Genomic DNA, 132,668 nt, shown 5'->3' on the forward strand with positions numbered 1-132,668 from the left:
GACATCTACATGTTTCTTTCCCATCTAAGATCTAATTATAAAAGATACAGAGAAGAATGTACAATACAGTGGTCCTTTGTTAATCTAAACACAATTGCTCCAGAATCAGCTCTTTAACCGAAAATTTTGTTAACAGAAACCATTGTTTCAATGGGATTTTGGGTAATAGGTTCCAGCTCACCGTAAATTACATACAAACTAAAAATAAATGCAGTAAAGTACACTTACTTTGAGGTGTGTGTATAGATATGTAAATACCAAGATATGCAGCTCACGCCAAGACTCTGTTACCATTCATTGTACTATTTATTCACATGTCTGTATTACTATACAGTGACCATTTAACTAACACCTCGGTTAACGTAATTTCATTAACGAACTGCCTTCCATAAGGATCTTTCATAACGAAAAAATGCCAATTAATTTCTACGAACCGACCTCAACATTTTTCGCTTGCACTGACCGGCAACCAGCTTTAGTATCAGTCCGCCAATACATTAATCGGTTCTAGGGCTTAAATTCTACTATTTTGTAAATATCAAGAAGTTTATACTATTCAATAATTTTAAAAGTTTAATATTCAATTTTTAGTCATTTTAACAATTATTGAACAAAACTGAAGGTGTGGACTAGTTTAATGCCGCACCAGCCTCTAACACAGCAAACAGGCGCCAGTCTCTCTCTGTTTTACTGGAGGTAACATCTTGCTTGAGACTCTTCAACTAAACGCTTTTTTCTGTGTTTCCAAGCAAATTATTGTCATTTTGAAATATATTTTATATATTGACAATATATAATGCAGGCGTTGATTTAAAGAAAATAATCTTGAATTAAACCAGAGAGCTAAAATTTTATGGGTGAAATGACCATGGGTGACTTCTCTTCACCCCAATGCCTTCTCTTCTCCCTTCTCCTCCACCCATTCTAAATCCCATCATCATCATCATCATCATCCAGAGCCTTCTACATACACCCTCAAAGTAAGTGAACTTTTCTACCATTTTGTTGAATTTAGGAAATTTTCGTGAGTTGAACCAATACCCAAAACCCATTGAAACAATGGTTTCGTTAACTAACGTTTCGGTTAACGAACGACCTTCTGAACGGATTGAGTTCGTTAACCCGAACCACTGTATTATTATAGCATGTCTGATATCTATGCCTATGTCTAATGCCTATGTTCACTTACTATGTCCCGATATACTATGCCTGCACGCTAGTCGAAAATTAGAGGACCTCATTTATTGTCCTAGTGATGTCTAGCAACTCTCCTTGCTCTAGCCGCTAACTTCCCTTCAGATCGCCGCCTGCCTACGACGTGGAGTTCCTTGTGCTGGCTCCTGTTCCTGTACCGTTGGTTATCCTGCCAAGTCTTGTACCACCTATTGAATATATCTACTGCTCGTGCTATTGGAGTTTGAAGAACCTTGTCTAGGAGTTCATCCCACCACAGTGTGCATGTAGAAGGCTCCTGGTTGATGATGATGGGAATTAGAATGGGGTGGAGAGAAGGAGAAGAGAAGGCATTGGGGTGAAGAGAAGTCACCCCATGCTTCATGCTGCCATTTCACCCATAAAATGTTAAGTTCACTTGGTGTAATTCAAGAATATTTCTTTTAAATCAACACTGCACTGCATTATATAGTCAATATGTAAAATAAATTTCAGAATGACCAATAATTGTACAGTCAACCTCACTTTACGCGGTCCCATTCGCGTTTCCACGCTTACGCCGTGCCCTGCCAGAACCCAGGATGCTCACATTCCGCGTGGGTGTACCCTTTACACGTGAAGTATAATTTTTTAATTTAGCTCATAAAATTTACAAATTATCCGCCAGAATATAATTTACATTGCTGGAATTCTTACAATTTGATGATCATTTTGAATATAAACATCATAGATTTTGCATTAGACATACAAATTTTAGATATAATGTTTACTCTTGAGTACTGTAAATATGTTATCTTTTGTGCAAAATATATGATATTTATATTCAAAAAATCCTAGTCTTAAAGGAATCCAGCAATGTCAATTATATTATCCAACTTTAGTCTGATTTATTATTTATTACAAAAGGTAAACAGCTGGTATTCCTACACATCTAGTAGGGACGTTGGTGGGGGTGGGGGAGGAGGGACCCCGACCGACCATCTGTTACCCTGTGAAGAATATATTTTTTATTAACTGAAGATTTTATTTTAGCTCATAAAATTCATACAAATTACCGGCCAGAATATAATTTACATTGCTGGAATTCTTACAATTTGGTGATCATTTTGAATAAAAACATCACATATTTTGCATTTGACATAAAATTTTAGATAAAATGTTTAATCTGAGTAAGAATGTTATCTTTTGTGCAAAATATATGACTTTTATATTCAAAATATTCCTGGTCTTACAAGGAATCCAGCAATGTCAATTATATTATCTAACTTTAATCTGAGGTATTATTTAATACAAAATGTTAAAATCTAAATTTTTCACCCAACCTTTCTCTTGAAGGGAGGATTGGTGGGGGAGTGGGGGGGTTGGGACTGACACAGTTGGAAGAGGGAGGCAAGGTGGGGTACTTTGTGTGTATTGTGAAGAATATATATATTTTTTTATTAACTGAAGATATTTGTTTTAGCTCATAAAATTCATACAAATTACCCGGCCAGAATATAATTTACATTGCTGGAATTCTTATAATTTGGTGATCATTTTGAATATAAACATCATATGTTTTGACATAATTTTTAGATAAAATGTTTAATCTGAGTAAGTATGTTATCTTTTGTGAAAAATATATGACATTTATATTCAAAATATTCCTGGTCTTACGGAATCCAGCAATGTCAATTATATTATCCTAACTTTAGTTTGAGGTATTATTTATTACTATACCTGGTTTCCCAAATTTCTCAGAGAGGGAAGAGCCGGCAGTGTAGTGTGAGAGGGAGGGTGTGTATTTGAATGGACATTAACTGGCGACTGTATTTCTCTATTTCTCTAAGTATTAATTGTGTGCATGTACCATCATAAAATTAAGATGTTATTTTTACTACAACATAGTTATGTGTCGTCAAAAGTGGGTTTTGGGATCGGCCTGGACTCCATTTCAATTAATCCCATATGTTATGTTATTCACTTTACGCGTTTCTCGCTTTCCGGGTACCCTCCGGGTTACATTAACCACGTAAAGTGAGGGTTAACTGTACTGTAAAATGTAAAAATAGTTTATGTTCAGAAGTCTCAAGCAAGATGCTTCCTCCACTGAGCAGAGACACAAACTGACGCCATTCTAGGTGAGTCAAGTGGCTGTTTGCACGCTAAAACTAGTTCCCTGTACTTCAATTATGTTAAATAATTGTTAAAATGACTAAAAACTTTAATATAAGACCTGAAAAATTATTGAATAGTACAACCTTCTTGATATTTACTCAAATGGTAACAATTTAAGTCCTAAAACCGATTACTGTATTGGAGGACTAATACAGCTGGTGAGCAGGCGAAAGGAGGCTATGTTGGGAAAAATTGTAAGGAATTCGTTAACCAAATTGAATATTCTTATGGAAGGTAATTTGTTAACCGAAATTTCGTTCGTTAACCGAGGATCACTGTAGTGTAAAGCATTACTGTTGTAAGTATAATGTGTTTGTTGGAGAGTTGGACTGTGGTGCTGGTAATGGACTGGTACTGTATGCATTTAAACAGGTTCTAACAAGCTGTCAGCCTGCCTACTTGAGCCCACTGTCCACTGAGTCTTATTGGGGAGGTTCTGTCTACAGCTATCTCTGTGTAAAGAAATATGATCTGTGTGTAGGAAATCAGAGCTATCGTATTTTATGGCATATGACACTTTTTTTTTGAAAAATGTATCAAAAATCCCTCTAATGTTACCCACTTTCAGTATCTTGGTTCCCACCTGTCCATCACATGAACGCCATTGAAGAGATTCAACATCGGATCAGATGTGCATCTGAAGACCTATGGCAAACTCCATACCCGTGTCTTCAGATGTAGGGAGCTGAAATTATCTACAAAGTTGCATGTCGAGCAGTGGTCCTCCCCACCCTGCTATATGGCAGTGAGACATGGGTTACATAGGAGGCACCTCAAGGCAGAAAACTTTCCAACGTAGTCTGTGTTCCATCCTCGTTGTTCACTGGGAAGACAAGAGAACAAATGCCAGTTTTCTCATTGACACCAACTGTAGGAGCACCGAGGCTACCATTATCCATTAACAACTACATTGACTGCATGTTACCGCATGGGCTGACAGTAGACTGCCAAAGCAACTACGTTACAGTCATCTAACAAATAGTAACGTAATGCTGGCTGGCAACTGAAAGGTATAAGGATAGTCTTAAGACAAAACTGAAAAAGTGCCAAATCAAAACCCTCACCTGGGAGACAATCACTCCACACAGCGCTGGAGGATCACCACACAGAAGGTGTCAATACTTTCAAATTAGTCCGACTGCAAACCGAGGCAGACAAGCACCAGCGCCGGAAAGATGCTGCTGCCGCCCTCCCGCGCGGTGGGCCATCCACAAGTACAACATCTGCTAACGACTCAGCCGGTCTCATATCGGCCTCTTTAGTCACCTCAAAACTCACCAACCTAGGTGACATCCTCAATAACTGATATCATTGTATCATAGCTGGATGATCGTCAAACTCGATTCACGTGACGGCAAAGTAGCATTTTATTTACTTTATTTTATTTTTTTATTTTTTTACGGGATTAGCCCACCCGAGCACAGGTCACCGACCCACATCAGCATGAGGGTGGGGAAATATAATAATAATAATAATAATAATAATAATAATAATAATAATAATAATAATAATAATAATAATAATAATAAATAGAAAGATAAAAATTATAACAACAAATAAAAATACAATAATCTTAACCATAAATAAATACAAGAACGAAAAAATTAACTAAGAGTGAAATGATATACAGTATTGTATGTATGTTGTGTTGTCAATAGTAAGAGAAACAATTGACCCTGCAATTGTGTGTACATGAGGCAGAAAGTCAGATCAGTAACCTGGGACTTGGTCACTTGTGATGCCATATGGCAGCAGGGTCTACCATTAAACAACACATTATGCTTCCAATAGTAGTATTATAGAAATAATTATTTTCTCATGATTATTCAAATAAAACTATTTTTAGGTAATTTATTTACAATGCTAATGTAACAAAATTAAATTAAAGGGAGACTTTACTTATTGTTGTGTGCTACAGATCCCACACTGTAGCTTATTAAACCAAAGGAATTTAAGAGCCTTAAATGACAATGCCATGGTACTCAAGCCTACCCACCTCCTTGTCATGGGGACTTTAACTATAGCAACATTGACTGAAGAAATGAAAACACACCAAATGACCTAAATAACCCGGCTACTCTTTTCTAGAAACTATGAGAGAAACTTTCTGTTCCAACATGTTAAGACCCAACACATTACAGAGGGGCAAACACCTAACCATTGGACCCCATCATAACTAACGGAGAGGGTATGGTGCACCAGTCACCAATGCGTGTCTTTCAGATTTAACTGTTACTTGGTTCACAACAAAACCAGGCCAAGGTTAAAATATTACATGGGTAGTTACGACGGGATGAGGGAGGAGATGAGGAGTATATACACTGGCCTAAATCACTAAAGGTACTGTATAAGAACACAGACACTGGGCTGAATATCACAGCCAGCAAAGTAAACCATTTGATCGATAGATATATACCCAAAACCAGACCCAGTACCTCTAGGAATACAAGGAGACCACTACACATGAACCATATGGCAGTCGACATGTTAAGAAGAAACCAGAAATTAGATTTGTGGGTTAGAACAAATGATGAACAGGACAGGAGTTTATACCAGATCCAGGAACCAAGCAAAGTCAGAGTGTAAGGCTGAAAATGTGTTTCAGAGGAAGATTGTGAGTGAAGTCAAGTCAAACCCAAAGGTGTTTTCCAGCTATGCAAAGTCAAAATTAAAAACACGAATACCGGTAGGTGTTTTGTACCGAGGCTTGAAGATGGTAGTAACACTGATTCTGACCTGGACAAGACGGAGGCGATGAACAGTTACTTTTCCTCGGTGTTCAAAAAGGAGGATGCGAACAAACTTCCCGTGTTTCAGGACAGATGGTTTGACACAGCACTGACCCACATTGTGTTCTTGGAACAGGTTTTAAAAATATAAATTGTCAAAGCTAAAGGTTCATAAGAGTCCCGGAACTGACAAGGTGCATCCTAGAGTGCTAAGAGAGTTGTGCAACGACTTGCTGAGCCCATGAAGATACTGTTGTGTAGATGCCTGGATGAACAAAAGATCCCTAGTGATTGGAAAATGGTCCAAGTGAGTCCTATCTTCAAGAAGGGCGATCATCACTCCACGAATAATTGGAGAGCAGTGAGCCTGACCAGCATAGTAAGTAAAGTACTTGAGAGCATTATAAGAGATGCCATGATGGAACATCTACCACGACACATCCTTGTAAAGGATTGTCAACGTGTATTTATGCGGGCGCCTTGTTTAACACAATTACTCAAGGTACTAGATGTTTGGACAGAAATTCTGAACAGGGACACAATATCAACAATATATACCCAGATTTTGCCAAGACTTTCGACACCCATGACTGAAAATTAAACTGGAAGATACATGGTTTTGGGAAAGTGTCCTAGTATGGATCGGAGACTTACTGCATGATCGCAAGCAGTGTGTGGTGATTAATGGTATGAAATTTTCATGTGTACCCGTGACAAGCGGGTACCACAGGGCCCGTTGTTGTTTGTTTGCTTCATAAATGACATGTCAGAAGCTGTACATTCCTCCATACAAATGTTTGCAGATGATGCCAAGTTATTTAGGGAAAAAGAACCAAACAGGCTGTGGAAGAGCTGCAGATGGATCTCTGTGAGCCGAGAGTGGTCGAAGAAATGGCTCGGAATTCAACGTCACTAAGTGTAAGAGGGTGCACCTGGGACGAAGCAACAGTAGAGGCATATCATATGTCCCAATGGGATAAAGAACTCCATTACTGTACTAGAGACTCAATGTGAAAAGGACCTGGATGTGTATGTTGACAATGAACTGAGTTCTTGGGTCATTGTGAAAAGAAGGTGAATCAAGCAACTAAATTATTAGTTTCATAAGAAGTTCGTTCACATATCTCAACGGTCCGTCCCTCGTAACGATCTTCAAGAGTGAGGTGCTTCCCCACCTGGAGTTCTGTCACCCCGTCTGGTCCCCGAAATATGCTAAAGACTGTCAGTTGATTGAAAATGTCCAAAGGATGGCCATCAGACTGGTGCCTGCACTTCAGCAAACCAGAAGATTAGGCGCCTGCAACTGCCTAGCTTATATTACAGACGGGCAGAGGAGACCTAATTGAGTTGTATAAGCATCTGGAGCTGGCAGACGCTCACCCCTAAGGGTCACAGGTCAGGTTAAAAGTGCAAGTCCAGAAAAACTGTGAGGCGAACTTTTTGGAGTGAGGTTGTAAACTCTTGGAACAACCTGCCAGAGTGTTGTGGCGGCACCAAGCGTGAGCTGTTTCAAGACCAGACTCGACCAACACCCTGATAATTCATGGATTTTATTCGCGGTCCTCTATTATTTGCAGATAACACCTGGTTGTACCCAAAGATGTCTGCAGGTAGTTTTAAATTTGCGGCATTTTCGCGGCCAGGCAATAATTTCCTTTAACTGTATTGTGTATATTGTGTGTGTGTGTGTGACACACACTCTCTCCCACACACACACACACAGACAATTCACATATACAATACAGCGCCTAGTTCTATGACTGCCAGTGTCTCGTCGTGACACTGGCACCACAAACCTCTTCTACCTTGGCACCAGACTATTCATTGCCATCTCCACAGCTCGAGGAAAACTGGTAGCCAGTCACAGTGCCAGCCAATCTACTAGACGCTCTCGGTGCCCTTACTTCTGCCCAGATAGCGGCACGGCCTCCCCCTGTGAATGTCGACTGCCCAGACAACCACAGCGGAAATTCAAGGCGCGTCACCAGCAGCGAAGCCGATTGCCCTCACCTGCAGGCCGCAGATCGTCAGGACAGTCCAACAACCTATGCTTCTACCATCGCCGCTCGGTGAACGGGCCCTCCGTTGCCAGATGCCCTGCTCCTGATCGGAAGCGAGTCGCCCCAGTTGTGAGCGGGCAACCACCCGAGCCAGAACCTGGCCGCCTCTTCAGCCTCACAGATCACTGTAAGGTATGAGCTTCTTGGTCGATACTGGAGTGCAGTTCAGTGTCCTGTCAAAGCCCAGTGGCCAACCAACACCACATTAAACACCAAGCTATTGGCAGCAAACGGTACTGCGCATCAACACCTACGGCTCCAAGTTAGTCATGCTGGATCTCAACCTTGGCCGACGATACATGTGAAAGTTCTTAGTAGCTGATGTCGGTTTCTCCGTCATAGGGATGGATTTTCTGCAGCATTACTGCTTCTCTCAATCAACATGCAGCACCAAAGATCTGCAACCCAACTTCCAGCGCTGCGCCAGCACGGCCCAACCACCATTGCAAGTCTGGGAGGAATTTCGGTCTGAGCGCATTATAGTGACAGCCCTCTGCCACTCAAACATGAAGTGGTCCCCATATTGAAACCAAAGGCCAGCCAGTCTTCTCCTGCTTTAGGCCCCTAGCACCAACAGACTCCACATCGCAAGGACGGAGTTCAATCAGATGCTCAGTCTGGGCATAATCCACCCTCGAAAGCACCTGGTCATCGGCGCTGCACATGGTACCCAAAGCAGCCGTAAGCTGGCGCCTCTGTAGTGATTACCGCGCCCTCAATGCAGTTACAGTCCCCGACGCTCCCATTGCCACATATAAACGACTTTGCTGCCAATCTCGCTGGAGCTACAATCTTCGAAGATAGACTTCATGAGGCACAACCAGATACACGTCAACCCAGCTAACGTTTAAACTGCTGTAACTAATTCTTCGGCTCACAGTTCATCAGCTTCCATTCGGCCTGCATTCCGTCAGGCTTTCATTCGGCCTACACGAGTTCGTCAGGCTTCCATTCGCCCAGGAAAGCCAGACATCCAGTGTTTTATCAATAACGTGCTGAGAGAACTGCCATTCTTCTACGTCGAGGATCCCTGTACAGCCGTTCTAAGGAAGAGCATTTGCAGCATCTTCGCCAGATCTTCGACCGCCCGCTAGTATGCAATCATCAACAACAAAGAAAGTGCCATTGGCTTTCCCGCTCTCGTTCCTGGATATCACATCTCCACACGAACAAAACCCCGCACGATAAGGTCGAAGCCATCATCGCTTCACTGCCTTTGACGCAGAACCAGCTCAGGCCTGCACTGCTTACTTTGCCCGCTCTACTATTGTATCAAAGAAAACAAGACAGTATGAGAGCCGTGTTCTGGACGACAGAGGCAACACAAGCTTGAGGAGGTGAAGAAAGCCTGGCCAACACTACACATATTGAACCATCCTCACCCTGGTGTACCTCTCAGCCTAATAGTTTCGCCTTTGATACGGCGTTTGCGCCGTACTTCACCAGCACATTTACGGTCGCGCCGAACCACTGGCCTTCTACTCAAAAGCCAGCAGCCACAGGAAACGCGATGTCTACGTTTAGTTGTGAGCTGCTCGCCGCATACCTGGCTGTAAAGCACTTCCGCTGCTTCCGGAGGGGCGGATTGCCTCTACACCGACCACAAAGCCCTTGTGTCGGCTGCAATAAACGCCTCGGGTCAGCACTCACCGGGAGCAATGGCACCTGGATTTCATCCTCCAGTTTACGGCTAACATTCGCTACATCAACGCTGAAAGCAATAACGTCGCCGACGCCTCTCGCGCATTTTTGCACTCTCGGCTGACGACTCTAACGCCTCCAAACTTGACTTACGCTGCTTGCTGACGCTCAACAATGCGACAGCGACATACAACAGCTACGGACCGCAGACAGGGCTCTAGCTTCGCGAATTTCCTCCCCAATTGCAAGATATGCTCAGACAGTTGTTTCAGTCGCTGTACTGCTCTCGCACCCTGGCATGTGTGCAACGCGAGACTTGTCAAACAGCGCTACGTCTGCCCTCCATCAGTGACGTGCGACGCTGGACCGCGTGCCAGCCTGTCATAGCTCTAAAACCAACGCCACACTAAGTCACCTGTGAGTTTCTAACACCATCAGCTCACTTGACCACATCCACGCCCTCAGAAGGCTTTCGATACCTTCTAACAATTGTCGACCGCTTTACTCGTCGGCGGAAGTGGTACCCATCACCGAGATCACTGCATAGCACCAGCGCCTTCGTCTTGGTGTTGTTTTGCTTGGGGTGCCCCCACCTGTTAACCTCAGAGGCCGGCACTGAACCGAGCTTTGACATCAACTGATGAAACTGCTCGGCTCTTCCCGATCCGCACCACCGCTACCCAGCAGCAAGCAACGGAGCTATTGAGCGGTTTCAGCCAGTTGAAGGCAGCCATCATGGCCCAGTCGACACTAAGCAGTTGGACCGGGCATCTGCTGCTCGTTCTCCTAGGGATCCGGTCAGCCCTTAAGACCGATTTGGCTGTTCAGCGGTTGAGTTGCTCCACAGCTCTGCCTTGTCCCTTTCCGAGGTTTAGCTCCACATCTTCACCATCATTGCAGACTGGTTCAGAGGGAGACACCTGCGAATGTATCCGGTTCCTGTGTTTACACCACCAAGGCAGAGTTCCTCAGAGCGGGTTTTCATCGATTTGTACGAGGCAACAGATGTTTTCGTACGACGTATGGCACCTGGACCACCACTGCAACGCCCCTCACGACGGGCCCCTTCAGTATGCTCTGCCGGTCGTCTGTTTTTACGATCGACCGCCAAGGGGTTGGCACAGTCTATCGACCGACTGAAGCCGGCTCACATCGACGAAGACGCAGATATTCCCGGCCCCAGCATAAACAGGCCGACTAACGTTGCCTCCGAAGCGGAGAGAACCTGCAACTACGCCACCACTACGCCATATGTTCGGCGGACGAGGTCCGGCCGTGTGGTATGGCTGCCGCATTGGTTTCGTACACGTCACTTTCTTACAAGTGATCGTCAGGAAACGGGGTGATGAAGTCGATTGAAAAATAACATAGTAATATATTTATGTAATGAAATATTGTTAACAGAGGCCTATAATTGTTGTAACTAACCATTTTGCTCATGTAACTATTGTTGAGTCCGCTGGCTGACGTTGCTGAACTTGGTTAGAGACTTGAGCCGAGACAGCTTCGTTCAGTCAGCCGGTATATACTCATGGAGTCCTCGAACGGCCACTCACTCGCTCCGTGCTAGAGCACAGTTCTCTTAGCCACACCAATAAACTGGTAAACGTAACCTGAGTTTCCTGGACTAAATACTATAAAACCATTCACATATGTAAACACACAGATGCATACTATCCACACCATTAAATATACACACAAACTTACTCTCATATCTCTAAAAACACACAAACATACCCTCCACACCCGTAAACACACAAACATATCCTCCTACTTTGTTGTCACTCGAAATCGTGTATGACGATCATCCAGCTATGTTACAATAATAAAAGTTATTAAGAATGTCACCTAAGTTGGTGAGTTCTAAGGTGACTAAAAGTGGCCGATACGGGACCAGCAAGGTCGATCACAGATGTTACACATGTGAGGAGCTACATCTAGTGGGGAATGGCGGCGACAGCGTCTTTCTGGCATTGGCGCTTGTCTGCCTTGGTATGAAGTCGGGCTAACTTGAAAGTATTGTCACCTTCAAATATGGTGATCCTCAAAGCGTTACGGTGTGGAATAATCGTCTCCCAGGTGAGAGAGTCAATTTGGCACTTTTTTCAGGTTGTCTTAAGACCATCCTTATACCTTTTCAATTGCCTACCGGCGTTAGTTTACTATTCCCTAGGTGACTGTAGAGTAGCTGCTTTGGCAGTTACTGTTGTCCACACTGAGTAACATGTCCAGTCCAGCGTAGTTGTCTATGGATAATGGTAGACTCGATGCTTCTACAGTTGGTGTCAGCAGAATACTGGCATTTGTTCTCTTGTCTTCCCAGCAAAATCAGAGGATTGAACGTTGACTGTGTTGGTAAAAGATTTCAGTGCCTTGAGTTGCCTCCTGTATATGACCCGTCTGCTGCCATATAGCGGGAGGGTAGGACCACTACTCGATATCGTATAACTTTGTAGATAATTTCAGCTCCTAGCCAAAGCTTGAGATGCACATCTGATTCGATGCTGAATCTCTTCATCGATGTCCGCGGTGGTGGACAGGTGGAAGCGAAAGTGGGTAACATTAGAGAGGTAGTACGGTAAGCTGGATGGATGGTGGAGGTATGTCTGAACATACGCATCTGCGTAGGTGTTCAGGATGTTCATTATGAGCGACAAGGTGAGGCCGACAACTTTGTTCCTGCCTGTAATCGTTTTATGTTAAAAACACCCTTCATCCGGGACTCGATGTCACCCCGCCGACCAAATTGGCGCTGGCACGAATAAGGAAGGCATCTCCTCTATTAACATAATAAAGGAATAACCATGGAACAATCATCCCAACCATCGAGCAAGAAAACCATCTTAATCATAGGGCTCAACCAGTACCAGACCCCTACACTACTAGAAGCTCATCCCTACATCAGAAGGACGAAGCGACTCAGGGGCAAGAATGCAGTCATTGCAGACTGGGTTGGCTCGGGAGACCCACCCAAGACCATTCGAGACCGTGGTGCCTATCGGACTCTGAAGGTAACTCTCTATCAGCCCCCTAACCGGAGGTGTTACAACTGTCAGCACTGGGGCCATGTGGCCCGGTTATGCCCCTCGACTAAGCCGTGGTGTGGTCTCTGCTCAAGGCAACATGCAACACAGGTTTGCAGAGATACAGTTGCTCAAGGGGGTGTCATCCAACAGAGGTGTATTAACTGCAAAACAGTTGGAGTTCCTGTATGGCACCCTAACTGTTCTAGAGCTCCTACACCCCTTCAGCGCCCAGACCCGCCACCCAGGCAGGTCTCAAGAAACACTAATGCTGCTAGGGTACTCCCTACGGCCAACCCCTGGCCCACCCACCCACCAAAGCTCCAGGATCATCACCAGCAGTCATCGAAAGATCAGTATGGGACAACACAGACGTACCGATACAACAGGTAGCTGTCAACACACCCCGTGAAGAGATCAATGATTTGAAAAATGAAATTAAAGAACTCAAAGCTCCATTTACAGCTCAAACTGATATGTTAAAGAGCCTCTGTGATACACTACAGAAAAAGAACACCACCAACACAGTGCAGCAGCTATGGAAAGATTACAGTCAAACTGAAGACATTCAGATGTCAGTACCAGATGTGGAAACTCAAGACCCACCAGGAACTAGTGTCCACGCAGAGGAAAATAGTGATACTGGTAACAGTTCTACTGATGCCTCTGTGGACATAGTCAGTGAAGATGAACAAGCACAAACAGAAAATGGTGGTGATGTCGAGTGTAACCAAAGTGTGTTGTTGTCTGCCAATGAAATACAACAATTGTTGAGCCGTACATGCTCCAGAAATGTTTCAAGAAATATTAAAAAAGCATTTTGTCTGCAGGAGGATTAGGCAACATAAGAAAAAGTATCATGCAGTTGCTGCAGCTTACGGTTACCTGTGGAATCAATAATTAGAGGTGAACTGGAAGCAACATTCATAAATGTTTATGGGTTAAGTTTTCAAGCCCAAATGGTCTTTTCACCATTTATTAAGAAAATAAACCATTGCACAGTAATTGGGATATCACCGTAATTAACGCTATGAGCTGTGAGCGTTAATAATGGACGAAGTTTGGTATAATTAGCTTCTTAGAGCACACGTGTCAGTGGCTCAGAGATGGGAGCTGAACTGGCGATAGCCGGCTACTTAATTGATGATTGTGGTCAAGGTGTGAGGGAACAACGGGAATACACTGCCACATGTTCAGTTGATGTCTACTTACGGCTCATAGGAAAGTTACCGTGGGTGATGTAATTATAAACCTAATGCCATATAACCCACTTATATAATATTACTGTTTTGTTGCAGTGCCTTTTGCTTCTTTCCAAATACATTTCATAATGGCCAGTGTTAATACCAGACAAAGATACAGAGCGGTGAAGGTGATGAGTTGGAACATCTCATCCCTTAGAAAACGATACCCTGACCTCCACCACAAAGTTGTGACTGAGGACATCGATATTGTGTGTCTGCAGGAGTGTCTCACACCTAATGGTAAGCCCCCACCCAGTCTGCCCAATTATGTGTATTATGATCCTAGTTCTACTCACACATGTTTGATGTATACAGTCACCCTACATGTAGGTACTGATATCTCCATGATGATCTGAGAGATAGGACTTATAGACTTATACATACTTCACCAACAATGCCTCCACCAAAAAAAGGAGAAAACGTGGTCAGCATCATAAGAACAGACAACAGCAGTGCTACGATGACCCCAAACTGAAAAAAAAACTCAGGGCTAGAGTCAGGAGGGTGGGTAAGGGTTACAAACAAATTAGAACATCGCAAATGCTAAAATTGTATCAAGCCCCCCTTGCTGCGGCCAGGGAACGTGTAAACGAACTCAGACAAAATGCTTGGGAAACGTATCTCAACAGCCTGAACCAACACGTATCCCCCAGCAAGGCCTGGAAAGATATAAACATAATCAGGAGGTAAAAACAGTAGACACGTCTTCCATCCAAACCCGATACAAAAATCGAATGAACTAATAACAAAGTGGGCTCATGTCTCTAGCTATGACATGTTACCAACTAGGACCCGAGGACTCCTTGATGCGAAGTCTGTAGAGAGAAGAAATCTCATTAACTTTATGCTGGGAAAACAGCACAATGAGTGTGATGTTCCATATACTGAGTGGGAGCTTGACGCCCCCCTCGCTAGGAGGTAGGTCTACTGCCCCTGGAGAGGACGGAGTCACCTTCAATATCTTTAGACTACTAAGGCGTGTGCCGGGCAATGCATTATTGGCATTGTACAATATGAGTCATGCTAAAGGCCAACTACCCACATTATGGACGAAGAGTGCTGTTGTACCAATACCGAAACCAGGACAGCCTGATGCTTTTCGTCCCATATCACTTACCAGCTGCCTGTGTAAAACCTTTGAGAGGATGGTTCTTGGCAGACTCTTATATAGAATCAGAGAATAAATGTCCCCTAACATGGTAAAGGTGTACATTATTGCATCGCCACACTTTTAACTGTACATGGTGATGAAAGACACTGACACACCACATTTCTTGACCTAAAAGCTGCATTTGCTATTGCCAACAGGCAACTTATCTTGTACGAATTAGCCAAAATGGATATAGGAGGTCTGCTGTTACACAGGCTAAGTGGTTACCTCACTACCAGAAGAGCTGCTGCACTGTTTCAGGGTTACAAAAGTGAAGTTAAAGATATGCAACTTGACACCCCTATAGGTGGAGTACTCAGTCCTACTTTGGTCAATGTTCTTATTATTGCATTATTAAATTCAATACCAGACAGCCCCATCAATATCACAATCAGCTATGCTGATTATATTTTTGTACATACTAAAACTCATCGTGAAATGCAAATCACCCTGAACCATGTACACATGCAGCCTGTGAAAACCTCGGTCTTATTATTTCCACTGAGAAAACTAAGGTGTTCAACAAACAAGCTGGTAACCGCAAACACGGGTCCGCCAAGTTCAAGATAGGTAACAACACTATTGACTATATCTCTTCTTTTAAATATATTGGTGTTTCCGCTCCCTGTACCTTACCTGCCATACAATAGCTAACCCGCCAATGTACTGACAGACCGAAACCTCTTAGAAGTGTAGCGGGGTACAGCCCACATTATGGTGCTTATGTTAGAATTGTTAAAACAATGTACCTAGGCTATCTCTGATAGATTACCACGCACCAGCCTTGGTCCTTCGTGACAGGAAAGGCATTGACAAGCTCGAAAAAATGCAAAATATAGCCTTCAGAATTATCCTAGGATGTCCCATGAGCACTAAAGCACTTAATATGAGGAAAGAATTAGGTATATTCAGAGTTAAAGATTGAATAATTAAAGTCAACCTGATGATAGCCCTGAGGCGACTCAATTATTCGCTTCGGCCGCTGACCACGCCATTACTCATAGGAGGGGATTTCAATGCACACCATCCATTCCTAAGCTCGGTAAGCCCCCACAAATGAAGACGGCCTACACCTATACACCACCTTTCAAGATACACCCGAGATCGTCCTCCTAAACACCGGAGAGCCCACCCACATAAGGGGAGGAAGGCAGGATCTAACCTTCGTCTCCAGTGCACTACAGCCTTCGACCTCCTGGCAGCTACGCCCCATGATAACCACTGACCACTTTGCCACCCTAACAACACTGAAGGTGAAAAAACTTCCCACGCCGCCCCCTCCTAGATGAAGATACAATACCCAAAAGGCGGACTGGGAGCTCTACAGGAAACACCTGGCTAAGTGGCGCGCCAAATCACAACCGGCTGGTGCAGCACCCATGGACGAGACAACCCTCCACCAACAGTTGGTCGAGGCGTTTCACCAAGCGGCAGAAGAGGCTATTCCAAAAAGAAAGTCTACATCAAGACAGTATAAGGATTACTGGTACTACTGCCCCAAGGTGATAGAACTCAACCACAGAATGAACATGGCCCGAAGAAATTACGGAAGACATCCCACGGACACAAACAGACATTTCCAGCAAGACAGTCGAGGATACCAGGGAAGAGAAGAAAGAAATCAAAAGCGCAAGCTGGCTCAAGTGGTGCTCCGAGCTGTACGAGCACACCTCCTTCGGCAAAATGTGGGTCCAGATCCGAAGAGCATCTGGGAAGGCAACACCACCACCAACAACTCATCCCAAACCAGAAGAGGAAGCCGAGACTTGCAAAACTCTTCCCCGACCGAGCAGCAACGAAAATCCTGCCGAGACATGCGGAGGAGACACAACGGCGTCTGCGACAGACCAGACTCCAGACGATCGAAGAGGCCTGCAATGTTGTAGATGACACCGACAGACACATCAACCAGAAAGAACTGCAGAAGTCGATAAAACGAAACAAGGACACAGCACCAGGGGCCGACAGGATAACCTACTCCATGCTTTCCCATGCCGGAGAAGCCGGGCACGAGGCGTTGCTACAAGTCATCAACGCCTCGTGGATAGCACAGAGACTTCCACCGGAATGGAAGAAGGCACATATACAGCCCATTCCGAAGCCCAGAGAACCAGACAAACCAAGACTCATCTCCCTCCTCTGCTGCATAGCGAAGACGGGAGAAAGAATGGCTCTCAACAGGCTCAAGTGGAAAGTCGGCAGTCCACACCCTCACATTTTTGCTAACACCGGCACAAGCAACAACATCGCCGAGATACTCAGCATAGTGGACAACAAACCAGCTTTGGTGGTCTTCCTCGACTTGGAGAAGGCCTTCGAACTAGCAAATCCACTGGCCATTATAACGACACTCGCTGAAAGAGGCGTCAAAGGAAGGTTGCTGGGGTGGATCCAGAATTACCTTACACAGAGAGAAGCAAGAGTATGCTTTCATGGGGCGACATCAAGCTACAGGGCCTACAAAAACGGAACCCCACAAAGAGGCATCCTCAGTCCAACGCTGTTCATTGTCCTGGTGTTAAATCTAGTCAGACTACCTTTCAGACAAACATCCAAGCTCCTATGCTATGAAGACGACTTACAGCTCATAGTAAGAGGAGCAAACAGACTAGTCAACACTCAAGATAAATCCAGCCAAGTCGAAAGCGATGGCCATCTGCACAGACACACCAGACAAGATGCTCTCCATACAAAACACGCCGGTAGTCTGGACCAACACCCACCAGTGTCTTGGAATCTGGTTCGACCAGAAACTCACTTTCAAGCCGCAACTCGAGTATCTCAGGCACAGGACGAAGAGCAGCCACAACATAATGAAGTCGCTCACCAGTACAACCGCAGGAGCGAACATACACGTGCTCAAAGCCTACTACACGGCCGCCATCAGATCGCTGGTAGATTACAGTGCTCCAGCGCTCATTGGACTGAGAGAAGACCAGGTAGCTAAGCTAGAAGTTATCCAAAATAATGCTCTCAGGACCATGCTCGGAGCACTCATGTGGACCAGAATTTGCAATTTCCAAATGGAAACTGAACTACCACCCCTGGTATTAAGAGTCAAGTAGGTGACAACCGGACTCATCGCAAAAATCTGTAGATCACATAAGCTCACAGCTGCCAAAACGCAAATCAGTGCCTCCCTCCACCTCGACCACAGAGCGCGAAGGGCCACCTGGTCGCATGAGGCAAGCGAGGTCATCAGGCACCCGCAAGCAGAAACACTCGTCAAGAACATCCAAGACATACGAGACAGGGATTATGTAGTCCCACCACCATGGAGCCTGACACCAAAATTCAGCTTCACCTATTCAAAGCACTTGTCTGCCCCCACCTGGAGTATCCACCAATACTACTCAGCACGATCAGCAAAACCAGCCAACTTAAACTTCAATCAATACAAAACAAAGCTCTCCGTAGAGCATCAAAGCAACTCCCCCCATACACCACCAAAATACAAGAACTTCACGAATTATACAATATCGAACCACTGAACACACGTACACACAGCCAATCCCAGAGAATCTGGAACAAACTTGAAGAGTTGGAGGACCCAATATTTTCTTAGTTAAAAGAAGAAGTAACTACTAAAACACACAGCTGGTGGCCTAAGAGCCTCTATGCTAACATAGAAGAACAAGACCCACTTTACACATATATGTGAACAAATAACACCACCATCTAACAAACATAAATAAACACCCATTACACTAATGCATGCCTAGCTAGCTTAGCTTCCCCCCACCCCCTCCACCTGCCTCCCTTGAGCGGGCGGGCGTCTACTGTGTGTGCCCACCACCCCAACATATCAACTCGTCTCAGCTAGGTGGACAGCCCACCTGCTATCACCCCCGACTACTTTACTTCCCGTTTCTATGCTTACCCTCTCTCTCTCCTCTCCTCTCCCAGGGCAAAGTCATTTGCTTTTTACTTCATTACCATCATCATCATCCTCCACCAGTCACATTCAAAATCACCGAACTAGATGATAGCAAAGCCAACCTAGAGAAGGAGGATCTCAAAAGAATAACTCAGGAAGCCATAGCCACCGAGACACCGGCTGATGCAGCACCATACTTCACAGACGGCTCGGTTGACCCAAAACATCAAAGATCCGGAGCTGCCCTCTACACCCAAGGTCACACCCTCCTATGGAGACTTTCCAATGACTACTCCACCCTACAAACAGAGTTGGTAGCAATCTCAAAGGCCCTACAACACGTTGCAACAGAAGACAACAAGTTCATCATAATTCACACAGACTCGAAAACGGCCATGCAGGCGCTGCACACAGTCAACCAAGAGACAACGTCCACATCATAACCTCGATCCCAGTACAGCCCCAGGACTTTCAAAGACAAAATCGCCCAGTCGTCTTACACTGGATTCCCAGTGTTACGAGTTGGAGATTTAGAAACTGGTTTAGAATATAGTTAAAAGTCTACCCAGATCCCAACAGGCAACAACAATAAAAAACTAAACAAACAAAGACAATCGGACTATAAAAGGGTAGACAAAGGATGCGAGTTTTTGTTGTATATAATAAAGTACAATAAATTCCTTAACAAAATATCCAGCTTTCTATAATTTACCCTTAACCATACTTAACTTAAACATACGCAACATTGGCTTAACAGTATATACATATTTATACAACATACAACAATCCGAAGCAAGTGGAGGTGGGAGGCAATATAGGGTTACAATACTCAAGTGCGGTGCTGAAGTGTCTGACGAGTAGGGTTGAGTATTGAAGAAGATGGTAGGTAGTCACTGTGCCGTAGGTTTCCAGGATAGGTAATCCAAGTGTGGTCACTTCCCAGAGTGAACTGAACTCTCCTCGATTCGGAGCTGATGAGGAAGAGTTGGAGGAGGTGATGCAACAACCAGGATATGGAGAAAGGAAACCCGGAGTGGTGACTAAGACTAGTCATACTCGGGTCGCGTCCCTAGATGGCGTTGCTCGGTAGTGCTGGGTAGTTAGATCATGACACAATAGATGGCGTGGTTCATAATACCAGTCAGTCATGTAGGGATCGGGGGAAATGACATGGCACACGAAGCAGTCAAGGCAGCCACACGTTTTAGAAGCATACAAATTCGAGTTCCAGCAAGCGTGCAACAAATCAAGAACCACCTCCGAAAGACTACCAAGCTCCACATCTAAAAGACAAACCCAAGTTAGCCTTCATCGACTACAACTAGCGTACAAGTGCACCTGACAGACGATCGGAAATGTCATCAGGGAATGCACCTACTGTCAGAATTCAGCGGCCAACCCACTGGAAAACTATCTCCTCGACTGCAAAGTCACACAAAGTCTCCGAAACAAAATTCGAAACTTCCAAGAAGAACACACAACACCAACGACCACTGTAACCCGAAAGGCCCAATCAAACCACATTCACCACCTTCTCCGGGTCATCGCAAGATACCCACCATCCAGATAGCTTAGGAAGTATCCTCCCCCACCAAGTGCAGACCCCAGTTCGGGGGTGTGCCACTCCCAAACTGACCACGTCCAAGAGTGGGGGTTGGTGGTAATCGCTCACTGACCAAGGGTCTGCTCACACTTGCGAACCTGCAGTATCCTTTCATATCTGCAGGTAGGACACCTTCCATCCCCAAATCCCAAATCCGGTCTGGCTGCTCTAAGAGCTCTGGAGAGACCACCAAACGGGCCGCCTACAGGCAAAGGTCCATGTCGGACTACGGTCCGACAATCTCAACAACAACAACAGCAAGCGACCACTCACAACAGAGCGCTACAGTGCTATTACTGCTCTCAGTCACATCCTGGAGGTTGGGTCACATGTTACAAAAGATTAAGGGGAAACCCTGGGTGGAAACCTAAGTATTTGTAGTGGCGTGAAGGAGAGTGCCAGCGAAGACACAGGTCTTCGTAGGAGGGTAGTTGCGATAGTGCACACGGACCAAAGGAGGCGCCGAACTGCACAGCAAGAGGAGATTCAGCCGGAACAACTTGACCGTCTACTGTTGCGCTTCCCAAATCAAGTACAGATTCTGCTACAACAGAGAGACTTTAGGGTTTTGGTGGAAGTGATTATTCGTTAGTGAACGATGGTGTGTTAAATGTGAAGCAGAGAAATGAACTAATACCATGTTTTGAGAATGTGTACAGTGTATGTGAGGAAAAGATCCCAGTGCTGGGGGAAGTGTTCCTTGGCGTCGAGTTTGAAGGAATATACATACCCAAATACAGATTTGTGGTAGTGCCGGGACTGGTTACAAGTGTTAAACTGGGTATGGACTTCTGGGCACGTGTTGGTGGATTCACCATAGACTTGAATAAAAGAACAATGCAAACAGGGTCATTGAAAACCTCGGTCCCTTTACTGTCAGCGACTTCAAGGGAGAAGACTGCTTCAGAGTCGGTGGGTCAAGTGAGGAGCGTAACAGCTTGGGTGAAGTGCACAGTCCTTGCTCCACCCTACACCGAAGCAATGATAAAGCGTGGTGCGGCTGACCAGGCACCAAGTGAGCAGTACCTTGTAGAACCACTGAGTCCCGAGGAAACTGCTGTGGTGCCTGCTGTAAGGGCTGTAACGAGCGGGATGGTTGTCCGCCGCTCGTTTGCTTGTTCGCTCGTTCACGGCCCCACTAGGGGGGTAGACGGAGGTGAGAAGGTTGCTGCTGCCTCGTCGCACACCAGACACTATCCAGCCTTGACCACAACTGCACTTCCCGGGCAATTCGATTCCAACTCTGGTTGTGTACTCATCTCAGGTTCCTGGGGTTCGTGGGCTGATTCCCCAGTCCCTCACTAATCAGCTGTCTATTCCGGACACATACTCCAGTTACTACCGCGGCTGCCATGTCATCGCCACTTCCCCCAAGCCCTATCCACCGTCCGTGCCCTGGCGTCTCTCCTGTGTGGCAAGACATCTCCCACCAACGCCAAGTGAGGAAGCTGCCCTGGACCTTCCCCCTGAGAGTTGACCACGGCGTTACCAGAACATTCCACCGAGCTGGTTAGGAGTATTCATCTGCAGCCGCAGGAAATACTTGTAATTTGTTGTTTGATTATTTTGTTTCAAGTAATTGCTTGACTCCAGTGCTGTTTATATAATATTTGTGTGAGTGGTGTCAGTGTTAAATTACTATGATTATTTTCGTAGTATATGTCAATCTCTAATTGTTGTTTGTTACCCCTTGGAAACCCATGGTTCTTGACTTTCCTTTTATAAGATCCTGATTAGGCTGGCAAGGAATTTATAGCTCAAAGTCCAGGCCTTTACACCTGTTCGTTGCTGTGTCATCGGGTCTACCAGTGGTGACGTGTTCCTACAAGTGGCCAACGCAGCGAACACATAGGAGCTACTTCACGAAGGAGAGATACTAGTGTGTTGGAACCGGGGATCGAGGATAACCCGAGGACACCGACGGTAATGAGCCGTGGGAAAGGAGACCCTTTGGCTAACATAACAATAGGAGAAGAATTGCCAGAGGAGCAAAGGGAGGATATTAAGGGGATCCATCAGGAATTTCAGGGCGTCTTCTATGTTGGAGGGCCATTACCATTAGTAAGGGTTGGAGTAGAGCACTCTATCAGAGTAGACCCTCGGGCTCCACCGTTGGCATCACGGCCGCGGACGCTTCCCCACGGGCTGAGGCTGAGGTATGTAAATAGCTTCAAGAGATGGGTGTCATAAGGAAGTCCTGTAGTCCTTGGGCTGCACCCATAGTCTGTGCCCGACGTCAGGATGAAAGTCTACGTTTGGCGATCGACTACAGGGGCGTTAACAGCATGTCTCAACCGGCAACACTTCATCCTATTCCCATAATTAAAGATCTTCTTGACAGACTGGGGGGCAACCCAATTATTCTCAGTGCTTGACTCTAAGTCGGGTTACCATCAGATACCCCTGAACGAGGATGACAGTGCGATGTCAGCATTTGTAGTGCCGCGGGGACACTGAGTGAGATGGCAGGACACCATTTGGACTGAAGGGCGCTGGATACTCGTTTCAGGGCATGATGTCCACCATACTGGGGGAGAGCAACTACACCGACTCCCTATGTTATTTGGATGATGTGCTTGTGTGGGGAAAAACGTGGGTGGAACACAATGTAAAGCTGCGGGCAGTACTGGGGAAGATAAAGGATGCTGGGCTCGCCTTGGCACCAGGAAAATGCAGGTTCGGTGTTCATGGAGTGGAATATCTCGCTGCGGTGGTCAGCAATGGGATGTTGAGTCTGAGTGAACAGAGGGTAAGACAACTGCGGACGATCCCAAGACCATCTACAGTGCGTGAGCTGAGGAGGGCTATTGGTGCATTTTCTTGCGTCCAGCGTTGGTTGCCGGGTATGGCGGAGACCGCTAAACCTCTGTACGAAGCACTGGATCGAGACCCATATGGGAATCTGCACTGGACTGAGAGGATGTGTAGATCTTTTGAGGCCCTCAAGACACAGGTGGCGAATGCTGCGGCACTATACCTTCCGGATTACAAAAAACGCTTAGTGCTGGTGACTGATGCAAGTGATGTCGGGACGGGAGCCATGCTAGCAAACAGATCTGCTGGCGAAAAGTTACTCCAGATTGCATTTTTTCACCACACATTGATCCCAGCTGAATAGTGCTGCTCAGCGAAGGAGAAAGAGCTGTTGGCGGTGGTGACTGCGGTGCAGATTCAGGATGTATCTATCAGCCTCCCAGTTCGGCCTGATTACAGATCATTGCGCCCTTCGCTGGCTCAACTCGCTCGACATAAGTGAGGAACGGGGCCGGAGGGGGAGGTGGATGGATCTCCTGCATCAGTTCGACATCAATCCTATATACAAGGCATGTCGCAATCCGACGATGTCCATGGCAGATTATCTATCACAAATCGTATCTGATGTCGGACAAATGAGGACTACCTCAGAAGGTGCAATTAACGGTACTACGCATCTCGCCAACACCTTAACCTCATCAAGGCATAACAGAATGAAGAAGATATAGCTGCCATGGTGAGGATCCTTGGGGGTAATGGGGGGAACAGTTTAGCCCCGGTTCAGGGGGAACTAAATCCTTTCCGGACCCGTCTCAGGTTATCTCAGCAAGGGGTGCTCTGTTATATACAACACGGTGGACGTTAGAGCCTAGTGCACCCTATTGAGTTAAGGAAAAATGGGTTCCAGTGGTGCCAGCACCGTTGCGGGTACAGGTCCTGCGGCTGGTGCATGATGCTCCCCTGGGTGGCCACATGGGACAGAATCGCACCTGGGAGAGGGCAAGGAACAATTTTTGGTGGCAAGGGATGAAGAATGATGTAGCGGCACACATCAGCAAGTGTGAGGCATGTGGGACGAACAAAAGACCTAGGATACCAGGGAGAGCACCGTTGCAATACACGGAAATTTCTGACTCCTGCAGATGCAGGACGTACTGACGCGCTATATTGTGATGGTGCCCACATGTGATGCTACATCAGACACTGCAGCCAGGACTCTCTTTGATCGTTGGGTGTGCACATTCGGAGTGCCTCAGTCACTCTCATCGGACCGAGGGCCTCATTTTACATCTGAGATGTTCCAAGCAGTATGTCGGATGGTGGGCATTCATCAGAAACTTGGAACGCCCTATCATCCCCTCAGCCAGGCCCAGGTGGAGATACAAAATCAGCTGATGGACAAACTGCGGTGTCTATGTGATAACAACATCGATTTGTGGCCGGATATGGTGCCCCATCTGCAATTTAGCCAAAATACATCAAAGAATGCAACACCAGGGTATACTCCGCATGAACTAGTGTATGGTGCTCCTGCAAGATGTCCGGAACCGTGGCCGGACAGATGGCCGAAGGACATTTGGCCGATGGACGTTTCACCGACGTACATTTGACGGAACGGACAATAGACCGAACGGACAAATGGCCGAACGGACATTTGGCCGAATGAACATTGGGCCTTTTAAATTTATTTTTTATTTTTTATTTCTTCTTTGCAATGTACTTTTTGCACATTTACTAAAGATTAAAAGATATTTATTGTAATGTAATTGCTTTATGAAAATTGCTTCAGTCTTGTGTTTAATATCTGGTAGACGTCGGAAATAATCAGCATTATTCAGAAACAATCAGCATTATTTTCCCCAATTTCAATTTAACTAGCGAATTACAAGTACTGAGAGAGGTTTATGTACACAGGGTAACCTTACAAAACATGAGGTCAGGTCAAAAACATGACATCCGCTAATCCACACACCAACACCACTACAAACACAAAAGAAAAGACGACATAACTAGTCATGTTAAGTCAGGTCAAGTTTTTGAAAGAATGCTTGTTCGAACTTTTTAGCCACGCCCCAAACCAACCAAACGTTAGCCCTGCTTGCATGGACTCGGATGCAGTCGCTCTTCAGAGGTTGTAAAGATAAGCCGATATTTTTATTGTTGTTATTATTATTATTATTATTATTATTATTATTATCATTATCATTATTATCATTATTATCATTATTATTATTATTATCATTATTATTATTATTATTATCATTATTATTATTATTATCATTATTATTATTATTATTATCATTATTATTATTATTATCATTATTATTATTATTATCATTATTATTATTATCATTATTATTATTATTATTATTATTATTATTATTATTATTACTTTATTTAATATTTGTTTCTTTTACGACCATGGAATTCATACCAACGACAAGAGGAGGAAGAAGGCTTTTGCTTGACGGCTACGCCTACATCGTTGATAAACGGAAAGACAATGTAATATAATGGAGATGTGAACGCAAAGGAAGTTGTTGAGGACGATTAAAAACAGAAGAAGGCGTTATTCAAGGAAAAGCAAGTAATCTCTCACATCCGTCTAATGCCGGACGTAACCTGTCCTTGAAAACAGTAAAGAAAATTAAAGAAAGAACCAGACAGTCGGAGAAAGTGACATTGACTATTATACAAAACTGCACCAGTGAGTTCCCACTTGATGCTGCAGGTGCTCTTCCTAAGAAAGAAATTCTGGCAAGAATGGTGCGCAGACAACGCATGGCACCAGACGGGGACTTTTTAACTGACGACTTACGGAAATCAATTAGAGGAGACGACTTTGTCATCCATGAAAGTGACAACCTTCTAATTCTGTCAACACCTCGAAACTTACAGCTTCTTGCTTTCAAAGACCACTGGCTGTGTGATGGGACATTTGAATCTGCGCCAGTAGGCTTTCAGTTATATACAGTGCATGTTATGCTGGATGAGAGCCATACAATTCCCTTGGTATACTGCCTCGCAAGGAACAAAAACCAAGCAACTTATGACTTGATTTTTAGCACCCTCAAGCATGTGAGACCAGATCTCAATCCTGTTTCAGTCACCAGTGACTATGAAAGAGCGGCTCTTTATAGCATCACAGCATGATTTCCAAACACAAACATTTTTGGATGTTTTTTTCCATTTCGGGCAGTGCTTGTGGAGACAAATACAGGGCTTAGGACTACAGACTTGGTATAATGACCCAAGAAATGCACTCATCGTCAAGTCCGTTCAAGCTTAGCATTTGTGCCAGTCAGTGACGTTGCTGAAAGCTTCAATGACTTTGTCTCAGCACTAGATGATGAAACTGGTGAACTTCTATCTGAGTTTCTTGGCTACTTTGAAGCGACATGGATTGGTGTTGTACAGCGTGGAAGACGACGAAGACCAGCATTCGAACTCAGGCTGTGGAACATATTGGAGAGAAACACACAAAGCCTTCCATGGACAACAAACTCTGTTGAAGGATAGCACAGAGGGTTTGAGCAGAGAATGGCAATCACCCACCCCACCGCTTGCCGTCTCGTTTCAAAACTAAGAAAAGAGCAGTCGGACTGGGAGTTGACAATTGAGCAGGCAGCAGCAGGAATGGTATTGAGGAACCGAAGAAGTATCAGATATTAAACAAAAGACTGAAGTCTGTCATTGAGAAATATGAGGTGTATCCCAGAATCGACTTCTTGAGAGCAATTGCCCACAATCCTTAAATATTTATGAACATTTCGTTTTATACAGCAATTTTTATAAAGCAATTGCATTACAATTAATATCTTTTATCCTTTAGTAAATGTGCAAAAAAAAATTTGTATCATGCAAATGTATCATATTGCAATTATGTTATCATTTTATCCTTTGCATTATAAAGCAAATACATTGCAAAGAAGAAAGAAAAATAAAAAATAAATTAAAAAGGCCATATTTCCATTCGGCCAAATGTCCTTCGGCCATCTGTCCGGGAGCCAACGAGTCAAAGTGCGTCACTTTGACGAGCTGGAGAGTGCAACGATAAGACTATACTCCTGGGGGATACCCATCTCCAAGCAACAGTCTAACTCCGCGAACTCGAAGGAAAATACGGTTCAGCCGATTCTGCGACGCTCAAAACGATTCCATGAGCTGCCTCATCGACTACAGATCGATCCAGGTCGGAGACGGTACGAATCCGATCAGGAGGAATGTTGGGGCGGAAAAGCAGATGACGAGGAGCTGAATTGGGAAGATGAGGAGAGTGGCGGTGACCAGTACTAATGACGGAGTTGAGATGCGGATTGTGAGAGTATTATGTATTATACTGTTATGTTCATATTGTATTGTGTAATTACATTCTGAAATGTATGAAGGATCATTTTTGTTATTTGTTTGTCAATTGTTGAATTGCTCCCATGGTTGTTCGGACCCGTAGAGTGAGGAGTGATATGATAGAGGTGTATAAATGGAAATCAAGGCTAAGCAAAGGGGACATTACAAAGGTACTCAAACTATCCAACCAGGAGCGAACTCGTAACAATGGTTTTAAATTATACATATTTTGATTTAGGCGCGAAATAGGTAAACATTGGTTTGGAAATAGAGTAGTGGACGAATGGAACAAGTTACCAAATAACATCATTAACTCGAATACGCTGGATAGCCTCAAACATAGGTTGGATGGATATATGAGCAATAGAGGTTGGGTGTAAATGGGACTGCCCAGTATGGGCCAATAGGCTCGCTGCAGTTTCACCCATTCTTATGTTCTTATGTTCATTGTCAGCCAGGGTGTCAAGATCAAACTGTTGTGAATCCCCTCTCATATTGACCTCAAAGAACATGACAGAGTTGATGCCCTCGCCAAACTAGCGTCGAAAATAGGCACTGTTGAATACAATCTGGGTCTGTCAAAAAAAAAACCTTAAAACTGTAATTAGGAAGAAACTTATTGATGAATTTGATACAACAAAAAAGTGCAAACAGACACTAGTCAATCCATTGTTTACCATGCTGAGATTTACTAAGTGAAACATGTATAAGGGGCAAGTAACAAGATCATTAGATTAAAAGATGTTGCAACCGCAAGACTAAGGTTAGGGTACAAGTACCTCTGGCAGTATGTTCCTCAAGCAGATGTGAACAAAACTAAATGTAAGGAGTGTGACCAGACATATGGCCACACACTAGAACACTACGTCCTCGACTGTGTGAAGATAGAACCTCTTAGGGACAGGTCCAAGCACACTGTGTGTGAAATGGCACAACACTTTATCTCAAATGGGAAGATAGTTGGCATATTAAGAGTGTGTCCATTTTTTTGTGTGCAAAGTACCTATATCAGTTTCCATGTATAGAATCAAACACACAATGTGTTTGAATACCTCTCAAGCAAAAGTGAATAACAAAGTGTGTTGGCAGACACACTGCTTCACACTCCTGTACTCACGCAGTTGCGAATAAGTTTCCCTCTATGTACAGAACTAAACAAAGAATTGATTTGAAATACTCTGCAACATTCAATGCAATAATATCCTGACCACGGGGATTAGTTATACAAACCCTTTGTGAACTCTATTCTGTAATTCGTTGCTCTACCGCCCACAGGATGAGTATGGGGTGCACAATAAACTAGCTGCTGTAAGTGGCAAAATTAATTATTAATCACATGCATGGCTAATGACAGACCCAGTAAACACCACATACACCATATTTCACCAGATAATTAAGTTTAAAGTCTACAGATGTCAAAAACAAGGTTAATTAAAGGAAAGGTTTTTATAATTTGTAAAGTCGATTCGACGAAACAAAAGAAAATGAAATAAAACTAAAAAATTATCGAGTAACGCATTCGTTCAATAGGTAAGTTCCTCTGTATAAAAGACCGTAGTGCATGTCTTCTCTCTGTAAAGTTTAACATCTCAGGCGAAAACTACTAAAAAGAAATAATTGGAAATTAAATCAATAACAGTTTTCGGAGGAATTATAATAAAAAACCTGACTACTTGACTTTAAGGTTTTGAATTAGAAATCGAAAGCATTTGGTGAGCTTTGAAAGAAATTTAAAAATATTCAAAAGAGAAATGAACTTTTCTTACTGGTAACATTAATAAACACAAAAAAATTCACGGAAAATGGACAATTGACAAACAGAAGGAGTTACAGTGAATTGAACTTTGAATTAATTAGATTTAATTACTCCTCCCACACTCCCAAGAGACACACGGGAACCAGGGTCAGGTTTATAGTCCTGCACTGTATGTCAGGTAATATACCGCTGCATTAGACATCTTTAAATTCGGTGCCATACTTATACAGATGTTAACGACATACTATTAATATTGTCATCAGAGAATCCATTGCTTATAGGATGCCTATTGTGTAATACCTATGGATGTCAATGTATAGCATTATCATTCGCTGAAGGAATAAAAAAAACTAATTGGTGAAAACAATTATCACTTGGGTATAATGTAAAAACTTTACCCAGTAACCCATTCAGTGTATCAAAGCTACTTATTTCACACTGACACACTGTAAATATGCTGTATATGTGCACCAGTGATTGTATTTTGAAACATGAGTAGAAACATTCATCGCTAAATGTGTGTGTGTGTGCATGTGTGCGTGTGTACCCCGTCTCTTTGGAGGACCCTGCCCATGACCTACCATACACTACCATAACTCACCACACACCTGACCCACCACACACCTGACCCTCCACACACCTTACTCACTACATACCTGACCCACCACACACACACACCTGACTCACTACACACCTGACCCACCACACATTCAACCCGTTCCACGCCTGATCCACTACATATTCAACCCACTATACACCTGACCCACCACGCATTCAACCCACTACACACCTGACCCATACCTATTTAACCCTCCACACACCTGACCCTCCACACACCTGACTCACTACACACCACACATTTAACCCACTACACACCTGACCCACTACACATTCAACCCACCCCACACCTGACCCTCCACACACCTGACTCACTACACACCTGACCCATCACACATTTAACCCATTACACATCTGACCCACCACTTATTCAACCCACTACACATTCAACCCACCACACACCTGACTCACTACACACCTGACCCACCACACATATGACCCACCACACACTACCATCCATACACCTAACCAACCACACACCTGACCCAGCATATATCTAACCCATTACACACCTGAAACTCCACACACCTGACCCACTACATATTCAACCCACTACACACCTGACCCACCACACATAAGACGTGCCTGAAGGCGCTCTCGGTTTTAGCAGCCAGGCCGAATCTGTTTGGCCCTGCCCACTCCCCCTGCTATACCCCAACGCCCTACCAGCCTTACTACACCAGGATCGATTCGGCAAAACATTCTAGTGATTAGTGAACGAATGATTACGGAGCAGTGTTCCTATAGTGCACCTAAGGAACTTTCTCGGCAAAACATTCTAGCCATCAGTGCAATAAGTGATTACCATACAGTGCTCGATAGTGCACCCCAAGGAAAAGTCAGACAGTGGGCACTTTATCGGTCAACTTTAAAGTGCCAGTGACAAGGACCACCGCGGTGTTTACATATATCGTGAAAACTGTGTCGGCGACCCCAAGCACCGAGGACAAAGTCCACGGTCTTTACAACTGACAAACATTAACAGATGTCTACCAGTGTCAGTGTCCCTCAAAGTGCCGCCAGTGACAAACACTTCCGTCCGCCCACAACAGATTTCAACCGATGGCCACCAATCACTTACTCCCGACGCACTCTGTATCATCTAAAGCGTGGGAACGGTTATCCTGATGGGAGTGTTATCGCGCTACTCAAGTCACTGAAAATATTCCACGCGCGGAGCCGTAGACAAGGCCGTCATGCACATAAGCCCATTAGAACCGTAACCTCCACTAGGAAACCGGAGAAACCCACCCCTGACAGACCATACCACCACACTGAAGTTCCACGGATATGGTATGATCTCCCGTCTTTACTGCTATCCAACGTCACTTCCCTAGCTAACAAGTTCGACGAGCTGGCAACTACAGTCAGGTCAACCGCCGCGCGCGTGGTTGCCATATGTGAGACTTGGCAAATTGTACCTGAAACGTGTCACATTGAGGGATATCAACTCTTTCATCACCTTCGTCCACAAAGACGCGGAGGGGGCGTTGCCCTCTTCTGTCAAGATGACCTACGCCCGTCACGCCTGGATGTTCAAGTCCCAGCAGATGTGGAAGCATTATGGGTACGTGTCGTGCTGCGGGCACACCCACGCAACACTGCCTCCATCATAATCTGTGTGGCATACCATCCGCCTCGATCACCCACCAGAGACACTCTTATCAATCATCTCATCACCACCTCAGACCACCTCAGAGTTAGGTACCCATGTGCCAAGTTAGTATTATGTGGGGATTTAAATGAAATTGACACCACTGATATCCAGGACCAGCTATCACTATCACAAGTTGTGACCTTCCCCACACACGGTCAAAACACCCTTGACCTTATCTTAACTGACTTAGCGGACCAGTACCAACCTCCTCAACCACTGCCTCCTATCGGGTGTAGCACACACTTATCAGTGCTCTGGTCCCCTGCTGCCACTCCCACTCAAGTACAGAGACCCTACATCAAGACCTACAGGCCGATTACTGACTCTGCAGTACGCCTCTTTGGACAGTGGATAGTTCACTATCCCTGGACTGAAGTACTCAGCGTGGATGACGTGGAAACCAAATGGATAAATTATACCAACACCACCACCGAAGCTCACCACCACTTCTTCCCCGAGAAGTCCGTCAGATCTCACCCAGCTGACTTGCCCTGGATCACACCTCGGATCAAAAGACTTATGCAACAGAGAGACAGAGCCTTTCATCTCAATGACCACATCCGCTACAGGTCACTTCGCAACAGAGTCATCCGCGAAATACGCACTGCAAAGAAGTCCCACTACCCAACCAAATTACAACACCTGAAGCAGACCAACATCAGTCAATGGTATGGTAAGCTTAAAGAACTCTGTGGACTAAACAATATGACACACCCCCTCCCCTTCCTTAGCCATCTCACTAATGTTGACGCAGCTGAGCAAACAAATAACCATTTCGCTACTATATGCCAGACGCTCCCACGGCTTGACACAACCACTCTCCCTGCTTACCTACCAGCCCCCCTTCCCACTGACTTAGTAGAGGAATTTGACGTAGCAAAACGCCTGGACAAACTAAAATTAAAACGCTCTACCACCCCCATTGACTTACCAATGAAACTATTCAAGGAGTTCTCCCCGGAGCTTGCTAAACCCCTCTGCTCCATCATCAATGCTTCTCTCAGTCAAGCCAGATGCCCAGCTGACTGGAAGACCTCTTATGTATCACCAGTGCCCAAGTCAACCAGCCCACAATCCTTAAATCAGCTACGACCTATTGCAATCACCCCAATACCCAGCCTAATCTGTGAAAGTTTTGTGTTTGACTGGGCTTATGCTGATATTGCAGGAGTCGTAGACCCTCAGCAATTTGGCAACATGAAAACTTCCTCCACCACTCACTGTCTTGTCAGCTTTCTCGATTACATATACCGCCATCTCGAGAAACGAAAAACGTCTGTAGCTGTCGCCTTCATTGATTTCACTAAAGCGTTCGACCTAGTCGACCACAATATAATCATAAACAAAGCTATTGACCTCGGGCTTCGGAGAAGTCTCATACCATGGCTTACAGACTTCCTCAGTGACCGACGCCAAGCTGTACGCTTCCGAGGGGCTGTCTCCACCTTTCAGTCACTCACCTGTGGCGTCCCCCAAGGCACCAAGATGGGACCACTCTGCTTCCTTATGCTCATCAATGATGCCCTAAGAGAAACCCCTGCTCGCTGGAAATATGTCGACGACTCCACCATTGGGATCAGCGTCAACAATTCTGCTCCCAACTATACCGCCCTTCAGGATTTATTGACCAGTCTCCAAAACTGGGCCACCAACAACCATGTCACCATCAACCATACCAAGACCATGGTTATGCACATCAACCTCTCCTCCGACATTGTCCCACCTCCTTCCATTACCCTAGGTCCGAACACACTCCAGGTTGTAGATTCCACGAAGCTCCTCGGCGTCACCATAGACAACAAACTAAATTGGAAACCACACGTCAGTGAAGTTGTCAAATCCTCCAGTTTCCGTCTCCACCTCCTCCGCCGACTCAAGTCCCTCGGAGTTCCCGCACACGAGCTCCTCAGTGTATACACAACATTCATACTTCCCAAGCTCACCTATGCCTCCCCCACCTGGTCTTCCTCCCTAAATGCCACACAACGTAAACACCTAGAAAAAGTGCAAAAGAGGGCATGCAAGATTATTCTCTCCCCTTCCTACTCCACATATCAAGAAGCGCTCAACACACTGACCCTTTCGACTCTCACTGACCATCACCACGGCCTCATCTGCAAATTTGGTAAGAAGCTTCTACACCATCCCCGACACCGGCCCCTACTACCACCTGAGATCCCCTGTCCGAGAATTGCTGTTCGACACCACAACCGCATCCAGCCCATACGTGCACGAACTGATCGCTATAAGAACAGCCCAGTCCCAACCATTGTAAAAATTATCAATAACATGTAATAAATCAGTGTATTCACTCCCAGTAAACACTGCTCCCTACACTGTCACTATGTTGAAATGAACTGTAGTTTGAGCTGATCCCCATCTAAGTTACTATATGTCTTATTTGTGTCACTTATGTCACTTGTATATTATTTGTAATTCGTAACCCATTCCCCAAATATGTAACTGTATATTTTCAGCCTTCTGGCTGCCAAGCTCTTTCAATAAACCGTTAATTATTATTATTATTATTATTATTTTACCCACTACACATCTGACCCTTCACACATTTAACCCACTACACATCTGACTACCCACACATTCAACTCACTATACACCTGACACACCACACATTCAATCCTCCACACACCTGACCCACCACACACCTTACCCACCACACATGTGACCCACCACACATTCCACCCTCCATACACCTGAGCCACCGCACATTCAACCCTCTATACACCTGGCCCATCACACATGCAACCCACAACACACCTAACCCACCACACACTCCATCATCCACACACCTGACCAACCATACACCTGACTCACCATACACCTAACCCACCACACACCTGACTCACCACACACCTGACCCACCACACACCTGACTCACCACACACCTGACCCACCACACACCTGACTCACTACACACCTGACCCACCACACACCTGACTCACCTTACACAGAGCTCTCCTTCTGGTTGGGGATCATGGACACCACAGTCTCAGGGTCTCTAATATGAGAGTCAGGTCTGAGGGAGTGGCGACGCCCTATGGAAGCTGTAGAAGGGATCCAGGGTGGGTGCTGTGTTCCTTTTGGGTGCCCGCCGCTGTGCGTGGGCGTGGACTGGATATGGAGTGCATGTGTGGGAGTGGTGTTGGTGGTGGAGACGGGCTGTGGGTAGGCAAGGTGTTGGTGAGGCGGAGGGTAATGAGAATGTCTCCTCTTGTGATCCAGGGTAGTGTAGATTACTCTCTGGGGTTCGTGGTGTTGAGGGATGGTCGTGACAGTTCTCTGAGAGTCCTGGGGTCCTCTCTTGTGGTCGTGGTGCTGGGGACTTGGTGTGGCGCTCCCCAGCATAAGTTCGGCGTACTGCACGTCCCCAGCGCCACAGGGCTGCTGCTGCTGCTGCAGGAGGAATGAGTTTATACTGAAGGTGTGGCATACGGGATAGGCAAGTTAAGGTACTGGTTATAGTAGTTTACATACAGAATATACAAAATGGGTGTATTTGACACTGATATAAGATTAGTCCATCATTATCTATCTTTCTCCTAAACAGTCATTTATTACGCTATCTATCCATCTATTACATTCATTGCACCCTTTTACCTCCATCTCCCTCCTACCCATCTCTTCTCCTTCCCCTCCCTCCCTCCCCCCGACCTTTCTCCTTTCCCCTCCTCCCTCTCTCCCCCCTTCCCTCCCTCCCTCCCTCTTCCTCTCCTTCCTTCCTTCCTTCCCACCCCCTCCCTCTTCCTCTCCTTCGCTCCTTCCTTCCCACCCTTCTTCTCTTCTTCTTCCTCCCTCTCTACCTCTTCCTTCCCTCTTCCCTCTCTTCTTCCCTTGCCACCAGGTATCCAGCACTCACCTGGTAATTAGCTAGGGTACAGATGTGTTGTGATCGGGGCAAGGTGGCGTAGGATGTGGGCAGCGACGCAGAGCTGATAGTATTGACGCCTTCCACCACACACGAGTCGGCCTCTGTGACACATGAGGTGGGTATATTGTAACACATAGGATGGGTATGTTGTGACGCATAGGGTGGTATGACGCATGGGTTGGGCATATTCGAAATCACCTGGAGAAGCACATTTTGATCAATGATTCCCAACATGGCTTCACAAGTGGGCGTTCATTTAATCTATAAACATTCTTTTCAGCTGTTTTCGAATCAGTGGACGACGGGCACAATTATGATGTGCCCCTCGACTTTACCAAAGCCTTCAACAGAGTACCCCCACGAAATACTTATTCGAAAAGTGGAGGCTTATGGCATTGGAGGAGATATTCTAAAATGGATTAGGGTGTGGTTACAGGACAGGAAACAGCGAGTAAGCATTAACGGCACTAAATCCGATTGGGGTAACGTCACTGGTGGAGTACTCCAAAGCTCAGTACTTGGACCATTATTATTTATTATATACATAATTGACATAGATATAGGTGTAGACAGCAACATGAGTAAATTTGCTTATGACACTAAAATAGGTCGTGTAATTATATCTGACAAGGACTCTGCAAAACTACAGGAAGATCTAAAAGAATTTTTTCGAATGGTCTGAAAATGACAAATTAAATTTAATGTGGACAAATGTAAAGTACTTAGTCTATAAGTTGTAAACAGAGAAACCAAATATCAGATGAACAACGTTGTTATAGAGAAATCCGACTGTGAGAAAGCTTTAGGAGAAATGATAAGTAGGAATCTTAAACCAATTCAACAATGTGTTTTAGCTCGAAACAAGGCTAACAAAGTACTTGGGGTCATACAAAGGAGTGTTAGTTAGCTACAAGACAAACGAGGTTATCCTAAAACTATATTTTGCGCTTGTGAGACCTCACTTGGATTACACAGTTCAGTTCTAGTCACCGTGCTACAGAATGGATATAGACTCCCTAGAAATAACTCAGAGGAGAATGACAAGACTAATCCTGTACATTAGGAACCTTGTGTACAGAGACAGGTTAAAGCATCTTAATTTGCACTCCCTCGATAGACGTAGAGTGAGCGGCGATATGGTACTCTATCCAACCAGGAGCGAACTCGTAGCAATGGTTTTAAATTAGACAAATTTAGATTTAGGCGTGAGATAGGTAACCGTTGGTTTGGATGAGTGGAACAAGGTACCAAACATCATCATTAACTCGAATACGCTGGATAGCTTCAAACAAGCGATAGGAGTTGGGTGTAAACGGGACTGCCTAGTATGGGCCAATATTCCCGCTGCAGTTTCCTCCATTCTTATGTTCTTAAATTGTGACACATGAGGTAGGTATATTGTAACACATGTGGTGGGTATGACACATGGGGAGAGTATAAGTGACACATGTTGAAGGTACGTATGTAATGGTTGCCCCTCGTGTAACGAGGATGGCCTGCCCAAGGGCCACCTAGGCATGAATTAAGGTGTAGAAGCTGTCGCCAACACAACAACCACACCCTAAGTTAACGAGTTGCATGACCCTGTGTCAAGGAATAGTCCGAGAAGACCGGACAACTCGCCAATTGCACTGGCTAACCATTACCCAGGTTCCCAATTACTGCTGGGTAGAGAGGCAAATGGCATAAAGAAACTAGCCCATAGTTTCATCCTGCCCGGGGATCGAACCCGGGTCCGCTCGCTTGCGAGGCTAGCATGTTGACCATTACACCAGAGGTGACTTTTGGTACAAATGACATATGAGGTGGTTAGCATTAAACAATAACACCAAAAATCACCATCGATAAATTACACGTGACGAAGAATAAATAAGATAAATCTTTATAAACATACATACATTCTGTCTATATGTATTCTTTGTATTTCCCTTAATACTTTCCAAAATTATGAAGATAAGAAACTGAAATTTGGTAGGGAGGTAAGGGTGATCAAGCTGATGGTCGTGGAGGTAAGGGTGATCAAGCTGATGGTCGTGCACTCTCTCCTGTCTAATATATTTGGTTACATTCCTTACCAACCTGGACGTAACTGGGTAACTCAACTAGTAATTACTAATATTATAAACTTTTTGAGTCCAGACCTTAATGAGCATCTTGAGGAGGTCCTGTATTAAACGTCTGAAAATGTTGCTTAAACTTAGACTCAGATAGTGTCTCTAGAGATTAATTAACAATGCTCTCAGGTAAACAAGGAATTAGTGTATATATAATTACTGTATTAATTAGTATTTAATGAGGGGTACGTTTTGTTAATTAATGAACGAACCATATTATGGATTTTTAAATATTTAACGATTACCTTTATAATGCTCTGACTCTTCATTTATCTTTCTATCTCTATCACTCTGTCTCAATATATCCTCACCTGACTGGGGGATAACATCTGGGTTTTTCTCATCGAAGTCTCTCGAGGTGGCGGGAGGCGGCGGCACAGAGTCTTGAAGACTTGTTGGTGCCATCTTGGGGTGACAGGCGGCGCTGGAGGGGTCGTTTTGGCCTACAGCGATGTCCTGAACGTTTGCACGCTCACACTGACCAACACAAACGCTCCGCCTGGAGTAGCGAACCCTAACGATGATGCAGATGACGATGACGATGATTAAGAAGCCGCCCACAGCTCCCAACACCAGGCCGATGACGGGCGTCAGGCTGAAGTGAGCTGATGATTTGCCGTGTGTAGGCGAAGGTTTGACGGCAGCTGTGTGAGGAGGAGGAAGGGTGTATTAGAGAGAGAGAGAGAGAGAGAATAAGCTATACCCCCCACCAAAACACTTCACAGCGTCTTGTCAACTCACCTTCCCCACCACCATAACTTTTATCCGGGACGCCACCCTTGTCCGCACCAATCTCCAGCGGCTGAAGAGGGCGGGCATGGTCGTCATACCGAGCCTTGGCATCCTGGGCACGTGTAGCGGCGCGGCGGTCGCAGCTCTCGGCTCTGGTCTGCCACTCCTTCACGAAGGCCTTGGCTTGTGCAGGAACGCAAGAGCGGAGAGGGTGACCATACAGGATCTGGGCAGGGGAGCGTCCTGTGTGGGTGGGAGTATTACGTAACTCCAGGAGTCCTTTGTCAAACGCCTCACAGTCTATGTTGCCTGAAGGGGCCACCTTGAGGATGAGGTGCTTGACTGTCTTGACCGTAGCCTTAGCGTGGCCGTTTGACTGTGGGTAGTGGGGTGTTGACACGATGTGGCGGACTCCCCAACGCTCCAGGAATCCTGTGAAGTCCCGGCTGGTGAACTGTGGCCCACCGTCCGTCCGCAGACGTACGGGGACGCCCAGGTCACGAAAGAGGTGTCGGAAGTGGCGAATGGTGGCCGCGGACGTCGTGTCCAAGCCACAGATAACCACCACAGGCCAGCCAGAGAGTCGGTCGGCGACGACTAGGAAATGTTTCCCAGCTGTGCTGAAGAAATCAGCCGACACGGACTCGAAGGGCCTGGTGGGTTCGTCGTCGCACGAGAGGGCCTCCTGCTGTTGACTGGGCTGCATGATCTGGCACGGCTCACAGGCACGGACCGTATTGACGATATCCGCGTCAGTGCAGGGCCAGTACACAGCCTGCCTTGCGCGGCGCTTGGTGGCCTCTGCTCCACGATGGCTGTCGTGTAAGCGGGCCAGAACGCGACGACGGAGAGCTGCAGGGACGACCACACGGGCACCGTATAGGACGAGGTCCCCATCTGCGTAGAGGTCCTCACGTATCTTCCAATACGGGCGTAGGGCGTTGTGGAGGTCAAAACGGTCGCGAGGGAACCCAGTCCTCACACTCTCCAAGAGCTGAGTGTAGGAGGGGTCGTCGCGTGCCGCAGTCCGTAGTTCCTCAAGGGCCAGATCGCTGTCGGGTGGCGACACTGAGGCCTGGGTGCTGGCGAGGAACTGTAGGGCCTGCAAAGTGACGATGTTGCTGACGGAGAAACCGGCCTCGGTGCTGAGCATCTCGTCTTCAGGTGACGGGCGGCTGACTGGGGAGCGGGAGAGGGCATCCAGGATGCACAACTCCTTACCTGCGCGCCAAGCCGCGGTGAAGACGAAGGCCAAAATCTTCTCCTTCAGGCGCTGGAGGCGGGGATTCTCGATGGCGTCCAGCGAATAGTGGTTAAGAATGGGGACCAAGGGCCTGTGGTCTGTGATGAGGTCGAAGTGCTGTAGGCCAATCAAGTAAAATTTGCACTACGATAAGGCCCATACCACTGCCAGCCGCTCCAGCTCGATGGTAGCGTAGCGAGATTCAGCATCGGTGAAGAAGCGAGAGCCACACTGTACGAGTCGGTACGTTCCTCCACCGTGATCCTGGAGAAGGGCGTAACCAGCCCCGTACAGGCGCGAGGCATCTGTCTGGAGGACGGTGAGGAGCGCTGGGTCGAAAGTAGCGAGGATAGGTGGACTTGACAGGGCCTCCTTCACCTTATGAAAGGCGAGGTCATGGTCAGGGGTCCACGTGAAAGTCCTCTTGGGGTTCATCAGGGGGCGTAGAGGCCCGGCAGCGGCGGGGACGTCAGAAGAAAATTCTGCCAGCTGGTTCACCAGGCCCATGAAAGACCTGAGATCCGTAAGGTTGGCAGGTTTGGCAATGCCATCCCTTGAGAGTCGGTAGCCGCAGAAAGACACTGCAGGTGCGGCCAAGACGAACTTCTCGGCATTCAGAGTGATGCCGTGCGTCCTACACCTGGTCAGTACCTCGTCGATGTGGCGAAGATGCGTCAGGTAGTCCTCATCGTAGAGGAGGACGTCATCCACTACCTTCACGCAGTTGGTCACGCCTTGAAGTGCCATGTCACCACGGAGACAGAAGGCGTCCCCCGTAGTAGCGAATCCGTTTTAGGGCCACGGCAGTAGCGGAAGCGTCTGTAAGGCGTGATGAAAGTGGTCAGTGGCTGATCCTCCTTCTTCAGTGGAATCTGCCAGAAACCACAGAGGGCGTCCATTGTCGAGAAGTGCCGTACCTTCGGGTCCACACTCAGTATAGCTGCAAAAGGTGTGGGTGAAGGGTGGGCGGGACGAGACACCTGGCTGTTACGCTTAGACAAGTCTGTAGTAATCCGCACTCCACCGTTAGTCTTAGCCACAGCGACTAGGGGGTGGCACCAAGGGGACGGGTCGTCACCAACGGGTACGATGACACCCTGGGCCACCATGGAATCCAGTTCCTTCTTGACTGAATCCCTGAAGGCGAGAGGAATCAACCGGGGAGTGTGTATGGCAAACGGCTGTGCATCTTCCCGCAGGTGTATCCTCATAGGCGGACCCGCCATAGCCTTCAGTGGCGCGGTCCGTAGGGCCTCCTTCGTCACCAGCACATCCGAGTACTCCTTCATGAAGTAGGCCCTTGCGGCTGAAGGAGACGTCTCGCTGTGAAGAGGAAGCAGCCATGACTTGGGTGAAGGCTGGGCGGGATTGGACGCGGGTTCTGGGCACCCTGCTGGCGGTGTACCGAGCAGCTGGGATCTGCTCAGGAAAGTCTCTGGGCCCCACGCCTAACGCCTTGCAGTGCTCCCACGACAACTAGGGTGTAGCGAGATTAGGCTGCACATCGAACAATCCGTGACACGACCTGTCGCCGTAGGTGATCTCCACTTGAAAGGAGCCCACAGCGTCCGGCATCTGGGAACCGTCCGCGTTGTAGTACTGCAGCTGCGGCAGTGGTCCTAGGTCGCGTTTGGTGAGGACCAGTTTCTGGAGGTGCTTCAGGCCTATCACCGTAGTATCAGCGCCGGTGTCCAGTATCACTTCGATGTGACCCGACACATCACCGTGTGTGACGGCGACGCGGATGGTAGGGGAAGGGGTAGCCCTGGGCGTGTGGTCGATTCCAGCCTCCTGATGTGACTCAGCTGCTGCTTGGGGCTGCCTGGGCCATCTGAAGGGGGCTGCGTGCGAACCACCCCGAGGGAAGTGCGCTGCTTTCCTCCTCGTCTCGGGCTTTTGGGCTTGGGTTGGCGGCAGCACTTGTCGTAGTGTCCATAGCGACCACAGGCCTGACACTTGTGGCCTCGTGCAGGGCACCGGCACCTATCTGTGTTAGACCAGTGGCCCTTACGGTCACATCCACGACACAGTGCGTCGGCGGCCGGGCATGTCTTGGGGCCATGCTGCTTTCCACAGCTGCCACAGGAAGCATTAGGCGGAGGCGTGGATGAACATGCGGCGGCCTTCAAGTTGTTGGCCGCCTTCTTACCCTTCTTGTACCGTGAGATAGCTCTCACAGCAGGTGGGGCCCGTAAGGCAGAGGTGGCGGACTTGGTGGCCTTGTATGACCGACATTCAGTCACTACAACCTGGAGTGTGGAGGAAGCGTCCAGGGGGATGAGTCGCTGCATCAACTCTTCTTGCCTAACACCTGCCAAGATCCCGTGCTTGATCCAGGCTTCCTCACATTCCTGGCTGTGCACCTTAAAGACGTCGATCTCCTCTGACAAACTCTTCAAACATACAAAAAAGTCGTCAAAGGATTCATTTTCCACCTGCTTGCAGCTGGTGAAGGCGCGGCGACGCAAAGCCTCGTTATTCCGACCTTTAACATGCTCCTGTAAAAGGTCGAGCACATCCGTCACTGAAGACGTAGAATCGGGAGGCACTTGCAACGTGTGCACCAAAACTCTCTGGGTCTCCAGCGACAAACACATCTGCAGTTGGATGAGCTGCTTGTTTGGAGGCATGCTGTCAAGGTCCACCATTGTGCAGTAATCTGTCCACCGCCGCCTCCACTCACGAAAAAGCTGAAACGTGACGTTTGGTGAGAGGGCGGGTGGGGGTTGAACAGATGCCTTGGGAGCTGTTGGAGTAGCAAGAGTTCCTGGAGGACGCTGGTGTGGTGGAGGAGGGAGGGTACTGGCGCCTTGGTGCGCGATACCTGCGAGTGAGAGAGGGTGGGTTAGTACCAGGGTCGCCAATAGTGCATCAAAACGCGCCTTTTCCTCCTCTCTTCGTATCTCCTCCCTCTGAAATTCCATCTCTCTGCGTCTCTGATCCCTGTCGTCCATCCACCTCAGAATTGTGGCAATGTCCGTCGCTGGAGGTGAAGGATGAGAGTCTGCGCCCGGTGGAGGGGATGGTGGTGGGGAGTCATGTCTCCCATCTTGACGTTGTCCCTTCTTACAGTCCATCTTAGTATGCTGTTTAGTATATAAAGTGCGCCTCATCAGCTCGAACCACATGTATATGACGTAAACAGCGCAGAAATAACGCATAGAGCCCACTGTTCTGTCCGTGAGTGCGTGTGTGTGTGTGTGTGTGTCTGAGAGAGCACTTCGTGGTGGCCTTGGTGGCTGGAGCCACTGCGGAGGCGAGTTAGTGTCTCCCCGGATGTCACACGAGAAGGGTGTACGCCTGCGTGCTCCGTGGGTACCACAAAAAAGAGGCCAATGCTCAACTCTCAGCTCTAGACACACAATACACTGACGCTAACACTGCCACCGTCACTAAAACGCACTGTGACGACGCAACACTGCACGTCGCGGCGAAACACAACACAACACAACACAACACACTAAGAGTCGAAGCACACATCGCCAGCAGTCGCACATCGCCAGCTAACTGTCCATTGTTCACACACTTGTAAGTCCACAGATCCTACTCACTGTGCCATGAAGGTTCCAAGTGTTCCCTGAAGAAGGCAGTGATGGGTAGGGAAACACCGGGTAACATTGAAGTCCATTTATTAACGGATAGGAGAAATACATGTGGTGACTAGCGGGTAACTTGCACGACCCACAGAGTCAGACTGAGACTGCCTTGCCATATGGCAGCCTCGGGGCAATGTTGCCACATAACACATGCAGTGTTGCCACATAATTACATATATAAATGCTACTCGGCACAGTAGCTTATTTACAAGGTTGCTACTCGGCACAGTAGTGTAATGATTGATTGTCAGACCAAAGCTTACAGCCCAGAATTATGTCACATATAACAGCAAGTACACTACAGACCTCGTGGTACCACCACATTCCGGGTTGACACACCTCAGGTCGACCCTAGGGACTTGACCTCGCCCGCTAATGACGCGAGTTAGCAGGGTGACCTACAACCTCACCTAACCAAGACACCTGGGCAGGACCACACCTGCACACAGCTATCCAGATCAAACCAGTTTAGTGATAATTGGTTAAGAGGTCAAAAGCCGGCTGGGCTGACCCCTTTAAAGGCCCTACAGTCCCGTCCACGATCATTCTGGTTCTGATTATCATTCTGGCCATTATCATTCTGATTCTGGTTGCCATTCGAACATTACTCTGGAGATTCTGAGAGTCACGCTTGTCCTCTCCCCAGGTCGGGAGGGGGACTTCCCTACCAGACCCCAGCTAAACAGAAGCCTCCCATAGGAGGCCGCCCAGCCAAGCATCCACTGGGCCTACGTCAGGGTACACGTGAGTCTTGTCAGAACGATTCCTAGGATGAGTTTCCTACTGTGGGAAGTGTATTCATTCAGGTGTGTCCGAGAGTCAGTGTCGAGTAACGTAAAACATAATGTGTTAGTACCCCGATATAATAGTGTCCATGTCATTGAGTGAATTAATAAATAGTTGTATCGAAGAGGTGTTTAACAAGTTGTCCCTTTAAGAAGTAATATATGTGTAGTGACATTCGAGATAAGATAAGCGTATTGACGCTGAGTAAATAACATCCCGGCCACGCTGCCAAGTTTCCTATCTTTACATACTTCTCCCACTTATTTGTAACCTCTCTTCTCATTGTGTTCTGTCCCATTATAGTAGCATAGATACGTAACCTACAAACATTGTGGAGGTGTATCCTATGTATGCCCACAATATAATCAAGGTTCGCTTTGCAGACACAACTGATGCAAAAAGAATGAAGGAGAAGGGGCTCTTTGCATATGGCACTTCCATCTCACCACACCAAATAGAATATGAAAAGCATACGCCCATCCAACAATGTATGAAGTGCTATAAATACAATGACCACATGACCAAGAATTGCCCCATGCAAGGGGTCATATGCTCTGAGCGTTCATCTGATCAGCACTTCTACAAAGACTGCCGTAGCACCATAAAAAAGTGTGTCGTCTGCGAAGGTGGCCACAGGACCTTCACTGCCACCTGCCTGGTCAGGAAACAGGTACTTCAAGAAACAGAGAAGAAACCGACCGAAATGACCAAACAAAAAGAAACCAGGGAAATTTCTAACACCAGAGAAAGGACCACTCAATCGACGATCATGGCTGACAGCCAAACCCTAAAAGACGCTCTGAAAGAAACTCAAGCAGACTCCCAAAAGATCAACAATGTCAGCGAGACCATGGACGTCCTGCAATCAGAGATAAGAACCATCAAGGACTCAATAAAACAGGCAGTTACTGAGTCACTGGGCGCCATGAGGGACGCAGTGGCCGAGAGCATCAGGAGCGTCTCCTCTCCACAGCTGGACGAGTCCAAAGCCACCACTATATACTTGTCTTACCTGCATGCCCATCACATGAACATGGTTCAACCAGTTTCATTCTCGAAACACCTCAACGAGACACTAACCAGGAACAACATTGCACCTGTTGAAATAAGCGACAAAGTCCCTTCAAAAGATATCCTTAAGGCAGTAACCCACTCAACGACTTATCGACGACCTCAACCTACGCCAGGAATAGACCATGACCTCCCTGACTTAGGCAAAAGCCATTAAAACTGTATTCCCGACGTGGCCAGTCAGTCCTCCTGGGATCACAGCTCCAACGACACCATAAATGCCCGCGACCCCAATACATGCACTCCCAGCGACGACACTGACCATCGGACTGCAACCACAGTTAATGGTTGTGACCAGATGATGGCGACTCACTCCACAGAGGAACAAGATCCTCGAGCTGCAGCGTCAGTTGATTACTTCGACACGCTGCCTTCCTTCCGCTGGGAGAGCACCGCACCTAGCCCACTAAGACTTGCATCTGTCTCTAATATAAATTCCTGAGTGAAATCTGGGTATGCCAACACCGGTGTCTGCGTCACCCTGTCTTTCAGTTTCTCAAAAGCCTGCTGCTGTTCCTCTCCCATTCACTATCTACCCGATCCTTAGATTTCCCATGCATCAACGCATGCAGTGGAGCAGCTATTTGGGTAAACCCTTTAACAAATTTCCTATAAAATGATGTGAACCCTACAAAAGACCGCACATCTTTCACCGTCTGAGGGACTGGCCAATCTCTTACTACCCTAATTTTCTCAGGATCAGCTGTGATGCCTTCAGCTGACACCTGATATCCTAAATAACTTACTTTGGAAGCCATTATTTCACACTTTTTATGTTTGAATTTTAAGTTATTCTCCCTTATCCTGCAAAATAATTCCCTCAATCTGACTATATGCTGATCTATTGTACTTGAAAACACCATCGCATCATCAAGGTATACAAGCAACGAGGAGAAAATCTTATCCCCTAAAATCCGCTCCATGTATCTCTGAAAGGTTCCCGGACTATTTGACAATCCCATAGGCAGTTGCCTGTACTCAAAGTGTCCGAAGCTTGTGCTGAAGGCAGTCTTTGGAGGGTCTAAAGGTTTTACTTCTATCTGGTGATATCCTGCCGCCAGATCAAAAGTTGAGAAAAACTGGGCTCTCGTCAGAGATTCTAGAGTTTCATTTATCCTAGACAGAGGAAACGCATCGCGTACCGTGACCTTATTTAAGTTTCGGTATTCAATGCACGACCTCAGCGTTCCGTCCTTTTTCCTCATTACTACAATGGCGGCAGAGTACCGACTCTCACTTTGCTGAATTACTCTCTGATCTAACAGCTGGCTAATGTGCTGCTTCACCTCTGGTACCTGGTTTGGAGGGATCCTCCGGTATGGCACCCTAACTGGCCTATCTGTGGTCACTGGGATCTCATGCTGAACCCCAATAGCCTTTCCTATGGGCTGGCCCTCCCCTTCAAAAATATCACTAAACTCTTCTACTAAACCCATAACTGCACGCTCTTGTTCCTCATTCATGTTCTCCGTGTGCTTTTTGATCTCCGTACGGGTATCCAGTTGAACTGTCCTCACATACACCTCCTCACTGGTGTCTGCCTCGACTTCCGTCCCAGACGCTACCTTCTCAATCCGCCAATTGCCCCTCAATTTCCTACGACGCTCAGACAGAATTGCCACCAACACCTGGGTGATGCCTCTCACCACTCTTACAGCTGACGGCAACACTATCACACCCTCAGGCATCCAACCTTCATCTTCCATTGTTAGAGGCTCAATCACTACTTCTTTGTTAGCTACCTGGCTTAATGAGGGAACACAGCTGCCGAGTACTCCGGGGAGGGATGGTTAGGTTTTTCCTTCTCTTCGACGTACAATACCCCAGGCTGATGGCCTCTATTGCACTTAACTGCATAACCTCATGCAAGCAATTTTCCCACTGCGCGGTGCTTCTGGCTTCCCTGCACAAGTGATACATGTGCGGCCAGATCTCCGCAACCTCCCCAGCACATTCATCCCCAACAACCCAACATACGATTGCCCCTTACCCTGGGTCTCAATCCCTGGACAAACCAACATCCCCACATCGGTGACCTCCACCCCACATATGACCATAGTGACCCGAATACACCCCACACACGGCACTGAAAACCCCGACGCCCCTTTTACCCATATTCGAGTGGGCTGCAACACCACGCCTGCAGGCTCCAGCTCCCAACGGTAGAAGTTTTCATAAATTAACGACACTTCTGCCCCAGTATCTGCTAAACCCTACATTTCACGACCTGCTACAGGCACCGAAACCTTAGGACACTCTGCTTTCAGCCTCAAGGTACCTTCTGTCGTGATTAAATTTGTCATGCGGACACGTTTAACCACGGGTCCACTCTCTCCTGGTTCGTAACATCGCCGGCGGAATCTATTGGTGGGGCCAAGAGTGGTTGGTGGGGACTGCCTGGCCCAGGCCGTTTCCCGACTGCCAGTTCTGATTATTATTTCCAACTCGATACTGGCCATTGGCCACGTATCCTCTTGGGACACTCTCTCCTGGTCCGGACCTGTTCGTGCAATTGAAACTGAGGTGGCCCTGCGGTCCGTTTTCTCTTCCCTTTGTCAGCGGTACCTCCCTCAAAGCTTCTCGTTTGTGTTCCGCCTCTCTCAACCCCGTGATACACTCAACTAGACTACGGTGAGGATACTTTTGGATCTCCTCCGATAACCACATACGGCTTTTTTCCTCCTTTAGTCCTCAAGTGATTGCATATCCCAACAGGACCTTATCATATTTATGTCCATGGCGGTTCATTTGACGTGTAAATCGAGCATAGCATCATAATATTCAAGGAGCGTTTCGTTGCTCCGTTGTTTCCGATTTATAACCTTCTGAATGGCGTCGTACGTGGCCGCCTGCCCGCCGTATTGCTGCTTCAAATAGCTAGTCAACTCGTCTACTGTTTCCCAATCTCTGCGTGCATTGTATACACGATCTGCCACAGGCTCCCGCAGGATGCTTTATTATGAATTGGATTCGACCGGCTTCATCTCCGTCTAGCAGCTTGAGGGTTCGGTCAACCTCTCTTAGCCACTTTCTACCTCTACTCCTGTCCTACCGTCGAACTTAGACATGATCAACCCGGTCCTGAGACTAATTCCCACTCTAGTATTGTGCCTTCTAATCTCACACATTGTCTCATCATCCTGTATTTGATACTGTGCCTCTACCCTATCTAGTGCATTCCCCAACTGAGCTAGGTGTTGTTGATGTTCCTCCCCTAACTGTTGCAATTGCGTGTGATACTCCTCCCTTAACTGTTGTACATATACTCCATACTCCCCCTTGATTTGGTTCGCCCATGCCTGACATTCCCCATTGATCTTCCCCTCTAACTGTTCCATTCGTTCCTGATATTCTCCCCGGACTTTCCCCTCTAGCTTTTCAATACATTCCACGAACTCTTCTCTCAACTGTACCAAACCCGGGCTGTCTCTCCTTTTCTCTGAGTAACCCCGCACCGTCAACCACAACAAACCCATTCCCACGGCGAACATGAGTAGAACTGAGGTCACACACTCTACCGTTTCCTTCCAATCCATGATTACGTCCATTATCCCAACCACAGAACTATCAGTCACGAAATAAAAACCATGCTCTGCTACCATTTGTAACAGGTCGGAATTAATGGAATTTTATTCTCACTTGACTTGGGGTTTATTATTATTATTAGATGGTAACTGCAGTGGAAGCGCCCCTTGGAGAAAAAACTCGAACCAGCACAAAAACACTTAAATTTACTAACAAAAATGAATTCTCCGTGACCCGTGGAAGGATAGTACCTGTGATTGGGATGAATGAGACGCACTGTAAAGTTTAGACACTTACTGTATATTCCCTTCAACACTACAGACACAATCAAATAATGGTACACCAACATATGCGCACCTCTTAACCTGACTTAAACACTACTCTGGGGAATAAAAGTTATACATGATATTGAAATTATTAGAAACTTAGAAAATGCCTCATTAGACAACAATAAATTCAAAGTATTAAGAACTGTTGCTTGCGCACATGAAACAGGCCTTACGGGCTTTCAACAAAATAATATCAGCTACTGAGAAAATGTTATAAAAACTAAGAAATTATTAAATCCACCATGAATAGGCCTTAAGGGCACTCAATAAAATTATGTTACACCAAAAGATGCACACCTCCTGACCTGGCTTAAACAGTACACTGGGGAGCAAAGGTTATACGTAATATTGAAATTATAAAGAAATATTAACTGCATTAAAGGAACTAAATCACAGTATCACTTACAACAGAAAAGAGGAACCACATCTGAAAAACAGTTCCCTCGTTCGCTGGCATCAATTAGTGACACAAACACTAAAAAAACAATACTATCAAAATTATTTAAGAGATATTAACTACACACAGCAAGACAATATCAGACACTGAAAAAATATTATCACTATATTAAGAAGTTCCTGAGTCCACCAATACCCGTGAAAACATGCTCCTTAACCTCACACATAGATTCCGCATGCAACTGTAGGTTCTTAAGGCACAACCAAGCAGGCACCCATAGGTTAAGGCACAAACAAGCCCTTCTCAACCTTGGAAAATGCACCTCTAAGTTCCACTAGACTCCTGGTCTCAGTGTGTGACCATACATTCACTCAGCTGGCCTCATTTTACACTCAGTACATCCATGAAGGGAGTGAGCCAATCAGACCTTGTTCAGTTGAGAAAAGCTTGAAGATATGTGATATTGTGAGCCGAGGTAGAGGAGATCTGGCGACCCCAAACGATCGTCAACAGGGACAGGTGATGGTCCCACGTCGTTAGCTGTACACCTAGACAGCTGGTTTCACTCCAATTCTCACCATGCTCAACAGCATGGGCTCAAACTCAGGTGATTGGACGTTCATACCGTCAGTGGACGCTTCATACCGTTTGTGGACGTTCATATCGCTCGTGTGTAGACGTTTCATATCGTTTGGGCTCTACAGAACCCTGCAAAAAAACCCGGTCTGTTGGCTATTGTCTCACATCACCTTTACTCACTCATTGTTTGTTCCTACCGCCCTATCTAGCTTTGTCTGAGATTGAATAAAACTTACTTGTTAATACTGATGTTAAATAAACGAAGGAACCAGTTCACGCGATCGTCTCTCCTGGGTGTAACACAAGGGTGGTCCTGCCAGCTTGACCCCCTCTCACGACTCCAAGTCACTCTCCCACAAGGCGTTTACGCTTTGAAGGAGTGACTTATTTACCAGACGACTAACAGCTTAATTAGGACGTACGCAACATTTTCAGACTGGGAAAAGATCTATAATAAATTTTAATTTAATAACTAATATTTAATTTCATAATTCGCCTCCAGATTAAGTCGCCAGAGTATACTTAACATTATATGGGTGCAGTTCAAAAACCTCTCACTACTATTGTGAGAGCGCTGTCCTCCCTCAGATGACCTTGAAAACTCAGAACCGACCTGCCGAACAGGATAACATAAGTAGGCCAGGCTGAAACACCCATGCCTTGTGGTGAGTTAAAACAAGGACCTCCAAGTAATGCCATAGAGCGGGGGGGCATTTTGAACTAGGCCTTTAGGAAACTAAATGTACTTTATCGAATTAACGAAGACACGATTCATGAAGTTAAGGGATAATTATAAAATTCTAAGTTATTGTGGATAGTTCCCAGTCTAAATATGTTCCGTGTGTCCCAAAGAAACTATTAGTAATACGCGAAAGATGACGTCATTGGGTGAAGGCCTGCGAGTGCCTTCAAGGATGCGACGCTGACCAGGCCCAGTCAGCGCCGGTCATTGACCAAGGCAGACGTCTACTACGCGTTCTGCCAAGGAAAACGACCACGTGGCCTCGTCCATTCCAGCGCACGTTTCATCAGTGTTGCAAGTAAGTTTTTTATTCGATCTCAGACAGTGTGTAGATAGGGAGGAGAAGAATTTAACAGTAGCTAACAGAGTGCTCCTTTTGCATGGTTATCAGAATCCACTTGGTTGGCTGGTGATGGTTAGCTGGTGATGATTAGTGGTGGTTTGGAAGATATAGGTGGCAACGCACGAGGCGAACAGGTGTCTCTGACGACTAACTACGTATGACCAGCATCCGCACTTTGGTCGGTGGTCGTTCTGGTTCATCAAATCTCCCCACCTTGGTTCAAACAACACCACATCTCTTCAGTCAGTCAGTGAAATATCTTACTAATGGGAAAGTAGAAGCCCTCCCTCAGCTGGGCAGGGTTCACCTGGTTGTACTCTGACCTGGCCTAACTAGGTGGGCTGACGGTCACTCTCTTCCTGTCCATGAAGTACTGGGAGTAAACTGAGTGCAGACTGAGTGAATGAAAGGTCACACGCTGGGACTGGGAGTCTAGTGGTTACATAGAGACATTCATCTCCCCAGTATTGGATGTATGTGATTGGAGTCCAGGTGTGTAATTAACGCTCCTCATGGTTGATTGCACACGTGAGACGTAGGGGTTCCTCTTCAAAGTTTGTGAAAGGCTGTTAGTACCTTAAAGTAAGGATGCCTTCTGAACCTATGTGTGAAGCATGTTGCGGGTGTTGGTGGAGAAATACACTCATGACTCCTGAAACCAAGAGAGAGTAATAAAAAAAAACAGCGGAGCACCCGCCTGCCTGACGGGTCATGAGTGATTTTCTCGGTTTCTTGTAAATGCCTGCAATTTGGCAGGTTAGTAGTTACAACCTTCGGGTTCTGGGTAGTTAGGACTGTTAGGATTATAGTATTTTGTGGGTCATCCCTGACAGACTATGAGTGATCCATGTTCTTGTGTAGTATGACTAAATCGGGATTTCTATTCCTCAGTGATTGCTATAATTTTGTTGAATGCCCTTATGGCATGTTCATCGGCGCAAGTAATATTTTTTTAAATATTTTACGTGCCACTAAGTGATGTAGGATGTACGAAGGAATTGTTTCAGATGAGTTCCTCGTTCTGGTGTATGTAGTACTGCTGCATTAGTAGTCATCTTCAGATGCAATTAATAGCTTTTAATAATTTTTTTGATACCCTGTATAACTTTTGTTTCCCATTGTAGTGTTGTAAGGCACACTAAGAAGTACTCTAGTCTTGTGTACAATTATTGATTCCGTCTGTAGTGTTGGAAGGAATAGAAGTGTTATCTTGTACCAGTGCGTCTCATTAACCCCAATCACAGGTACTAGCTATTCCACGGTCACGGAAAATCCTTTTATTTTATTGTGTTTGTGCTGGTTCGGGATTTTATATATATATATATATATATATATATATATATATATATATATATATATATATATATATATATATATGGTGTTATCATATATACCTAGATCACACGCACCTACAGTGATTTACTTGCATATATATATATATATATATATATATATATATATATATATATATATATATATATATATATATATATATATATATATATATATATATATTATATATATATATATATATATATATATATATATATATATATATATATATATATATATATATATATATAAATATATATATTAGTTCATATAGATCTGAGATCTACGCAAATTAGTTGTTTTAAAATATTTCTGACGAAAACTAAGGGTACAGTCCACGTCATTCTTAAGACACAAAACTGGCGGCCTCAAAATTCCCAGCCGTCAACTTGGCTGGGTCCATCTCTCCTCCATCTCTCTATAACCATACAATCCAGGCCATTAATCGGTGATCAACCAAGGTGTAGAGTCGACGCTTATCCCTGGACACTTAGTACTATACTGTTAGAAACAGAAAGAAAATACATTTTCAAATTTATTTATCCATAAGAACGTGGTTGAAGGTAAGCGGTGACTTCACACTGTAGTTTGAAATTTGAAATTTTGAAAATTAATTTTTGGGGGTCAGAAAAAATTATTTTGATCAAAATCTCAGTATAGGTATTCGTGGTTTAAAAAAAATTCTGATAATTTATTGTTATAAGAGTCATTGGAATTTGAAACTTTGACCACTAACTTCCTTGATTAGTTTTCGCATTTTGAGGGTTGAATTTTTGTTTGTAACCTCAGTGTAGGTTAACGATCCTTGGCCAAAAAGATGAAACTCTGAGAATTATATGTCAAAAACAAATTTAGACACTTGATTATCTAAATTTAATATTCGAGGGACTGTTAGAAAAACAAATGTTCAAAATTTCAACATTTCGACCACAGATCCTGATTCAGCGTATCGAGGACGACCTGTACTGAATTTTTGAGCAAATTTCAGTTTTCGACCCCCCCCCCGTGAAATCAATTTTGCTCGAACACCTTAGTATGCATAAATAACGTAAAAAATTTATTCACTTTCCGTTTCTAAAACCTGTCCATAGTTAAGCTGCTCGGGGATAAGCGTTAACTTTACACCTTGGCTGACCACCGATTAATTGCACATGATAAAACTAGCCAAGAAATCACACCAATATCAAGAAGGGAAAACTCACCTGTGCGTCTCTCAGCCACGTCTTTGAGTGTATACACCTGCAGAGAGAGCTTGTCACTGCCGCCCTTGGCATTGATGGAATACACAATACCCCGCATTGTCACACCCACAGGCAGATCTGGCACTGAGAATGTCGGTACCTGCAACCACGGAGGAGGAGAGGGTAGAGATAAGGTTAGTCATATGTGTTGCATGAATGGTATAGCATGACAGGGAGATATATGTCATATTTATTTCTTCACACACATTATCATCTTCACACACGCTCTCTCTCTCTCTCTCACTCACCGAATTGGTGGCGTTAGCTAGCAGGGTGTTCGTGCGTGGATGATACAGCTCCAGAATAAAGGTTTGAGGCAGCCCACCGTCGAAGCCTGCCATACACCGCACGTTGACCACAGTTACCGACAAGTTATACACCGAGCAGTTGTGTAAAGGGTCTGGCTTACCTGTGTGGGGAGGGTTACTGGTTAGGGTGGTGGTGAGTGGTGGTGGTGAGTGATGAAGGTGGTGAATAATGTTGGTGGTGATTAGTAGTGGTGGTGATTGGTTGTGATGGTGGTAATGCGTGGTGGTGGGTGGGTGGTTGATGGGTGGTTGGTGGTGGTGGTGGGTGGTTGGTGGTGGTGATTGTTGGTGAGTGGTGGTGATGAGTGAAGGTAGTTGTGAATAGTGGTGATGGTAGTGGTGAGTGATGGTGGTGGTGGTTATGGGATGCAGGGTCAACAAGACCTTATTTTGTTAATAAATGTAAATGAAAACAAAAACTATCGCAAAAAAGTATAAATCTGAACAAAAACACAAAATAAGTCCGAAGTAAACATTCAGAAACACTATTAACACACAAACCAAATATTATGACTCAGATCCTAAGACTTAAATCCCATGTTTATACAGATCATGATCCTTTATCCAGAAAACAAAACAATAATGAATTCAAGTACAGTAATCTATAGCTTATCTATAACACAAATATGATGTCTTATCCTTCTTAACCTTAAAATACAGAAATTGTTGAATAAAACCAATAACTTTTTATCTTAATTCTCTTCATACCAGGACATTATTCAAAATTATTTCTTATCTTTTCGTTGCATGTTATTGGATTTCGTTCTATATATTCATACGCATATTACCAATTTCAACGGGATTATAATTTATTTAGACGACCTGGAGATTAGCCCATAGTTGATTTTAAAATAAGATTACCCACCCAAATGCTAGCCTAACGTAATCTAACCTAACCTAACGAAAGCTAACTTATAGTAACTCAGCCAAAGCTTACTTAACCAAAGCTGACCTAACCTAACCAAAGCTAACTTAACCTAACTTAACCAAGGCTATCATAACCTAACTTAACCTAATCAAACCTAACCCACTCTCATCGATCCTAACCCAAACCTTACCTAACTTAATCCAACCCCTCTTCCGTGACGTCAAGGTGGCCAATCTTCAACCATTTGTTTACACCTGAGGCCCGCAGTGTCGTCCGCAGCGCCTTCAGTATTATAACATATAGAAATTTAAAGCACCGACATCAAGAGGCAAACGCAATATATCTACACTCATCAGCGTCACAAACTGGAGGTTATGAGCTAGAAACCCAGTGTTTTATGCATTGTGTAATATGGTAAAAAAATCCAAAACTCATTAATTAAATAGACGCACAAAGTTCTTTTTTTACTCGCTCCCATATATTGTTGTCAAATTAAAAAGAAAGGGGGGGGGGGGTGAACTTTGACCCTTGTAAAATAACCCAGAAGTACACAGTTTTCACTTTTATTATTATTAGTATTAGTATTACTATTAAAAATCATTATGTAAGGTCAATAACAAGATGTGTTTGTGCTAACTTTCATATCAATTGGTCAAACTTGGAATGACCATCACCTCGATAGATTTTTAACTGTTGACCCCATACATAGAATCCTTAAAGAACCCTCCCTAAAAAAAAACATAAAAACAAACACTTGACCAGCTACAAACACACCAAATTTTCTATCAGCTGGCCCAGTAATTAAGGAGAAAGGATATATTTGTGTGTCATCTGAAGATTAACTCCTAGCTTATTTCGCCTTATGATTAACCTAACCAAAATCTAATGCAAGCTTTCCTAACCTAACCTAACTTAACCTAACCTCACCTAACCTAAACAAACCCACTCTAATCCAACCCAAACGAATCTAAACTGAACCAACATTCTTAACTTAACTCAACATAATCTTCACATGACAATATCAGTCATGTGTGTGTGTGTAAAAATAAAGAAAATAATAATAATAATTAACGGATTATTAAGATAACATGGCAGCCCGAAAGCTGAAAATATACAATGAACAGAGCTGATAAGTTACATATGGTGAAATCGGGGAGTTGGTCACTTGATTGACAAAAGCTTTCAATACAGAAATATAAGAAACAGAGAGTCAACATATAGATTAACTGTAGATCTGGTAATGGGAACAAGCCCATTATCTGCCTCAGTGCAGGAGGCAATGATATTGGCCGGTGCAGGAGCGAGGAGCTTCTTGATAAGTTCAAGGCAGCTATAGATCGTATTAGGTCTAAGGGAGGGATCCCTATCAAATGCGGTGTCCTGCCTAGAAGGAGAGTTGGCAGTGAATGGTTGTCAAGGGCGGTTGATGTCAAAGACCGTCTTGACAGATATTGCAAGTCAATATCGGTCCCATTCATTGACAACTGGGACAACTTCTACGGCAGAAGGGACCTTTATGCTAGGGATGGGGTCACCTGTCTCGGGAGGGGGTGGCAACCCTGGCTGGGTCTCTAGAGGGGGCAGTTCAAAGGATATCGAAGTCTTTAAACTGCTAGGGGAACATATGGTCACGGGGGTGGGGGAAACTGCAGTGGGAGCGGATAAACAAAGTAATAGATTACAGGGAAATAGTGTTAGGAATGATGACAAAACTAAATTTAACAGGGAGTTTAAAACTAAACGCGGTAAAGGGAGGACTCAGAACACGACTAACTTAAATGTCTACTACGTGAACAGTAGAAGTATGAGAAACAAAATGGATGATATTAGGGCCTTGGTATGCACCGAAAAAATCGATATAATAGCATTCACTGAAACATGGATCAACCTGGACTCACGTGAGTTGCCGGTCGAATACCAAATTGCTGGTTACAAATTGTTCCACATCGATAGGCAAACCAAGAAAGGAGGCAGAGTAGCAATCTATATTAGGGATAATCTGAAGTGTGAAATAAATAAGGAATTAAAAACTGAGCGGAATACAGAAACAATTTGGATAGAATTAAGCGATGGTAGGGAAAAATTAATCACAAGAGTAATATATAGACCTCCCAATCTTGATAGAGTCAATGAGCGACTTATCTGGGATGAATTGCTCAGGGCTTCCATACACAACAAAGTCTGTATAGTAGGCGACTTTAACCTTGGCCAAATAGATTGGACTGACCTTACGGGTAACTCAGAATCAGAGGATTTTCTCGAGATGATCCAGGACTGTTTCCTAAGTCAACATATAACCGAACCCACACGGGGTAATAATATACTCGATTTAGTTCTATCGAACAGAGAAAACCTCATTAGCAATGTCGAGGTAGGGAACGAACTTGCAAACAGGGATCACAAATCAAGTCGATTCCAGTTTGATTTTCAGGGCAGATGTAAGGAAAATTCCACTAAAGTACCAGATTTCAGAAGGCCAAACTTTGACAGTTTAAAGAGGCAGCTGAGAGAGAGGGTGTCGCGCTTGGCCGTGAACCTGACAGATGACTCGGACCTGGTAACGACATCTGAGACTGCCGAGTTCCACGACAATTTAAATAATGAGTTACTTAATGCACAGAGGCAGAACATACCATACAAAAAACTCAGATCAGACAACAATGACCCTAAATGGATAAATAATTATTTAAAGAACATCATTGGCCAAAGGAAAGCTATAGGTAGAAGGATAAATCGTGGCGAAATTTACCTCCAGGATTATTATAAGATATTGGCGAGTAGGGTTAAAACCGAGATAAGGAAAGCCAAGAGGAATAATGAGGTAAAGATTGCAAGGGAGGCAAAGACAAACCCCAAAGGATTCTACCAAATGTATCAAACTAAAACACGAGAAAAGATTGGACCAATACGGTCAGATACCTGCGAGCTCACTGAATACGACGGAGAAATGAGCAATAATTTTAATAAATATTTTTCAACAGTTTTCACCACCGAAAATTTAAACATGATACCCGAGGCACCGACTCTATTCAGAGATAGTGAAGAAAACAAATTAAGCGAGATAGTAGTGACTAGTAACGATGTTAGTAAGCAAATAGACAAACTAAAGCCTAATAAGTCACCTGGTCCCGATGAGATATTTGCCAGAGTATTAAAGGAATGTAAGGAAGAGCTTAGTATGCCCTTAACATAGTTGTTTAACATGTCCTTAAAAACAGGTGTAGTACCAGAATCCTGGAGGATAGTGAATGTAATACCGATTTTCAAGAAGGGGGATAGATCACTATCCTCTAACTACCGCCCAATCAGTCTAACATCAATAGTAGACAAATTACTGGAAGTAATCATTTCAAACTATATTTGAAATCACCTGGAGAAGCACTGATTGATCAATGATTCCCAGCATGGCTTCACAAGCTGACGTTCATGTCTAACTAATCTATTAACATTCTTTTCATCAGTTTTCGAATCGGTGGACGAGGGGCACAATTATGATGTGGTATATCTCGACTTTAGCAAAGCCTTCGACAGAGTCCCCCACGAAAGACTAATTAGAAAGGTAGAAGCTCATGGCATCAAAGGTAACATCCTTAAATGGATTAGGGCGTGGTTACAGGACTGGAAACAACGAGTAAGCATTAACGGCACTAAGTCCCATTGGAGCAACGTCACAAGTGGAGTTCCCCATGGCTCAGTACTTGGACTATTATTATTTACTAGCCGAATTACCCGCGCCTTGCACAGAACATTTTCTGTCGACCATACATGGGGATCCTTCATTTAGGGGACCACATGGGCCATCGATCATGTGTTTCATGACCAGATCATGGAGTTCTTTATCTTGCTCTTTTTTAGGGATTTCTGCAGAAATTGCCAAATCATATTCTTCGGCTTTGATTTTGTGCTCTGGAGCTATCCAGAAAAGAAAGTGTGCATGGGGTAAACCTCTCTTCTGGTACTCAATGGTGTACAGCCATGCTTGCAAAGTACCAAATATTCCCTTCTTCATATGTTCCATAAACTTTTTCACTTTTAATATGAAGACTCTCGCAACAATATCTGGTCGATCATGACTCTCTTGTCCGGGAGCCAAATTGTCAACAATTTCGGGCCAACGTGGATTACATGTCATAGTGAAAAAGTAATCTGCTCTTCCGTAATGTCTCACAAAGGCCATCGCATCTGACCTTTTTTCATGAAGGTATCGAGGACCACCAGTAGAGGTCGCTGGAAGCACAATGCGACGACCAACTTGATTTGGATCTCCATCAGCAGCAAGCAGACTATCACGTAAATCTGAGTAATTTTCAGCACGGAGACTTTGCTGTTCTCTTCTCAAAAACTTTAATCTTTCAGTTTCTATTTTGCAGTATGCATCCACCAAGAATTGCTGGAAGAGTCGCCTTCCAAGCAAGAGGTAGTTCCCTTCTCTGCACATAATATGGAAAGAGTAAAACTGCAACTGTGTGACTTTCCGACCATTTCTCCCTTGCAAATATATGTGGTAGCCGTCTGTTCCATATGGAAAAAACAATGGATACATCGAAGGATCATAGGATCGATGTAGCTCTGAAATTCTCCTCAATCCACCTTGTTTCAACTGAAGAACAATATCTCTATTTTCTGTAGGCTCATTTGACATTAAAATTGCAACTTCAGCCCCTGTTGGTGCATTAAAACGCCGAGCATGTTCTCCCTGGGCACGCTTATTTTCCCAAATTACAATTTTCTTGTCATTTATGTTTCCTTGCCGTACTTGCTCTAGCGCAGTCTTTAGCTCCCTCACATAATGATTATTTTCATTTAACCAGGCTGTAATTCTCTCCAATATATCAGCATTCACCTTTTGATGCTCTCCTCTTGCTCTCAGTTGATCTTCCAAAGTGTCCAAAAAGTAAACTTGAATGTATCTTGCTCTTCTATCTTCAGGAGGCATCAGTGACCCAAGTTGATGGTAAATTTGACCTTGGATTCTTACAGATGGATTCCAACCTTAGACAGATGCATCTTTGTGACTAAAGCTGGTCATGGCAAACAGAGAGTTGTACTCCCTGAGTCTTGACAAAAAGTGTTTGCTGAATTGACTTTCCCCAGTGAACAGTTCTTCAAATAACTGAGGCAGGGGTGGAAATTGATCCAGTGTAACCTTTCCATTTCCACAGCAAATTTCTTAGCGCCACACTGACAAAGTTTGGTCATTTCTCCAATTGCAGCCTTGTTACATGGGTCATTTTTGTCATACAGTAATGCAGAACGTTTAGCATTTTGAATCTCACGTTGTTTTAAATTTTGATACCTGTTTCTATCAGCAATCAAACGCTGTTGTCTCTCTTCTTCAGACTCATTTCTTCTTGCAACCATATGGCGAAATGTATCAGCAATCAAACGCTGTTGTCTCTCTTCCTCAGACTCATTTCTTCTTGCAACTATATGGCGAAATCTATCTTGCTCCTGTCTTTCTTGATGCTCACCCAAGGTTTCATTTTGCCGAGACTCTGTTTGCCTCTGTCTTTGCCTAGAAAGTCGTTCTTCCCTTGCATCACAGCTTTCAGATTGACGACGAAGCCTCATCTTTGGTGCATGTGGAGTATTTGCATAACTGGACTTTCTTTTCCGTGGCATAATGGATGTCTGAAAAATAAATAAATAAATGAAAATGTTAAAAAAGTAGAGGCATTAACTAATAATTTTTCTTGCCATAATTCTAGTGATGTTTTGTCATAGATAAAATGTCTAAATTTGCCAAATTTTTCTATAAAAGAAAGGTAATTTTTGTTGTTGTTTTACGTTTAATTAATAGAAAAAGCCCGGGATAATAGAGGTTCCAATACTCAAGTTATGGGCTTCCAAAATTTTCAATATAGGGGGTTTAGCCCCCATTAGGGTGTCTTAATATTATTGAAATTTGCTGATATTTTGTGAATAGGCATCATTTCTGGTTGTTTACGTATGGTTTAAATTTCATTTAAATCGAAGGGAAAAAAATTTCAGTGGGGGTTTGTGCCCCTTGGGGACCCCCTTTGATCAAAATGAAATATACTTATCCAAATACCCTGGGTAATGTAGTTTCAGAATATATATGGCTATGGGGGTCTATCTCCAAAACCCTTGGAGGAGTTCGTGAACAAACAGACAGAGACTACAACTTTATATATATAGATTATATACATAAATGACATAGATATTGGCATAGACAGCAACATAAGTAAATTTGCTGATGACACTAAAATAGGACGTGTTATTAAATCTGACGAGGGCTCAGCAAAACTACAGGAAGATCTAAACAAATTTTTTGAATGGTCTGAAAAATGGCAGATGAAATTCAACGTGGACAAATGTAAAGTACTCAGTATAGGAGATGTAAACAGGGAAACCAGATACCAGATGAACAACGATGCCATAGAGAAATCCGACTGCGAGAGAGATTTAGGAGTAATGATAAGTAGGAACCTTAAGCCAAGTAAACAATGTGTTTTTGCTCATAACAAGGCTGATAAAGTACTTGGGTTCATACAAAGGAGTGTTAGTTACAAGACTAGCGAGGTCATCCTAAAACTGTATCTTGCGCTTGTGAGACCACACCTGGATTACGCAGTTCAGTTCTGGTCACCGTATTTCAGAATGGATATAGAATCATTGGAAAGAATTCAGAGGAGAATGACAAGACTAATCCCGGGCATTTGGAACCTTGAGTATAGAGACAGGTTAAAGCATCTAAATTTGCACTCCCTCGAGAGACGTAGAGCGAGGGGCGACCTGATAGAGGTGTATAAGTGGAAGTCAGGGCTAAACAAAGGGGACATTACAAAGGTACTCAAACTATCCAACCAGGAGCGAACTCGTAACAATGGTTTTAAATTAGACAAATTTAGATTCAGGCATGAAATAGGTAAACACTGGTTTGGAAACAGAGTAGTGGATGAATGGAACAAGCTACCAAATATCATCATTAGCTCGAATACGCTGAATAGCTTCAAACATAGGTTGGATGCTTATATGAGCAATAGGGGTTGGGTGTAAACGGGACTGCCCAGTATGGGCCAATAGGCCCGCTGCAGTTTTCTCCATTCTTATGTTCTTATGTTCTTATGTACTGTGGGAGCTGGTCTTGTAGACATTCTAGTGACCTGATGTAGGCGCCAAGCCTGGCTGTTAAGCCGCTACCTCACTACAGCTGCAGATGCACCACGTGGTCGGGATAGATCCTCCAGCTCACACAGGGTGTTGGAGACGGTTCTTGTTCCTCATGTGATGTAGTTCGGAACTCATAGTTCCTCACCTAGGTGGAGTAGGGAGTCCTCACTTCTCTCTTGGTATAGTTTGGAGTGTTTCTTGGGTTCTCATCTAGTGTTGGTGGTGGCGAGTGTACCGCGGGCTGGGTGTGTCACGTCAAGGGTCAGGTCAACACTGACCGCTAAGCACAATTGTTACTAACATTTGTTTCTTTCTTTCGAGTTGAAATTGTCACTTTTGTATATCACTTGGGGGTTGATCATCAATCTTTGTACTCTACAGTTGGTGGGAGGATGTTGATAAATCCAGATTGGAAGGAGGAGATGGGGAAGGGGAGGGCCTGACAGACCAGGCTGGCACCTGTTTCCATGGTCAAGAGACCATGGCCTCGTTAGCGGGCAGCGCCGACTACACACGTCCTTACCCTATGTGTGTGTGTGTGTGTGTGTGTGTGTGATAATAATAATAATAATAATAATAATAATAATAATAATAATAACAATAATAATTATTAACGGTTTATTGAAAGAGCATGGTAGCCGGAAGGCTGAAAATATACAGTTACGTAATTGGGGAATGGTTCTCTTGACTGACAAATAATATAAAAGTAACATATGTGATACAAATATGATATATAATAACTAGGTGGGGAGAAGGTCATACTACAGGGCATTTCAACATAGTGACAGTGCAAAAAGGTAAGATTGACTGGGAGTGAATACACTGGTTGATTAAAAGTTATTGATAATTTTTACAATGGTTGGGACTGGACTGTTCTTAGAGTGATCAGTACGTGCTCGTATGGGCTGGATACGGTTGTAGTGTCGAAAAGAAATTCGCAGACGAGGGATCTCGGGTGGTAGTAGGAGCCGGTGTCAGGGATGGTGCAGAAGCTTCTCACCAAATTTGCAGATGAGGTCGTGGTGATTGTCAGAGAGAGTCGAGAGGGTCAGTGTTTTGAGCGGTTCTTGATATGTGGAGTAGGAAGAGGAGAGAATAATTTTGCATGCACTGTTTTTCACTTTTTATAAGTGTTTACGTTGTGTGGCATTTAGGGAGGAAGACCAGGCAGGGGAGGCATAGGTAAGCTTGGGAAGTATGAATGTTGAGTAAACACTGAGGAGCTCAGGCGCAGGAACTCTGGGGGACTTGGGTCGGCGGAGGTGGAGAAAGAAACTGGAGGATTTGACAACTTCACTGACTTGTGTTTTCCAATTTAGATTGTTATCAATAGTGACGCCGAGGAGCTTAGTGGAGTCTACAACCTGGGGTGTGTTGGGGCCTAAAGGAATGGAATGGGTTGGGACAACGTCGGAGGAGAGGTTGATGTGCATAACCATGGTTTTGGTGTGGTTGATGGTGACGTGGGTGTTGGTGGCCCAATTTTGGAGACTGTGTGTGTGTGTGCGTCCGCCTTTTATGCCGACCTTGACAGAGTGCTAACCTCTATCCCCAGAGAAGATAAGGTTGTGCTCCTTGGTGACTTCAATGCCAGAGTTGGCAAAGATGCTAACATTTGGCAGGAAATCATAGGGAGAAATGGACTAGGCAAGTGTAATCCCAAAGGCCTACTCATCCTCAGCAAGTGTGCTGCACACAACCTCACTATCACCAATACCTTGTTTAGGCAGGCCGACAAATTCCAGGGTTCGTGACAACACCCTTGATCCAAATATTGGCATCTCATTGACTACATCATTGTCAGAGAAAGGGATTGCCGAAATGTCGTCATCACCCGAGCAATGCGTGGCTCAGACCACTGCAACACTGATTATCGGCTCATTAGAGTCAAATTCTCACTCCAGGTCGCCCCAAAACGGCGAAGGCAACAAGTCGCCAGATGAGGTTTTAACACTAAGCGTCTGGAGCATCCAGCAGTAGCACATGCGCTGATAAACAACCTGACAACAAACAACCCAAATCCCACTGCCGAACGGGCTATTCTCGACGCTGTCATGACAAAAACCTGCAGAGAGACTCTCGGCCAGACCGAAGGAATACACCAGGACTGGTTTGATGAAAATGACCCGGAAATCAACTGACTCGTCGATGATAAACGTGCTGCTTTAACTGACTGGCAGAACAACCCACAGTTCTCAGACCAAAGCTGATACCTTCCGTAAGAAGAAAGCGGTGGCCCAAGGCGAACTTCGCAAACTAAAGAACGACTGGTTTAAAAATAGAGCATGTGAAACGCTAAGACTTGCATATGAACACAAGATGCACGAATCTTTCAGTTCCACTAAAACATTTTATGGGCCAATCACTCATGGCACAACCCCCTCCGCTCATGCGATAGTAACTCCCTAATTAAAGACGAAGGAGACGTCCTTCAGCGCTGGAAAGAGCACTACCATTCGCTGCTCAACCGAAACACTGAAGTGGATGTGTTGACTACCCAGCAGGTCACTCCGCATCCAGATATGACCCATCTTAGCTGTCCTCCATCAGTGGATGAGGTAGGTACTGCCATCAAAGAGATGAAAAATTACAAACCATCAGGGCATGATGGAATTCCCTCTTAGGTGGATAAAGCAGGAGGACCTCTGCTTATTAGTCGTTTCCACTCTCTCCTGAAGAATATGAGGGAAAAGGAGGAAATCCCTCAAGCCCTTGAAGATGCCTTCATCGTCAATATTTATAAGAACAAGGGAGACCGGTCAGACTGTGGCAACTACAGAGAGATCTCGCTGCAATCCATAGCTGGCAAGATTATCGCCCGATATCTTCCTAAACAGGCTAGTTCCTGATGCGGAACACTTCTTCCCAAAATCTCAATGTGGCATTAGACCATCACGTGGCACCACTGACATGATCTTTGCTGTCCACCAGATACAGGAAAAGTGAAGACAACATTATCGTGACCTGTACATGGCCTTCATCGACCTAACCAAGGGCTTCGACTCGGTCAACAGGGAAGCCTTCTGGGGGAACCTCAGCCGTTTTGGCTGCCCACCAAAATTCATTGCCATTGTGAGGTAACTCCATGATGGCATGAACAGCAGTGTCCTTCACAATGGTACCAAGTATGAGTTCTTTCCCATCCAAATAGGGGTTAAACAAGGGTGTGTATTGACACCAACTCTCTTTTTCATTTTCTTGGCCGCCTTCCTTACTCGTGCCAGTGCCAATTTAGCCGGCGGGGTGGACATCGAGTGCCGAGTGAAGGAGGATCTTTTCAACATAAGACGACTCCAGGCAAGAACAAAGGTGTCAGCATCTTCCATTACTGAACTTCAGTATGCAGAAGACTTCACCCTTGTTGCTCACACTGAACGCAACCTACAGGAGATCCTGAACACCTATGCAGATGCGTATGAACTTCGGCCATGAGGTGAAGGTACATAAGACTCTGATTCTCTTTCAGCATGCCCCTGGTTTAGCCACACCTCCGCCATCCACCCAGCTTAACGATACTACTTTCTCTAATGTTACCCACTTTCAATATCTCGGCGCCCACCTGTCCACCACCACGGACATCGATGAAGAGATTAAACATCGGATCAGATGTGCATCTCAAGCCTTTGGCAGACTCCATAACCGTGTCTTCAGCTGTAGTGACTGAAACTATCTATAAAGTTACAGGCATAGCGAGCAGTGGCTCTCCCCACCCTGCAATATGGCAGTGAGACATGTGTCACATATAGGAGGCAACTCAAGGCACTTGAAAACTTTCACCAAAGTAGTCTACGCTCATCCTCCGAGTTCGCTGGGATGACAGGAGAACAAATGCCAGTATTCTCGCTGACACCAACTGTATGAGTATCCAGGCTACTATTATCTACGAACAACTACGTTGGTCTGGCCATGTTACCCGCATGGGCGACAGTAGACTGCCAAAGCAGCTACTTTACAGTCACCTATCGAATAGTAAACGTAACACCGGAGGGCAACTGAAAAGGTATAAGGATCGTCTTAAGACAAACCTGAAAAAGTGCCAAATCGACCCCCCTTACCTAGGAGACGATTGCTCCACACCATAACAGTTGGGGGAGCACCACACAAGAAGGTGTCAATACTTTCGAATTAGCCCGACTGCAAACTGAGGCAGACGAGCGCCAACGCTGGAAAACGCTTGCGCCGCCCCTCCCGCATTAGATGTGGCCATCCACATCTGCAACACCTGTGAACGACCCTGCTGGTCACCTTAAAATTCGCCAACGAAGGTGAAATCCTTAATAACTCATATCATTGTCTCATAGCTGGATGATCGTCATACTCGATTCTGAGTGGCAGGAAAGTAGTAGTGGTAGAGTGTATGTAATAATAATAATATTAATAGTAATTAACGGTTTATTAAGCAGTCACGAGGCTGAAAATATATAATAAACAGAGATGATAAGTTACATAGGGTGAAATTGGGAAGTGGCTTACTTGATTGACGAAAGCTTTCAGTAAAAATAGATTAGAAACATGGAGTCAACATAGTTATTAACTATTGATCCGGTACTGAGGGAGATGGTGTTTGTAAACAGTCTTGTGACCTGATATTGGCGACAATACAGTCCGTCTCACGGCTTGGATGGTTGTCGTACCTAGATGTTAAGTGCCGCTCCCTCACTGCTGCTGCAGATGTTAAGCACATCCACCACGTGATCCGGGTAGATCCTTTAGCTCACATAGGGTGTTGGAGATGGTTCTTGGTCCCCATGTGATGTAGTTAGGAATTATTAATTCTTCACCTGGTGGAGTAAGGAGTCCTCATTTCTTTCAAGATGTAGTTTGGAGCCTTTCTTGGCTTCTCATCCAGCGTTGGTGGTGGTGGGTGTACAGCGGAACCTGGGTGTGTCAAGTCTGCGTCAGGTCACCATTGACCTCTGAGCATTGATTGTCACTCTCTGACAGTTGTTTAATTTTTTCGAGTTGAATTTGTCACTTTTGTATAGTAGATGTGGGTTGATCGTCAATCGTCGCACTGTATTGTTGGTGGGAGGATGTTGATAAATCCGGATGAGATAAGGGGAGGCCCGACAGACCAGGCTGGCAGCTGCCTCCATGGCGTAAAAGACCACGGCCTCCTTAGCAGATCAGCGCCAAGTACCTCCTCACTCCATAAGGACTGAAGATGGAGTGTAATAATAATAATAATAATAATAATTAACGGTTTATTAAGGCGCCAGAGGCTGAAAATTACAGTTAATTTGAATGTTACAAAATATAAAACATAAACACAAAGACATATAATAACAGAGGATCAGCAAACCATTCATTTCAAATATGACAAAGGCAGTTTACCGAAAAGATTATACAGGGCTGATCTTCAATGACAGGACGGTGGTAGTAGGTGCGTGTGTGTGTGTGTGTGTGTGTGTGTGTGTGTGGAGGAATCCGCACCTTTAACTAAATCGATGGCGAGGAACATTGTGTTTAAACGTTATGTTGAAGATGGAAGGACGATAATAACATTCTTCGTTCGAGGATCGTACCTGTGTACATTAGAAGGTGTGCACATCAAAGGGTGTGTTCATCAGAGGGTGTGTACATCAGAGGGTGTACATCAGAGGGTGTGCACATTAAGTGTGTACATTAGATTGTGTACATTCGAAGGTGTATTGATTAAAGGGAGTACAGTACATATTAGCAAATGTATCAGGTGCACTGACTTGAAGGTGGTTAAATTAAGTGTACTGATTGGAAGGTGTGTTGATTAAGTGTCATAATTATTAATGGGGAAGTACATTATTTAGGAAGGGTCTGGATTAGGTGTAATGAATAGAAGGTGTTCTATGTAGTGATCTGATTAGGTGGTCTAATTGGAAGGTGTACTGATTAAATGATTTCATAAGAAGGTGTACAGAATGTTTTAGTTCAGTTAGGTTAGATTCTAGTTAGGTTCGGGTTTTGGTTAGGCTAAGTTAGAATAGGTTAGGTTAGGCCAGCTCTTGGTTAGATTAAGTTAGATTAGGTAAGGTTAGTTCAGATCTTGGTTAAAATAGGTTAGATGAGGTTTTGGATTGGCTAAGTGTTGATAAGGTCACATTTTGGTTAGGTTCCAGTTAGAGAATAGTGAGTCTCTCTCTCTCTCTCTCTCTCTCTCTCTCTCTCTCTCTCTCTCTCTCTCTCTCTCTCTCTCTTACCAGCGGGGAAGACGTGGAATACGCAAGGGCGCCGCTGGAGACCTACAGCGTTAGTACCCCAGCAGAGTAGAGTGCCGTAGTCCAGCTCTGTGTTGGGAGTGTAGCTGACGGTAGATTCAGAGGGCTTCACGTGGATGTGCTCCTGTGAGATAGAAAGAGATAGTGATAACGAGATAAAGAGATACATTATTAGATAGGATAGTGAGATATATACACTGATTGAGAGAGAGAGATAGAGAGAGAGAGAGAGAGAGAGAGAGAGAGAGAGAGAGAGAGAGAGAGAGAGAGAGAGAGAGAGACTCACCTGGGGAATATCCACACTCTCGCCGCTGTTATTGAAGGTCCATCGGAAAGACACAGGCTTTGGATGGGCGTCCAGGTGGCAGGGAATGTTTACCTGTTCGTACCTGGCGGCCCCATGGTAAGTCATTTGGGGGTTACGACATACAGGTGCATCTGTGGAGAAGAGGAGAGGTGAGTGTTATGAGAGGAATAGAAGAGAGAGAGAGAGAGAGAGAGAGAGAGAGAGAGAGAGAGAGAGAGAGAGAGAGAGAGAGAGAGAGAGAGTTAAGAAGTAACGCAATTTACGAGTAAATAAACCGGAATATCACGTAACTTTTAACTAAATAAAAAAATACCTAAAAATAACTAAACCAAAAAGTAAGTGAATAAAAAGTTAACTAACCCCCCAAAATAACCAAACCAAATTTAACTTAACCAAAAAGTATTTTAACAATATCTAAACCAAAGAGTAACTTAACCCAAAAAGTATTTTAATTAACCTGACCTCTCTTGGCCATCTTTCACAACACGTGGTGCCAACTAAGAGTACAGTAGTGGTTCTTGTTCTTGAAGAGCTGAACGAAAGTTAAATGAACTGGGGTGAGGAGCTGTGTTAACGTGACCTCAGACGGGTGACCAATACGTGAAGATTTATTACCCCAGCTTCTTGCACTTTAAATTTAACTAACCTAACCTAACCTAACCTAACCTATCCTGCATTATTTATTTTTTTAGTATCATTTGTTTTTGGTGAATTGACTCGCCTCTTAACGTTTGCCGACCCCTAAATGTGGAGCCCCTTGTCGACCCAACTGCAGAATGGGCTACCTACCCTGTATAGCTGTACCGTTGCTAAGTACCGTCCATTACAGGCCATCTTCCTTCAGCAGAAAACTTCTCTCCCCTCCAAAAGAATATTCGCTTTTTCCAGGTAAAACGCAGCTCCATGATTGCGACTTCCTTACTGCAAATCTCTGTGATGACGGCAAATTACTGCAACATCACAGTGCCATCGTGTGCAACTCTATAATCATGGCGGAATTTCAAGCACTCTATATTCCCAATCCCACCAAGGATGTCAAGGGGTGGCAGTGAGTGGGAGGGAGAGAGGGAGGGAGAGGTACGCAGACACGCCTCATCACCACATACTGATACTGCATTTCATGAGTTAAATTTCTGGGGAGAAATATGTAGATGGACTAGAAATTAATGTTGAAATAAACATATTTTAACGTGTAGGATGAGAGAGAGAGAGAGAGAGAGAGAGAGAGAGAGAGAGAGAGAGAGAGAGAGAGAGAGAGACCTGAGGAATAACCACATTATCGCCGCAACAAGCACTGAGAATATCATTCAACTTATCATTCTGCGTGAGTGTGATGTGTGGACGTTATTGAGAGGTTGTAGTGACCGGGTAAAGACACCCACAACTAAACAATTAGCTAACGAGTGAGAACTATTTTATCAAACAATAATAACAGTAGTTTGACGCTATCGTTTGATCGTCAGCAACTTGTGAGATTAACGAAGAGAAACAGTCATGCAAGGATAAAAAATTAAACACATCAGAAAATCGATAAACAAGTTAATAAATACCTAAATGAATAGCTTAAAGAACTGAATAATAAATGAATAACTTTATATACTGTATATGTATATGCATGTAAATGAATCATTCCAATGGCTTTGTAAGGCGCCATCTGTGTACAGAACTTCATCGACTAAAGTAATGTTACCATGACTGTATTTTTTTTGTTCGGGGATTAGCCCACCCGGGCACAGGTCATTGACCCACAATGGGACCTAGGGGGCGAACAAATAAGAGTAAAAATAAAATAAAAATAGAAAAGAAAAATGTAATAATCTCCACCACAAGATGCCGGAAAACCAGCTTTTTGAAGTGAGACATTGTAAGAGAATGGAATCACAAAAGAAGACAGAGCATTCCACAGTTTGGCTGTGTGACCGACATCCACACAGAATCGGTGGGCACCGCGGCAAAACGAGTATTACGAGCCCACTGACTTGCCGGCGGTAAAAAGGATGTCAAATCCACCGAACATTGCCCGTTAAAGTATCTGTAAAAGAGAGAGAGTGAAGCAACATCGCGGCGAAGATAAAGGGAAGAGAGATTATCAACTAAAGGAGGAGAGTTAATAAGAGGAAACGCCTTTGATTCCACCCCATCTAACAGTTGGACGGAAGAAGAGCCACCCCAGATATGACAGCAGTACTCCAAGTTAGGACTTGAAGCAGCTGCTCAGGAGTGAAATCGCTACGGGAACTGTACAGCATTCCCAGCTTTCGGGAGGCTGCTTTAGCAATATTGTGGATGTGTGGCTTCCATGACATATAAGAAGAAATGGTGAGGTCTAGCATAGCTATTTCAGAATTTGGCAGAATGATTGCGTCCTGAAATGTGATTGGTGGGAGATCATCTATTTTGGAAAGTGTAATTGGTAAATATTGTGTGTTCTTACAATTGAATTTTACCAAATTTCTACCTCCCCATTCGGAGATGATGCACAGATCCGCATTGATAGATGAAATAATATCAGCTCTGGAAACAGATTTAGTTTGAGAGTTAGGGGGAAGGAAAAAATAAGAAGAGTGAAGAGTAGAATCATCAACTTAAGAATGGATAGAATTAGTAGTAGTGAAATAAATCATTGATAAAACGAAGGAAGAGAGTAGGTGAAAGAACAAAACCCTGGGGAGCACCACTATTGGTAGAGAAAGAGGGAGAGATCAATCCCTGGACAACAACTGTTAGAAATTAGAGAACAAAGTGGGGGAGAGAAACCATTAAAGGGCAGTTTAGAAAGCAAAGACTTGTGCTTTGGAGATGTCAAGGGCCACGACAAGAGTTTCCCCATAATCCCTAAGAGAGGATAACCAAAGATGGGGTGCAATAAGGGAGCAGATCACCAGTAGTTCTCGCCTGGCGAAAGCCATACTGGTGATCCGACAAAAGAGAAAGGCATTCAAGGTGACAGAGAAAATTAGACTTTAAGAGAGTTTCGAGAATTTTAGAGAGGGATGAAGTTAGGCCAATGGGCTGAACCGAGGTATATTCCAAGAAGAAGGAAAAGTTTGGGTTTTGAGGCAAAGGCGAAAGAGGCGAGCAAACACAGGGGCCAGGGCTTCAGTACACTCCCTCAGAACACGAGGGGGTATTCCATCTGATCCATGCGCCTTACTCACATCCAAATTGGATAATACACCAGCAACCCTACGAGTGGAGATTATAGGAAGAGCAGTAGGGAGAGCAGGAGTAGGAGGGGTAGAGTTTGAATCATCTAAGGTGAAGTTAGGGGAGAATAAGGTGCCAAAGAGATTGACTTTATTAGAGGGAGAGTTGGCTATAGAGTTATCAGGTCGGAAAAGAGGAGGGAAAGAGGGAGTGCAGAAGTTATTATAGATGTTTTTGATTAAGGATCAGAAGGATTTATTAGAAGAAGAGTAAGTCAGCGGTCTTTCTTTTTATAAAATTCCGCTTGGACCAACAGCGATTCCTAGAAGTATTGAAAGAGGTGTGGGTAATAGGAGGAGATATTTTTATAACTTGATACGCCCTATCTCTCTCTCCACATGCAAGAGAACAGGAGCGATCAAACCATGATTGCAAAGTGAAATTTTTGGTAAAAGATGTAATAAATGCACTCATATCACTTGGTATAACCCAAGCGATGCTGTCAGCACATACCGAGGCGTCCCGAGTGGGAAAGCAACATTTATCACAGGGAAAGTCGGAGAAGAATTCTCGCAAGAAGTGCCAGTTTGCCCTCCGATAGTACCATAGTTGCTTAGAGGGGGTGGGGGAGGTGATCGTGCCCAGTTTGATTTAAAAGAAATAAGATTGCGATCAGAAGACCCTAAGGGGGCCGAAATTGAGTATGAATAGTATGAGGGGTTAGAGGTAAAACGAAGATCAAGAATGTTAGTAAGTTGATCGTATAAAAGTGGAACGCGTGTAGGGTGTTTAATTATTTGTTCCAGATCATTAAGTAAGGAAAAAGAGAGTGCCTCAACTCCACGTGGGTCATCCCTTGCAGAGCCAAGCCACTCTCTGTGATGTACTGTTCATTGAAAACCCCTAGGTAGATGATGTCGGTGTTGGGGTGTGTGGATAGCACGACTCATGGCAAGAAGTGAGATCGTCAAAGAGTTCCAAATAGTTGGTAGAGTTGGGAGAACAGTATAGGAAACAAAGATAAATATAGTTGGTAAGGATATTTTGAGCCAGATGACAGCATAAAGAAAAGATTGAAGATCCGTGAGTCGAGTTACTGTATATGTATGTGTACATGCGTTGCAGTAGGCGCATACATCTCCCTTAGAATGGAAAGAGGAATAAAGGTTGTAGACTGAAAATTGACCTTGAAAGCATAGGCAACTTCAGCTACCGATAATTAATCGACCTTGAAATCATAGACAACATCATCTACCTATTATAGTCGACCTTGAAATTATAGACAACTTAAACTATCGATAATTCGACCTTGAAATCTTAGACATCTTCAGCTATCGATAAATCGACCTTGAAATTATAGACAACTTCATTTACCTATAATCGACTTTGAAATCATAGAAAATCTTCAACTACCGATAATTAAATCGACCTTGAAATCATAGAATACTTCAGCTACCGAAAATCAACCTTGAAATAATAGACAAATTCATCTACTTATAATCGACTTTAAAATCATAGACAACTTCAACTACCGATAATCGACCTTGAAATCATAGACAACTTCAGCTGCAATAATCAACCTCAAACAAAGAGACAAGCTTCAACTCACACTTGACTCTGAGTAGTATGGGGTTGGACTGGCCGTCACCCTCGATGTTGGAGGCGACGCAGAAGTAGTTGCCTGAGGCGGTCCTGTCCACACGCTGCAGCACGAGGCTCTGGTTACTGATGATTACACCTGCTGTCACGTTGTGTTGAAGTTCAGTCCCCTGTGGGTGTACCGGAGGCTGGGTTAGTGGGTCTTGTCGGGGTGTAGTGTTCCAAGGATGTAATATGCCAGGGTGTAATAATAATAATAATAATTAACGGTTTATTGAAAGAGCTTGGCAGCCAGAAGGCTGAAAATATGCAGTTGCATATTTGGGGAATGGGTTTCGAATTACAAATAATATACAAGTAACATAAGTGATACAAATAAAATATATAATAACTAGATGGGGAAAAGCTCAAACTACAGTTCATTTCAACATAGTGACAGTGCAAGGAGTAGTGTTTACTGGGAGTGAATACACTGGTTTATTACAAGTTATTGATAATTTTTACAATGGTTGGGACTGGGCTGTTCTTATAGCGATCAGTTCGTGCACGTATGGGCTGGATGCGGTTGTGGTGTCGAACAGCAATTCTCGGGCTAGGGATCTCAGGTGGTAGTAGGAGCCGGTGTCGAGGATGGTGTAGAAGCTTCTTACCAAATTTGCAGATGAGGTCGTGGTGATGGTCAGTGAGAGTCGAAAGGGTCAGTGTGTTGAGCGCTTCTTGATATGTGGAGTAGGGGAGAGAATAATCTTGCATGCCCTCTTTTGCACTTTTTCTAGGTGTTTACGTTGTGTGGCAATTAGGGGAGGAAGACCAGGTGGGGAGGCATAGGTGAGCTTGGGAAGTATGAATGTTGTGTAAACACTTGAGGAGCTCGGGTGCAGGAACTCCGAGGACTTGAGTCGGCGGAGGAGGTGGAGACGGAAACTGGAGGATTTGACAACTTCACTGACGTGTGATTTCCAATTTAGTTTGTTGTCTATGGTGACGCCGAGGAGCTTCGTGGAATCTACAACCTGGAGTGTGTTCGGACCTAGAGTAATGGAAGGAGGTGGGACAATGTCGGAGGAGAGGTTGATGTGCATAACCATGGTCTTGGTATGGTTGATGGTGACATGGTTGTTGGTGGCCCAGTTTTGGAGACTGTTCAATAAATCCTGAAGGGCGGTATAGTTAGGAGCAGAATTGCTGACGCTGATCCCAATGGTAGAGTCTGAATTTATTTCAAAGCAGCAGTTTCTCTTAGGGCATCATTGATGAGCATAAGGAAGCAGAGTGGTCCCATCTTGGTGCCTTGGGGACGCCACAGTGAGTGACTGAAAGGTGGAGACAGCCCCTCGGAAGCGTACAGCTTGGCGTCGGTCACTGAGGAAGTCTGTAAGCCATGGTATAAGACTTCTCCGAAGCCCGAGGTCAATAGCTTTGTTGATGATTATATTGTGGTCGACTAGGTCGAATGCTTTAGTGAAATCAATGAAGGCGACAGCTACAGACGTTTTTCGTTTCTCGAGATGGCGGTATATGTAATCGAGAAAGCTGACAAGACAGTGAGTGGTGGAGGAAGTTTTCATGTTGCCAAATTGCTGAGGGTCTACGACTCCTGCAATATCAGCATAAGCCCAGTCGAACACAAAACTTTCACAGATTATGCTGGGTATTGGAGTGATTGCAATAGGTCGTAGTTGATTTAAGGATGGTGGGCTGGTTGACTTGGGCACTGGTGATACATAAGAGGTCTTCCAGTCAGTTAGGCATCTGGCTTGACTGAGAGAAGCATTGATGATGGAGCATAGGGGTTTAGCAAGCTCCGGGGAGAACTCCTTGAAGAGTTTCATTGGTAAGTCAATGGGGGTGGTAGAGCGTATTAATTTTAGTTTGTCCAGGCGTTTTGCTACTTCAAATTCTTCTACTAAGTCAGTGGGAAGGGGGCTAGTAGGTAAGCAGGAAGAGTGGTTGTGTCAAGCCGGGGGAGCGTCTGGCATATAGTAGCGAAATGGTTATTTGTTTGCTCAGCTGCGTCAACATCAGTGAGATGGCTAAGGAAGGGGAGGGGGTGTGTCTTATTGTTTAGTCCACAGAGTTCTTTAAGCTTTCCATACCATTGACTGATGTTGGTCTGCTTCAGGTGTTGTAATTTGGTTGGGTAGTGGGACTTCCTTGTAATGCGTATTTCGCGGATGACTCGGTTGCGAAGGGACCTGTAGCGGATGTGGTTATTGAGATGAAAGGCTCTGTCTCTCTGTTGCATAAGTCTTTTGATCCGAGGTGTGATCCAGGGCAAGTCAGCTGGGTGAGATCTGACGGACTTCTCGGGAAGAAGTGGTGGTGAGCTTCCGTGGTAGTGTTGGTATAATTTATCCATTTGGTTTCCACGTCATCCACGCTAAGTACTTCAGTCCAGGGATGGTGGTATCTTCGGTAGCACTGCTGGAGTCAATGTGATAGCCCTGTAAGATCTGATCAGAATCTCTGTGCTTGAATTATAAGTGTGGCACCAGGGACCAGAGCACTTTGAAATGAAAGTGTGTGTGCCTACTTGCGGTACTGAGGCATTGGTTGAGGTGGTTGGTACTGGTCTTTTAAATTAATTCATGGTCAAAGAATATTTTGACGCATGTGTAGAGGAAAATTCCCCTTACGTCTAAAGTAGCTGAATCTGGATATCAGCGTGTCAATTTCATTAAAATCTATAATATGGCTGGGTACCTGTCTGGGGTGGTCTGGGGTGGTGGGTGAGCGAGGCCGGATGAGGCACCACCTGATTATGATCGGGAAGCAATGTTGCGGGTGGGCCATGCTTTGCACAGCCCTGTCTTCCCACATCTGCTGGGACTTGGACATCCAGGCGTGACAGGCGTAGAGTCATCTTCCAGCTGAGGGGCAGCGCGCCCCCTCCAGCGTCTATGTGAACGAAGGTGATGAAAGAGTTGATATCCCTCAATATGACACGTTCCCAGGCTTTGTTGCCAGCCTCATATAACCTTGACGCTTTCGCGGCTGCTGACCTGACTCTAGTTGCCAGCTCGTCGAACTTGTTAGCTAGGGAAGTGACATTGGATACTTAAGCGGGAGATCTTACCATATCAGTGGAACTTCCAGTACTGTGAGTGGTACGGTCTGTCAGGGGTGGGTTTCTCCGGTTTCCTAGTGGAGATTCTGGTTCTATTGACATATTATTGTAACGGCCTTGTCGGCTAACGCGTGTGATCTGTTGATGACTTGGTCGGCGCTATGACACTGCCGGCATCAGGATAACCGTTCCACGCTTTAGATGGTACAGAGTGCGTCGGGAGTAAGTGATTAATTTAGCCATCTGTTATTCTCTGTTGTGGAAGTGAGATGAAGTGTTTGTTACTGGCAGCATAGGAGACCACTGAAACACTGGTCAGACATCTATTGTATTTGCCGATCGAAAAGGGCCGTGGTCTTTTGTCCTGGTATCATGGGGTGCAAACCCACAGTTTTCACGATATATGTAAACTTGTGGTGGTCCTTGTCAGCACTTTTAAAGGTAGGCCGATAATTTACCTATCTGATGACTTTTCCTTGGGGTGCACTATCGGAGCACTGTATGATAATCACTTATTGCACTGATGACTTGAATGTTTTGCTGAGAAAGTCCCGGTCAGGTTAGGTCGGGTCCAGTCACACTGCTGTGCTTTTGTGCTTTTCCTTAAGTGCACTATAGAATACTGCTCGGTAATCAATCGTTCACTAATCACTAGAATGTTTTGCTGAATAGATCCCGGTGTAGTAAGGCTGGTAGGGCATTGGGGTATAGCAGGGGGAGTGGCAGGGCCAAACAGACTCGGCCTGGCTGCTAAAACCGGGAGCGCCTTCGGGGCACGTCTTGTCTCACTGACGGTTGACAGTGTGTGTAGTGTATCATGCCATGGTGTAGTGTATCATGCCATGGTGTAGTGTATCATGCCAGGGTGCAGTGTATCATATCAGGGTGTAGTGTATAGTATCATTTCAGGGTGTAGTGTACCATGCCAGTTTGTAGTGTATCATGTCGGGGTGTAGTGTATCATGTCGGGGTGTAGTGTGTCATGCTAGGGAGAAGTATATGGTGTAGTGTATCATATCAGGTTTGTAGTGTATCATGTCAGGGTGTAGTGTATCATACCAGGGTGTTGTGTATCACGCCAGGGTGTAGTGTATTATGCCAGGGTGTAGTGTATGACGCCAGGTGTACCATATAGTATCATGTCAGGGTGCATGTATCATACCAAGGTTTTGTATATCATGTCAGGGTGTAGTGTATCATACCAAGGTTTAGTATATCATGTCAGGGTGTAGTGTATCATGTCAGGGTGTAGTGTATCATGTCAGGGTATAGTGTATCATACCAAGGTTCAGTATATCATGTCAGGGTGTAGTGTATCATACCAAGGTGTAGTATATCATGTCAGGGTGTAGTGTATCATACTAAGGTTTAGTATATCATGTTAGGGTGTAGTGTATCATACCAAGGTTTAGTATATCATGTCAGGGTGTAGTGTATCATACCAAGGTTTAGTATATCATGTCAGGGTGTAGTGTGTATCATACTAAGGTTTAGTATATCATGTTAGGGTGTAGTGTGTCATACCAAGGTGTAGTATATCATGTCAGGGTGTAGTGTATCATACTAAGGTTTAGTATATCATGTTAGGGTGTAGTGTATCATACCAAGGTTTAGTATATCATGTCAGGGTGTAGTGTATCATACCAAGGTTTAGTATCATGCACATAAGCCCATTAGAACCGTAACCTCCACTAGGAAACCGGAGAAACCCACCCCTGACAGACCATACCACCACACTGAAGTTCCACGGATATGGTATGATCTCCCGTCTTTACTGCTATCCAACGTCACTTCCCTAGCTAACAAGTTCGACGAGCTGGCAACTACAGTCAGGTCAACCGCCGCGAGCGTCGTTGCCATATGTGAGGCTTGGCAAATTGTACCTGAAACGTGTCATATTGAGGGATATCAACTCTTTCATCACCTTCGTTCACAAAGACGCGGAGGGGGCGTTGCCCTCTTCTGTCAAGATGACCTACGCCCGTCACGCCTGGATGTTCAAGTCCCAGCAGATGTGGAAGCATTATGGGTACGTGTCGTGCTACGGGCCCACCCACGCAACACTGCTTCCATTATAATCTGTGTGGCATACCATCCGCCTCGATCACCCACCAGAGACACTCTTATCAATCATCTCATCACCACCTCAGACCACCTCAGAGTTAGGTACCCATGTGCCAAGTTAGTATTATGTGGGGATTTAAATGAAATTGACACCACTGATATCCAGGACCAGCTATCACTATCACAAGTTGTGACCTTCCCCACACACGGTCAAAATACCCTTGACCTTATCTTAACTGACTTAGCGGACCAGTACCAACCTCCTCAACCAATGCCTCCTATCGGGTGTAGCACACACTTATCAGTGCTCTGGTCCCCAGCTGCCACTCCCACTCAAGTACAGAGACCCTACATCAAGACCTACAGGCCGATTACTGACTCTGCAGTACGCCTCTTTGGGCAGTGGATTGTTCACCATCCCTGGACTGAAGTACTTAGCGTGGATGACGTGGAAACCAAATGGATAAATTATACCAACACCACCACGGAAGCTCACCACCACTTCTTCCCCGAGAAGTCCGTCAGATCTCACCCAGCTGACTTGCCCTGGATCACACCTCGGATCAAAAGACTTATGCAACAGAGAGACAGAGCCTTTCATCTCAATGACCACATCCGCTACAGGTCACTTCGCAACAGAGTCATCCGCGAAATACGCACTGCAAAGAAGTCCCACTACCCAACCAAATTACAACACCTGAAGCAGACCAACATCAGTCAATGGTATGGTAAGCTTAAAGAACTCTGTGGACTAAACAATAAGACACACCCCCTCCCCTTCCTTAGCCATCTCACTAATGTTGACGCAGCTGAGCAAACAAATAACCATTTCGCTACTATATGCCAGACGCTCCCACGGCTCGACACAACCACTCTCCCTGCTTACCTACCAGCCCCCCTTCCCACTGACTTAGTAGAAGAATTTGACGTAGCAAAACGCCTGGACAAACTAAAATTAAAACGCTCTACCACCCCATTGACTTACCAATGAAACTATTCAAGGAGTTCTCCCCGGAGCTTGCTAAACCCCTCTGCTCCATCATCAATGCTTCTCTCAGTCAAGCCAGATGCCCAGCTGACTGGAAGACCTCTTATGTATCACCAGTGCCCAAGTCAACCAGCCCACAATCCTTAAATCAGCTACGACCTATTGCAATCACCCCAATACCCAGCCTAATCTGTGAAAGTTTTGTGTTTGACTGGGCTTATGCTGATATTGCAAGAGTCGTAGACCCTCAACAATTTGGCAACATGAAAACTTCCTCCACCACTCACTGTCTTGTCAGCTTTCTCGATTACATATACCGCCATCTCGAGAAACGAAAAACGTCTGTAGCTGTCGCCTTCATTGATTTCACTAAAGCGTTCGACCTAGTCGACCACAATATAATCATAAACAAAGCTATTGACCTCGGGCTTCGGAGAAGTCTCATACCATGGCTTACAGACTTCCTCAGTGACCGACGCCAAGCTGTACGCTTCCGAGGGGCTGTCTCCACCTTTCAGTCACTCACCTGTGGCGTCCCCCAAGGCACCAAGATGGGACCACTCTGCTTCCTTATGCTCATCAATGATGCCCTAAGAGAAACCCCTGCTCGCTGGAAATATGTCGACGACTCCACCATTGGGATCAGCGTCAACAATTCTGCTCCCAACTATACCGCCCTTCAGGATTTATTGAACAGTCTCCAAAACTGGGCCACCAACAACCATGTCACCATCAACCATACCAAGACCATGGTTATGCACATCAACCTCTCCTCCGACATTGTCCCACCTCCTTCCATTACCCTAGGTCCGAACACACTCCAGGTTGTAGATTCCACGAAGCTCCTCGGCGTCACCATAGACAACAAACTAAATTGGAAACCACACGTCAGTGAAGTTGTCAAAGCCTCCAGTTTCCGTCTCCACCTGCTCCGCCGACTCAAGTCCCTCGGAGTTCCCCTCGGAGTTCCTGCACACGAGCTCCTCAGTGTATACACAACATTCATACTTCCCAAGCTCACCTATGCCTCCCCCACCTGGTCTTCCTCCCTAAATGCCACACAACGTAAACACCTAGAAAAAGTGCAAAAGAGGGCATGCAAAATTATTCTCTCCTCTTCCTACTCCACATATCAAGAAGCGCTCAACACACTGACCCTTTCGACTCTCACTGACCATCACCACGACCTTATCTGCAAATTTGGTAAGAAGCTTCTACACCATCCCCGACACCGGCTCCTACTACCACCTGACATCCCCTGTCCGAGAATTGCTGTTCGACACCACAACCGCATCCAGCCCATACGTGCACGAACCGATCGCTATAAGAACAGCCCAGTCCCAACCATTGTAAAAATTATCAATAACATGTAATAAATCAGTGTATTCACTCCCGGTAAACACTGCTCCTTACACTGTCACTATGTTGAAATGAACTGTAGTTTGAGCTGATCCCCATCTAAGTTATTATATGTCTTATTTGTGTCACTTATGTTACTTGTATATTATTTGTAACTCGTAACCCATTCCCCAAATATGTAACTGTATATTTTCAGCCTTCTGGCTGCCAAGCTCTTTCAATAAACCGTTAATTATTATTATTATTATTATTATTATATCATGTCAGGGTGTAGTGTATCATACCAAGGTTTAGTATATCATGTTAGGGTGTAGTGTATCATACCAAGGTGTAGTATATCATGTCAGGGTGTAGTGTATCATGTCAGGGTGTAGTGTATCATGTCAGGGTGTAGTGTATCATGTCAGGGTATAGTGTATCATACCAAGGTGTGGTATATCATGTCAGGGTGTAGTGTATCATGTCAGGGTGTAGTGTATCATACCAAGGTGTAGTATATCATGTCAGGGTGTAGTGTATCATGTCAGGGTGTAGTGTATCATGTCAGGGTATAGTGTATCATACCAAGGTGTAGTATATCATGTCAGGGTGTAGTGTATCATACCAAGGTTTAGTATATCATGTTAGGGTGTAGTGTATCATACCAAGGTTTAGTATATCATGTTAGGGTGTAGTGTGTCATACCAAGGTTTTGTATATCATGTCAGGGTATAGTGTATCATACCAAGGTTTAGTATATCATGTCAGGGTGTAGTGTATCATGTCAGGGTGTAGTGTATCATGTCAGGGTGTAGTGTATCATACCAAGGTTTAGTATATCATGTTAGGGTGTAGTGTGTCATACCAAGGTTTAGTATATCATGTTAGGGTGTAGTGTATCATACCAAGGTTTTGTATATCATGTTAGGGTGTAGTGCATCATACCAAGGTTTTGTATATCATGTCAGGGTGCAGTGTATCATGTCAAGGTGTAGTGTATCATGTCAGGGTATAGTGTATCATACCAAGGTGTAGTATATCATGTCAGGGTGTAGTGTATCATGTCAGGGTGTAGTGTATCATACCAAGGTGTAGTATATCATGTCATTGTGTAGTATATCGTGTCAGGGTAAAGTGTATAGTATCATGTCAGGGTGTAGTGTATAGTAACATGTCAAGGCGTAGTGCATCATGCCAAGGTGTAGTGTATCATGTTATGCATGGCGAATGTACAGTGGTGCTTTGCGGTGTGCAAAGTGAAATATTTTTAGGCTCGTTAACCTCAACTTATGTACAGTCACGTTCAAGATTCTTCGAACACTGCTGGAGACAACTGGCAACTCAAGGCCGTTTGTTTACTATACTACGTAGTAAAAATTATGAATGAATGTAAAAGTGATCGGTGATTGGTTACTTAAATCCCCGTTGCTTAATTAATGGTTGGGCTTTGTTGTTTCGCATTATATTATGCATTTCTGCTAGTATATACTGTTAATTTGATTTTAAAATTGATAGAGCAATGAGCCAACCTATATGAATAAATATTTAGATAAATAAACATAAGTAAAAATCGGTAAGTATTGATATTTAGTCCAGCTACCTTCATTCTCGATTACTTGCTGCAGCCTGTTGGGAACGGAGGCGACGTGATTGTGTATCAGTTGCGGTGTCCGCCTCAGGACCTCCCACTCACGGTGTGTATGCTCCTGTAGCTGCACCCTGGATCTCTCTTCAGCTGGCTCCCACACGTTCACAATATTTCCCCAAACGTTCTCTATAGGGTTCATGTCACAACCTTTACTTGGCCAGTCTAAAACTTGCACATTTCTTTGTTCTGCAAACCACCGCGTTACAATCCGTGCGGTATGGATAGGACACCTATTGCGCATGAAAATGATGTTTTCGGGAAACGGGAAAGCATATGCACGCACCGAGGGAAGCATAACTTCTTCGAGTATTTCTAAATACTGTTTTGCTGTGAATATTCCTTCTATGTCAGTCAGCTCTCCAACTCCGTGCAAATATATTCAACCCCAAACATTGCAAGTCACATTGCCACTTCTTGCTTCCTCATAAATATGCTGTCTAGCATATCGGGTGTTGTTCCTCCTCCAGCAATGTAACCTTCCGTGAGAGGTAGATGAGAAAGTTTTTCCTCAGTGAATATTACTCTTCCCCAAAAATCTAAGCCTTCTTGAGCATACCGTCGAGCAAACTGCAACCTGCCCTCGCGATGTCGCTCATTTAACTTATCCTTGGTGGCAGGAGTTCTATGGTGAATGCCTTCTTCGTGAAATCTTCGCCTGATTGTTAAAGGGGAAATATTTAATTGTAGATCCTCTCTTATTGAAAATGAAGTCTTGTAGGGGTTGGCCTCAGCGAAATTCCGGATGGCTTCAACTTGTGCAAGTGTTGTTCTGCGCGGCATTCCCGCCATGTGGTGGTCCTTTAAACTTCCCTCCTCTTCCCATCGCTTAACCCAATTCTCGCGCAATTTCAGTGGGTGAAGACCCAGCCTCTTTCATGCCGATTATTCTTCCACGTTCAGTAATTTCCTGCGTGTGGTATTCCATGTTGGCAGGGTCCTTCTACAATTGAGAGAGTGGAAGGGTAGTCAGCACTGACAACACCTGTCTACCCCACCTTCCCGCCAATAACGTCAGCGTTATATTTATATTTATTATGCATTTATAAAAGATAAACGAATAAATAAATAAATAAGATACAAATTTATAATACATCATACACATTTTTGGAAAAAAAATTAATATTCTTTTTTAAAGACACCAGACTAAACGTGACGTAATCGACACAAGTCAGAAACAAGGATTTGGGGGGAGGGGGGAAGAGTCACTCAACGAAAGAAATGCCATTTGCTGTTTACAATATTCATAGTCTTGGAATGACAATGATATTGCTAGATAATGGCTTGTAAAAGTATTAGGCATATGCTACAGTACTAATTCACACCATCAGACGGATGGTTCGTAAGATTAATTACCATCACCTTCAATTGAACAGCGTCATTATTAAATACAGACACAGACTGATACACACACACACACACACACTCCATATGCGCACACACGCACACCCCACATGTGCACACGCACACACAGGTAAGTAAAACAGCAGTTTGTGTTGTAAGAAATCAGCGTCTTTAGAAAGAAGTTTTGTTTAGCATCGGTTTAGTACAACTGGATTAATTACCCAAAAGGGATTAAACGTTTGAAGACAATATTAGTATAAATTAATGATAAACAGGCAACCTCATAAACAGCCTGCACACAGCTGTGCCCGATGCATGATGTTCTTTAACATACTTACCGATTTTTACTTAGTAATTATAATTTTATTTATTTTATTAATTAAGCAACGGGGAACTAAGTAACCAATCACCGAATACTTTTACATTCACTCATAATTATTACTACGTGGTATAGTAAACAAACGGCCTTGAGTTGCCAGCTGTCTCCAGCAGTGTTCGAAGAATCTTGAACGTGACTGTACGTATAATATTTTGTTTAATTATGTGTGAGCAGGGCTGGTACTTGATACCAAAAAAAATATGTATGTATGTATGTATGAATGTTTAACTATTTTGCAGCTGAATGTGGGAGTTGTTTAATATTAGTGCTGTTAGGCTTGTAGTTCCATGGCATACAATTTGTCAAATCGTCAGTCATTGGCTGCCTTGGAGGTGGAAGCACGTCTGTGTTTGTCAGTGATGTATACCTTTTGAAATAGGGTTTAGTTGAGTATTATCTATTCAGTGCTGCTCTATTATTATTTATTTTGTGTAAAGTGCAATCAACGGAAGTGTGGTAAAGCAGTTTTGATTTATTTACTGTGAATATATTAGTGGTTTATTAAGGATTATGTTCATTCTTTATTCTCTTGATTTAATTTATCCGTTCATTATGTAACCTGCACTCTTATTATGGTAAACTTTTATTATTAAATTTTATTTAAATCTTTCGTGACGTGTATAATTCCAAACCTTCACTCCTGAACTGTTGTGATAAAGTAAGAGGACTTTCGTTGATCCCATGATGCACAATTTCGTAATTATTTGTGCTTGTAACTTTTTAATTTAACATTGTTTGTCGTGTAATGAAGTAATATTAAATTTTAAGTGATAAATATTGAGGACTAAGTTGTGCTGCATAGTGTATCATGTCAGGGTGTAGTGTATCATGTCAGGGTGTAGTGTATCATGTCAGGGTGTAATGTATCAGGTCAGGGTGTAGTGTATCATGCATTACTGTACATTACTCAGATAATTTTTTAATATAAATGATTTAAACATAAAACTGTTCATCCCCTGTGGTGTAATGGTCAGCATGCTCGCTTTGCAAGCGAGCGGATCCGGGTTCGATCCCCGAGCAGGGTGAAACAAAAAGGCAAGTTTCTTTACGCCAATTGCCTCTGTCTACCCAGCAGTAATTGGGGACCCGGATGTTAAACGATTCGCGGATCATGTTCCTGGGTAATGGTTAGCCAGTGCAGCTGGCGAGTTGTCTGGTCTTCTCGGACTATTCCTTGACACTAGGTCATACAGCTCGTTAAATTAGGGTGTGGTTGTTGTGTTGGCGACAGCTATACACCTTAAACAAATTCACGCCTAGGTGGCCCCTCAGCTGGCCATCCTCGTTACACGAGGGGCAACCGTTATTATTATATATATTAATATCTAAACTCAATAATTTAATAGCTAGATAATTTGTTAATGGAAAATAATAATTAGGAAAAGTTAACTAAAATTTTGGTGTCGAACGTGAATCATGTAATGTTTGCTCTGGGTCCATAATATCTATGAAATGAACGCTGTTGTGTTTTAAATAAGTATATAAATTGATATTGAAGTGTAATAATTACTCCCTAATTCACACAACTAAGTAATTGGATGAGCTTAAGATTTTTTTTTTAAGGTTTGTATTAAGGAAGAACAATAAATTTGCATATACAGGATATGTTCTATGTATTTATCGTTATAATAAAGATAATTTCCCTGGTAAAGACGGAATTAGTATCCAGCATAACAAGACTGGAATAAGAAATTGGAGAAAAAAAGACAATATGTCAAATGTAAGATCATTCTGAGTGGGATAAAGATAACTTATATACTTGATATAGTTAGATTATCTTGTATACCTAAGACAACTTGCATGATAACTTACCTCGTGTAGCCAGACTATCTTGTACACCCATGGATTGGCCTTAATGGAACACTCGAAGTACACGTCATCTCTTTCCTCAATGTTGCTGAGGTTGAGAGATCGACCCGGGTGGAGGGTGGCCACAGGTACATCTGGGAGAGTAGAACGGTACAGGTAAATTATTGTAGTGGGTGTAGACGGTACAGGTAAGTTATTGTAGTGGGTGTAGACGGTACAGGTAAGTTATTGTAGTGGGTGTAGACGGTACAGGTAAGTTAATGTTGTGGGTGTAGATGGTCCAGGTAAGTTACTGTTGTGGGTATAGACGGTACAGGTAAGTTACTGTTGTGGGTGTAGACGGTACAGGTAAGTTATTGTAGTGGGTGTAAACGGTACAGGTAAATTACTGTTGTGGGTGTAGACGGCACAGGTAAGTTACTGTTGTGGGTGTAGACAGTGCAGGTAAGTTACTGTTGTGGGTGTAGACGGTACAGGTAAGTTACTGTTGTGGGTGTAGACGGTACAGGTAAGTTATTGTAGTGGGTGTAGACAGTACAGGTAAGTTACTGTTGTGGGTGTAGACGATACAAGTAAGTTATTGTAAAGGGTGTAGACGGTACCAGTAAGTTATTGTAGTGGGTGTAGACGGCACAGCTAATTTATTGTAGTGGTGTAGATGGTACAGGTAAGTTATTGTAGAGGGTGTAGACGTTTCCATTAAGTTATTGTAGTGGGTGTAGACGGTACAGGTAAGTTATATTAATGGGTTTAAATAGTACAGGTAAATTACTGTAGTAGGTGTAAACGGCACTGGTAAGCATCTCCTCAGGCAGGTGTACGCTTAAACGGCTCGAGTGGGACCAACTTACTTTAGCGGTCATAAACGACGCGACTAAACAGCTTATCCCACTAGCTTAAACAGTTCTGTTAAAAGGTGACACCAAGCTTCCTCTTTCACAAACTCTTATCTATTTTCTTTATTACCTGCGATTAGATTTCTCGATAACATTCCCAATCTTCTTTATATGAATCGAAATAATTCCATAACTCATCAATTTATCTATATCCATTTCATAGTTCTTCATGAGCATATCACTAACATCTAAATTCTAAATAACAACATACTTTTTTAGTATATAAATGGTCTTTTAGGTAGTAGGTAGTAGGCAGCTATGGAACAGGGAGGTACTACCGCCTGGCAAGATAATGGAAGCATAATGTGTTGTCTAATGGTAGACCCTGCTGCTATATGTGACCAAGTCCCAGTTTGCTGATCTGACTTTCTGCCTCATTTACACCCAATTGCAGGGTCTCAATTGTTTCTCTTACTTTGACAACACAACATACATAATGTATATCGTTTCTCATTCTTGATTTATTTTTTCGTTTTATATTTATTTATGGTTATTATTATTTTTTTTAGTATTATATTTTTATTTTTAGTGTTTTGTTAATATTTTTTATGAATTATTATAATAATAATAGTTATTATTATTATTATTATTATTATTATTATTATTATTATTATTATTATTATTATTATTATTATTTTATTATTATTATTATTATTATTATTATTATTATTATTATTATTATTATTATTATTATTATTATTATTATTATTATTATTATTATTATCAATATTATTATTATTATTATTATTATTATTATTATTATTATTATTATTATTATTATTATTATTATCCAATATTATTATTATTATTATTGTTATTATTATTATTATTATTATTATTATTATTATTATTATTATTATTATTATTATTATTATTATTATTATTATTATTATTATTATTATATTTTCACCCCCCAGGCCCTAATGTGGGTCATTGACCTGTACCCGGGTGGGCTAATCCCCGTAAAAAAGAAAAAGCCATAAAAGAAAATCTGAATTACTTTTTGTTCAATTACAGTTCGCCATGACGCTATCCAAAAGATTAAATTCCACAATAAAACATTTCCTGGTATCTACTGTATGTACAATTCTTCATGATAGTGTTGTGATTCAATTTAGCCAGCTAAGCGTAATTCCTCTTGACCGTATCACTTCTCCACTCTGATAAGCTGGAGATATACAGTATGGCTATAGTTTAAAAAATTGGGGCAGACAACATGTGGCAGTATTTTAAAGTGGCCGATTTACGACGCTTGGCCGATTGGAGGAAAAGTTTGCAGATAATAATGTACTATGAAGGAAATTTTATATAAGAGGCAGTGCTGTGTTGAGCCTACGTGATGCGACACATGCTGTATGTTAGAGACATTTTATCACCTGTGCAAATGTGTAAACAATGAGATACATCATAATGGATAATGACACAACCGACTGAGCAAACAGACGGATGCCTTTCATTATACAACTTACTCTGCATTGACATGAATGATGTAGACAGATAAATATGCTACAGACACACACACACACACACACACATGAAACAGAACACATATGAAACACACAGACACATGTGGTTCATACAGACGAGCCTGGTGCACACTCACACACACACACACACATGTGGTAAAAAGATATATAAGATGGAAACCAACATGTGACAGAGAACAACGTAATACAGACTCATATAATTCAACGCAACACACATGAACGAAACCAAAGTATATGATGCTAATAAAAAACGTATATAAATGAAACCATCGCATATAATGCAAATTACCACACATAACTATCAACACATATGATGCACATCAGTTACTTCTACACATAACTATCAACACATATGATGCGCAACAGTTACTTCTACTTATAACACATCAAAAATTTGGCTCCATCCCTTGGGAAGTCAACGGGGAGGCTGCGTGGACGGTTCATTATGGCATAACTTTTGGTCGTAACTTTCTCTGGCTATTAAAATGAGCTTTTCTGTCTTTCTGGCGTCAAGGACCACAATGTCGTGCACCTTTATGATCAAAAGTCACTTTACATGCCCGGAACGAATTTTTGAACTGTTGAAACGAGTCTTCGAAGATATGAAACAGATCTTTGAACTGGTGGCTCAAATCTACGGACCACTTAAACAAATCTTCAAATTGCAGGAACGAGTATCGGAACATCTGGAATGAGCCCGTGAACTGCTGGAACGAGTCTCCGAACCTTCTCGCCTAGCCGTGGAAGCCCTCTGTGATGTCTCATTTGAGATTGATGCAGTTTCGAAAAGTTGTGTCAAAGAAAATTTGCTTGTAATTACATCTTTTGCATTTTATAGATAGACTTTCAAGACAGGAGAAACCTAACCTAACCTAACCTAACCTAACCTAACCTAACATAACCTAACTTAACCTAACCTAACCATTCTTACCGCAGAGAAAAATATAAAAAGTTACAGAAAATTATTAAAGGTTTTTAGTGACTATTTCCATTAGGCAGAAAGCATATTACCTGCAATTAGTTGAATTACACATAAAATAATTGTAATTGCATTGCACTGAATATTAAAAAGAGTTAATTAATTTGGAGAGAGAGAGAGAGAGAGAGAGAGAGAGAGAGAGAGAGCAGTAATCACGGGTACTCACAGCAAACTTCAAGGAGCCATTCGTCGACCAGCGGGTGTAAGGTAAGAGCCGGGGACTCAGCCAGACAGGACAACACTTTGCCTCCGTCATCCACTTCAGGCGTCAGAAGAAGCTCACTCTTGGTCACATTACCCTCGTGGCTTAGCTAACACACGAACACAAGCGAGGGAAGAAAAACAAGGTCATTACTTTGTGAAAATTAAAAACACACACACACACACACACACACACGCTTATTATCCCAGGAAAGTGCACGGCCTCAAGGAAGTCGGCATCGGTCAGTGGTACTCCAAGGTAAAAGATCTCTGGGGTCTCAACCGTCAGTCTCCTACACTTCCTTTCATCTCACAGTTACCTAGTGAGGAGGCAGCTGAGATAATTAATAACCACTTTGCTACCATATGTCATACCTTACCCAGTCTTGACCTCATTCTCCTCCCGGCTTACTTACCTTCCCCTCCCACCCCCCTTCCCAGTGTTTAACCATACGAAGTCGCCAACAAACTCCTGAAATTCAAATCCAAACGCTCCACGCCCCCAAGTGACCTCCCAATCAAAGCATACAAGGAGTTTGCAGTCGAACTTGCCACCCCCCTTTGTACTATTATTAATGCATCCCTCAGACAAAGCAAATGCCCTAATGAATGGAAAACCGCTTTTGTCACCCCCATCCCCAAGGTCACCACCCCACAGTACTCTAACGACCTCAGACCAGTTGCCATTACCACCTACCCAGTATACTGTGTGAGGACTTTCTTTTTGAGTGGGCATTTGCCAGAATCTATCAGTCAATTGATCCACAGCAATTTGGCAATATGAGGACCTGCAGAAACCTACAGAAACGTAAGACATCACTGGCCGTTGCCCTTGATGACTTCAGGAAGGCCTTTGACCTTGTTGATCACTGCACTGTTATCAACAAGGCCATTGCACTAGGGCTGCCCACCAACCTGGTCTCATGGCTCACTGATTTCTTGAGTGGACGTCGTCAGGTTGTGAGGTATCAGGGCTCGGTCTCCACATTCCAACACCTCACCTGCCGTGTTCCCCAGGGGACCAAGATGGGACCACTGTGCTTCCTCATCCTGATCAACGACGCTCTATCGGACACTCCTCACAGGTGGAAGTACGTGGATGACTGCACTGTGGGGGTTTCAGTGGACAACACCTCACCAGACTACTCATCGCCACAAAGCACCCTGGACAGACTACAGGCATGGACTTCGGAGAACAAGGTCACCATCAACCACACCAAAACTGTAGTCATGCACATCATTACCACCACCACTCCAATGCAAGCTCCAGCAGTCACAGTGGGTGCCCATCCTCTCCAGCTGGTACAGTCTGCCAAACTCCTGGGTGTAACTATAGACAGCAACCTGGACTGGAAGGCCCATGTAAATAACACAGTCAAGGCAGCCTCGTACCGTCTCTACATGCTACGACGACTTAGGTCACTTGGAACACCCACGCCAGAGCTGAGCATTATCTATAATGCCTTTATTCTCCCCAAACTTACGTATGCATCACCAGCCTGGTCGTCTTCTCTCAACTTCACCCAACAACGTTGGCTGGAGAAGGTACAGAAAAGGGCCTGCAGAATCATGCTTGGTGCAGAATGCTCTGGCTACATCAACGCTCTCTCCACCTTGGATATGCCATCACTCAGTGACCTCCACCACCAAGCACTGGAAAGGTTTGGCAGCCAACTAATGCACCACCCTCGTCATCGCCACCTCCTGCCACCGGCAGCCCCCCACCCATCTGGCGCAGTCTGCCACTACAACACAATTCAGCCCATAAGAGCCCGCACCGATAGATATAAGAATAGCACCATCCCATCTATTGTTAAAAGAATAAACAGCTCCTGATTTATGTACTGTGCAGCCCTGTAAATGTATTCAACGCATATTATATCATAATGTCTAAATCAAATGTAAGTCGTATATTTTCAGCCACCGGCTACAACTCTATTAATAAACCGTTTATTTTTATTATTATTATTATTACACACACCCACTCACACACACATATGCATTACTACTACTACTTTGCTGTCACTCGGTATCGAGTATGACGATCCTCCAACTATGATGCAATGACCAGAGTTATTTAAAATGTCACCTTCGTTGGTGAGCTTTGAGGTGACTCGAGAAGCCGATATGAGATCGACAGGGCCGTCCACAGTTTGTGGCACTAGTCTAGTGTTACATCTAGTGTGGGAGGGGCGGCGGAAGCATCTTTCCGGCGCTGGCGCTGGCGCTTGTCTGCCTCAGTATGCAGTCGGGATTACTCGAAAGTATTGACACCTTTTCGTGTGGTGCCCCTCCAACCGTTACGGTGTTCGTTATCGTCTCCCAGGTGAGGGACTCGATTTGGCACTTTTTCAGGTTTGTCTGAGGACTATCCTTATACATTTTTCGCTGCCCACCAGGGTTAAGTTTACCATTCGTTAGGTGACTGTAAAGTAGCTGCTTTAGCAGTATACTGTCATCCATACGGGTAACTTGGCCAGTCCAATGTAGTTGTTCATGGATAATGGTAGCCTCGATGTTCCTACAGTTAGTGTTAGTGAGAATACTGGCCTTAGTTCTTTTGTCTTACCAGCAAACTAGGAGGATGGAACATAGACTACATTGGTGAAAGTTTCAAGTGCCTTGAGGTGCCTCCTGTTCATGACCCATGTCTGGCTGCTATATAGCAGGGTAGGGAGGACAAATGTTCGATATACGTGCAATTTTGTAGATAATTTCAGTTCCATACAGTTGAAGACAAGGGTACGGAGTCTGCCAAAGGCTTGAGATGCACATCTGATCCAATGTTGAATTTCTTCTTCGATGTCCTCGGTGGTGGACAGGTGGGAGGCGAGATACTGACAGTGGTTAACATTAGAGAGGGTAGTACCGTTAATCTGGATGGATGGTGGATGTGTAATTGAACAAAGTGCCGGCTGAAAGAGAATCTGAGTCTTACGTACATTCATATCAAGGCCTAAGTGTGCATCCACATTAGCGTAGGTGTTCATGGTCAACTGTAGGTCGCGTTCAGTGTAAGCGACGATGGTCAAGTCGTCGTTATACTGAAGTTCGGTAATGGAAGCTGCCGACACCTTTGTTCTTGCCTGGAGTCGTCTTATGTTGAAAATTGCCTTCATCCGGTACCACCCCGCCTGCCAAATTGGCACTGGTCCGAGTAAGGAAGGCTGCCAAGAAAATGGAAAAGAGAGTTGGTGCCAGTACACATCCTTGTTTTACCCCTGTATGGATAGGGAAGAACTCAGTCTGGGTGACATTGTGCAGGAAACTGCCGTTTATGCCATTGTGGAATTGTCTCACAGTGGCGATGAATTTTGGTGGGTAACCAAAACGATGGAGGGTCTGCCAGACCGAGTCAAAGGCCTTGGTAAGGTCGATGAAGGCCATGTACAGGTCACAACGCTGTACTCTGCACATTTCCTGTATATGGCGGCACAGCAAAGATCATGTCAGCGGTGCCACGTGATGGTTTAAAGCCACATTGAGATTCTGCAAGGAATTCTTCAGCCTCAGGAAGAATTTTGTTTATGAGGACTTGGGCAATAATCATACCAACTATGGAGAGCTGCGAGATCCTGTGGAAGTTACTACAGTTTAACCGGCCTCCCTTGTTCTTATAAATATTGAAAATGGAGGCGTCTTCAAGAGTTTGGGGGATTTCCTCCTTCTCCCATATATTCTCCAGGAGAGAGTGGAGACGGCTGGTAAGTTGAAGTCCTCCTGCTTTATACACATTGGCTGGGATTCCATCAGGCCCTGAGGCTTTGTTATTTTTCATTTGTTTGATGGTAGTAGTTACCTCATCCAGAGATGGAGGATAGCTTAGGTGAATCAACTTTGGGTGCTGAGGGACCTGCTGGGTATTCCGGACATCCACATCGGTGTTTCGGTTGAGCAGCGAATGGTAGTGCTCTTTCTAGCGCTGAAGAATGCCTTCTTCGTCTTTAATTAGGGAATTACCGTTGGATGAGCGGAGGGGGCTGTGCCATGAGTGATTGGCCCATAAAATGTTTTTAGTGGAATTGAAAAATTTGTGTATCCTGTGTTGATCCGCAAGTTTTTTGCGTTTCATGTGCTTTCTTTTTCAACCCTTTGTTCTCTAGATTATGTTGTTCGCGCTGGGCCGCCAGCTTTCTTCCTGTGGATGGTTTCAGCTTTGATCCAAGACTGAGGACTGTTCTGCCAGTCAGTTAAAACAGCATGTTTATCATCGACGAGTACCTTGATTTCCGGGTCATTTTCATCAAATCAGTCCTGGTTTATTCTTTCCATCTGGCCAAGGGTCTTTGCAGGTTTTGTCATGTCAGTGTCGAGAATACCCTATTCGTCACTGATGGGTTGTTTGTTGTCGGGTAGTTTATCAGCCCATGTTCGAACTGATCTATACATGTGGTTTGCCGCAGGCTTACCCTTCCAGTAGAAGGTATAGTTGACCCCATTCTGCGAGTCGACCCTCGTCTGGGAGCCGGGACTCACTAATGGTTGCTATGTCGATGCTATACCTTGACAGCTCTTTTGCCACAAAGGCAGTTCTTCTTTCAGGACGCTCCTTTGGGCCAGTATCCAGATGGGTCCTGACCGTCCATGCTGCGACCATAAGAGGCTGTATATTTTGTTTTTGCTTTGATCAGTGATGATGATTGTGTTTTCGACCACATAAGATTGACCTTACTGGGTGCAGTTGCCCAGTCAGATTGGTTCTATAGGCAGGCTCCTCGAAAGGGCTGCTTAGTCGCGCTCATACACACACACACAGAAACACACACACACACACACACACTCACACACACACACACACACACACACACACACACACAAAACCTAACCTAATATAACTTATCCTAAATCCCCCAAGGTAGTAGCGTCAGCGTGTTTAATAATCAGGTGAAATAAATACGTTCGAGTTGGTTAATAATCTTCAGGTAACCCACAAATGAATCATTTTATCTGAAAAGTTGATAAGTAAAAATGGAGCCTTATTTTTTAACTCTTAAGCACACGTATGAAAATAATGGCCCAGATATTCAATCACAATCTTTTCCTCAACTACCTCGTCACATAGTCATTCACCGGCCATTAGACCCCAAGTGAATTCACCAATCAATCGCGCTTTCACTTTGTTAATTAGTGAAACTTGTGGTAATCGAAGGAACAATCCATCGGGGAATAATTTATTCAATCGTCCGCTACCCTCTAGGTAAGGCTGTGTGACCCAGACCTTATGGTACCTGACCTGGTATGAGGGGCAGGTAATTTATCTTTGTTGAGGGAAAGGTGAGTGTGGTGGTAATCTGACCTAGTGGTAGTGGTAGTGTGAGTGGTAAGCAACATACTCACCTTAACAGTGCGAGTGGTAAGCCTGGTGCCAGGTGCCACTCAATGACCGCTGGAGGCCTGGCACCAGCAGACTGGCACACCACCTCGTAGGTTCTCCCGGCACTTAGAGGGTCACGGCTACTTAACAGACGAACCCAGAGTGGCGGAACTGTTGACACGGGACCAGTAATAGTAGTTGTTAGTGGTGTAGTAGTAATAGTAGCAGTAGTAGTAGTGGTGTAGTAGTAATAGTAGTAGTAGTAATAATAATCATAATAATAATTTTAATAATAATCATAATAATAATAATAATATTAATAATAATAACAATAATAATAAATAGGGACAATACAATTTCCTAGCCAACAATGAAGTAGCCTCCTTAATACCTGGTGTCATTTGCGTATTTCCTGCTCCACTACACAAAAAAGCTGGCAGCAAGTAATGCTCCGCGCGTGTTATATTACTATTCTCCCAGGGGTCGATGACTGCGATTTTCCAATAATTCATATCATTAAGGGAGATCATAGCTCTTCCCCCTCTTTACCTCATGCGGTGGTGAATCTAGCACCTGTTGACGTGTATGTAGAGTGATGTATTCCTTAATGTTTGTTAGTTGATGTTTAAGGTATTATGATCTAAATGTACATACTTAAAAGTCTTAGTTATTGAAGGCTGTAGAAACGTATTCTAAGAAATTTCTGAGTGGATATTTATCAAAGTTTCCTGGGCAACAGTAGGTGACATCATAAAGAAGGAGGCAGAGTCGTCGAAGTCTTTCATGGCAGCCATAAAGTTTTTGAAAGGAGAAGAGTAAAGGAGTGGTGTGCCAGTGATGGACAGGACCAAAATTGAGAGAGGTTTAAAAATCTTGATTTATGACCATAATGTTTGATGGCCGTCACATTCAATAAAGAAAGGCAATGGAATGGTCGGGAGACTCTCTTTCCATAAGACAATGAAAACTAAATTTATTTTGGCAGATTTACAAGGAGTCGCAGTTTAATTTCAAAAGCAAGTGATTCTTCCCTCGCCCGTGGAGAATATAAAGAATAAAACATGATTCTGTAGGATGTTGTTCCTCACTTTCCAGCAGCTGCTTAACGGTTCCTGTGTGCTGAGTCATGAACTATTAACACAACAGCTTGAAGTTGCCTGCAGTAAAAAAAAAATATTTGTGAAGTTTTATCCAAAGTTGAGGGTGGTGAGTTGACTTATCTGAAAGCTCTTACCATGGACAGCTGTTGTGTTAAACTTATCATTATGCTGCAGCACCAGAGCTTCACTCCTACACACTGTTACTGTGGTTAGGTCATCCACCAGCCGGCGCGGCTGTCAGGTATCAGAGGCGGACGAGACTAGTAAAATTTACATGTCATCAGGGACGTGATGTACACCGCTGAGAACTGAAGAAAAATAACGTTACTCGTAAACATGCCTCTGCCTCTGGTATCCATTTCACTTTGATGACGATCGAAGACTATCCATAGCAAGCGTAGAGGAGGTGATTATGCCCCGGTGCTCTACATCAACTCTCTTTAAGTAATGGTAAATGAACCTACAATCATCCAGATGGATGAAAGTCGTTAGGGCAATAGCCTGGACAAGGCTCAGGAGGGAGCAGGTGGGAAATGGCAGACGATGACAGTAATGTTGGCTTGAGAAAGTGGCGGGTGTTGAACAGTAGACCTTACAGGAGTTACTGCAGCTCGTCTCCTCCTTACTGACTTATGTTAACTCTGCTCACCATCGGAATTCCGTAATTAATTCCCATAATTTTAATAAATGACTTATGATATGAGTGAAGATATGGAGGAAGTATACCATAGCATAATACATTATGTTAATTAGCCACTGTGTAGGCGAGCGGGCACCCGTGTGTTCAGTACAGCGCCTAAAGAGTTGTGGTAGTGAGAGACGTGGAGAGCCTGTATCAGAAAAGACTGAGGTAAAGGGAAGACTCCTTCCTAGTGCCAACCCGGGTGTTGTATTAAGAAGATTAATAATACATTTGGTGATAGTTGATCTGACTAGGATTAGAGAGGTTATTGAGAGCATTAAGGAAACATTTTAGTGGGGTTAGCGAGGCGACCACTGACCAAAGTGCTAGAATTATGGAGGCAATGATAAGACTTGGGGGAATTAATGGCTAAAATGGGGGGATACACGCTAGGATTAGGGAGACTTAGTACTTGGATTAAGCAGCTTTACTATTGTGAATAATGGGATAATGTTAAGGATATGGGATTAATGCTAAGATTGACCGTATATATATATATATATATATATATATATATATATATATATATATATATATATATATATATATACTTCATTTTTAGTCCATATAACACGCGGACTTTGAACATATAATCAACGACCTCACCAGCCAGGAATCGAACCCTCGACCTACTGGGTGGGACTAGGGAACGCTTACCGACCAACCCACAAGGACATTAAAAGCAGTCCTAGACTCTGTTATATTTCACACAAAGCCTGTTCATGGAGCTGATGGCGCCGTGAACCTCATTGGGAAACTGCCCGTGCCTCGTATGTGGTGTCAGTAGCATTTTACCAAATCCAGCTGGTATGAAACACGAGGTACCATATATATACTTCATTTTTAGTCCATATAACACGCGGACTTTGAACATATAATCAACGACCTCACCAGCCAGGAATCGAACCCACGGCCCACGAGCCCACGACTGTGACCGGGGAACGCTACCTCTGGCCCACCAGGATACTAAAAGCAGTCCTAGACTCTGTTATTTTTCACACAAAGCCTGTTCAATGAGCTTATGGCGCCGTGAACCTCTAATGGGGACTACCCGGATCACGTAGGTGGTCAGAGTAACGTTTTACCAAATCCGGCTTCGAAACACGAGGATCCATATATATTTCATAAGCCCAATAAAGCACCACCAATAAAATATTAAAGAGACTTTCATGAAAGACTCAGATTTAAAGTTCATTTCCTGACAAACTGAGGACTTCATGTGCCGCAGGAGTATATTGCCAGAGAAATAAATTATTTACACTTCATGTCGAGTGAGACGGTGGTGGAGAGAGGCGCTGTCAGGTTGGAGTTGGCCGCCTGGCAGGTCACTGAACGATGTAGGTCACGGCGGGTCAGCGAGGGCACTACAAGCGTGTTGGTGACCTGATCCAGTGTCTCCACCTCATGGGTCATGTCTAGGAGCACCGGACCCTCCCACCAAGTCACGGTTGGGGGCGGTGACCCTCCCATGACGCGGCAGGCGAGGCGGAGTATGTCGCCCTCTGTGAAGGGACCCACGATGTTGCGAGCCTCGACACCCAGCTCTGTGTACACTCCTAGACGGCTCGGGGGTACTGAGGGAGACAAGTAAGAAGAACAGTGTTAAAAACTACTTTTAAGATGGGTTAGTGATTTTTTTAAAATTGTCATTTACCTCTAGAAATATCAAACTTGACTGACTGACAATACCAATGTTAAACCTGTCGGGGCCTTAAGAAATCAAGTTCTCGTACACAAGAAATTAAGTTGTCGTACACAAGAAAAGAAAGTATTATACATGAGATCAACTCATCATACTCAAGTCATCATACATAAGAGATTGTCATCGTACTCAAGAAATCAAGACAGTACTCAAGTAGCTATGTAAACGTACTCAAAATGAGATTCCTTACTCACTAAGCTAATTCACTGTACTCAGGGGATCAGCGTTACACAATTAGAAAGATACAAATTTAACCTAACCTAACTGAAATGAACCTATTCTAACTTTTAGTAAGTTCCCTATCCAAAACTAAATTAATCTAACCTAACCTAAACCCAAATCTCAGAACACAGACAAACATAGATTGAAATTGAGAAGAAAATGGGATAAAAATATTCTTTTATAAATCCTTCAATAATAACTAGTGAGAGAGTTTAACCTCTCTCTCTCTCTCACACACACACACACACTTTAAATGTTTAGTGTTTTGGTGATATACATATTTTCTTGGTTGTGTTGACAAATAATCTTATATTTCTTAATAAGTTTGGGACAGTTGAATACATAGATTGTGTTATATCCATGTGTCCCTGTATATATGGTGTCTGTTATCCACGTGCCTAGTGCATACTGTTTAACATGTGGTACACGTGTCTTGTATACATGGTACTGTATTGTGTGCTGTACTTTTCGCAGCTCGAGGGAAGACTGGTAGGTTGCGGGAGGTTGAGGGAGGTGTTGTTGTTGTTCTTGTTGTTGTTAATATTAGTACAGTGCATTAAAGGATCACCTGTAGATTGCCCTCACCAATTTTATTTTACCTGATGTTTAAACAGCCTAACTCTGCCATGGAAGGTTAAGTTAGGTTAGGTTAGATTAGGTTAGCGTTATGGTGAAATAAGTTAGGAGCTAATCTTCAGGTGATGCCTATTAACGCAGTTGAACGCAGAACGCTAAGTCAGTTTCTACACTAGGTAAGCACTATTTTTAGAGAATTAGGAAGGTGGTTGAGAGTGAAACACTTAATCTTTAGCAGCTGTCTAGTGTAAAGCTGATTTACTGAACGTGCTTAAAGACCTTTGCTGGTGAGGCAGTAATTCGCCAGTGATTGAGGTTGGTGGTGGTGGTGAAGGCAAGGAGGAGGAGGAGAAGGAAGGGAATGAGGAGAAGAGAAAGAGGAGGAGGAGGAGATTAAAGGTGAGTACTTACCAATGACCGTGAGGTTGGTGGTGAAGGTGAGGGTGGGATTGATCCTGAAGTCGACCCTGCAGCGGTAAGTTCCTTGGTCGTCGGCCTGGACGTGCTGGAGGGTGAGGGAGGCGGTAGTAGGGTGGAAGTTGGCGCGGCTACCGAGGTGTGAGGGATTCTTCCAGTGGTTAGCAGGGCCACTACGCACATCGAAACTGTGAACAGAGAAGAAACAACCGAAGTTAAGAGATGCAGAAGTTACACACACACACACACACACACACACACACACACACACACACACACACACACACACACACACACACACACACACACAGACACACACACATTCACTTTGCTATTACTCGGAATCGAGTATGACAATCATCCAGCTATGATACAATGATATGAGTTATTAGGGATGTCACCTAGGTTGGTGAGTTTTGAGGAGACTAAAGAGGCCGATAGGGGACCCACAGCTTTGACCACATTCGTTGCACATGTGGAAGGCTGTATCGAGTGCGGGAAGGGAGGTGGCAGCGTCTTTCCTACGTTGGCGTTTGTCTGCCTCGGTTTGTAGTTGGGCTAACTCAAAAGTATTGACACCTTATATGGTAATCCTACAAGCGTTACGATGTGGAGTAATCGACTCCCAGGTGAGGGGGTCGATTTGGCACTTTTTCAGATTTGTCTTAAGAATATCCTTGTACCTTTTCAATTGCCCGCTGGCGTTACGTTTATTATTTGTTATGTGACTGTAGAGTAGCTACTTTGGCAGTCTACTGTCATCCATGTGGGTAACATGGCCAGTCCAGCATAGCTGTTCATGGATAATGGTAGCCTCGATGCTCCTGCAGTTGGTGTCAGCAAGAGTACTGGCATTTGTTCTCTTGTCTTCCCAGGAAACTTGGAGGATGGAACGAAGACTACGTTGGTGAAAGTTTTCAAGTGCCTTGAGGTGCAGCTTGCATGTGACCCATGTCTCACAATATAACAGGGTTTGGAGAACCACTCCACTGCTCGATATACATGCAACTTTGTAGATAATTTCAGCTCCCTACAGCTGAAGACACGGTTTTGGAGTCCGCCAAAGGCTTGAGATGCACATCTGATCCGGTGCTGATTCTCTTCATCGATATCTACGGTGGTGGACAGGTCGGAGCCAAGATACCTAAAGTGGGTAACATTAGAGAGGGTAGTACCGTTAAGCTGGATGGATAGTGGAGGTGTGTCTGAACCTGGGGCAGGTTGAAAGGGAATCTGAGTCTTACGCACATTCACCTCAAGGCCGAAGTGCGCATACGCATCTGCGTAGGTGTTTAGGATCTCCTGTAGGTCGTGTTCAGTGTGAGCAACAAGTGAGGTCGTCTGCATACTGAAGTTCAGTAATAAAAGCTACCGACACCTTTGTTCTTGCCTGGAATCGTCTTATGTTGAAAAGATCCTGCTTCCCCCGGTACTCGATGTCCACCCTGCCGGCTAAATTGGCACTGGCACGAGTAAGGAAGGCAGCCAAGAAAATGAAAAAGAGAGTTGGTGCCAGTATACACCCTTGTAAAATCCCCGTTTGGATGGGAGAGAACTCAGACTGGGTGCCGTTGTGCAGCACACTGCCGTTCATGGTATCGTAGAGTTACCTCACATTAGTGATGAATTTTGGTGGGAAGCCAAAACAGCAAAGGGTCCACCAGAGGCCATGGTTAGGTCGATGAAAGCCATGTTCAGGTCACAATGCTGTTTTCTGCACTTTTCCCGTATCTGGCGGGCAGCAAAGATCATGTCAGTGGTGCCTCGTGATGGTCTAGAACCACATTGAGATTCTGGGAGGAAGTTTTCCACCTCAGGAAGGAATCTGTTTAGAAAGACTTCGGCGATAATCTTGCCAGCTACGGATAGCAGCGAGATCCCATGGTAGTTGCCACAGTCTGACCGATCTCCCTTGTTCTTATAAATATTGATAATTGAAGCATCTTTAAGAGCTTGGGGGTTTTCCTCCTTTTCCCATATATTCTCCAGGAGAGAGTGGAGATGGCTGGTAAGCAGAGGTCCCCCTGCTTTATACACTTCGGCTGGGATTCCACCAAGCCCTGAGGCTTTGGTATTTTTCATGTGTTTGGTGGCAGTAACTACCTAATCCAGAGATAGAGGATAGCTGAGGTGGGTCAGCTCTGGATGCCGAGGGACCTGCTGGGTAGTCAGGACATCCACATCGGTGTTTCGGTTGAACAATATATGGTAGTGCACTTTCCAGCGCTGAAGAAGGCCTTCATCGTCTTCAATTGTAAAGTTACCGTCAGATGAGTGAAGGGGGACTGCGCCACGAGTGGTTGGCCCATAAAATATTTTAATGAAATTGAAAAATTCGCACATCTTGTGCTTATCTGCATGTTTTTGTATTTCACATGCTTTTTTTTAAAACCAGTCATTCTTTAGAATTCGAAGTTCCTGCTGGGCTGCTGCTTTCTTCTTGCGGAAGGAATCAGCTTTGGTCTGAGACTGAGGGTTGTTTTGCCAGTCAGTAAAATCAGCACGTTTTTCATCGATGAGTACTTTGATTGCCGAGTCATTTTCATCAAACCAATCTTGGTGTATTGTTTTGATCTGACCTAGGGTCTCTCTGTAGGTTTTTGTCATAACAGTGTTGAGAGTATCCCATTCGGCACTGAGATTCGCGTTGTTTGCTGTTGGGTTGTTTATAAGCCCATGTTCGAGCTGCTCTCTGAAAGCATGTGCTACTGCTGGGTACCTCAAACGCTTAGTAATAAAACCTCTTCTGGACGCTTGCTGCCGTCACCGTTTTGGGGCGACGTGAAACGAGAGCTTGGCTCTGACAAGTCGATAATCAGTGTCACAGTGGTCTGAGCCACGCATGGCACGGGTGATGAGGACATCTCGGCAATCTCTTTCTCAGACAAAGATGTAGTCAATGAGATGCCAGTGTTTAGATCGTGGGTGTTGCCACGAACTCTTGAACTTGTCGGCCTGCCGAAACCAGGTATTGGTGATAGTGAGGCTGTGCGCAGCACAGGAGGAGGAGTAGGTCGTTGGCAGTAGCCTAGTCCATTTCTCCCTATGGATCCCTGCCAAATGCTAGCATCTCTGCCAACTCTGGCATTGGAGTCGCCAAGTGGCACAACCTTGTCTTCTCTGGGGATAGAGGTTAGCACGGTCAAGGTCGGTGTAAAAGGTCTCCTTGATGACATCCTCTGCATCTAGTGTTGGGGCGTATGCACTGATGAAAAAGGCATGACGTGATTGATTCAGTGGGACCCGAAGCGTTATGAGCAGCTCATTGATCCCTATAGACATTTCAGTTAGCCTGTGTAGGATGCGTTGGCAGATGGCAAAGCCAACTCCATAAATGCTGTTTGTCTCTGCAGCAGGCTTACTCTTCCAGAAGAAGGTATAGCCAGACCCTGTTCTGTAAGCTGGCCCTCATCTGGGAGCCGGGACTCACTGATGGCTGCTATGTCGATGTTATACCTAGCCAGCTGTTTTGCCACATGGGCAGTTCTTCTTTCAGGACGCTCATTTGTGTCAGTATCCAGAAGGGTCCTGATTTTATCTGTGTTTTCGACTGCATAAGGATGACCTTACTGGGTGCGGTTGCCCAGTCAGGTAGGGTTTTTAGTCAGGTATTGTTTAGGGCACATTTTCTAGCCCCCTCCCCAAGTGGGGTGAGCAGAGTGGCTCCTTGAAAGGGCTGCTTAGTCGCAGAGAAAGGATCAGATTGCACTGCTGCCTAGATAGCAGTGCATAAACGACCACCTTATCTGTGCCGCCCATGTGCATAGTTGTGACTAGATACTCCCGGGAGTCATCTCTGTCTGTCTCCGTCGCCACTCATCCGTCGCCATAGGACTTTTTGGGCTATAGGGGTTTTTTATAATGATGAAAAGTATGATGAACTGGATGATGACTGCGCTTGAGTTGATTTATGTGATGAGGCAGGATCGCAGGCTGCAACCACACATCTTGGCTCTCCATTTTCCTGATCCAGTGACGCAAGTGTTGGAACGACTGGGGAGAGGGAGAGTTGCAATGGACTGCCGATAGCCCAGTTTGTTGGGTTTCGCCTTAGTAGCCTCTCCATCAGGCATTGCCTTCGTCTGCCGACATAGTCGTTGGGTTTCCATGGTGGTCAACTCTTCCGCCTATACCGCCTTTGGGGGCTTTTTTATAGCTCTGTAAGCATGTCTGCCTAATGCGGGGCACCACCTTCAGATTTTTCTTTCAGGGGCTTACTCCCATAGCCAACCGAGGATAATCCGTAAGGCAGCGGGCAACAATGGTTGGTAGGCTCCCGAACGTGTCCACATGCCAGTGAGCCTATGGGCCTTCCCTCTGGGGCCCACTGCTACTTCGAGATCCCCTGCTGGTCTAGCCTGGGCCCACGAAGCACCCAGTTATCGCGTGTTGCCACGATGAAGCACAGAAGACTTGATGGTGAAGAGGCTCTGAACTGGCAGGGGACGACTTATGCAAGTTGCTGCCCTGTTCGCCACGAGGGCTAGTCAGCGGTGGCAGATGGAAGCGCGAGGGAGCAAGCAGTGCTTACACCTTAACACTAACATAGTACTGCCACACTAGTTGCATTACACCACCATGTGTGGCGCAATCAAATACAAACAAACACACACACACACGCACTACTATTACTACTACTACTACTACTACTTTTTTTTTTTTTTACATGGCCTCCATCCTCCCCCAAGAGCCACACCTTCGCCGCCATTTTATTACCTTAAAATTAAATATCCTAATCCATCAGTAGCTATCCTAGTTGTGTTGAGTTAGTTGAGCCGCAGATCTACTGTATGCGGCATTCAGTGACTGTTACCTCATAGTCAATATCTGCAACTGTTGTCGGCTTTGGGGCCGATGTTCTCGTTCCCTTGAGGCAGAGCAAAGCAGACCTAAGGAGAGAGAAGGGCAGTCGACATCTCATCCAGGCTGTAACATAACTTCTGGGCTGCTGCTTCTGTTCGGACAGCACCTCCGCGACTCTGGCATAGAAGCATCTTGCACTTGGTTTCATCCCACCAGAGGTTGTGATCACCAGAGGAGTGAAGCTGCCTTGATCAACGTTCTGAATTCTCTGGCCGTAGCCCTTATCTTGTCGTTCTCGTTCCTCCTGTGTGCAGCATCGATAGCTAAGTTACGGTGACATGCGGCCATGGGATAAAAAATCTTGATGTCAAAGAAGGCTCGCTGTCCCTGAGTCCAGAATCCTCGAGCACTGGCGTCAACACGGGGCTCGTTGGATGTGTTCGAAGTCCTATGTTGGAAATTCTCACCGTCCAATGGAGGGAGGGTCGGTTCTATCCTGACATCACAGCAGATTTCCTTCAACCTATTTGCTGAGATCCCTTACTTCGTCAGGCCTCATACATATGAAGCCCCATTTCTTGCATACCATGGCGTGATCGACGTCATAGGAAGAGCCACACATGCATTGGGAGGGCAAACCTTCTACTGGCCTACCGCACCTTAGAGCAATGGCATCTGTAAATTCCTGTTTATTGAGACTGAAATCATTTGCCCTTATCGGTAACGTAGTTAACCAGTTCGAGGCGCCCACCTCCTGCGTTATAGCTAAGTTTTTTTCAAATTCTCTGGTACTTGCAGCATCAGTTGCTGCAACTTATCACTTTGGCCGTGCTGTCGTTCTCTCGTAATGGACTGTCGAATCTTGTTTACTTCATGGTATCCACCTTACCTGTTGCATTCTGAGCTATTATGTGGTCAGTGAGGGCTGCCGTAAGCTTAACTGAGTTTTGATGTTCGGTGGCAGCAATCTCCTCTGGATTGGTCAATCCCATTCCTCCCAGTCTCGGTGGTAGTGCAAGGAGTGATGTTTCTGTCGGGGTTAAGTGAAGATGTTTCACTAATTTGGGAATGAAATTGACGTTGATAGCTTCTTCCAGAGGGTGGAGGAGGGGTCCGATATCAGGGATAGTGCACATCAGGTAGTTCCAGCGATGCTTGACTCCATGGGTGAATGCCGCAAAAGCCGCATGTGGCTCTGTTGTTAGCAATATCAGACAGAGCTTGGATTTCCCTGACCCACTCATTCACCTTTCCTGTTACGTACTCGGTCTTGAAGTCCATCGTGCTGATAAGTGCGCCTAGGTGTCTTTGGCCATCCTTTGTTATTTGGCCTCACTTACTACTACTACTACTACTACTTTGCTGTCACTCGGGAACAAGTATGACGATTATCCATTTATGATGCAATGATAAGTCACCTTCGTTGGTGAGCTTTGAGGTGACTCGAGAGGCCGATACGGGACCAGCAGGATTGTCCACAGATGTCGCACACGTGAAGGGGTACATCTAGTACGATAGGGGCGGCGCCAGCGTCTTTCCGGCGCTGGCGTTTGTCTGCCTCGGTTTGCAGTCACGCTAACTCGAAAGTATTGACACCTTCTCGTGTCATGCTCCTCCAAGCGTTATGGTGTGAAGTGATCGTCTCCCAGGTGAAGGGCTCGATTTGGCACTTTTTCACGTTTGTCTTAAGACTATCCTTATACCTTTCCCGTTGTCCACCAGCTTTACGGTTACCATTCGTTAGGTGACTGTAACGTAGCTGCTTTGGTCGTGTACTGTTGTCCATGCGGGTAACATGGCCAGTCCAACGTAGGTGTTCATGGATAATGGTAGCGTCATGCTTCTACAGTTGGTGTCAGCGAGAATACTAGCATTTGTTCTTTCGTCTTCCAGCAAACTCGGAAGATGGAACTTATATTACATTGATGAATGACACACACACACACACACACACACACACACACACACACACACACACACACACACACACACACACACACACACACACACACACACACACACACACACACACACACACACACACACACACACACACACACACACACACACACACACACACACACACACACACACACACACACACACACACACACACACACACACACACACACACACACACACACACACACACACACACACACACACACACACACACACACACACACACACACACACACACACACACACACACACACACACACACACACACACACACACACACACACACACACACACACACACACACACACACACACACACACACACACACACACACACACACACACACACACACACACACACACACACACACACACACACACACACACACACACACACACACACACACACACACACACACACACACACACACACACACACACACACACACACACACACACACACACACACACACACACACACACACACACACACACACACACACACACACACACACACACACACACACACACACACACACACACACACACACACACACACACACACACACACACACACACACACACACACACACACACACACACACACACACACACACACACACACACACACACACACACACACACACACACACACACACACACACACACACACACACACACACACACACACACACACACACACACACACACACACACACACACACACACACACACACACACACACACACACACACACACACACACACACACACACACACACACACACACACACACACACACACACACACACACACACACACACACACACACACACACACACACACACACACACAAGCACGTACACAACCCCTCCACACACACACACACAAGCACGTACACTACATCCTTGACCACCGAAGGGTCAAGACGTACCTGGCGCTCCTCTCCGAGCAGCCAGGTCAACTGTTATGTTGGCCCATACCAACTCCCTCCCCTGAACCCTCCTCCCCACCGGAATATCAACATGTTCTCGCCAGAAGTTACTATTTCATTTAGGAAAGAAATGGAACCAGTGTTAAACAGAGGTGAACAGTGGTGAACAGTGCTTAAGTCAGTGAGAACAACTCAACAGTAACAGTGGTACCCAAGTTGACCTTTCACACAGTGAGGTCCCAGGTACCCAGTGATAACAGCCCGTGAGACCCAACTACCAGCGATGTGTTAATCCGTCTACGATAGGAAGGCCTGGAACCACACCTCACTCATATAACACCATCTGTGAGAGAATTACTACACCACGTGAGGCCCCTCATAACACCATATGTGAAGGAGTTACTACACCACGTGAGGCCCCTCATAACACCATCTGTGAGGGAATTACTACACCACGTGAGGCCCCTCATAACACCATCTGTGAGGGAATTACTACGCCATGTGAGGCCCCTCATAACACCATCTGTGAGGGAATTACTACACCACGTGAAGCCCCTCATAACACCATCTGTGAGGGAGTGAAACACCATCTACTACTACACCACGTGAGGCCCCTCAAAACATATCTGTGAGGGAATTGCTACACCACGTCAGGCCCTCATAACACCATCTGTGAGGGAACTACTACACCACGTGAGGTCCCTCCTAACACCATCTGGGAGGGAGTTACTACACTACGTTTTTGCTGTTCAACACCTACATTAATCTGTATGTTCACTGTATGTTCCTTTACCTTTCTCTAACGAAGGCTTTTGTTAAACCACCAATGTATGTAATAAGTCATTTTATGTCCAATGTATATTTTTCAGCCTTCGGGCTGCAGAACTTTTTCAATAAACCGTTAATTATTATTATTATTAATACACACACACACACACACACACACACACACACACACACACACACACACACACACACACAGAAACACACACACACACACACACACACACACACACACACACACACACACACACACACACACACACACACACACACACACACACACACACACACACACACACACACACACACACACACACACACACACACACACACACACACACTGTTACAAGTTATGAACTTTCCCACACACGGTCAAAATACCGTTGACTTTATCTTAACTCACTTAGCGGACTAGTACCAACCACCTCAACCAATGCCTCCTATCGGGTGTAGCACACACCTATCAGTGCTCTGGTCTCTAGCTGCCACTACCAGCCAAATACAGAGACCCTACCTCAAGACCTACAGGCCGATTACCTACTCTGCAGTGCGTCTCTTCGGGCAGTGGATAGTTCACCATCCTTAGACTGAAGTATCAGTGTGGATGACGTGGACACCATATGGATAAATTATACCAACACACCACGGAAGCTCACCACCACTTCTTCCGTCAGATCACACCCAGCTGACTTGCTCTGGATCACACCTCGGATCAAAAAACTTATGCAACAGAGAGACAGCGCCTTTTATCTCAATGACTAAGGGTCCCTTCGGAACCAGGTCATCCGCGAAATACACACCGCAAAGAAGTCCCACTACCCAACCAAGTTGCAACACCTGAAGCAGACCAACCTCAGTCAGTGGTATGGTGAGCTTAAAGAACTCTGTAGACTAAACAAAAAGACACACCCTCTCCCCTCCCTTAGCCATCTCACTAGTGGTGACACAGCTGAGTAATCAAACGACCATTTTGCAACTATATGTCAGACGCTCCCCCGGCTTGATACAACCAGTCTCCCTGCTTACCTCCCAGCCCCCTTTCCCACCGACTTAGTGGAAGACCTCATATGTGTCACCAGTGCCCAAATCAACCAGCCAACAATCCGTAAATGAGCTACGACCCATTGCAATCACCCCAATACCCAGTTTAATCTGAGAAAATTTCGTGTTTGACTGGGCTTATGCTGATATTACAGGGCCATAGATCTTCAGCAATTTGGCAATATGAAAACTTCCTCCACTACTCACTGTTTTGCCAGGTTTCTTGACTACATATACTGCCATCGGGAAAAACGAAAGACGTCTGTGGCTGTCGCCTTCATTGACTTCACCAAAGCATTTGACTTAGTCGACCACAATTTAATCATCGACAAAGCTATCGACCTCGGGTTTCGAAGAAGTCTTATACCAGGGCTTACGGACTTCCTCAGTGACCGATGCCAAGCCTTACGCTTCTGAGGGGATGTCTCCACTTTTCAGTCACTCACCTATGGCGCCCCCCAAGGCACCAAGACGGGACCGCTCTGCTTCCTTAAGCTCATCAATGATGCCGTAAGAGAAACCCCCGCTAGCTGGAAATATGTCGACGACCCCACCATTGGGATCAGTGTCAACAACTCGGCTCCAGACTATACCACCCTCCAGGATTTATTGAACAGTCTCCAAAATTGGCACACCAACAACAACGTCACCATCAACCATACCAAGACCATGGTTATGCACATTAGACTCTCCTCCGACGTTGTCCCACCCCGTTCCATTACCGTAGGCCCCAACATACTTCAGGTTGTAGACTCCACTAAGCTCCTCAGCGTCACTATAGATAACAAACTAAATTGGAAAACACACGTCAGTGAAATTGTCAAACTGGATAGTTTCCGTCTCCACCTCCTCCGCCGACTCAAGTCCCTCGGAGTTCCTGCGCCCGAGCTCCTCAGTGTTTACTCAACATTCATACTTCCCAAGCTCACCTAAGCCTCCCCTGCCTGGTCTTCCTTCCTAAATGCCACACAACGTAAACACCTAGAAAAAGTGCAAAAGAGGACATGCAAGATTATTCTCTCCCCTTCCTACTCCACATATCAAGAAGTGCTAACACACTGACCCTCTCGGTTCTCTCTGACCATCACCCCGACCTCATCTGCAAATTTGGTGAGAAGCTTCTGCACCATCCACGACACCGGCTCCTACTACCACCCGAGATCCATCGTCCGCGAATTTCTGTTCAACACCACAACCGCATCCAGGCCATACGAGCACATACTGGTTGCTATAAGAACAGCCCAGTCCCAACCAATGTAAAAATTATCAATAACTTGTAATCAACCAGTGTATTCACTTCCAGTCAATTTTACATTTTTGCTCTGTCACTATGTTGAAATGTCCTGTAGTATGACCTTCTACCCACCTAGTTATTATATATCATAATTGTATCACATACGTTACTTGTATATTATTTGTCAACCAAGAGAACCAGTCCCCAATTATGTAACTGTATATTTTCAGCATTCAGGCTGCCATGCTCTTTCAATAAACCGTTAATTATTATTATTATTATTATTATTATCATTATTATTATTATTATTATTATCATTATTATTATTATTATTATTATTATTATTATTATTATTATTATTATTATTATTATTACTACTACTTCGTGTCACCCGGAATCCAGTTATTATATAAGGATATGAGTTGTAAATGATGTCACCTTCGCTGGTGAGCTCTGAGGTGGTTCAAGAGGGCTACATCTAGAGCGGGAAGGGCGGCGGCAGCGTCAATCCGGCGCTGGCGCTTATCTGCCTCGGTATGCAGTCAGGCTAACTCGAACGTATTGACACCTCGTGTGGTGCTCCTCCATGCGTTACGATGTGGAATGATTGTCACCCAGGTGAGTGGGTCAATTTGGCACTTTTTTCAGGTGTGTCTTAAAGCTGTCCTTACAAAAAAAATGGAAAAAGTAAACAAATCAAGAGTGAGACACGATATATTTATGTTGTGTTGTCAAACTAAGAGAAACAATTGAGACCCTGCAATTGTGTATAAATGAGGCAGAAAGTCAGATCAGCAACCTGGGACTTGGTCACAATATTTCTGTTGCCATATAGCAGCAGGGTCTACCATTAGGCAACACATTAAGTTTCCAGTACCTTCCCAGACGGTAGTACCTCCCTACATGTTCATTATAACAAAATGTTTACTATAACTTCATGTTCACTATATCGACATGTTCAATATAACAAAATGTTCACTCTCACATGTTCACTAAAACGGGTTCACTACATCAACCTGTTCACATCATATATCAGGTGCCTACAAGAAAGCTCAGGCTCTCATCTGGCTCAGCCATGTTAATATTATGATTTTTAATCGACTCTGTATCTGTGTTCTTCTGGCTAAATAAACTGTTTCAAAATCAATAAATTCACTGTAACAGGTTTACTATAACTATGTGTTCACCATAACCGGTTCACTAAAGCTAGTTCACTATAACATGCTCATTATAATTACATGTTCACTATATCAACAGGTTCACTATAACTATATGTTTACGAAAACAGGTTCACAATATCAAAAAGTTCACGACAACTACATGTGCACTATAACAGTAGGGTGTGTCATAGAGGGAAGATCAGCTAAACTAATGGCCCATCACTTTTTTGGTAGATTTTAGTGTATATAAACAGAAAATAATTTCAGTTTCAATATTTTGCAACCTTTACAGGTAAATTTTAGCGGAAATTTATCGAAAAATCTAACGTACAGCTGCATTAGTGCATTACACTCAAATAGTGAACATTGCTTTCTGACTTCATTCTTAACAACCCAACTAACAATATTTTTTCTGTTTCAGATTCTGATGCATTTATAAGTTCATAATATTTGCGATGGCGGCTTGTGTCAGGGAATGAGGAACCAAAATCCGTTTTGCTATCTCAGTCACTATCTTGGGTCTGAGAGCTCCTGAAGTCGGTTGCCTACATTGAGATGCCATGAGATATGGTGTTTTAATCAGGCAAATCAGTGAAAAGAACCAAAGAACTTACACAAAACAAAGACATTGCCAGTGATATGACCAAAGCTGTCTTGGCACAGTACACTCCTGGCTAACACCTCCTCAGTTCAAGCCCAGTCATAACAACAACAAAGTCAGAAGAAGATTAGTGAGAGACTCATAGCTGTTGTTGGGAAAAGGCAAGAGATATCTCTTGGGAGAGGAAAACTTGCAGTTATACAGCTTTGCTAAAGCAATCGACCAGTTATTTGACATAATTACTTGCAAGTGCCCAATTGTTCTCTGTCCTGAGTTTGGATGCGTGATCGTGACTGTAAACTGAGCCCCACATCTCCTGTATCGTAAGCGTGAACTGAAGATTCCTGTGATCGAACTGGCATTTGTCAAAAGCACACAGAGAGAGAAGATCATCAGTATAGGTGCTCTCATGATTTCTAGCCAAGATATTCCCGGAGTCCAAGGACAGGAGGCTGCCACAGAGAGACAGAAGAGGAGAAGAGTTGCTGAGGAAAAAGAGACTTGAGAAGGCCCAGGGTGAGGTAAAAAGGCCGATGATTTTGGAGTCAAGCTGATTCAGGAGTTTAATGATTTCCCCATGGCTGATCCGAGTGCTGACCAGGAGAATGGGTGACTTGTCCCAACCCAGGTAAATAATGATCCCAAACCTTCCAGGCATAAGATTCGAAATAGGAAAGATATCCTGAGCATAGCTCTGGCCAGCATGCGACACCACACTGGTCTCAGAGAAACTGCAGAGATAGCAACAGCTGCCTGGATTGACGGTGGTTTGATAACACCTGATGATGTTCACCTGGTGATAGATCATAACAAAAGTAAGGAGAGCTCAGGAGAAACTTGTCAGTAACCTAGAAGAGGAGTTTGATAAGGGATAAGAGAAAATGGAATCAATTGTTTGTTCTTTTGATGGGAGAAGGATGACACCAAAGTGTCTATGAAAGTTGGAGATTCTGGACAAGTTGTTCCCCTGCCATGGTGAAGGAGGAACACTACTCCCGCTGCAGTGAACCAGAGGGAAGCATTTGTGGCATTTCACTCCAGAGAAAGATGACATCAGGAAACCAGCTGAGATAGTGCAGATAACACTGTGAACTGGCTCAGAGAGAGAGGAACGTAGACCAGACCTCTGCAGGCCATTGAGGGACAGCACCAACACGAACACAGGGTGGCAAGGGGGTCAGTACAGTGGATAGAGCGGAAGATTGGGAGGAAGCTGGTCTGGGATTGTTTGTGACCTTCCACAATCAACGAGTTGCCACTCAGACATCTGATCCAGGAGCTGATGGCAAGAGACTCTTTCAAACAACAGATGGTCTGGTCCTCTTGGCAAGATGCTGGACCTGCCACTGAGTTAGAAATAAATCCGAGCTTTGAAAAAATCACAGTTGGCCTCCACTCGTTGAGCTTGCACATACTGTCATTGACGACCTGAGTACTGACCAGTAATACTCATGGTTACATGATTTGCAGTGCCATCAAAAACTGGGGTCATGCCTGATAGACTTGCTACCTGCAGATAGGTCCAGTCTCACATCTCTAGGTGGCTCACAACGGCTCTCTGTGGTTCTGCAGAATGGGTCGCTCATCATAAACTGAAAGGGAACCAGCTTCACAACCTGAGACTTATTGTCCAATTCATCAGAGTGTCTACTTTCTGCCAAACTGGTTCAACACCGCTGTCAAGTCAACACTCTCCGAAGGTCCGAGGCATGTTCTCTTCCAGCTTGAGCCCCTGAGGAGTCAGCCATGCAGCGCTTGTTCAGATTGTGGAGCAGGCTGTGAGGAGATCTTCCTGGTATGCTCATCCTGAGGCAGTTCTGCAGACAATGCCTGCAGTAAGGATGAGGAGGAGAGAAGAGTGGCAGTCAAAAAGATCTTGATATGAGACTTAAGAGAGATCTAAGTATGACGAATCAGGCTGGTGACGATCTCCTTCAGGGTCAGGAAGGCTCCTGAAGTCAATCTAGGTGTCAAGACCCTCACCGATCTCATAGATCTGGATAACATCTAGGCTGGCAGTGAGCCCCTCTACCTGCAGCCTCACCACGTTCAAGCCAGAGCTTCCTGACAACCCCATGCATGTCCCTGCCTGGCCCTCGCACACCCAGAGTATAGAGCTGCTGTGTACAGCAAGTGAGCGAGGCCAGCAGTCACGCGGTACAGCCACAGGAGAGGAGGGAAGGCATTCGAGCTCAGGTGTCAGCAGGGAGGTGATGAGTAGAAACAGAAGCAAGAAAGACATGTTCTCTATGGTGCAGCAAAATACCGGGTCGTAGTAGTAAAACCGGTTTTTGTATTTGATGATTTTGTTTTCTAAAGGAATATTAAATTTAATAAATGTGTCAAGATCATTCGTTTCACTATTATTCCTGATCATTTTCATCCTCATAAATTAACCTGATACATTTTTCTACTTCTTTAAATAAGCCATTTAGTGGTGTTGGTAAAGGGTGGGAATACTGAATTTCTCTATAAGATTTCAAGTTAAAATTTACCTAGCAAAAATAAAAAACTTTTCAAATCTGAAGATATCACATGATTCTGCACATAGAACTACATCATTAATAACATGGGTCGATTTTTTCAAACTCAAAAAAATTTTGCCTGCATGACACACCCTACTATAACAGGTTTGTCAAGTATCAACAGGTTCACTATAACTAAATGTTCACTATAACAGGTTTACTATATCAACAGGTTCACAATAACTAAATGTTCACTATAATAGTAGGGTGTGTCATAGGAGGGAAGATCAGCTAAAACTAATGGCCCATCACTTTTTTGGTAGATTTTAGTGTATATAAACAGAAAATAATTTGTTTCAATATTTTGCAACCTTTTGCTAGGTAAATTTTAGCGTGAAATTTATCGAAAATCTAACGTACAGCTGCATTAGTGCATTACATAAGCAATTAAAATGGTGAACATTGCTTGACTTCATTCTTAACAACCCAACTTACAATATTTTTTTTCTTGTTTCAGATTCTCATGCATTTATAAGTTGATAATTAATTTTGCGATGGCTGCTTGAAGCCAGACGAGGAACCAAAAATCCAGCCATCTCAGTCACTATCTTGGGTCTGGGAGAGAGCCCTGAAGTCGGAGCTGCCTACATTGAGAGATGCTTTGAGATATGGTGTTTAATCAGGCAACCAGTGAAAAGAACCAAAGAACTTACACAAACAAAGACATTGCCAGTGATATGACCAAAGTTGTCTTGGCACAGTACACTCTGGCTAACGCCTGTCTAAGCCTCCAGTCATAACAAGTCAGAAGAAGATTAGTGAGAGACTACAGTCAGTTGGGAAAAAGGCAAGAGATATCTCTTGGGAGAGGAAACTTGCAGTTATGACAGCTTTGCTACAACTGACCAGTTATTTGACATAATTATTTGCAAGTGCCCAATTGTTCTCTGTCCTGAGTTTGATGCGATCGTGACTGTAAATCCGAGGCCCACATCTCCTGTATTTGCAAGCGTGAACTGAAGATTCCTGTGATCGAACTGGCATTTGTCAAAGCACAGAGAGAGAAGACTGGCAGTATAGGGGCTCTCTATGATTTCTAGCCAAGATATTCCGGAGTCCAAGAGACAGGAGGCTGCTACAGAGAGACAGAAGAGGAGAAGAGTTGCCGAGGAAAAGAGACTTGAGAAGGCCCAGGGTGAGGTAAAAAGGCCGATGATTGAGTCAAGCTGATTCAGAGTTTAATGACGTCCCCATGGCTGATCCGAGTGCTGACCAGAGAATGGTGACTTTGTCCCTAACCCAGAAAAATAATGATCCCAAACCTTCCAGGCATAAGATTCGAAATAGGAAAAGATATCCCGAGCATAGCTCTGGCCAGCATGCGACACCACACACTGGTCCCAGAGAAACTGCAGAGATAGCAACAACAGCTGCCTGGATTGACGGTGGCTTGATAACACCTGATGATGTTCACCTGCGATAGATCATAACAAAGTAAGGGAGAGCCTGGTGGAGAATCCCACAAGTGAACCTAGAAGAGGAGCTTGACAAGGGATAAGAGAAAATGGAATTAATTGTTTGTTCTTGATGGGAGAAGGGATGACACTAAAGTGTTCATGAAAGTTGAGATTTCACGTTGTTCCCGCCATGGTGAAGGGGGCTGAGGAACACTACTCCCAAGGCAGTGAACCAGGAGGGAAGTATTTGTGGCATTTCACTCCAGAGAAAGATGACATCAGGAAACCAGCCGAGATAGTGGCAGATGCTACCTTTAAACCTGGCTCAGAGAGAGTGAACGTAGACCAGGACCCTGCAGGCCATTGAAGGGGACAGCACCAACACAGGGGTGGCAAGGGGGTCATACAGTGGATAGAGATGGAAGATTGGGAGGAAGCTGGTTCATTGTTTGTGACCTCCACACCAACGAGTTGCCACTCAGACATCTGATCCAGGAGCTGGATGGCAAGACTCTTTCAAAACAACAGATGGTCTGGTCCTCTTGGCAAGATGCTGACTCTGCCACTGAGTTAGAAATAAACTGAGCTTTGAAAATCACAGCTCGTCCTCCACTCGTTGAGCTTGCACATACCGTCATTGACGACCTGAGTACTGACCAAGTACTATGGTTACATGATCGCAGTGCCATCAAAACTGGGGTCATGCTTCCAATAGACTTGCTTTACCTGCAGATAGGTCCAGTCTCACATCTCCCAGGTGGCTCACAAATCGGCCTCTTCAGGTTCTGCAGGTGAATTTGGGTCGCTCATCATAAACTGAAAGGGAACCAGCTTCACAACCTGAGACTTATTGTCCAATTCATCGTGAGTGTCTACTTGCCAAATTGGTTCAACACCAAGGTCGCTTCATCGTTCTCCGAAGGTCTGAGATATGCTCTCTTCCAGCTTGAGCTCCTGAGTGAGCCAGCCAAGGAAGGTTGTTCAGATTGTGGAGCAGACTGTGAGGAGAATTTCCTGGTATGCCGCTATCCTGAGGCAGTTCTGCGGTGACAATGCTCTGCAGTAAGGGATGAGGAGGAGAGAAGAGGGTAGCCAAAAAGATCTTGGATATGAGACTTATGAGAGGATCTAAAGGCGATGAATTGTTGGTGATATTTATGATATCACGTGTTACAACCAGGAGAGGAGGAAGGCTACATCCGAGAGGCTCAGGTGGTCCTTCAGGGAGGTGATGAGTAGAAACAAGCAAAGAAAAGACATGTTCTCTATGGTGTGCAACAACACCGGGTCATCATTATTAAAACCGGTTTTTGTATTTGATGATTTGTTTTCTAAAAAGGAATATTAAATTTAATAAATCGTCAAGATCATTACCAGTTTTCATATTCTGGATCATTTCATCCTAATAAAATTAACCTGATACACATTTACTTTACTTTAAATAAGCTATTTAGTGGTGTTGGTAAAAGGGTGGGAATACTGAATTTTCATAAGATTTCAAGTTAAAATTTACCTAGCAAAAAATGAAAACTTTTCAAATCTGAAGATATCAAATGATTCTGCACATAGAACTACATCATCAATACCATGGGCCGATTTTTCAAACTCAAAAAAAAAAACTTCGCCTCCGTATGACACACCCTACTATAATAGGCTCACTATATCATCAGACGCACTATATCAATAGGTTCACTATAACTGCATGCTCATTATAACAGGTTCACTATAATTACATGCTCATTATAACAGGTTCACTAAAACTACATGCTCATTTTAACAGGTTCACTATAACTACATGCTCATTATAACAGGTTCACTATAACTAAATGCTCATTATAACAGGTTCATATAACTACATCTAATATACTATAGGACTAGGCATGTGTCTGTTTGTGTGTCTGTTCTGGGCAGCCGAAACGGCACAATCGTTTTTCATCAAACTTGGTGGAAAAATCGCAAAAAAATCGTAGAGTGGAACAAACCTGGTCCCATGTCGATGGTTTCTTTAGGAAGGCATTAATTAACCATTTTTATTTATGCTGGCAAAAGATGTCGCTGTACGCTGTCTGCCGGCCGGACGATTGCAGTTATCGTACGGCTCCCTCCTCCTCCCCCACTTTTTTTCTTAGCCTACTTTTTTTTTAATGTTGTTTGGATTAATAAAGGAAGGAATATGAGTAAATAGATGATTAAAGAAGGGGGAAACAGAAAATAGTTAGAGATAACAGGTGGGGGGGAGCTGATTTTCATCATGCATCTGGATGCACAGTTTCAACGTTACCAGACGACCTTACAGCTACAGTGTATACTTATTCCTGTGGGTGACTGTACATGGAAAAAGAGAAGAGATAAAAAGATAATAACAGGAATGCATGGAGAAGATGATTACAATAGAAAGAGGGTGAATATAGACAGTGAAACAGACAGGAGGTTGACAAAAATAGACAGATTAATACATGCACAAACAGACAATATGGCAACTAACATGACAGACAGACAGACAGACACACGCCAACAACGGATAAGACAGACAGATTTGACGACAGAAAGAGTAGAGACGGGCTTACATTCAAACACTACGCAGAAAAACAGCCAGTTGTGATGGCAATAGAGAGGATGGATAGACTCAAGACAGATTAGAAGGCATTCATAAACAAGAATACACCAAATTGACCATAGCTGCGTCAGTGAGGGTAGGAGGTCTTACATCCACCAGCGTAAATAATAAGACGCATTGAAAAGTAACACCCTCGCGCGGAAAGAACATCGATGGTCGGTCAGTCATGTGAGATGGGCCTAAAACTGACTAATGTAGATGATGACTATGATGACTTAACACAGGTGATGACTTAAGCAGATGGTGACTAATCTAACAGGAATCAAGGTCACTTCTCTTCATAATATAATTTATCTTGGAATGATACTCGGTGATTCAAATAATTATTTTTTTCTTCTGATTTTAACCTCTTCTTTTGGAGAATATTTCTTTAACTAATTATTCTAACCTTTATTCTATTCCTTCTTATAGTATATTAGATTCTGTAGGTATCACGACCACGACCATGATTATAACAACCACGACCATGATTATAACAACCAGGACCATGAATATAACAACTACGACCATGATTATAACAACCACGACCATGATTATAAGAACCACGGCCATGATTATAACAATCATGACCATGATTATAACAACCACGAACATCTGGAAAACGATGATGTTGTATGCCGTCAGCTGGATGGCGGTTGCGCGCTAGCCAAGCACGAGCATTCGAACTTTCACGCCTTGGTAAACTGTACCACCGGACTCACCACCGGGCACGAAGTGCCCACGATCACTTGTCTAATATATTACAGGACTAGGCGTGTGTCTGTCTGTGTGTCTGTCAGTTTGTGTGTGTGTCTGTTCTGGGCAGCCGAAACGGCACAATCGTTTTTCATCAAACTTGGTGGAAAAATCGCAAAAAAATCGTAGAGTGGAACAAACCTGGTCACATATCGATGGTTTCTTTAGGAAACCATTAATTAACCATTTTATTTACGCTGGAAAACGATGCAAGTCTACGGACTTGGCGCACCCTCATTCGCTGTACGCTGTCAGCCCACGATTGCAGTTTTCCTACGGCTCCCTCCTTCTCCCCCCACTTTTTTTCTTAGCCTACTATTTTTTTAATGTTGTTTGGATTAGTAAAGGAAGGAAGATGAGTAAATAGAAGAATAAAGAAATGGAAACAGGAAATAGTTAGAGATAACAGGTGGGGGGTAGCTGAGTTTCATCATGCGTCTGGATGCGCAGTTTCAACGTTACCAGACCATTTTCGGACCTTACAGCTACAGTGTATACAATATACTTATTCCTGTGACAGTACAATACAGTACAATACCATACAATACCATTCAATTCCATACCATGCAATGCAATACACAACGAACTATAAATTTTTGTAAGAATAAAACATAATTATATAGATATGTAAGACTCACAACTTGATAAGATATCCGTAACACATTAGCTATTGGAAATGTGATTAAATGTTTTTTTATTAATCCAGTGTGAAATGTATCATTATTGGTGGTACAATCCTAATGGTCTCTAATCCAGTTGATTAAGCGAGATTAATCTGGGTTTATTGAGATTAAAGATAAGGTGTGGGGTTTATTCTACCTATCTTAGTCTCAGGTATGACCCTTATTATAACAATCACGACCATGATCATAACAACTAGGGCCATGATCATAACAACCACGACCATGATTATAACAACCACGACCATGATTATAACAACCACGACCATGATTATAATAACCACGACCATGATTATAACAGCCACCACCATTATTACAACAACCAAGATCATGATTATAACAACCACGACCATGATTATAACAACCACGACATTGATTATAACAACCACGACTATGATTATAACAACCACGACTATGACCATAACAACCACGACCATGATTATAACAACCACGTCCATGATTATAACAACCACGACCATGATTATAACAACCACGACCATGATTATAACAACCACGACCATTATTACAACAACCACGACCATGATTATAACAACCACGTCCATGATTATAACAACCACGACATTGACTATAACAACCACGACTATGATTATAACAACCACGACTATGATTATATCTCCCACGACCATGATTATAATAACCACGACCATCTGGAAAACGATGTCGCTGTACGCTGTCAGCCGGACGGCGGTTGCGGGCTAGCCAAACACTAGCGTTCGATCTTTCACACCTTGGTAAACTGTACCACCGGACTCGCCACCAGGCACGAAGGGCCCACGATCACTTGTGTTCACTATAACAGGTTCACTATAACTAAATGCTCATTATAACATGTTCACTATAACTACATGTTTACTATAACAGCTTTAATATATCAACATGTTCACTATATCAACAGGTTCATAATGACTGCATGTTCACTAAAACATGTTCACTATAACGGGTTCACTATATCAACAGGTTCACTACAACTAACTACACACTCTCACTTAACCTAGCCAAAATTAACCTTAACCTAACTCGATTTGGGTCCATGTTGGGCGCGTGTGTGTGTGTGTCTGGGTGTGTGTGTGTCTGACCACTTTCAACAGGTAAAGAACTCAGAAAGAGTTATGCGAAAGGGAAAATAAATCAATTCCGCCAACAGATGAAAATTGTTGTATGGAAAATGATTTTACTCAGAAAAATATACAGTCAAACCGGAGTGTCATATGCAGTACATTTTCCATTACACAAGTATGAAATATATATTTAGTCGCTGAAATATTTAGGTGTCAGATAATAATTCCGCGTTTCATACCCGGGTTTTATTATTTTTTTTTAGTCAGAATTCAAAATACAAATAATTTATGAAACAGCAATTCTAGTAACACTATCAGCGTATTTCATATATTTTGGTTAATGACTGTATTGTATAGTTAGTGGTATGTGAACCATTGTGTAGTGGTATGTGAACCATTGTATAGTGGTATGTGAACCATTGTGTAGTGGTGTTTGCACAATTCTACCCTGGTATGTGATGCACTTAGTTCTTTATACAACTACAGTAGAATTGCATTAAGAATGAATTTCAGAACGACTTTTTCGTAACCCTCCCATATATACCTAAAACAGAAAACAATACATACTCGTATATCAGAGCAGTAAAGAAAAATGAATGACAACGGGTGAAGGAGAAATGTGTGTGTGTATTTGTGATAGTTGTTTTGGTATCATATTAATTGTTTTAATTAAGTTCTGGAACTCTTTAAGTGGCTGGGTTTGATGTAAACACTTCTTGTTGTTTTCTTGTTTATCGTAGAAGCAGCTATATACACAGATATAATCTGAGAGAATAAATTATGAATTCTCTCCAGGGAAGTGTTGTGAATACACTTTGAGATAACACTTGAGTTAAGTGTCTCTTCCCTGTTCAAGTGGTAAGAATCTACTGTCACTGGCCTCTCCGTCTCAGAAAGAGGCATGGGAGTGAGCCAGCTGACTTGACCTGTTGTCGTCAACACCAGGTTGACTCATTGTTGAATAACTTGGTGAATAAGTTGGTGTTATTCATTTGGGTGAATATTTATACAAAGCAAAGATGCTGTTTCATATTAGCTTTTAATTCCAGCTACCATGCATTAAGGTTATATATATATATATATATATATATATATATATATATATTTACAGACCCAATCTCCATTGCACACGAAAGGACAGAGCCCGCTGGACCACCAGGATACTGAAATAGTAGCCACACAAAGCCTGTTCAACGAGCTTATGGAGTATTGTGAGATCACCTGACGTAGGTGTCAGAATAACGTTTTACCAAATCCGGCATGAAGTATATATATGGATCCTGTTTGAAGCAGGATTTGGAAACGTTACTCTGACCACCTCACCATTGATCACGGGTAGTCCCAAGTTCATGGTGCCATAAGCTCGTTGAAAAGGCTTTGTGTGAAATATAACAGAGTCTAGGACTTTTTTAGTATCCTGGTGGTCAGCGGATGGATTCCCGGTCGATCGTGGGCGTGGGATAAGTCTAACGTATTGACTTTCTTCTTAAGTCGTGACATTGGGCTATTAAATTTATATGTATATATAACAACAACAACATAACACTATATATATATATATATATATATATATATATATATATATATATATATATATATATATATATATATATATATATATATATATATATATATATATATATATATATATATTGTTACGAGTTGGGGATTTAGAATATAGTTAAAAGTCTACCCAGATCCCAACAGGCAACAACAAAAAAAGAACAAAGACAATCGGACTATAAAAGGGTAGACAAAGGATGCGAGTTTTTGTTGTGTATAATAAAGTACCATAAATTCCTTAACAGAATATTCAGCTTTCTATAATTTACCCTTAACCATACTTAACCTAAACATTAACAGTATATACATATTTATACAACATACAATAATTTGAAGCAAGGTGGACGTGGGAAGGCAATATAATATTACAAATACTTAAGTGCGGAGCTGAGATGGGTGACGAGTAAGGCTGAGTATTGTAGAAGACGGTAGGTAGTCACTGTGCCGTAGGTTTCCAGGATAGGTGATCCTGTGGCCACTTCCCAGAGTGAACTGCACTATCATCGAACTGGAGCTGATGAAGAAGACTTCGAGGAGGTGACGCAACAACCAGGATATGGAGAAGGGAAACCCCGGAGTGGTAACTAAGAGTAGTCATACTCGGGTTTCGTCCCTAGATGGCGTTGCTCGTGGGGCTGGGTAGGTAGATCAGGACAATAGATGGCGTGGTTCGTAGTGCTGGGTAGGTAGATCATGACAATTGGTGGCGTGGTTCGTAACACACCCTCCAAAGACCTCCGTAGCGCGGGCGCGAAGGAGGTGATCACCTGGTGCATCTGGAGAGTAGCTGCTGCATTTCCACTGGAGCTCGGGATAAGGAGTCCGCAATCAGGTTGTCCACCCCCTTTATGTGCCGGACTTGTAGATTATAGGGCTGGGTGAGGAGAGCCCAGCGGAGGATTCGCTGGTTGGAGGTCTTGTTGGTTTGGATGAACGTGAGTGGGTTATGGTCGGTGAAGACTAGGGTTGTTTGTGGGCAAGACTGGAGGTAACATTCAAACTTCTTTATTGCCAACACCAGAGCCAGGGCCTCCTTCTCTATGGTCGAGTAGTTGGTCTGATGTTTTTTCAACTTGGCGGAGTAGTATGCCACAGGGTGAAGGACATCAGTGGTTGGGTCGGGTTGTAGGAGCACAGCCCCCACTCCGACACCGCTAGCGTCGATTTGCAGATGGAAGGGCAAGGTGTAGTCAGGGGGTGGACTACAGGCTTGGAGGCAAGGAAGGCTTTGAGGTGGTGGAAAGACTGGTCGCACCTCTGGTTCCAGATGTAAGGGACCGCAGAACTGGTAAGGTCTGTGAGGGGTCCGGCCACGCTGGAGAAGTTACTGCAGAACCGACGGTAGTAGCCGCACATCCCCAGGAAGCGCATGAGTTCCTTCCTCGTCCTTGGAGTGGGGAAGGACAAGATGGCTTTAACGTTTGCGTCCTTGGGTCTCACCATACCATGCCCAACGATATATCCCAGGTAAGTCACTGAGGCCCGGCCAAAAGCAGATTTAGCCAGGTTTATGGTGAATCCAGTCTCTTGCAGTCGTGCGAACAGTATCTCCAAACGCACTAGATGTTCGTCCCAGCCGTCCGACACCACCACCAGGTCATCCAGGCAGGCGAACGTCCCACCTAGGTCCTGAATCAGGTAATTGATGGCCCTCTGGAACGTGGCCGGAGCATTAGAAAAGCCAAACGCCATAACTAAATATTGAAAAAGACCAAATGGAGTTATAAATGCTGAGATTATTTTTGCCCCTATCAGTGAGTCCCACTTGATAATATCCTTTCAATGAGTCTACCGTACTTATAAATTTTGCACAGCCTATGCTGTCTATTATATCTTCAATCAAAGGTAAAGGGTAGGAGTCTGAGACAGTGACCTGGTTCACTTTACGATAATCGGTACAGAAACGAAAAGTGCTATCGTGTTTTGGAATGAGAAGGCAAGGTGAAGCCCAGGGGGAGGTACTAGGCTCAGCTAAGTTATGTTTTAACAAAAAATCTACCTCCTTTTTCATAATGTCTCTTTTTTGTGGATTTAGTCGATATGCTGATTGCCTAATGGGTTGTACATCATCTGAGATTAGCTTAATATCATGTTTAAGTATATTGCAAAACCCTGGGAGGTCTGACGTGACTTTAGGAAATGTCGATAATAACTTAGTGAGATCTTTTGCTTGAGATGGATTCAGAACAGAAAAATACTCATCCAAGTTGTTGAGTATGTGACTGTTAGCAGGGTTTTCTTTAGGTAGAGGGAAGTCTAAATTCTCCAATAGATCCATGTCATCTGTCTCCGGCTCCGGCCCTGACAAAACCGTATGCAATACAGGTAGGCTTATAGCCTCTGGGATGTCTTCCTCTGACTGCCTGGAATGGTAAAGTTTCATGAGATTAATGTGAACAAGTTGTGAATCTTTTCGGCGATCAGGAGTATGGACTATATAGTTGAGGGGAGATAGTTTATTAGCATTGATTTGAAAGTTTTGATGTAACCGTTCCAAGCAACCTTGGGAGTGTGGGTGGTAAGCCGAAGATGTACAATGGTCCACACTGAGGTCTTTCATCACCTTTTTGAACAAAGATGGATCAGATTGTTGGGCTTTAATGAGCTCATCCTTACTAATGGTCTTATTGTACAGATCTTCTGTGGGTAGGAAGATATTGGAGGTGGTTTTAGACGAAGAGGGCCCATTTCGCACACTCTGTGACCGGGTGACAGCACAAGATGGGAAAAGGTGAGGAATAGTTTCTTCAAGGTCAGTGGTGGAGTTGACAGGTAAGGGAGAGTCGACTGTCTTTATGTTGGGAACCACTAGATCTCCTACCAAGTCATTACCCAATAATAAATGAATGCCGCTCACAGGCATTGGATCTTTCCTAATGGCTACTTGCACTTCCCCAGTAATCAAGGGACATTGGAGGTGCACTTTAGCTAAGGGATAGGAAGAATGGGATGAGAGATCTGAAATTAGAACACTCTCATTAGTAAATGCGGTAGATATATCAGGAATGACGTTAAACAGGAGGATAGATTGTGCTGCGCCCGTATCACGTAGTATACGAATAGGGAAAGAACGAGACCCCTCTATGATTGAAATTTTTCCCTCATAGGTGAATGAAGAGAAGAGATCCTGATGGGGCCTTTCCACATTGGTGGTTGCTATTGGTTTGGATTTGGGATCCAGGGAACTACTTTTAGCAATTCGACACTTTGGGTGTTTACAAGTCTGGATCGTATGGCCTGGGTTTTTACAGTAAGAACAAGTAAACTTGGTTGCATCAGGGGGGGGGTAGGTGTGGGACCTTTCGACCTACCACTCACGCCCCCAAGGTTATCATCAGAGGAGGACCTAACATGTCGGGAAGTACCACGTTCTCTACTGCCCAGTGACTCCACCAGCAAGGCGTACGCATCAGCCAGCTCAGCCGCACGCCCTAAATTAACCTCTCCACGCTCCTCCACATGCTTCAAGATGTGAAATGGTATCTTGCTCTTCCACTCCTCCAGGACTACCAAATTTAACAAATCCTGAAATGTGGAGGTCTCTGTAGCCTCTAACCACTTCTTAAAAAACCTAAGCTTTTCTTGAGCAAACTCAACAAAGGTGTGTGAAAATGGTTTGGTTAGTTTACGAAACTTCTGCCGGTATCCATCTGGCGTGATAGCATAAGAGGTGAGGATATTCTTTTTTACGTTATCATAGTCATCAGTCTGGTCTAAACAGTTATAAACTCTACGAGCCTTACCACATAATTTAGGAACTAACACGGACACCCACTGGTCATTTGGCCACTCATTCTTCCCGGCTATTTTCTCAAAAGTCCTAAATGACCCGTCCATATCGGATTCATCAAACCCGGGAACAAGGGAAGAAGCATTAGCAGGGTTAAAAGCAGCTAGTTTCTCTTTTAATGCCACTTCTTTTGATTTAAACTCGGATGTTAAGGTGACTTCTGTGTCTCTCACCTGTAGTTCTTTCAGTCTAACCTCTTGCTCCAACTTGGCCTGTTCCAACCTTCCCTCATGCTCCAACTCATACTCCAACTTGGCCTGTTCCAACCTTCCCTCATGCTCCAACTCATACTCCAACTTAGCCTGTTCCAACCTTCCCTCATGCTCCAACTCATACTCCAACTTGGCCTGTTACAACTTGGCCTGCTCCAACTTTTCCTCATGCTCCAACTTGGCCTGTTCCACCTTTTCCTCCTGCTCCAACTTGGTCTGTTCCAACTCGAGTTCTTTCATTTTGATTTGGAACTCGAACCTAGCTCGTTCTAGTTCTAAGGCGTCTACTCTTTGTGCTTTTTCTTGAGGGCTAGCCAGACCTGAGGCAACTTCTGAGTGAGGAGGGGTGGTGGATAGTGGTTGAAGTTTCTTGGACATGGGCGTTAATCGGTCAACAGCGGATTCTTTTAAAACTTCTTGTTGAACCAACATTTCAATTACATGATTTTTTAACATTTCCTTAGTCAGTTGCTGTGAAAATGGGATATTGTAATAGTTGGCTATTTCTTTCCATTCTTCCTTAAGGATATTAACACGTAATTTAGCTACGGAAGGATTTTCAATAAAATCCTGGAGATCAAAACCTGAGGTGACCATTGTTAAGAAAACTAGGATAAATTAACTAATGGTCAAAAGATAAGATAAGTGGATTACCCTAGAAAATATCAAGGCAGTGGATAACCAGAAAGTCCCGGAAATTCACTTATGAATATTACATTCTTTAAGAAGATCCTTAGATAAGGATAGATACTTGAAACAGGAAGGGCGTGTTACGGCATTTATATAAAGATCCGGATTAACAACCCTTGAGTAAACAGGAAGGGCGTATTACGGCATTAATATAAAGATCCGGATTAACAACCCTTAGATACTTGAAACAGGAAGGGCGTATTACGGCATGTATATAAAGATTCGGATTAACAATCCTTGAGTAAACAGGAAGGGCGTATTACGGCATTAATATAAAGATCCGGATTAACAACCCTTAGATACTTGAATTATTGACCCCGAATGAGATAATGAGAAGAAAAAAAATTGAGGCTTTATAATTATGGGGTCCTGGTAGAGCGGGGCGTCCCATGATATCACTTCACCCTAAACTAGTGACTATGAAACAGCCTACTCTGGAGAGAGGGTACGGCATAAAACAGATCCGGATTCTTCCCTACACTCGATAAGACTTACTACACGACTGCCACGTGTAATAACAGGTAAGCCTTATGACACTTGGAACCTAATATCCTATGTCTGTCACTCTTTACTGTACGGTAATACCATTATATGCACATGCATATGAAGGGAACTTTAAACCACCGAAAAGCAATTGTGAACAGAAGTGACTGGGAGGAATAATTAACAAGGATTAACAAGGGGAGGGAGAAATATGGCACTTAATGTCGTGTCCTGTCACGGTCGCCATTTGTTACGAGTTGGGGATTTAGAATATAGTTAAAAGTCTACCCAGATCCCAACAGGCAACAACAATAAAAAACAAAGACAATCGGACTATAAAAGGGTAGACAAAGGATGCGAGTTTTTGTTGTGTATAATAAAGTACCATAAATTCCTTAACAAAATATTCAGCTTTCTACAATTTACCCTTAATTATACTTAACCTAAACATATGCAACATTGGCTTAACAGTATATACATATTTATACAACATACAATAATTTGAAGCATGGTGGAGGTGGGGAGGCAATATAAGATTACAAATACTTAAGTGCGGAGCTGAGATGGCTGACGAGTAAGGCTGAGTATTGTAGAAGACGGTAGGCAGTCACTGTGCCGTAGGTTTCCAGGATAGGTGATCCTGTGGTCACTTCCCAGAGTGAACTGAACTCTCATCGAACTGGAGCTGATGAGGAAGACTTTGAGGAGGTGACGCAACAACCAGTATATGGAGAAGGGAAACCCCGGAGTGGTAACTAAGAGTAGTCATAATCGGGTTTCGTCCCTAGATGGCGTTGCTCGTGGTGCTGGGTAGGTAGATCAGGACAATAGATGGCATGGTTCGTAGTGCTGGGTAGGTAGATCATGACAATTGATGGCGTGGTTCGTAACAATATATATATATATATATATATATATATATATATATATATATATATATATATATATATATATATATATATATATATATATATATATATATATATATATATATATATATATATATATATATATATATATAGATATATATATATATATATGATAACCACAAGGAAAGAAAGAAAACACGAAGTTCCCAAGCGCTTTCGTGTATTCACATCTTCAGGGGTCAGTACAGACTAAAGAGAAGTACAAACCAAGGTATATATATATACAGAGGAGGATGAGATCAGGTCCACAATGGTCAGGTATTAGGTAATGACCCTACTAATCTTTAAAAAACACAGTAGCGCTCGGTAGTCAGGTCAGAGTGTAAGTTGCCTAACCTTCTCACCTGGTTACAAATCTTCTCATTACAAAATTGTCCAGTTTGTACATACCATTGCTCAAATTCATGTTGACTGCTTCGGTATGTTTAATGAGACTAGATTTAATAATGTTCCTATTGTTAATTGAATTACAAGGTAATATTGAGGAGGCATTATCCCAGTCAAAGCAACGCTTATTATCCCTCAAATGAACAAACAGAGCATTGGATTCCTGGCCTGTCCTAACACTATATTTATGTTGTTTAAGTCTAGTTACAAGATCTTTACCTGTCTGGCCTAAGTAAAACCTATTACATTCCTTGCAAGGAATCTTATAAATGCAGCCACCTGTATTGTTGAGGGAGTTCTTGATTAATATTTGTTTACAAGTGTCTGAGTTTTTAAATGCCACATTGACGTTCCAAAGTTTTAGTTGTACAGGAATTTGAAAAATTTTGTGATATGGTAATACTAGAGATTCTTATGGTCATGGGTGGGCTTGGGATCGGTTCTATAGAAAGATTTCTTAGTAATGTTAAGGCATTTGTCTATGAAGGATCGAGGGTACTTAAGGTTCAAGCCAATATTATAGATATATTTATTTTCCTCATCAATGAATTCCGGGCTGCAAATTCTCAACACGTTGTTTTAACTCGTAAACTTCATAGCACCCCGACTATATGTTGTGACTTCTCTATCCCTCATGTCTGGCTGTGCCTTGAGCCCCAGCATGCCTTCCACCCTTTCCCCACCTTAACCTAAAAAAAAAAAAAAAAAAAAAAAAAAAAAAAAAAAAAAAAAAAAATGTTGATTAACTTTGCTGATCGGACGAGAAGCGGTGTTTTCAACGTGGTATGGCCGTTGGCATCATAATGAGCAGATTTTTGTCAATTTATATACAGCACTGACCTAGGGTTGTTTTTCTTCCACTGTCCTGTGGTAGTGAAATGCCTGGCGGTGGCGTTGCATTCTGACATCTACATCATTAATTATAATAAGGGAAAGAGCAGGAGATCGATAAACAAAAGTCACAGGCAACCTTTCTTCCTTACCGAACGGGGTGCAGGGGAGCTTAATTAGATAAGGTCTCTCTAGTGAAATTATTAGAAGCTTGTCATAGGAGCAGAGATCTTTTAGTTTTGTTTCCGCAGTCTTTTAGTTATGTTGTCTTTATTGTTATAAAAAAAATGTCATTTGAACAATAAGATTTGGCCATATTTTTATGATTCGATTTTAAGATAATACAAACTGAACTCATCTAACGAATTGGACGTTAGTACAGTCAGGGACAGGGCTGACAAGGAAGGTATAAAAACTTTAATTGTTGGTGACTCATAGGTGTTTTTGGTGTTGGCCGGTAGGGTTAAGACCGAGATAACAAAAGCACAGAGAAATAATGAACTGAAGATAGCAAGGGAGGCGAAGACAAACCCCAAAGGATTCTACCAAATGTACCAAACTAAAACACGAGATAAGATTGGACCAATACGTTCAGATACCGGCGAGCTAACTGATAACGACGGAGAAATGAGCAATAATCTGAATAAATATTTTTCAACAGTTTTCACCAAGGAAAATTTAAACATGATATCCGAGGCACCGACTCTATTCAGAGATAGTGAAGAAAACAAATTAAGCGAGATAGTTGTAACTAGTAACGACGTTAATAAGCAAATAGACAAACTGAAGCCTAATAAGTCACCTGGTCCCGATGAGATATTTGCCAGAGTATTAAAGGAATGTAAGGAAGAGCTTAGTATGCCCTTAGCAAAGTTGTTTAACATGTCATTAAAACAGGTGTAGTACCAGAATCCTGGAGGATAGCGAATGTAATACCGATTTTCAAGAAGGGGTATAGACCGCCCAATCAGTCTAACATCAATAGTAGGCAAATTACTAGAATCAATCATTTCAAACTCTATTCGAAACCACCTGGAGAAGCACAAGTTGATCAATGATTCCCAACATGGCTTCACAAGCGGGCGTTCATGTCTAACCAATCTATTAACATTCTTTTCATCAGTTTTCGAATCGGTGGACGAGGGGCACAATTATGATGTGGTATATCTCGACTTTAGCAAAGCCTTCGACAGAGTCCCCCACGAAAGACTAATTAGAAAGGTAGAAGCGCATGGCATCAAAGGTAAGATCCTTAAATGGATTAGGGCGTGGTTACAGGACAGGAAACAGCGAGTGAGCATTAACGGCACTAAATCGCATTGGAGCAACGTCACTAGTGGAGTTCCCCAGGCCTCAGTACTTGGACCATTATTATTTATTATATACATAAACGACATAGATATCGGCATAGACAGCAACATAAGTAAATTTGCTGATGACACTAAAATAGGACGTGTAATTAAATCTGACCAGGACTCTGCAAAACTACAGGAAGATCTAAACAAATTTTTCGAATGGTAGGAAAAATGGCAGATGAAATTCAATGTGGACAAATGTAAAGTACTCAGTATAGGAGATGTAAACAGAGAAACCAGTTACCAGATGAACAACGATGCCATTGTGGAATCCGACTGCGAGAGAGAGATTTAGTAGTAATGATAAGTAGGAATCTTAAGCTAAGTAAACAATGTGTTTTTGCTGGTAACAAGGCTAACAAAGTACTTGGGTTAATACAAGGCAGTGTTAGTTACAAGACTGGCGAGGTCATCTTAAAATTATATCTAGCGCTTGTGAGACCTCACCTGGATTACGCAGTTCAGTTCTGGTCACCGTATTACAGAGTGGATATAGAATCCTTGGAAAGAATCCAGAGGAGAATGACAAGACTAATCCCGGGCATCAGGAACCTTGAGTACAGAGACAGGTTAAAGCATCTTAATTTGCACTCCCTAGAGAGACGTAGAGTGAGGGGCGACATGATAGAGGTGTATAAATGGAAGTCAGGGTTAAACATTACAAAGGTACTCAAACTATCCAACCAGGAGTGAACTCGTAACAATGGTTTTAAATTAGACAAATTTAGATTTCGGCGTGAAATAGGTAAACACTGGTTTGGAAACAGAGTAGTGGATGAATGGAACAAGTTACCCAATATCATCATTAACTCGAATACGCTGGATAGCTTCAAACATAGGTTGGATGCTTATATGAGCAATAGGGGTTGGGTATAAACAGGACTGCCCAGTATGGGTCAATAGGCCCGCTGCAGTTTCCTCCATTCTTATGTTCTTATGTAATGTATCCAATACGAAACAAACGATACCACACCCACTCACGGTACATAAACTTAAGATAAAGGGGGGAACAAAAGGAGAGTTAGTAGTGAGAGGTAAAATGCCAACAGCATCTGGTGTTCCCAGGCGGTCACCCATCCAAGTTGTCATGGGTTGCGCTGGGCCTCCTACACAAGCCATCCCAAATGTTTGTTTAGGTAGAGATAAAGTACCCGGCCAGCGGATAGGCGTCATCTCACGCTTCTAAACCACATTTTAGCCAGTAGGCTTTAGACCTTGGGTTATAGAAGACCTCCTGCTCTGCGGATTTAGAATAGGGGCCATACAGTTCTACGAGTCTGTGTGTGCAAATCCCCGAGATTGTTGTTAAGTCCAGCGACAAGTTTACACATCCTGTAAAGGAAGTAATCAATGGTGAGGGCCTGTTTGCTACAAGAGCACTCCAGGCCGGCCTAATAGATCTCGATT

General features: G+C 44.0%; 1 protein-coding gene and 1 non-coding gene across 2 annotated transcripts; one reads left to right on the forward strand and one right to left on the reverse strand.

The window, feature by feature from the left end:
• Positions 1–34,745: 34,745 nt before the first annotated feature.
• Positions 34,746–101,164, reverse strand: LOC121855972 (nephrin-like). Its single transcript, XM_042351188.1, has 16 exons — positions 101,088–101,164; positions 99,467–99,660; positions 97,815–98,129; positions 94,797–94,944; positions 92,940–93,034; positions 92,402–92,523; positions 89,425–89,569; positions 85,900–86,030; positions 73,273–73,432; positions 68,496–68,647; positions 68,192–68,333; positions 53,954–54,114; positions 53,667–53,805; positions 38,101–38,433; positions 35,664–35,776; positions 34,746–35,200 (listed from the first exon to the last, which is right to left on the reverse strand). The coding sequence occupies exons 1-16, from the start codon at positions 101,162–101,164 to the stop codon at positions 34,751–34,753; spliced, it is 2,877 nt and encodes a 958-aa protein (XP_042207122.1). The 3' UTR covers positions 34,746–34,750.
• Positions 85,040–85,114, forward strand: Trnaa-ugc. The gene has a single exon. It is a non-coding gene; the product is annotated as a tRNA-Ala (tRNA).
• Positions 101,165–132,668: the final 31,504 nt, after the last annotated feature.

This window comes from Homarus americanus, unplaced genomic scaffold (assembly GCF_018991925.1).
Source record: "Homarus americanus isolate GMGI-L3 unplaced genomic scaffold, GMGI_Hamer_2.0 scaffold19117, whole genome shotgun sequence".
Taxonomy (NCBI): domain Eukaryota; kingdom Metazoa; phylum Arthropoda; class Malacostraca; order Decapoda; family Nephropidae; genus Homarus; species Homarus americanus.

What these genes read in the sequence shown, in the direction of transcription:
- LOC121855972 (XM_042351188.1), bottom strand. Translation starts at nt 101,164, where the DNA reads ATGGCTTTCATCGACCTAACCATGGCCTCTGGTGGACCCTTTGCTGTT. An exon ending in TTACCACTCGCACTGTTAAG is followed by an intron (nt 93,035 to 94,796) that starts GTGAGTATGTTG and finishes TAACTTCCACAG; the next exon opens with GATCTCGCAGCTCTCCATAG. An exon ending in GTACCCTAGCTAATTACCAG is followed by an intron (nt 35,201 to 35,663) that starts GTGAGTGCTGGA and finishes TTCCTCCTGCAG; the next exon opens with CAGCAGCAGCAGCCCTGTGG.